The following is a 144,179-nucleotide window of genomic DNA, read 5'->3' on the forward strand; positions in this document are numbered from 1 at the left end:
TTTTCACACATATAAAGATGGGAAGTGCTCTAATAGACATGTACTCAAAGTGTGGAAGAATTGAAGATGCGCGTAAAGTTTTCGATCACATGCCTGAAAAAAATGTATTTTCATGGACTTCCATGATTGATGGTTATGGAAAGAATGGATATCCATATGATGCTCTAGAGCTCTTTGGTATAATGCAAGAACACCATCATATTGACCCTAATTTTGTGACCTTCCTTGGTGCTCTTTCAGCTTGTTCTCATGCTGGGCTGGTAGACAAAGGTCTGGAGATCTTTAGAATCATGGAAGCAGAATACTTCCTAAAGCCAAAGATGGAGCATTATGCTTGTGTTGTCGATCTTTTGGGACGAGCAGGACGTTTGAGTCAAGCTTGGGAGTTTGTAAAGGCAATGCCTGAGAAACCCAACTCAGATGTGTGGGCTGCTCTTCTGAGTTCATCTAGATTACATGGTTATGTAGAGATGGCCAGCATAGCTGCCAATGAACTTTTTAAACTCAATGCTAATGATCGGCCAGGGGCATATATTGCACTGTCTAATACTCTCGCAGATGCTGGTAAATGGGATAGTGTAAGTGAAATAAGGGATAAAATGAAGGTAAGAGGCGTATCTAAAGATACTGGATGCAGTTGGGTTGCTGCTGAATTTAGTTTGTAACATATATGCAAAGAAGCGATTTATACAATATTTTTCATTCAATAAATGTTCTTCATTTTTGAACTGCTTTGTCTCGGTTGGCTAATGACTTAATTTACGCGAGGCCCTTAATCTTCAATGTTAATACTACAATCATTCTAAATAGGCTGTAAAAGTTTTTTTTTTTTTGCAGATACTATTATGAGCCAAAAAATAAAATGATTGTGTACTAAAGCTTCATTTAAAAGGTTGCTACGAGTAGGTGTTGTATAGATTGAAAATGATTGTTTGATGCAATACACAGTTCTGATTTATCCAAAAGAAAAAAACTTAAACACCTTCAATAAAGCAAGATATTGAACGTCAAAATGATGTCGTGCCCTGTTTTTGGGTCTGTTGCAGTTATAGTTTCTTAACCACCTTTGTTTGGATTTTAACTGTTTTTTTGAATGTTTTCTTTCCCACCTCTCCTCCCAGATTCGTTTTCCTTTTCTTTTTTCTTACTTTCTGTGCTTAACTGCTATCATCCTCTGCACTTGTCTACCTTTTTTGCTCCTTCGTTGCTATGGATCCCTTGTTAAACCGTATAGATTCCACCTTAACTCTCACTGAGGAAGAGAGTTCTGTTGCTATTTTACCCACTGAAGTGGATCTTGTCACCAATGTCAACAACAACCACATTCTTATTGCTAGAATTCTAACTGAGAACTATGTTCATAAGCCTACATTCTACGATCAAATGGGGGGTCATTAGAAGGGGAGATTCCCTGTGATAATTTCTGAATATGGTGAAGGGTTATTCAAAGTTTCTTTTGGATGTGCAGGAGACAAATTCCGGGTGTTGAACAAAGAACCATGGCACTTCCAAAACCACTTAGTTGTTTTCTGCTCACCAAGTACTCTGCAAAATGTCACAATGAACAATCTAAGTGAGTGCCCCCTTTTGGGTTCAGGTATACCGATTACCTTTCCTAAGCAAATCAAAGTCTCTTGCCACTGCACTTTTAAACATCATAGGGGAATTCATTGATTTTCATGAGGATTCTCTTGATGAGGGTTGGGGCCCTTTCTTAAGGACTCTAGTTAAAATCTCTGTGGACAAACCACTTCTCCGTGGCAGAATGATCAGTTTACCAAGGATTCGGGATGATTTTTGGGTGGATTTTCGTTATGAGCGATTGCCTGAATTTTGTTTCGAATGTGGAAGGATTGGACATCCCTTTGAAAAATGTGTTGCTTTCATGGAAAGAATGGACAATGGTAATGATGATGATCTTGAATATGGTCATTGGATGAAAGGGGCAAAATTACCAACTACTGGCTATGATAAATATCGGACTGACTTTGCCAAGGGTAATGCTTGGCCACTTTTGACTCATTTCGCCCGTAAATCTTTGACCTCCACAATACCAACTCTGTATATTAGACCACAACCCCAGCCAAGAGTACTTTTTCATGGTAAATCTTCGACTCCCACTCATTCTCTGCCTCCTCATTCTCATACTTTACCTGCCTCGGTGTACCAATGAAAACTTCTTTCCCTACAATCACTACTGCTAATTTGATTTCTTCATCAAACACTCCTATTGTAGCACCTGCTACTATCCCTTCTTCCCACCATCTATCTGCCCTCACTTCTGCTGCTTCTCTTATGAGCATCTCTGGGTTTTCTACATCACCCGATATACCCTCCCATTCTACCAGAACCCTCTCAATGTCTTCCAATCTCTCCACTACTGCCAACTTAAGCCACATTTTCATCCCTGGCATTGGCTCCTCTCTCACCCCTCATATTCCCTATGCAACCTACCCTCCCACTACCCTGCCAAACACCCCTACTCCTCAATCTCAGATACATGCTATTGTAACCACTACACCATCTCTCATCTCCACTACACAGGCACCAACCTTGATCACAAACTCTCACCCTCAAAGCAGTAAAGAAAACCTTCATCCAAACCGTATGTTTAAAAGGCAAACTGATGCGCCTACCATGAGGCAAATGCTTAAGAGATATCGCAATCAACAATACACAGCCGCACCCTCCTTTTCGTCGAAAGGGGATTGCTCACACCAGAATGTTTCCTTGACTTCCAAGGATTCTGATGGTGACTCAGACGATTCAGCGGAGATTGCTTTGCATTCCCGCAAGGGATTATGAAAATTTAAGTTGGAACGTGCGGGGATTGGGAAACCCGAGAGCGTAAAGACATTTACGATTGCTTGTACGCCAGCAATCTCCCCATGTTCTTTTCCTCATGGAAACTAGACTCAACAATAACTCTCTCGATCGTTTTCGAAAGCTTTTAAAATTTTCTCATGGTTTGGAAGCACCTCGGGTAGGACTTAGTGGAGGTCTTATGCGGCTATGGATAGATGATATTGTTCTTCAGCTCAATACTTTTGGTCCCTGTTATTTTGACTCATGGTTAAGTGATGCTAGTGATAACAAGTTTCATTCCACTGCTTTCTACGGAGCTCCTGTTGTGGGAAATAGAATGGATTCCTGGATTTTACTCCGTCGGCTATATGACATTGCCCCCTTGCAACCGTGGCTAATCATTGGGGATTTCAATGAAATAATTTTGAATGCAAACAAATCTGGGGGATCTCTCCGTAGTGAATCCCAAATGACAGCCTTCCGAAATGTTCTTGATCACTGCCACCTTAATGATCCTCCTTTCCACGGAGACAGCTACACTTGGGCTAAGGATAGAATAGCAACAAGCACTTTAAAGGAATGTCTTGACTGGTGCTTTGTGAACGATGTATGGCCTTCTAATTTTCAACAACCAACTGTCTCTCACTTGGACTATTTTCAGTCTGATCATCGAGCCATTACATTAGAAGTCTTCACTCAAGCAACTGCTCAGCAACACAAAAGACACAATCGTTTTCGCTTTGAGAAACTTTGATTATTTAACCCTGACAATAAGTCCATTATCTCCAATTGTTGGTTATCTAATTGTTCTACGGATCCCATCAGCAATGTGCTACACAATTTAGAATCTTGTGCAACATCACTTCAGCAATGGCATATTAAAAAGTATGGGCGAATGAAAAAGAATATTGCAGATGCTCAATCGGAAGTGGATTCTCTAAACAACTCTCCTACTCCCACCCATGAAACTGCTGCTGCTATCAAGCATAATGAATCGGTTCTTGATGAATTGTTAGAACAGGAAGAGATGTATTGGCAACAGCGTTCACGTATTGATTGGATGCAATTGGGTCACAAAAATACCAATTTCTTTCATTCAAAAGCTCGGCTAGAAGGTCAAACAATAGAATTACCTCTCTCAAAACTGAAGATGGAAGCACTTATACATCCAAGGCTGATATGAGTAATGTTATTCAGGATTATTTTGCCAATCTTTTTTAGACTTCTCACATTGGTAGCACTGCCCTTGATGCCACTCTTTCTACAATACCTGAATTGGTTACAGTAGACATGAATGTCGTGCTTCTCAAACCATTTTCTAAGGAAGATGTTCAGTTGGCTCTACACTCTATGGGGCCTGATAAAAGCCCAGGAATCGATGGAATGTCGGCAATGTTTTACCAAAAAAACTGGGATATAGTTAGTAATATTGTTATTAAAGCTGTATTGAGTGTATTAAATGATGGAGCTGACCCTTCACCCTTGAATTCCACCATCATCACACTCATCCCGAAGATTAAAAAAGCAAAGTTTATGAAAGATTTCAGACCAATCAGCTTGTCCAATGTTGTTTCCAAGCTCATCACCAAAATCCTAGTTGTTCGCTTCAAGGAAATACTCCCCCATGTCATCTCTGAGACTCAAAGTGCTTTCCTTCCAAGTCGCCTCATCACAGACAACATCTTGGTTGCTTTTGAACTAATCCATGGTATTAAACATAAAACTTCGTGTAGGAAAGGAGTGGCTGCTATGAAGTTGGATATGAGTAAAGCGTTTCATCGGGTTGAATGGAGTTTCATCAAAGCTGTGATGGATCGAATGGGGTTTTCTAATAGATGGACGTCACTTATTATGACTTGCTTGACAACAAATAAATTTACTTTTCTTTTAAATGGAGAACTAACAGGCTTAGTCACACCATCCCGAGGGCTTAGGCAAGGCTGTCCTTTGTCTCCATATCTATTTCTAATTTGTTCAGAGGGTCTCTCATGTTTATTGAAGCATGAAGAAAGCTTAGGAAATCTCCATGGTTACTCACTCACCCGAAGGGCTCCTCCAATTTCACACCTCTTTTTTGCGGATGATAGCTTACTATTTTGTAATGCTACAGAGAGCTCTTGTCTTGCTATCAAACGTTGTCTGGATATATACCGTCAAGCTTCTGGCCAAGTATTGAATCCTGATAAATCTATCCTCTCTTTCTCTCCAAACACCACTTTGGCGGCTCAAGTTCAGTTTCATAGAGTGCTTTCCATGCCCATCAGTGAATGCCATGAAAAATACCTTGGGTTACCAGCATATACAGATCGAGACAAGCAGCAGTTGTTCAGCGAAGTCAAGGAAAAAATATGGCGGCTTATGAGAACCTGGAATGACAAACTCTTTTCCATTGGAGGTAAAGAAATCCTACTTAAAGCTGTGGTGCAATCTATCCCAACTTATTTAAGGAGTTGTTTCAAGTTACCAATAACTCTCTGCAATCAACTTGAAACAATGATGTCAAAATTTTGGTGGGGTTCTAATGAAAATGGAACAAAAATCCATTGGCGAAGTTGGAAACTTTTATGCAAAACCAAACTTGATGGTGGAATGGGCTTTCGGTCTTTCATACACTACAATCAAGCGCTACTTGCCAAGCAGACATGGAGATTTCTCGACAACCCATCATCTCTTTTGAGTAGACTATTGAAAAGCCGATACTTCCCACACAATTCTTTCCTAGAGGCTCCTCATGGTCACTCCCCTTCTCTCACATGGCAAGGTATCCTTCATGGCAGAGAACTCTTACAACCTGGGTTACGATGGAAAATTGGGGAAGGCAAAAACATCAATTGTGCATCCGATCCGTGGATCCCATGCCATATGAACTTTTAACCATCCCATTATGAGGGACCACCAAACACTGTTGTTGCCAATTTTATCACTGAAGACCGGCAATGGAACAAGCAGCTGTTAGATGAGTATTTTTCAAGTATTGATGTGGATCGTATACTCACCATTCCATTGAGTTACTTCTTGGCAAATGATCACCTCATCTGGCACCACCATACTTCAGGGATCTACAATGTTCATTCAGGATATCATCATGTTGCTTCTCTTGAAGATTCAGATCTCTCCTCCACCTCAAATTCTCCTACAAACTGGTGGAAATATTTTTGGAAACTACAGCTGCCACATAAAATTAAAATATTCGCTTGGAGAGTATTTCATGATGCTTTACCAGTTGCTACATCCCTAGTACGAAGACATATCATCACCGATTCTACCTGTTCTGTATGTCGACAAGCATGGGAATCAGTAGGCCACGCTCTCTTTGGATGCAAATATGCAAAGGCTGTCTGGCAGGCTACAGGGTTTCTTTTTGACTGGAATGTTGCTGCACAAATGAATAAGGGTGATTATTTAGTACACTTGTCTACCCTTCATTCCAAGCTTGAAATGGAAAACATTATCTGCATTTTATGGTCCATTTGGACAGAGAGAAACCGGATCCTTCATGGTAACAAGGCTAAGTCTGTTGTACTTTTGGCATCTTTTGCTACCAATTACTTGTCCAACTATCAGCATGCTCAAGCTAAGTTTCGGCCTCCTGAAGCTACAGCAAACCAGAATCCTCCACCAGCACCGGTTCCGGACTCTCCTTGGCGAGCACCTGAACCCAGAAGCCTCAAAATTAATGTGGATGCTGCCATAAATGCATCTAATAACCAAATGGGCATTGGAGCTGTTATCAGGAACTGTTAGGGGGCTGTAATTGCTGCTTTCTCGAAGCCTCTCCTCGGAAACTTTGCATCTCATCAAATAGAGGCAAAGGTAGTTTTTCACAGCTTGCTTTGGGCCAATCAATTGGATCTACAGCTAGGCCAAGTCGAAACGGATGCTATGATGGTTACCAATGCTTTATATGGCCGATCAAATTGTATCTCTGCTTTAAATGATCTTATGAATGATGTATCTTGCTTACTTTCCTTTTTCCCGGGTGTATCTGTTGTACATGCTAAACGAACAGCTAACAAAGCTGCTCATTCTTTACCTAAATATTCTTTAGGGTTGGATGAAGCTTGCTTTTGGATGGATTCTTTTCCTCCATCTCTAAACTCTGTTATTGTAAATGACTTATCTGTTTAATTTATAATAACAAGTTTTTATCCTAGAAAAAAAAGGTTGCTACGAGTAGACAAAAAATATGTGTGCCCACGCCCATTAGTGGAACTCAGCAAAAGATTAAAATTCAAATTCAAAAATATTTGCAACTGTGTCAATTCTCAAGTTTAGGCTGATGATTGCATGTTCTTTTACCTTATCGGTATGCGAAGTTGCTAACTTTGTTTAATTGATGTTCACAAAATATGAACCAAACCGTTCAACCCATCCAATCCAACTCATTTTTTGTTGTAAAGGGTTATGTTAAGAATAGATCATGGCTCATCGGGCTGAAAAGTGATACACCATATAATTATGCATTGGTTATGGGTTGGCACAGTCTAACACTATATAACCCAATGCAACCCATTTTTTGAGACAACTTTTATACATAAAATACATTTTACATTCACAAAATATATACAAATATATTTTATAAATAAATTACATTATTATTCTCACAAGAAAATTAATTAAAACACATCACTAACGTGTAGTCCATAGTTATCCTACTACTTCTACCAAAAAATATAACATGAGAATCAATCATTCTTATTAACTTTGCTACCCATAAAATGATACTATCACCATCACTTTAAATGTTTTTAAAGCACTATATATATATATATATATATTCACATGCATCATTTTTTTTTGTATGTTCTAGGTTAAATCATTTCATCATGTTTCTAATATAAATATTAAAGGCTATATATTCATCACAACTCAATGAACCTAACTCAACCCAATCCACCCCTATATGATTGTACCAAATAGGGTTAGATTGTACAATTATTTCACAAATACACAAAAACAATAAAAGAATTACAAAAATACAGTTGTATAGAATTTTAAATATTTTTACAATTTTTGTGATTTAGTTACATAAAATAAGGTCTTTTGATGTATTTTTATGTTGTACTCTTTTTAATTTTTTGTCATTTGTATGTTATTTTTTGTTGTTGTTTTGATGTTATTCAGATGTTATTTCTCTGTTACTTTTACGTAATTTTCTTGTATTTTTCGTATAGCTTTTATAGAACACAATAAAAATGTTAAAAAAAATCTTTAAATGCAAAAATGTAAAAATTTTATAAAAAATAGTGTATTATGGAATTATCCCGAAAAGAAAAATAGAATGGTTTATAGGGGTATATTGAAAAATTCCTTTTTTATTCATCAATTAATCAAATCTACCTCTAATATATATTTAATTGAAACATACTTCTTTTTATATGTATTGTATCCAAAATACTTTGAAATAAAGGAATTACATGGAAAGTATATTAAAGTCATAAGGGCAAAATTGGTAAAGTGTTTAAAAAAAAAGGTAAAAATAATACTTTAAAAAGGACGGTAAAAATGAAAAAAGACAATATAAAAAGGGTATAGAGTCTAATTTCCTCATTTATAGCTTCTCCAAACCGCTATTATTAGGTTAGCCTATTAAAACACTTTTAACTCAGACAATTGATCCCATATGGACCCCAATTACACAGAAAATATTTCATCTACATGTAATTGATTAACACTTGTTATTCCAACATTGATACATATCTTGTTAAAGCAGCATCACAAAGGTCACTAAAGGGTTTGTCAAAGAAAAAAAAATGGAAAACAGAGATCACGAAAGGGTCAATTCCTTGACTGTCAAATCAAGTTGTGCGTATCTTCTCTTCTTTATTCACAGAAAATTTCACCACTTACAGTATGCTCAGTGCGATGTAACCAGTTTTTTGTTTGTGCTACACATATTTTGGCTAATTACTTGGTAAGACAATCTCTAATAAACTACTTTCAGAAGACCAATCTGTAGATCTAGCATTTGATTAGATGTAATGAAATGGTATGGAAAGAAATATTTTTTATTTCATTTCTTTGTATGGTTTTAAAATATTGAAATGTGGAATGACTTTTCTATTATTTTAGTAGAATGACTATTTCATTTTGAAATAAAAGAAGTGACCATTCCAATGCAATATAAAACAATTTAATAAAATTTTTATCAAATCTTTTTATACTTTTTAAATTTGATTCCATTCAGTTGAATTCCTCTTCAAATTCCCATTCTCATACCTATTGCTATATTTTTATTCCTCCCAACTAAATGTTACTTCTTTTTTTATCTGGGAAGATGGGGATCTTGGCTTTGGTTAGGGTTAATGAAATGGAATGAAAACTATTCTTTTATTTAGTTGCATTTTAAAGTATTGGAGTGTTATTCCATGGAATAATTTTTTACCATTTTATTGGAATGACTATTCTATTTTGAAATTGAAAGAAAATCCATTGCAACACAAGATGAAAAAATATTAATAAATTTTTTCCTTTCATTTTAAATTTGATTCCATTTAATTTTTATTCTTATTCTTATTCTCATTTTAATTCCTATATTATTATTTCTCCCAACTAAACATAACTTTAACTGGCATTTGTGTTAGAGTTGAATATTTTCACATATATTTTTTTTATATAATTATTAATGTTATCCAAATTTTTATTAATCAGACACGTAGCGCGATCAAAGAGGTGAACACGGTCTCTACATAAGGCATCCGGGGGAATTAAAAGAAATGACTCCCAAACCTAGCAGCAAGAGGCAATGACTTCCAAGAGCAGCATCCTTCGTTACGGATCTCACAAGGCGGCATGAATTCTGGAGACATTGGACATGTTAGCTCCTTGCAAAATAGCACTCTATAGAGGGTTATACCTTTTTTTGACAGAGGATCAGATCTTGTCCCCTGTGCTAGATCATGGTAGTGCGCGTACGCACCCTCGAGCATGCTTTTTGCCCAACAGCCTGGGTAGAGACTGTTCGAAATTATTTTACCAGGATCTTAGATCTACTCACAATTATGTTGATTAACACCCTAAATATGAACTTCTAAAACGATTATAAAATTAAACACATATAAAGTATGAGAAACCTTACATCGGGTGCAGCGGAATAAAATGTTTCCTTCCGTTCAGATCTCTAACCCTTGTATCCTTTCTGTCGCAGAGTATTATCAAGATTTGAACTTGGATCTCTTTCTCTCCTTTCTTTAGTGTTGAATCTCCTTCTTGTTGAAAGTCTTTCTTCATGATCTTCCTCACTATGATTTAGGTATCACTTGCTGTGTGTGGGCACTACTCTATCACTAAGAGGTTCGAAATTTACAAGAGAGAAGAAGGAGGTGAAGGTGGCGGCTAGGTATAGAGAGAGAAGGCTCATGTTTTTTTCTGAAGGAAACAAGATGTAACGTCCCCGCTTCAAGCCTCCATTGGGCCCTTACACCCACGGACTAATGGCTCTTATACACGAGTTCATCACTCTGGCTGCTTTCTGGATTGATGACTGACCCTACAGATCAACACAAGTGTTTTCAGCGTGCTTTGTCCTCACTCACACGCATCCTGGGAAAACTTCCCAGGAGGTCACCCATCCTTGAAATTACTCCAGGCCAAGCACGCTTAACTGTGGAGTTCTTTCGAGATGGGCTACCGAAAAACAAGATGCACCTTGTTGATATAGGTAGTACCAATCAATCCATTTAAGCCCTCCTCAACTGTGTAGTCCCATACCTACACAGTCTCAGAATCATCCCACTTGACCTTCCTCATGCGGTGTGGGATTGCACAGCTTACCCGATGTTTCCCCTTACGGATCACGGGACTACTGACTGTCACAATCACCCCCCCTTATGGGGTCCGACGTCCTCGTCGACCACACTTCCGGCTGGGTCAAGGCTCTGATACCTTTTGTAACGTCCCCGCTTCAAGCCTCCATTGGGTCCTTACACCCACGGAATGAATGGCTCTTATACACGAGTACGCTACTCTGGCTGCTTCCTGGATTGATGACTGGCCCTACAGACCAACACAAGTGTTTCCAGCGTGCTTTGTCCTCACTCGCACGCTTCGGTATGGGACTACACAGTTGAGGAGGGCTTAAATGGATTGATTGGTACTACCTATGTCAACAAGGTGCATCTTGTTTTTCGGTAGCCCATCGCGAAAGAACTCCACAGTTAAGCGTGCTTGGCCTGGAGTAATTTAAGGATGGGTGACCTCCTGGGAAGTTTTCCCAGGAAGCGTGCGAGTGAGGACAAAGCACGCTGGAAACACTTGTGTTGGTCTGTAGGGCCAGTCATCAATCCAGGAAGCAGCCAGAGTAGCGTACTCGTGTATAAGAGCCATTCATTCCGTGGGTGTAAGGACCCAATGGAGGCTTGAAGCGGGGACGTTACACAAGATATGAAAGTTGTTATTTCCTGAAGCCTTCACTATCTATTTATAGCATTCCACATAGGGTTAGGTTTGAATTATTTTGGCATTAAAATAATGCAAATATCAGATGATAATCCCTATTAAAGTGGCCGGCCATGGCATTATGGATTTGGGCCTCACTTTTGTAATTTTGCAGTTTTATCATTTCTGCATCTCATTTTCTCAAAAACGCCAATTTTCAAATTCAACCATTTAAATGCCAATTCTAACTATTTAATAACTATCAATAATTATTAAATAATATTTTCATTTATCATATTTATTAATTGAACCATACAAAGTATCTTAATTACCAAATATGCCCTAAAAACTCTTTCTTTACAATTTCGCCCTTACTTAGTGAAAAATTCACAAATAGACATAGTCTAATTTGAGAATTATAATTGATTAATCAAAACCAATTAAATGAGTCTTACAAGTAATATTATCTCAACTAGTGGGGGGACCACGAGTCTATATAACCGAGCTTCCAATAAGCAGATCAAGAACTTATAACCTAAATTCACTGACTTATTAATTCTTCGTTGAATCCACACATAGAACATAGAATTGCACTCTCAGTATATAGAACGCTCTATATGTTCCACCATATAGACACGTCATTAGTTATTCATTGTTATTATCCAATTTGATCAATGATCCTCTATATGAATGATCTACACCGTAAAGGGATTAGATTACCGTAACACCCTACAATGTATTTTATCCTTAAAACACTTAACCCCGTATAAATGATATTTTAGCTATGTGAAATGAGTACTCGACCATTTATTTTCGTTTGGTCAAGCTTGAAGGAAATCATCCTTTACTTTCTATTCGCCAGATAGAAGCTATAGATTCCATATTTATGTTAGCGGTCCCACTCAATTGCACTACCGTGTTCCCAAAATGTACGTATCACCCTGACCCAAAAGTAGGCTTAACTAACAAATCAAAGAACACGAATAACACTCTTGAGATTGAGCCTAATCATATCAGGATTTAGATGATTTGATCTAGGATCAAGTAGACGATATTGACTTGAATAGATATTACGGTAAGTTTGATTAAATCTAGTTCAAAGTTCAATATCGGTCCTTTCCGATGCATACTCCATGCACCTAACCTAAGCTTTACTTTAACCAATGCTCTGGAAAGAACATAGCATTATTCCAAATGCAAGTAAACTCTGTTGTAGATTATCATTTCAATAAAACCCTGTGTCTGATAAATCTAGGAATCTTTATTCACATAGTCATGTTTACTTTCCAATGTGTTGACAACATAATAAATAGGATCAAGTATGTGAAAAGGGTTTGAAATGAATTTATAAATCAAATAGACAAGCAATTGATAAGATGAACCAAAACATACACAAATGAATAAAAAAGGCTTCTGTTTCTTTATTGATGTTAAATAAAATGGATTACATTGAAATGGAGTTTTATTTAGGGCATAAAACCCAACAAACTCCCACTTCCACTAATATAAAACTAATCAATACATATCAATTAATCCTAAATTCTTACGGTGCTTTTCAAATGCAGTTACTGCCAAGACTTTGGTGAATGGATCAGCTAAGTTGTCTTCTGTGTCCACTTTCTCAACCAGTACATCCCCTCTTGCCACATATTCTCTGATGACGTGATACTTCCTTTCTATGTGTTTGCTTCTCTTGTGGCTTCGAGGTTCCTTACTATTGGTTATTGCTCCATTATTATCACAAAGTAGGACCTGAGGCTTTTCCATTCTAGGCATGACACAGATACTGGTGAAGAACTTTCTTAGCCAGGCAAGCTCTTTAGCAGCTTCTGCTGCAGCTATGTATTCTGCTTCCATCGTCGAGTCCGATATCGCGGTTTGTTTAGTACTTCTCATAACCACTGCTCCACCCCCAAGAGTAAACACCATCCCAGATGTAGATTTCTTGTCTTCAAGACATGCCTGGAAATCTTAATCAGTATAGCCTATGGGATTTAAAGCACCACCCTTGTAGACTAACACAAGATTCCTTGTACTCTTTAAGTATTTCAGAATATACTTAACTGCATTCTAATGTTCCTGTCCTGGATTTGACTGATACCTGGTCACGATTCCAACTGCATAGCAGATGTCAGGTCTAGTGCATAACATTGCATACATTAGACTTCCAACTGTAGAGGCATAAGGAATTTTCGCCATGTCCTCTATCTCTTGAGGATTAGTAGGAGACTGTTCCTTAGATAGACGGATACCATATCTAGAAGGCACCTTCGCCCCATTGGTGTTGTTCATGGAGAATCTCTCTAAAACTTTGTCAATATAGGTTGTTTGAGAGAGAGCAAGAGATCTGTTCTTCCGGTTTCTGATAATCAGAATACCAAGAACATAGGCTGCCTCACCCAAATCTTTCATATCAAATTGAGTGTTAAGACATTCCTTGATGTTAGTCATTTTCTTGATATTGTTTCCAATAATCAAAATATCGTCAACATAAAGGACCAGGAATACTACTACTTGGTCTTCCTTGAGTTGGTAAACACAAGGTTCATCTTCATTCTGAAAAAAGCCGTAGGTCTGATGATTTCATCAAACCTTTTGTTCCATGAGCGAGAAGCTTGCTTTAGTCGATAGATAGACTTATTTAATTTGCAAACTTCCTTTTCTTGTCCTGGAAGAACATAGCCTTCTGGTTACTCCATATAGATGGTTTCTTCAAGTACCCCATTAAGGAAGGCAGTCTTGACATCCATTTGCCAGATTTCATACTCGAAAGCAGCAGCTATGGAGAGCAGAATTCAGATGGATTTGAGCATGGCAACAGGACTAAAAGTTTCCTCATAGTCCACACCTTCTCTTTGGGTATAATCCTTGGCTACAAGTCTAGCTTTAAAAGTTTCGACTTCGCCTCCAGTGCCTCTTTTCTTCTTGTAAACCCACTTACATCCGATTGGATGATAGTAATCAGGTGCGTCTACATATTCCCAGACTTTGTTCTTTTTCATGGAAACCCATTCTGAATCCATGCCGGCTGACCATCGTTTCTGTTGCCGACTAGCCATTGCCTGTTTATAGGTTAAAGGTGTTGGAATTATTTTACCAGGATCTTAGATCTACTCACAAGTATGTTGATTAACACCCTAAATATGAACTTTCTAAAACGATGAAATAAACACATATAAAGTTTAGGAAACCTTACATTGGGTGCAGCGGAATATAATGACTCCTTCCGTTCAGATATCTAGCCCTTGATTCCTTTCTGTAGCAGAGCATTATCAATATCTGAACGTGGATCTCTTTCTCTGAATCTTTGATGCTGAAACTCCTTCTTACTGAAAGTCTTTCTTCACGATCTTCCTCACTATGATTGAGGTATCACTTGCTGTGTGTGGGCACTACTCATACACTAAGTATTTCGAAATTTGAATGAGGAAGAGAGAGAGAGTGGGTTCGGCCAAAGATAGGGAGAGAGAAGGCTCAGGTTTTTCTAATTCAGAAAGTGTTAGGAAATACTGTAAATTTCCTGAAGCCTTCACTATCTATTTATAGCATTCCACTAGGGTTAGGTTTGAATTATTTGGCATTAAAATAATGAAAATATCAGTTTAAATTTCCTACAAAAGTGGCTGGCCCTATACTAGTGGATTTGGGCCTCACTTTTTGCAATTTTGCAGTTTTACCTTTTCTGCATCTGATTTTCTCAAAAACGCCAATTTTCAAATTCAACCATTTAAATGCCAATTCTAACTATTTAATAACTATAAATAATTATTAAATAATATTGTCATTTATCATATTTATTAATTGACCTATACAAAGTATCATAATTAACAAATATGCCCCTAAAACTCTTTCTTTACAATTTCGCCCTTACTTAGTGTAAAATTCACAAATAGACATAGTCTAATTTGAGAATTATAATTGATTAATCAAAACCAATTACATGAGTCTTACAAGCAATATTATCTCAACTAGTGTGGGGACCATGGGTCTATATAACCGAGCTTCCAATAAGTAGATCAAGAATTTAGCACTAAAATTCACTAACTTATTAATTCTTCGTTGAATCCACGCATAGAACTTAGAATTGTACTCTCAGTTATATAGAATGCTCTATATGTTCCACCATATAGACACATCATTAGTTATCCATTGTTATAATCCTAATGTGATCAATGATCCTCTATATGAATGATCTACACTGTAAAGGGATTAAATTACCGTTACATCCTACAATGTATTTATTCCTTAAAACACTTGACCCCGTATAAATGATATTTTAGCTTATGTGAAATGAGTACTCCACCATTTATGTTCGTTTGGTCAAGCTCGAAGGAGATCATCCTTTGCTTACTATTCGCCAGATAGAAGCTATAGATTATGTTTATGCTAGCGCTCCCACTCAATTGCACTACCGTGTTCCCAAAATGTACGAATCACCCTGACCTAAAAGTAGGCTTAACTGACAAATCAAAGAACATGAATAGCCTTTCAAGATTGAGCCTAATCATAACTGGATTAAGAACATTTGATCTAGGATCAACTAGGCGATATTGGCTTGAATAGATATTACGGTAAGTTTAATAAATCTAAGTCAAAGTTCAATATCGGTCCCTTCCGATGCATACTCCATGCAGCCAACCTGAGCTTTACTTTAACCAATGCTCTGGAAAGAACATAGCACTTCTCCAAATCCAAGTAAACTCTGTTGTAGATTATCATATCAGTAAAACCCTATGTCTGATAAATCTAGGAAAACTTTATTCACATAGTCATGTTTACTTTCCAATGTGTTGACGACACAATAAACAGGATCAAGTATGTGAAAAGGGTTTCAGATGAATTGATGCATTATGTACATATAATCATGAAATAAATCATGTGAACCATACAACATTAAATGTTATTTCTGATCTATATTAATAAGTAAATCTGATTATATTGAAATGAGTTTTATTTAGGGCATAAAACCCAACAAACTCCCACTTGCACTAATATAAAACAAAAAGTGCGTTTCAAATAATCTCAACACCTTGATATACAAATCAAGTGTAGTAGTAGTAAACTCCTCATAATAGGATCTGAAAGGTTGAATTAACCACAACCTTTTCTCCACCATTACTCTTCCTTAATCACAAAATTATTGATCATGTGAAATTCCTCTCTATATGTCTACTCTCTTGGGATATTGGATTCTATACCTTTGGCAACTACTTTTGGTTAATCAGGAAATTAACACTAGTAGTTTAGGCAATTTGGAATTGTAACACCCTAACTACCTTAGGCGTATTACGTGATTTTTAAACGTACTGTGCAGCTCGTTGCTAATCAACGAGGTTTATGGAAAAACGTGATTAATTAAAATTTTGCTTTTTAATTAAACTTATAAAACAATATTACAAAAGACTCGGGATCCCGATTATAAAAATATTTACAACAAGTTTAACTGTTTAACTGTTACATAAAAAATAAAGGTCGTCTAACGACCAGATACAAAATCAGCCTTGCTGTCCCGAGGATCGTACGCTCCAGGCCTAACCGCCCCGACATGTACAATCTCATAAGCTCGCTCACGGTCCATCAGCTATAGCCTTGCCTTTACCTACACATAAACGTAAATTGTGAGTCGACAGACTCAGTAAGAAAAGCATAATAATACTCATACATAATTCTAACTGCCGTGTCCAACACGATACTGAGTCCCGCTACTGCCGTGTCCAACACGGTACTGAGCCACTACTGCCATGTCCAACATGGTACTGAGTTTTGAACGTTCACAGGGACGGTACTATTGGCAAGTATCCTCCTGATCGGTCGAAGCGGTCATACTCCGGCTGCTGGTCATACTCCAGCCTGTACCGACGGGATAGGTCAATAGCACTGAACCACCAACCAAATGTCAGCCTGATCGGTCGAACCGGTCATACTCCGGCTGCTGGTCATACTCCAGCCTGTACCGACGTGAAAGGGTTGGATGGTTCAAAGCCTATATACATAACTAATGTAATCTAACAGGCTTCCTACATGCACGCTAAACATGTAATCTACATATGCATACTGTTATACTAATCTTACCTGGATTCCGAATTCAGGTGTGCCGGTCAACCTGACTGGAACTGAAGCTGAGCGGCGGATTACTGGCTCCTAAACCATAAAAATCACAACGCTATAAGTGACACGCTAAATCACTTCCCGGGGACTGAAACTAGGAACTAAAAGTTTCCCTATCGATAAAAAGCATGGCAATACCCCTAAAAACATAAAAACGAGGAAAACTAGGGTTTCTGAAAATTCCCCAACCGGTAGACCGGTTGCCCAACCGGAATTCCGGTTCTGGGAAATTCAGGACCCCCATCCGGAATTCCGGATGCACAACCGGAATTCCGGTTCCTCGCAGGCAGCAACATCAAATTTTCATAACTTGCACAATTCAACCCCAAATCACCTCAAACTTTCCAGACCTATTTTATACCTTCCCTAGAACATATCCAAGGCATCAAAACAACCCAGAAACCTCAAACATGAAAAATGCCATTGGAGCTCAAGCTTTGAGTTCTATACTCAAACTTGAGCAAAACCACCTAATCAAGCATTCCACTAGCTTAATTCTACTTAATCAAGCTTATCTAAGCCTCTAAAAACAATTAAAACAACAGCAACATCACAGAAACAGATTCACTATATTTTCTTCCAAAAATCACATTTTTGCATAGAAAACTCAAAGCTTTAAACAACCTAACTAACATGCTTCAAACAGTTTATTTAACTTCAATTAGACATGCTTTAAACCACAGAAATCAACAACAAAACCCAACAACAACAACAGCCACAAAAAGCATGCATTTACTCAATATTTTACCATTTTTTTCAAGAAAACAAAGGAGAACAATTAGGAAATACAAACCACAATAAAGAGTACCCAAAGCTATGAAGAATCTAGCTAGAAATTTGATGAAAAAAACCCAGTCTTTGAATCCCATGCACCAGCCGAAATAGAGAGAGAGAATGAGAGAGAGTTCTCTTTTTCAAAGTTTTCTAATTTTATGCTAAGTGTAGAAATGAGAAAAATAAGAGAATAATGCCACTTACACCATTTCATTTCAGCCACTAAAATAAACAAATAACATTTATTTTTCAAATAAACAAGTCACTAAAAGACAAAAAGTCATTGGGGCAAAAAGACCATTTTGCCCCTCCACACTAAAATCACATAAATCATACTAAAGGGGTATTTTTTTTTGGGAAATTCTAAATTCCCGGCCATTCCCGACATTCCCAATGTCTAAAACCCGTCCCTAAACTACTAACATACTAAGTTGTGATTTCTACTGAGCCAAACGCCGAGTTCCAAAATACCGGGCACCGAAAATGCAAAATATGAAAGCTACTAAATAACATAACATGCATTTCTGAATTCCATAAATAATAGCAATAAATTATTTAAATAGCTATAAATAATTTCATAATTAATCATAAACAACTGCTAATTTCCAAATTAACTAAGCGGGCTTTACAACTATCCCCCCCTTAAAAGGATTTCGTCCCCGAAATCTAACCTGAATAACTCTGGATATTGAGCTCTCATATCTGACTCTAGCTCCCAGGTGGCTTCTTCCACCTTACTGTTTCTCCAGAGAACCTTGACCAATGCTATAGTCTTATTCCGAAGGACTTTATCCTTTCTATCCAGGATCTGCACTGGCTGTTCTTCATAAGTCATATCTGGCTGTAGCTGAAGGCTCTCATAACTGAGTATATGAGAGGGGTCTGAAACGTATTTTCTCAACATCGAGACATGGAATACGTTGTGAACTGCTGATAAAGCTTGAGGCAATGCTAACCGATATGCCACTTGACCTATCTTCTCGAGAATCTCGAAAGGTCCTGTAAATCTAGGGCATAACTTGCCTCTTTTCCCGAAACGTTTAATCCCCTTCATCGGAGATACCCGTAAAAACACATGTTCCCCTACTTGGAACTCAACATCTCTGCGTTTCGGATCTGCGTAACTCTTCTGTCTGCTCTGTGAAGCAAGCATTCTAGCTTTTATCTTCTCTATCGCCTCATTGGTCCGCTGAACTGACTCTAGGCCTAGGTATTTCCTCTCCCCTGTCTCATCCCAGTGGATAGGAGATCTACATTTCCTACCGTACAACAGTTCATAGGGAGCCATCCCTATCGTACTCTGATAACTGTTGTTGTAAGAAAATTCTATCAACGGTAGATACTTACTCCATGAGCCTTCAAAGTCCATAACACAGGCTCTCAACATATCCTCCAATATCTGAATTGTCCTTTCGGACTGACCATCTGTCTGAGGATGGAATGCTGTACTGAATTTCAGCTTTGTACCCATTGCCCGTTGCAAACTTTGCCAAAATTTGGAGGTGAATTTCGGATCCCTGTCCGAAACTATAGACTTCGGTACCCCGTGAAGTCTCACTATCTCTCTGACATATAACTCTGCCAACTGATCCACTGTGAACGTTGTTCTAACCGGCTGAAAATGAGCAGATTTCGTAAATCGGTCCACCACTACCCAGATGGAATCAAATAAACCCGTGGTCCTACGTAACCCGACCACAAAATCCATCGTAATATCCTCCCATTTCCATTCTGGTAGGGTTAGAGGCTGCAACAACCCTGCTGGTCTCTGATGTTCAGCCTTAATCTGCTGACAAGTGAGGCATCTCGATACGAATTCTACCAAATTCTTCTTCATACCGCTCCACCAGAAGTACGGTTTCAAATCTTGGTACATCTTAGTGGTGCCGGGATGCAGAGAATACGGGGTAGAATGAGCCTCCTCAAAGATCTCATTTCTAAGTTCCACACTGTTCGAAACACAAACCCTGGCTTTATACAGAAGCATCCCACTATCTGACACTGAAAAGTCCTTGGCTTGACCAGCCAACACCTCATCTCGGATCTTCACTAACTCCGGATCTGTCATCTGAGCGACTTTAATTCTTTCCAACAGATCAGATTGCAGCGTCAAGTTGTGAAGCTGACCTACCACAAACTCAATGCTGCATCTAACCATATCCTCTGCTAGCTGAGGTGAGATCTGAACCATACTAGCTACTTGCCCGGGACCCTTTCTCCTCAGGGCATCGGCCACTACATTGGCTTTTCCGGGATGATAGAGGATCTCACAATCGTAATCCTTCACTAATTCCAACCAACGCCTTTGTCTCATGTTCAAATCTTTCTGAGTAAAGAAATACTTGAGACTTTTATGGTCGGTATAGATTTCACACTTCTCTCCATACAGGTAATGCCGCCAAATCTTCAGTGCAAAAACCACTGCGGCTAATTCTAAATCATGAGTCGGGTATCGCTGTTCATAATCCTTTAACTGACGGGAGGCATAAGCGATAACCCGGTCGACTTGCATCAATACACACCCCAAACCCTGTTTGGATGCGTCACAGTAGACTACGAACTTCTCCTTGTCCGAAGGCAAAGCTAGCACTGGAGCGGTAATCAACCTCTGTTTTAGCTCCTGAAAACTAGCTTCACATTTATCCGACCAGATAAACCGCTGATTCTTCTTTGTAAGCTCGGTTAGGGGCATTGAAATTTTGGAGAACCCTTCCACGAACCTACGGTAGTACCCCGCTAAACCCAAGAAGCTTCTGATCTCTGTCACTGTCTTCGGTCTTGGCCAATCCCTGACGGATTCAATCTTCCCGGGATCCACCTTGATTCCATCTTTACTCACAATGTGCCCTAGGAAGGACACCTGAGACAACCAGAACTCACATTTCTTGAACTTGGCATAAAGCTTATGTTCCCGAAGCCGTTGCAGTACCATCTGAAGATGTAACTCATGCTCCTCTTCTGATTGAGAGTACACGAGGATGTCGTCGATAAACACAATCACACAGATATCGAGGAAATCCTTGAATACTCTATTCATCAGGTCCATGAATGCTGCAGGAGCATTGGTTAGTCCGAATGACATAACCAGAAATTCGTAATGTCCATACCTAGTGGGGAAAGCCGTCTTTGGAATGTCCTCCTCTCGGATTCTCAACTGATGATAACCCGAACGGAGATCAATCTTAGAAAAGACCGTCTTCCCCTGAAGCTGATCGAACAAGTCATCGATCCTAGGTAATGGATATTTATTCTTCACTATTAGCTTGTTCAACTCCCTGTAGTCGATGCACATCCTCATAGATCCATCCTTCTTCTTGACGAACAAAACCGGGGCTCCCCAGGGTGACACACTGGGCCGAATGAACCCTATGTCAAGCAACCCTTGGAGCTGAATCTTTAATTCCTTAAGTTCAGCTGGAGCCATCCTATACGGGGCTTTGGAAACCGGTTCCACCCCAGGTGCCAAGTCAATCACGAAATCAATCTCCCGCTGAGGTGGTAACCCTGGAAGTTCTTCGGGAAAAACATCCAAAAATTCCCGAACCACCCTGATGTCCTCTGGCCGAATGGTATCTGGCCGAGTGGTGTCCACCACCACGGCCAGAAACCCTAAGCAACCGCCGTGCAACAATTCTCTCGCTGACATAGCCGAGATCACCGGGATCCGAGATCCCTGAACTGAACCAACAAACACAAACGGTTCTTCACTTTCCGGTTGGAAGATCACCATCTTCCTTTTACAGTCAATGCTCGCCGAATATTTAGATAGGAAATCCATTCCTAGAATAATACCGAATTCAGCTAAACTCATCTCTATCAGATCAGCGCTTAACTCTCTACCATCTATCCTGATCGGCATAGACCTAATCCACCTATTGGAGATAACCAATTCTCCGCCAGGTAACAGGGTTCCAAACCCTGATTCATATCTATCATAGGGTCTACCCAATTTACTAAAGACTCTGGCCGCCACATAAGAATGTGTAGCCCCAGAATCAAACAGCACTGAATATAGCGAGTTGTTAATAAAAAGCTGACCTGTGACAACTGATGGGCTGGCATCTGCATCAGCCTGCGTGATAGCAAATACCCTGGCTGGAGTGGGTATCGCTGGAGCTCGCGGTGCCTCTGGTCGGAGCTGGGGACAGTCCCTCTTAAAGTGTCCGGGCATGCCACAATGAAAGCATCCCTGACCTTTGCACTCACCCCGATGGTGCCTCTTGCAGCTAGGGCACTCGGGATAGGAGAATCGGGTCTCAGTACCACCAGGACGACTCCCTCTGCTCTGGTTCCCCCGGAACCTTTTGTTCTGACTCGAGCCACCGGAAGCAGTGGGTGCCCTCTTCCTCTGGTCAATGGCCGAACCACTACTCCCCCTGCTATAGCCTGATGCAGGAGGGGTAGGAGCCCCGCCACTAACCGGAGTACTCGCTGATTCTGACATACACCCCACTGCGCCCTCAGCTCGCAGTGCCTTCTCCACCATCTGAGCATAGGTGGTGCTGTCGTCGGTGGTGATCATCAAGTCATGCCTGATCCTAGCATTCAACCCGTCCAGATACTTCTCCTTCTTGCTGAAGTCGATCGGCACAATTCCCGAGGCTAACCTCGCCAACCGATCAAACTGAGTAGTATACTCAGTGACGCTCATGTTCTCCCGCTGGGTCAGGTGAGCGAACTCTTTCCTCTTGGCGCTTCTGACCGCCTCATTGTAATACTTTGCATTGAAGAGTTCCTGGAACCTTTCCCAGGTCATGGTGGTGACGTCATGGATCTGAGACACCATGTCCCACCATACCAGAGCGTCCTCCTGGAACTGGAATGTGGCGCATACCACTCTATCGTTACCGGTGACACCCATAACGTTCAGAATCTTGGTGATCACCGTCAGCCATTGCTCGGCTTTCATTACGTCCGGACCTCCCAGGAAAACCGGAGGTGCTTGCTTCCGGAACCGCTCATACAAAGGTTCCAATCTATGGGCCGCCACCACTATCTCGGCACAGGCGGCGAGGGCGGGTGCCACCGGAACTACGGCACAGAGGCTGCGGGAGCACCCTGCTGTCTCAACCTCTGAATCTCGAGGTCTTGTTCTTCGATCCGGGCTTGCATCTCCGCAAACCGCAACTCCCAATTCGGGGCTCCCTGATCGGCTGGGGGAGCCTGGGCAGCCTGTGGCGGGTTCTCATCACCCCGACCACGAGCCCTGCCTCGGGGAACTCTACCTCGACCCCTAGTAGGTGGGGGAAACTGAGCTCCCTGACCTTGATTCGACCCTACGGAAATGCCCTGACTCCTGGTAGTCCGCCAGGCGTCCATATGATTAGAACCGCCTGCGAAACCAAGAGTTGGCATATCAGGTCGTATTCAAGGAGAGCTTACTAATGCCGCTTAATTTGGAAATTAAAAACGAAACATGCGCCTATTCTACTATCAGGCTACTAACATGCTTCCTAACAGGCTTTTCTTTTTCATAACTGAATAAAATAAACTACTAAAGCAATAAAGGCTTACTGAACCGTGAACCGAGCTAACTGCTGATGATGATTGTACATGTCGTGACGATCTTCGGAAGACAACCCGGCGGCTCTGATACCAAATTGTAACACCCTAACTACCTTAGGCGTATTACGTGATTTTTAAACGTACTGTGCAGCTCGTTGCTAATCAACGAGGTTTATGGAAAAACGTGATTAATTAAAATTTTGCTTTTTAATTAAACTTATAAAACAATATTACAAAAGACTCGGGATCCCGATTATAAAAATATTTACAAAAAGTTTAACTGTTTAACTGTTACATAAAAAATAAAGGTCGTCTAACGACGAGATACAAAATCAGCCTTGCTGTCCCGAGGATCGTACGCTCCAGGCCTAACTGCCCCGACATGTACAATCTCATAAGCTCGCTCACGGTCCATCAGCTATAGCCTTGCCTTTACCTACACATAAACGTAAACTGTGAGTCGACAGACTCAGTAAGAAAAGCATAATAATACTCATACATAATTCTAACCGCCGTGTCCAACACGATGCGAGTCCCGCTCTTTGCCGTGTCCAACACGGTGCGAGCCACTACTGCCATGTCCAACATGGTACTGAGTTTTGAACGTTCACAGGGACGGTACTATTGGCAAGTATCCTCCTGATCGGTCGAAGCGGTCATACTCATTCTTGGTCATACTCCGGCCTGTACTGCACCGACGGATAGGTCAATAGCACCGAACCACCAACCAAATGTCGGCTGATCGGTCGAGCCTGGTCATACTCGGCCGTTGGTCATACTCCACTGTACCGACGTGACGGGGTTGGATGGTTCGAAGCCTATATACATAACTAATGTAATCTAACGAGCTTCCTACATACACGCTAAACATGTAATCTACATATGCATACCGTTATACTAATCTTACTCCGGATTCCGAATTCGTGTGTGCTTGGCCAACCCGACCGGAACCGAAGCCGAGCTTACGGACATCGGCTCCTAAACCATAAAAATCACAACGCTATAAGTGACACGCTAAATCACTTCCCGGGGACTAAAACTAGGAACTAAAAGTTTCCCTATCGATAAAAAGCATGGCAATACCCCTAAAAACATAAAAACGAGGAAAACTAGGGTTTCTAAAAATTCCCCAACCGGTAGACCGGTTGCCCAACCGGAATTCCGGTTCTGGGAAATTCAGGACCCCCATCCGGAATTCCGGATGCACAACCGGAATTCCGGTTCCTCCCAGGCAGCAACATCAAATTTTCATAACTTGCACAATTCAACCCCAAATCACCTCAAACTTTCCAGACCTGTTCTATACCTTCCCTAGAACATATCCAAGGCATCAAAACAACCCAGAAACCTCAAACATGAAAAATGCCATTGGAGGTCAAGCTTTGAGTTCTAAACTCAAACTTGAGCAAAACCACCTAATCATGCATTCCACTAGCTTAATTCTACTTAATCAAGCTTATCTAAGCCTCTGAAAACAATTAAAACAACAGCAACATCACAGAAACAGATTCACTATATTTTCTTCCAAAAATCACATTTTTGCATAGAAAACTCAAAGCTTTAAACAACCTAACTAACATGCTTCAAACAGTTTATTTAACTTCAATTAGACATGCTTTAAACCACAGAAATCAACAACAAAACCCAGCAACAACAACAGCCACAAAAAGCATGCATTTACTCAATATTTCACCATTTTTTTCGAGAAAACAAAGGAGAACAATTAGGAAATACGTACCACAATCAAGAGTACCCAAAAGCTATGAAGAATCTAGCTAGAAATTTGATGAAAAAAACCCAGTCTTTGAATCCCATGCACCAGCCGAAATAGAGAGAGAGAATGAGAGAGAGTTCTCTTTTTCAAAGTTTTCTAATTTTATGCTAAGTGTAGAAATGAGAAAAATAAGAGAATAATGCCACTTAAACCATTTCATTTCAGCCACTAAAATAAACAAATAACATTTATTTTTCAAATAAACAAGTCACTAAAAGACAAAAAGTCATTGGGGCAAAAAGACTATTTTGCCCCTCCACACTAAAATCACATAAATCATACTAAAGGGGTATTTTTTTTTTGGGAAATTCTAAATTCTCGGCCATTCCCGACATTCCCAATGTCTAAAACCCGTCCCCAAACTACTAACATACTAAGTTGTGATTTCTACTGAGCCAAACGCCGAGTTCCAAAATACCAGGAACCGAAAATGCAAAATATGAAAGCTACTAAATAACATAACATGCATTTCTGAATTCCATAAATAACAGCAATAAATTATTTAAATAGCTATAAATAATTTCATAATTAATCATAAACAACTGCTAATTTCCAAATTAACTAAGCGGGCTTTACAGGAATGGTGCCAAAGATGTATAGAACTTTCCTTAGACTGAATAAGTACCTTTCCTGCAACTTTAACATTCAGTCCCTTCCTGGTAGACCTAGAGACTTCAGATAGGTTATTACACTTCTCCAAAATCACTATTCCACCCCCAGAGTAACCACCATCTTATCAGAAAGATTTACTAGCACAAAGGCAAATTTCGAAATCTGATATGGTGTAGTCTAAGAGTTTTAAACACACCCTTATAGACTAACATATAGTTCCTCTTCTTTATCTTAAGATTTACTTGGTTGTCTTCCAATGTTCTTCTCCTGGATTAATCTGATACCTACTCATTACTCCCACTCAACAGCAGGTGTCTGGTCTAAGGCATGCAAAAGCATATCTAAGACCTCTCACTGTTGATATAAGAAATTCTTTCAAGGCTTTATCTTTTTTGGAATAGTTGAGACTTTTCCTTAGATAAATAAAATCTATGCCTAGAAGTCGAGAAGCTTCTATAGATTGCCATTAGAAAGAAAATGCTTCAGCATCATACTAAAGTAAGTTGCTTGCATTAGAGTAAGTAATTACTAGGTATACCATAAGCCATAGGTTTAGATAAACTCAAACCTATAATACTAGGAACAGGAAGTTTGTTAAGTCCATTGAATAGACTTATTAACTAAAATTTCCTTTTATGTCCTTGTAATAGAAAACTTTAGGTTATTCCATGTGAATGGATTAAACCATAGTTCTATTGGCTTTCTTCTTAGTTTCTTATCTTGACAATCCATTACTTGTATAAACTCACAATGGATTTTAATCACTAGTGTCTCCCAAGTCATAAGAAGGTGAGTTCCTAGAAACTCTCCCACTACGACAAGGTACCGTGAATTATGTCAAAGAAAACTAAATGGTATTGATCTCTTCGGTTGTGACAAGACAATAGAGGCAGTGGGATCATCATATGTTATATAAGATGATAGAACACTTTTGGAATCAAGAAAAATATCTCCTTTATTTGCTACTTGTTTTCAGACTTAGTTATCTTAGAAAAGTAGTATTTGTTTGAACAAACACTTCCTCATCTATTGACAATGGGATGGTCCACCCCTAATCACTTAGAATAGCTAGCAAACCATGGTTAATAGTTCTAGCTTTTCTTAAGATTTTGATTAGGTCATCCATGAATCTAGTAATGATTTACATTAAGTATACAACCATTACATCATTCTGAAATTGTATTACCATAGAAGGAATTAGGCAACGACTAATAACTAATCATCAACATGCAACTCGAAATTTCTGGGGAGGTAAGTTTGGATATAATTGAAAAATCACTTTAATGATCTTTGAACTGCATATCAACTAACTATTTCTCCACCCCTATCAGTTCGCAAGATCTTTAACCACTTACCTTAATGGTTTTAACCATTGCTAGAAATTAATGAAATTTTAAACATTTCAAATTTCTTTGCTTAAGGTATAATCTAGAGTAATTATTTTAAGAATACAACGAAAAACTCATATCCACCCCTGAATGTGCATCCATCTGCGAATGAGATGAACTTACTTTCACTGGATATAGGCATATTAACTCTTTACAGAGATTGATCTTGTCAAATCCACTATGAACAAGATACAAATGCCATAGATTAAAAAAATAGTAGTGTCTTTGATGACATAGGTTTAGTTACATCAAAGAGTTCTTAGAATACTGCAAGTGGATCCTGGTCACAGAATACCTAACTCATATTCCATACAGTTTGAATCCATTATATAAAGATGGATATAAAACACTTGAGAAAGTGTAACTGTATTGTATCTGGAATTCGAAATATAAGAAAATTTCTATTTGGAATCTAAAATTAAAGTCAAAGACTTAAAATATCCAAATATAATGAGTAATTCTATCTTGGACCACCACTACTATTTAATTCTAAGTCTGATTTGCCCATACAAGTAGGAGATTTCTAAGATTGAGGATTTATATCAATTGGGAATAGAATTTCGGGATTATAATCATAAGCGTCATTTAATTTCTTAAGACAAAATATAGAATGACATGAAATGATTAATAGACCATTCGTCCAATGATATGTTTTGAAGCTAATTCGAAATGAATAAGCTAAGAGGAATTAGGATAATTTCGTTTATAAATAAGAATCCAACGATGCTTCGATTAGCGAATGTCAAAGTAATCTTATTTATACAATCTTCTTGTTTCATATCGTAAAAATACTAGTCTAAGGTGTCATCAATTGATGAACAGCTAGATGTCGCATATACAATATTTATCTTTCGAGATCTAACACTATTATGTATGTCTAATGGTGAAAATCCACTAGGGATTTATCTCATTAGATAAACAAGCCAAGTTAGACCAACAATGAAGATTCGAAATTAAACTACAACTTAATAATAGAAAATAACATGGTTCAATATAAATTCATACACAATTCAGAAATTATAAACATATAGCAAGTAGGAATGACTAGTGAAAATACTAAAACATACAATCCTATATAATTTCCAAGGTTTTCAACAAACTGATACAAAGGTCCCTAAGAGGGCGAGAGTCAAAGTATCATTTATTGAATAGAGTTGTCAGCTCATCTAAAATAGAAACCATTCTAGCAACCTTTTATTCGATCAAAATAAGAATCCAACGTTGTCCCGGTAGGCGAGAGTCAAGGTTATTCTTATTTTATGAGCTTCCACCATTGTTTCATGTTTTATGAGTTTATCTCTAAGTAGTCACCGTAGGGGAGAGTCTAAATAGAGACGAAAGCTCACAAAACACTTATCAAATGAAATCTTACGGTGTTAAATGCGTTCAACGAATAACCATCCATAGGGGGACGAAGTCTAGCGTAACATTTAACTTTTGTAAGACCAACAATGGAGATCGAATATCTTAATAATAATCAAGCTCATTATTTAAAGTGAGTTGTATTTTCTTTGATTCTCTTTATTTAATTTATTTATTTTAAATATATATTTATTTAAAATTTCCAATTTAGACTGAAAAATTCTAAATATAAATTTTAATTTAATATTTATAAATTTTACTTAGATGGATATGAAAATAACATGAATTATTTCCATCTTAGTAATAATTTCCAATAAATATTTAGAAAAATATTCAATTTAAGTTGTTACAAAATTAATTTAAATTAATTTACAACTCAAATTTAATTTTCTATAAATATATATTGCATTTCGAAAAATTAAAGTATTCAAGGACACAATTTTCGAAAATGCATATTAAAATAAAAAATAAATCCTGGAAAAATTATTCTAATTTAATGTTGGCCCAAAATTAATTAATAACAAAAAAAATAATTTTCCTATTTAATTAAATATATAAGAAAAATTTCAAATATTTAAGTATGATGATGAAAATCAATTTAAATATTAATTTTCTATTTAATTAAATACACTAGAAAAATACTTCAAGCAAAAATATCATCTATCTAGATTTTTCGTTGACTAATTAATTCAATTTCTAATAATATACTTTAATTCAATTTATTTTAAATTAATCAATAAATGAAAGAATCATTGATTTAAGTTGATCCAAGAATTAATTAAAATAAATAATTAATTCACAACTTAGTCTATTTTTCAAGATGAAATTCAAAATTCCAACATTCAAGAAATGCAATTTCGAAAATTGATTAATAAAATAAAGAAAAATATATTTTACTTCATTTATTTTAATTAATCATTAAATGAAAAAATCATTGATTTAAGTTGGTCTAAAATTAAAATAAATAATTTACAACTTTAATCTATTTTTCAAATAAAATTCGAAATTCCAGCACTTAAGAAATGCAATTTCAAAATTTGATTAATAAAATAAAAAAAAATATATTTTGAAAATTATTTAAATTTAGTTGAAAAAATAAATTTCAACTAAAAATAATTTTCTATTTAATTAAGTGTCATGAAAAAGAATATTTAAGTATGATGGTGAAAATCAACTTAGATATTTAATTTTCAAATTATTTAAATGTATTAAATTCAAGAAATAAATAATTAAGTGTAAAGAAGGCTTAATTATTAATCTCTAGTTTAATACTAGGAAAAATATACTTAAAATAAATTGTACCAAAATTAATTATTTAAACAATTAATTTCACAATTTATAATATTTTCCTATTTAATATTAGAAATAATAAGTATCTTTTCCACAAAATTTGAAAAAAAATATCTAATTTAAGTTGTATTAGAAAAAATCTAAAACTTAAATGTTTTCAAATTTAAATTTAATTAAATATCAAAAATTAAGTTGTAACCACTTAATTTGAAAATATTCCATTTAAAGTTAATATTCGAAAAGATATTAACTTAAAAAATATCTAAAGAATCTTAATAACCAATGCCTAAAATTCCTCAACTTAATTTTGAAATTTTAAATCCAAAAGATATTCAGATTTAAGTTGGTTAGTTGTGGATAACTAAATATCAACTTAAATAGGAATATTTAATGAAAAATTTAAATTAAGCTTCAGAAAGAATCTAAATGGTTATAATTCTATATTTAATTAAATACAAGAAAATACATATAGTTTAGCTTAGAATAAAAAATTCTTTAAACTATAATTTTCTTAAATTAATTTCAAAATAAATGAAATTAATTATGTTGCTAATCAATTTTATTAGGTTAAACTAGTTTAATTAACAGTACAGTTATTCAAATCAAGCAAATGGGGCTTCACAATTGGGGTGGTGCTGGGTTCAGTATGTCCTACCCACTTCTATGGCTCCCAACTCTCACACAAGGCCCAAAAGAGAGGAATTTAACCTTAATAAGAACAACTGTTATTAATTTAATAGGCCCAAAAACTAAATGGGCTTAAATAAATTCTATCAAGAACTATGATAATTTATTTTAGCAACAGCAACCTATATGCATCTATACTAAAATTAAACACATAGGCTCACAGAGGCACACTTTAGATGGGTCCTATCATGTTGCTAGGTCATACACAGATGAAAGAAGATTGTAAATATACCTGTTACAAATTATTAACTTGGCCAAGGGAGCCATCAGATCAATAGATCTGGCAAAAAGTAACCATGGCTATTTGCAATCAAGTAATAATAGGTTTTGAAAACTTACAAACAAGCTAAAACACATACTCCTGGAACAAGGTTAGCTGGATAGTTGGATGTAGAATTTATTTAATTTTAAATAAATAATTTCGAAAAATAATTAATTAAATAAATAATTTATTTTCGTAAAAAAAATTTAAAAAATTTTCGAAATTTAAAAAAAAATTCAAATTAAACCTACAATTTTAAAAAATTAGGTTTCAACCAACCTAAATATCATTTCAAAATTTGCTAACTACTTTTAAAATTTAAATGTTATTTTATAAATAAAAATTAAATAAAAAATTAAAAAAGATAAATGAATATCTTTTTCAGATTTTAAATGTAATTTAAATAAATAAAATAACAAAATTTAAAATTTAGCGAAATATCTTATAGCTATTTAAAATTACATGATTATAGTTATCTTATTTTAAATTTAAACAAGGTCAAATTATTTAAAAAAAAAGATTTAATTTAAAAATTTAAAATCTAACCTTAAATTTAAAAATAAGATAAGATATAATCAAATTTAAAAATAAGATAGATAATTAAGCAAAAAAAGATAGATACTAACTATTTTAAAATTCAAATTACACTAATATCTTGAATTAAATTTAAAAAATATTAAATTAATTCATAATGATAATTAGAATTGAATTAGGAATAGTAATAGTATAAATACAGAACTACACAAAAAATCGGAAGTTAATTCCATGAAAAAGCATGAAAAAACGAAGAAAAATGAAAAAAATTGTGAGCTGTACGGACAGTTTTCGCGATCGCAGGAAAATTTCACCACAACTCCGATTTTTTCGAATCTTCAAAAAATCATAACTAATTCAAATTAAATTGAAATTGAGTTCTGTAAAAAAAAATAACTTGCTTAATTTTTTCCATACTATCCAATAAAAATAATTCTAGAAACAAAATTGCAATTATTTGTCACGAAAATTCACAAACATCAATCAATCATCAAATAACACTCAATACAACATGATACCATCCAAAAACAAACAAACAATCGTTTTAAAGTCCAAATTTCTTGCAAGTAAATCAATTACCATGGCTCTGAGGCCAGTTGTAGGAATTATTTTACCAGGATCTTAGATATACTCACAAGTATGTTGATTAACACCCTAAATATGAACTTTCTAAAACGATGAAATAAACACATATAAAGTTTAGGAAACCTTACATTGGGTGGAGCGGAATATAATGACTCCTTCCGTTCAGATATCTAGCCCTTGATTCCTTTCTGTAGCAGAGCATTATCAATATCTGAACTTGGATCTCTTTCTCTAAATCTTTGATGCTGAAACTCCTTCTTGCTGAAAGTCTTTCTTCACGATCTTCCTCACTATGATTGAGGTATCACTTGCTGTGTGTGGGCACTACTCATACACTAAGTATTTCGAAATTTGAATGAGGAATAGAGAGAGAGTGGGTTTGGCCAAAGATAGGGAGAGAGAAGGCTCAGGTTTTTCTGGTTCAGAAAGTGTTAGGAAAAAGTGTAAATTTCCTGAAACCTTCACTATCTATTTATAGCATTCCACTAGGGTTAGGTTTGAATTATTTGGCATTAAAATAATGAAAATATCAGTTTAAATTTCCTACAAAAGTGGCTGGCCCTATACTAGTGGATTTGGGCCTCACTTTTTGCAATTTTGCAGTTTTACCTTTTCTGCATCTGATTTTCTCAAAAACGCCAATTTTCAAATTCAACCATTTAAATGCCAATTCTAACTATTTAATAACTATAAATAATTATTAAATAATATTGTCATTTATCATATTTATTAATTGAACTATACAAAGTACCATAATTAACAAATATGCCCCTAAAACTCTTTCTTTACAATTTCGCCCTTACTTAGTGTAAAATTCACAAATAGACATAGTCTAATTTGGGAATCATAATTGATTAATCAAAACCAATTACATGAGTCTTACAAGCAATATTATCTCAACTAGTGCGGGGACCATGGGTCTATATAACCGAGCTTCCAATAAGTAGATCAAGAATTTAGCACTAAAATTCACTAACTTATTAATTCTTCGTTGAATCCACGCATAGAACTTAGAATTGCACTCTCAGTTATATAGAATGCTCTATATGTTCCACCATATAGACACATCATTAGTTATCCATTGTTATAATCCTAATGTGATCAATGATCCTCTATATGAATGATCTACACTGTAAAGGGATTAAATTACCGTTACACCCTACAATGTATTTATTCCTTAAAACACTTAACCCCGTATAAATGATATTTCAGCTTATGTGAAATGAGTACTCCACCATTTATGTTCGTTTGGTCAATCTCGAAGGAGATCATCCTTTGCTTACTATTCGTCAGATAGAAGCTATAGATTCCATGTTTATGCTAGCGCTCCCACTCAATTGCACTACCGTGTTCCCAAAATGTACGTATCACCCTGACCTAAAAGTAGGCTTAACTGACAAATCAAAGAACACGAATAGCCTTTCAAGATTGAGCCTAATCATAACTGGATTAAGAACATTTGATCTAGGATCAACTAGGCGATATTGGCTTGAACATAGCACTTCTCCAAATGCAAGTAAACTCTGTTGTAGATTATCATATCAGTAAAACCCTATGTCTGATAAATCTAGGAAAACTTTATTCACATAGTCATGTTTACTTTCCAATGTGTTGACGGCACAATAAACAGGATCAAGTATGTGAAAAGGGTTTCAGATGAATTTATACATTATGTACATATAATCATGAAATAAATCATGTGAACCATACAACATTAAATGTTATTTCTGATCTATATTAATAAGTAAATCTGATTATATTGAAATGAGTTTTATTTAGGGCATAAAACCCAACAAATGGGTCGTCATCAATACCGTCACCAACGACCATATTGATTTCATCATCCAAGCCGTAACGAGTTGGTTTTGTTGAAACCCTCCCACTACGACAAGGAGCGGTGATCTACTGAACAGGAACTTTGGTAGTAGTTTTCTCAGTTGGCTTGACTGAGGTAGTGGGATTATCCTCTTCTTGAGTGGAAGAGGACGGAACATTGGAAGGAGTTATATCTGAAAGCATTTCCTATAAAACAACTTTACTTTTCGGTTTGTTGTCTTTAATATAGTTTTCTTCAAGAAAAGTAGCATTTGTAGAAACAAACACTTTGTTATCCTTGTGACTATAAAACAGTCCACCCCTAATCTCTTTAGAATTCCCAACAAACATGCAAACTTCAGTTCGCTTTTCAAGTTTGCCTTCTTTTTTTCTCAAGACACGAGCAGTGCACCCCCAAATCCTATAATGGCGTAAACTAGGTGTACGACCATTCCATAGTTCTACGGGTGTCTTAGGAACTGCTTTAGATGGAACAACATTTAGAATGTCGTTAGCCATCTGTATAGCATATCCCCTGAAGGACGTAGACAGAGTTGAATAACTCAGCATAAACCTAACCTTTTCCAAAAGAGTGCGATTTCTTCTTTCTGCAACTCCATTTTGCTGTGGAGTGCTAGGGGCGGTTAATTTGGATTCAATGCCTAGTTCGATCAAATGATCTTTGAACTGCGTATCCATATATTCTCCACCCTATCAGTTCGCAAGATCTTTAATGTTTTACCTAATTGGTTTTGAGCCAAAGCATGAAACTCCTGAAACTTTTCAAACGTTTCAGATTTCTTTTGCATTAAGTAAAGAAAACTATATCTAGAGTAATCGCCAATGAAAGTGACAAAATACTCATAACCACCTCGGGCTTTGACATTCACGGGTCTGCAAACATCTGAATGCACTAACCCTAGGGGTTGTTTGGCACGCTCTCCCTTTGCAGAGAAAGAACGTTTGGTCATTTTTCCTTCTAGGCATTACTCGCATACTGGCAGTTCACCTAAGACTACATTTGTAAAGCCCGCTTAGTTAATTTGGAAATTAGCAGTTATTTATGTTTAATCATGAAATTATTTATAGCCATTTAAATAATTTATTATGGATATTTATGGAATTCAGATATGCATGAGTATGTTATCAGTAGCTTTTATATTTCGCATTTCCGGTGTCCGGTATTTTGGAACGCGGCGTTTGGCTCAGTAGAAATCACAACTTAGTATGTTAGTATTTTGGGGACGGGTTTTAGACATTGGGAATGTCGGGAATGGCCGGGAATTTAGAATGTCCCAAAAATACCCCTTTAGTATGATTTTCATGATTTTATGGTGGAGGGGCAAAATGGTCTTTTTGCCCCATTAGTGTTTTGTTATATGAGTTTATTAAATGAAATAAATGTTTAATTTATGCATGTTATTTGGCTGAAAGAAATTAATGTTTAAAGATTCCTTTTTACTCATTTTCTCATTCAACTTAGAAAAATAGAAAAATTTCAAAAAAGGCTCTCTCTTTTCCTCTCTTCCTCTCTCGGCTGGTAGGGTGATTCTAGGGCTGGAATTTCTGAATTTTCAAGCTATTTCTATTGCATTCTAAGTGTTCTTCATCCTAGGTAAAGTCTCTAAACTTTTCCTTTTGTAATTCATGAAAATGTGTGAAAATGTGATGATGCATGTTGGATTTTTATGTGATTCTTGCTGCTGTGATTTGAGGTTAGTTGCAGAGGTTTAAGCTTGTTAGATTAGGGTGCTTTAATGTTGTTTTGATGCATGATTATTAGGTTGAGCAAGCCATAACTTTTTATATGCAAATATGTGATTTTGAAGATGAATTGTGTAATCTGTTGCTGGGTTATTGTTAATGTTTTTGATTGTTTTCAGAGGCTTAGTTAAGCTTGTTTAAGTAAGTTTAGATGAATTTGATTGCATGCTAGCTAGGTTTGCTCAAGTTTGAGTTTAGAACTCAAAGCTTGAGCTCTAATGGTGATTTTTGAATTCGTGCAATCTGGGTGGTTTTGTTGCCTTAGAAATGTTCTGTGGGAGGTATAGAGCAGTGTCCGGAAGGTTTCATGTGATTTGGGGTTGAATTGTGCAAGTTATGAATTTTTGAGGTTGCCGCGTTCGCGAGGAACCGGGATTCGGTTGAGCATCCGGATTCGGATGGGGGTCCTGAATTTCGTAACCGAGCCCGGACAACCGGTCTTCCGGATGGGGGATTTTTCAGAACCCTAGTTTTCCTCGTTTTTGGGTTTTTAGGGGTATTGCCATGTTTTTTATCGATAGGGAAACTTTTAGTTTCAAGTTTTAGTCCCCGGGAAGTGATTTAGCGTGTCACTTATAGCGTTGTGATTTTTATGGTTTAGGAGCCAGTAATCCGCTGCTTCGCTCCAACTAAGTGGACGCACACCCGAAATCGGAATCCGGGTAAGATTAGTATAACAAAGATGCATATGTAGATTACATGTTTAGCGAGCATGTAGGAAGCCCGTTAGATTACATTAGTTGTATGTTGGCTTCGAACCATCCAACCCCGTCACGTCGGTACGAGAAGTCGTGAGTATGACCATGCAGTATGACCGGCTTGACCGATCAGCCGACATCAGTTGGTGGTTCCGTGCTATTGACGTATCCCGTCAGACAGTGGAGTATGACCAGCAAGCGGAGTATGACCCGGTTCGACCGATCGGGAGGATATAGTAACACGTCGAGACAGCCGGAGTATGACCACATGTCGGAGTATGACCGGCTCGACCGATCGTTGTTACGTGTCAATAGTACCGTCCCTATGAACGTTCGTAACTCGGCACCATGTTGGACATGGCAAGAAGTGGCTCGCACCATGTTGGACATGGCGTGGCGGGACTCGCATCGTGTTGGACACGTTAGCTTAGTATCATGTATGAGTATTATTATGCTTTTCTTACTGAGTCTGTCGACTCACAGTTTATGTTCATGTGTAGGTAAAGGCAAGGCGGTAGCTGATGGACCGTGAGCGAGCTTATGAAGGTTGTACATGTCGGGGCGGTTAGGCCTGGAGCGTACGATCCTCGGGACAGCAAGGCTGAATTTTTGTAACTGTCGTTAGACGACTTTCATTTTGATGTAACAGTTAGTCAGTTAAAACTTTTGTAAAAATTTTTATAAATCGGGATCCCGAGACTTTTGTAAAATTGGTTTATAAGTTTAATGAAAAAGCAAAATTTTAATTAATCACGTTTTTCCATAAACCTCGTTGATTAGCAACGAGCTGCACAGTACGTTTAAAAATCACGTAATACGCCTAAGATAGTTAGGGTGTTACAATTTGGTATCAGAGCCGCCAGGTTGTCTTCCGAAGATCGTCACGACATGTACAATCATCATCAAAGAAGCGGTTAGCTCTGCCACGGTTCGCAAGCCTTTATTGCTTTAGTAGTTTATTTTATTCAGTTATGAAAAAGAAAAGCCTATTAGGAAGCATGTTAGTAGCCTGATAGTAGAATAGGCGCATGTTTCGTTTTTAATTTCCAAATTAAGCGGCATTAGTAAGCTCTCGATGATCGTGACCTGAGTGCCAACTCGGGATTTCGAGGCGGTTCAGACTAGATGGACGCCAGACGAAATGTTAGGAGTCGGGCATCTCGGTCGGGTCGGATCAAGGTCGAGGAGCCTCGGCCTCAAGTGTTATGGGCCGAGGGTGGGGTCCCTGTGGGGCGTGGTTCGCGGTTGGAGTGATGTTAACTCGCCGCAGTCGCCCAAGTCAATCGAAGCCCAGACTGAAGTTACGGTTTGCATAAATGCAAGCCCGGATAGAAGAGCAAGATCTCGAGATTCGAGAGGTTGAGACGAGCGGTGCTCTTGCGTCCTGGGCACCCGTAGTTCCAAAGTGGCACGCCCCTCGCCGCCCGTGCCGAGATAGTGGTGGCGGCCATTAGATTGGAACCTTAGTACGAGCGGTTCCGGAAGCAGGCACCTCCGGTTTTCCTGGGAGGTCCAGACGTGATGAAAGCCGAGCAGTGGCTGATGGTGATCACCAAGATCTTGAACTTTATGGATGTCACCGGGAACGACAGAGTGGTGAGTGCCACTTTTCAGTTTTAAGAAGACGCTCTGGTCTGGTGGGACATGGTGTCTTAGATCCACGACGTTATCACTATGACCTGGGAAAGGTTTTAGGAACTCTTCAGCGTTAAATGTTTTAACGAGGCGGTCAGAAGCGCCAAGAGGAAAGAGTTCGCCCACCTGACCCAGCGAGAGAGTATGAGCATGACGGAATATATTACTCAGTTCAGCCGGTTGGCGAGGTTAGCCTCGGGTTTTGCGCCAACCGATTTCAGTAAGAAAGAAAATATCGGGATGGACTTAATGTGAAGGTCAAGTACGACCTTTTGTTCACTACCGACGATAAGATCATCTAAGTTGAGATGGCGAAGAAAGCATGGTGAGCTGAGGGCACATCTAGATGTATGTGGAATCAGTTAGGACTTCGGAATGTGGCGGGGCTCCTACCCCTTCTGCGTCAGGTTTCAGCAGGGGAGGTAGTGGTTCGGCCATGGACTGGAGGAGGAAATCATCCACTGCATCCGGTGGCTCGAGGCAGAACATGAGGTTCCGAGGGAACCAGAATCAAGACAGTCGTCAGGCTAGTGTTGAGACCCGTTATTCCTAATGGAGTGTCTCATTAGTAAAAGGCATCCTCCGGGTGGGTGCTTGGGTCAAGGTTGTTTTTGTGTGGCTGCTAGAATCTCTAGTAAATTGGGTAGACCCTTTGTTAGATGTGAATCAGGGTTTGGAACCCTGTTACCTGGCGGAGAATTGGTTATCTCCAATAGGTGGATTAGGTCTATGCCGATCAGGATAGATGGTAGAGAGTTAAGCGCTGATCTGATAGAGATGAGCTTAGTCGAATTCGATATTATTTTAGGAATGGATTTCCTATCTAAATATTCGGCGAGCATTGACTGTAAAAGGAAGATGGTGGTCTTCCAACCGGAAAGTGAGGAACCATTTGTTTTTGTGGGTTCGGTTCAGGGATCTCGGATCCCGGTGATCTCGGCTATGTCAGCGAGAGAATTATTGCACGGTGGGTGCTTAGGGTTTCTGGCCGTGGTGGTGGACACCACTCGGCCAGACACCATTCGGCCAGAGGACATCAGAGTGGTTCGGGAATTTTTGGACGTTTTTCCCGAAGAACTTCCAGGGTTACCACCTCAGCGGGAGATCGATTTCGTGATTGACTTGGCACCAGGGGTGGATCCGGTTTCCAAAGCCCCGTATAGGATGGCTCCAGCTGAACTTAAGGAATTAAAGATTCAGCTCCAAGGATTGCTTGACATAGGGTTCATTCGGCCCAGTGTGTCACCCTGGGGAGCCCCGTTTTGTTCGTGAAGAAGAAGGATGGATCTATGAGGATGTGCATCGACTACGTAGAGTTGAACAAGCCGACGGTGAAGAATAAATATCCATTACCTAGGATCGATGACTTGTTCGATCAGCTTCAGGGAAGACGGTCTTTTCTAAGATTGATCTCCGTTCGGGTTATCACATCGGCTTGAGGATCCGAGAGGAGGACATTCCGAAGACGGCTTTCCGCACTAGGTATGGACACTACGAGTTTCTGGTTATGTCATTCGGACTAACCAATGCTCCTGCAGCATTCATGGACCTGATGAATGGAGTATTCAAGGATTTCCTCGATATCTGTGTGACTGTGTTTATCGACGACATCCTCGTGTACTCTCAATCAGAAGAGGAGCATGAGTTACACCTTCAGATGGTACTGCAACGGCTTCGAGAACATAGATTTTACGCCAAGTTCAAGAAATGTGAGTTCTGGTTGTCTCAGGTGTCCTTCTTAGGGCACATTGTGAGTAATGATGGGATCAAGGTGGATCCCGGGAAGATCGAATCCGTCAGGGATTGGCCGAGACCGAAGACAAGAATGCAGATCGAAGCTTCTTCGGGGATTAGCCGGGTACTACCGTAGGTTCGTGGAGGGGTTCTCCAAAATTTCAATGCCCCCTAACCGAGCTTACAAAGAAGAATCAGCGATTTATCTCGCCGGTCGTATAAATGTGAAGCTGGGCCTGTGAGCCTGAAGAGATTGATTACCGCTCCGGTACTAGTTCTCTGGGACAAGGAGAAGTTCGTAGTTCATCAGGACGCATCCAAACAGGGTTTGGGGTGCGTATTGATGCAAGCCGATCGGGTTATCGCTTATGCCTCCCGTCAGTTAAAGGATTATGAACAGCGATACCCGACTCATGATTTAGAATTGGCCGCAGTGGTTTTTTGCACTGAAGATTTGGCGGCATTACTTTTATGGGGAGAAGTGCGAAATCTATACCGACCATAAAAGTCTCAAGTATTTCTTTACTCAGAAAGATTTGAACATGAGACAAAGGCGTTGGTTGGAATTAGTGAAGGATTATGATTGTGAGATCCTCTATCATCCCGGAAAAGCCAATGTAGTGGCCGATGCCCCGAGCGTAAAGGGTCCCGGCAAGTAGCTAGCATGGTTCGATCTCACCTCGCCCAGCGCAGGATATGGTTAGATCCAGATTGAGTTTGTGGTAGGTCGGCTTCACAACTTAACGCCGCAATCCGACCGTTAGAAAGAATAAAGGCTGCTCGGACGACGATCCGGAGTTAGTGAAGATCCGAGATGAGGTATTGGCCGGTCAAGCCAAAGACTTTTCGTTGTCGTATAGTGGGATGCTTTAGTATAAAGCCGGGGTTTGTTCGAACAGATGGAATTGAGAAACGAGATCTTTGAGGAGGCTCATTCTACTCCATATTCTCTCGCATCCCGCACCACCAAGATGTACCAAGATTTGAAACCGTACGGTGGGGCGGTATGAAGAAGAATTTGGTAGAATTCGTATCGAGATGCCTCACGTGTCGCGGATCAAGGCCGAACATCGAGACCAACAGGTTGTTGTCCCGCCTCTAACCCTACCAGAATGGAAATGGGAGGATATTACGATGGATTTTGTGGTCGGGTTACCTAGGACCACGGGTTTGCATGATTCCATCTGGGTAGTGGTGGACCGATTTACGAAATCGCTCATTTTCTCTCGCCGAACAACATTTTCGATGGATCACGGCGTAATCGTACGTCGTGAAATAGTGAAACTTCACGGGGTACCGAAGTCTATAGTTTCGGACAGGATCCGAAATTCACCTCAAAATTTTGGCAAAGTTTGCAACGGCAATGGGTACGAAGCTAAAATTCAAGATAAAGATTTCATCCTCGTATTGCATGGTCACTGAAAGGACAATTCAGATATTGGAGGATATGTTGAGAGCTCCGTGTTATGGACTTTGAAGGCTCATGGAGTCAGTATCTACCGTGGATAGAATTCTCTTACAACAATGCTTATCGAGTACGATAGGGATGGCTCCCTATGAACCGTTGTACCGGTAGGAAATGCATCCCCTATCCACCGGGATGAGACAGGGAGAGGAAATACCTAGGTCCGTAGTCGGTCACGGACCAATGAGGCAATAGAAAAGATAAAAGCTAGAATGCTTGCCTCACAGAAGCGACGTAAGAGTTACGCAGATCCGAAACGTAGAGATGTTGAGTTCCGAGTAGGGGACCATGTGTTTTTGCGAGTATCCCCGATGAAGGGGATTAAACGTTTCGGGAAAAGAGGCAAATTATGCCCTAGGTTTACAGGACCTTTCGAGATTCTCGAGAAGATAGGTCAAGTGGCATATCGGTTAGCATTGCCTCCAGCCTTATCAAATAAAGGCACAACGTATTCCATGTCTCAATGTTGAGAAAATACGTTTCGTACCCCTCTCATATACTCGCTATGAGAGCCTTCGGCCTTCAATCGATATGTCTTATGAGGAACGACCGCGTATCCCGGATGTAAAGGATAAAGTCCTTCGGAATAAGACCATAGCGTTGGTCAAGGTTCTCCTGGAGAAACAAGTAAGGTGGGAGAAGCCACTCGGGAGCTTGAGTCGATATGCGAGCTCATTATCCAGAAAGTTATTCAGCAGATTTCGGGGACGAAATCCTTTTGCGGGGGGGAATAGTTGTAAAGCCCGCTTAGTTAATTTGGAAATTAGCAAAATATTTATGTTTAATCATGAAATTATTTATAGCCATTTAAATAATTTATTATGGATATTTATGGAATTCGTATATGCATGAGTATGTTATCGGTAGCTTTTATATTTCGCATTTCCGTGTCCCGTATTTTGAACGCGCGTTTGGCTCGCAGAAATCACAACTTAGTATGTTAGTATTTTGGGACGGGTTTTAGACATTGGGAATGTCGGGAATGGCACGGAATTTAGAATGTCCCAAAAATACCCCTTTAGTATGATTTTCATGATTTTATGGTGGAGGGGCAAAATGGTCTTTTTGCCCCATTAGTGTTTTGTTATATGAGTTTATTAAATGAAATAAATGTTTAATTTATGCATGTTATTTGGCTGAAAGAAATTAATGTTTAAAGATTCCTTTTTACTCATTTTCTCATTCAACTTAGAAAAATAGAAAAATTTCAAAAAAGGCTCTCTCTTTTCCTCTCTTCCTCTCTCGGCTGGTAGGGTGATTCTAGAGCTGGAATTTCGAATTTTCAAGCTATTTCTATTGCATTCTAAGTGTTCTTCATCCTAGGTAAAGTCTCTAAACTTTTCCTTTTGTAATTCATGAAAATGTGTGAAAATGTGATGATGCATGTTGGATTTTTATGTGATTCTTGCCGCCGTGATTTGAGGTTAGTTGCAGAGGGTTTAAGCTTGTTAGATTAGGGTGCTTTAATGTTGTTTTGATGCATGATTATTAGGTTGAGCAAGCCATAACTTTTTATATGCAAATATGTGATTTTGAAGATGAATTGTGTAACTGTTCTGGGTTATCGTTAATGTTTTCGATTGTTTTCGCAGGCTTAGTTAAGCTTGTTTAAGTAAGTTTAGATGAATTTGATTGCATGCTAGCTAGGTTTGCTCAAGTTTGAGTTTAGAACTCAAAGCTTGAGCTCTAATGGTGATTTTTGAATTCGTGCAATCTGGGTGGTTTTGTTGCCTTAGAAATGTTCTAGGGGAGGTATAGAAATGTGTCCGGAAGGTTTCATGTGATTTGGGGGTTGAATTGTGCAAGTTATGAATTTTTGAGGTTGCTGCTCGTGAGGAACCGACTCCCGTTGAGCATCCGACTGGATGGGGTCCCGACTTTTCAGACCGGAATTCCGGTTGGGCAAACCTGCCTTCCTGGATGGGGATTTTTCGAACCCTAGTTTTCCTCGTTTTGGGTTTTTAGTGGGTATTGCCATGTTTTTTATCGATAGGGAAACTTTTAGTTTCAAGTTTTAGTCCCCGGGAAGTGATTTAGCGTGTCACTTATAGCGTTGTGATTTTTATGGTTTAGGAGCCGCAATCCGCCGCTCACCTTCGGCCTACTGTGTTGACCGCACACCCGAAATCGGAATCCGTAAGATTAGTATACCATGCATATGTAGATTACATGTTTAGCGAGCATGTAGGAAGCCCGTTAGATTACATTAGTTGCATGTTGGCTTCGAACCATCCAACCCCGTCACGCCGAGTGCCGGAGTATGACCAACTGAGTATGACCGGTTTGACCGATCGGGGCCGACACCGGCTGGTGGTTCCGTGCTATTGACGTATCCCGTCGGTACGAGCTTGAGTATGACCGCAGGAGCCATGACCTGGTTCGACCGATCGTGGAGGATATAGTAACACGTCGGCCGCACAGCCGGAGTATGACCAAGAGCGGAGTATGACCCGGCTCGACCGATCAGTTACGTGTCAATAGTACCGTCCCTATGAACGTTCGAACTCGCACCATGTTGGACATGGCAAGAGTGGCTCGCACCATGTTGGACATGGCAGTAGCGGGACTCAGTATCGTGTTGGACACGGCAGTTAGTATCATGTATGAGTATTATTATGCTTTTCTTACTGAGTCTGTCGACTCACAGTTTATGTTCATGTGTAGGTAAAGGCAAGGCGGTAGCTGATGGACCGTGAGCGAGCTTATGAAGGTTGTACATGTCGGGGCGGTTAGGCCTGGAGCGTACGATCCTCGGGACAGCAAGGCTGAATTTTTGTAACTGTCGTTAGACGACTTTCATTTTGATGTAACAGTTAGTCAGTTAAAACTTTTGTAAACATTTTTATAAATCGGGATCCCGAGACTTTTGTAAAATTGGTTTATAAGTTTAATGAAAAAGCAAAATTTTAATTAATCACGTTTTTCCATAAACCTCGTTGATTAGCAACGAGCTGCACAGTACGTTTAAAAATCACGTAATACGCCTAAGATAGTTAGGGTGTTACAACATTTTTCAATGGACCGTTTTTGGTTAGCCTTTAAAGTCTATTAAAGCCTATATGACCGAAACGTAAATGCCATAGATAAGTTTGATCATCATTATCAATCTCTTTTCTTTTAAGGTTTCTAGGTTTAGCTACATTGAAAAGTTCACTACTTAGTGAGATTTGTGTATTTGGTCTTAGAACATAAAGCCCTTGTTCCATGGAAGCAACACATATTTGAAATCCATTACGAGAAATTGAACAATAAGAACTCGAAAAATTAAATGTATAAGATTGTATTTACATACATGAGACACTAATCAAGTTTCTACTAAAGTTTGGAATAAATAAAACATTTTCTAAAATTAAAAATCGTTGTTGAAACTTGATGCGGGCTTTTCCTCTAGCTTTGACAGACACTAACTCGCCATTCCCAACTTTAAGCTTTAACTCTCTGGAAGCAGATTTTCCCAAGTTTCAAGCTGCAATGAAGAACATACATGGTTAGTAGACCAAAAATCAACAATCCAAGTGGATTTGTCGTTCTCTAAAATACATGATTTAAAGACAAAAGCATTACCTTCGTTTGAATTGTTTAGAAGCCGGGGACATCGTTCTTCTTGATGTCCCTTTTCATTACAATTCGAACATAGAAGATTATGTCTGATAATTGTACTTGAAGAAGCAGCTTTGTTAGAGCCTTCATGGTTAATCCTTTTCCTCTGATTAAGATTTGCAAACCCAGGAGGTCCCATTGCAATCAGATTCCATTCATGAGCTCGTAATTCTGTTTCGAGCTTGTTCATGTCGGAGGAGTTAAAATTGTTGATCATGTAAGAAAGAACAAATCCATTATACTCCGGAGGAAGACTATTAAGAATGAATTGTACCCATTGTTCTCTTGATAAATCAATTCCTAGTAGATTTGCCTTTTGGAACTTCAGATTCATCATCAACAGGTGCAAGTTTATGCAACTACCAAGATGCATTTTCACACTATAGAGTTCTTTTGCTAAGATATTAACTAGGAGTGGATCGGGGTGAGGGTTATTCATATTGGCACTACAATACATCAATAAAACAGAAGTAAGGCTTTGGTTCAAATAAATTCATACACAATTCAGAAAATAACAAATAATCACATCTGTTATAAAAACACTAAATTTAACATAGTTTATTTTCCAAGGTTTTCAACAAACTGATACAGTGTCCCGTTTAAGCGAGAGTCAAAGCATCATCCATTGAATAGAGTTGTCAATTCATCTAAAATGATAATCATTCTAGCAACCTTTTATTCGATTAAGATTGGAAGTCAACGTTGTCCCGTTTAGGCGAGAGTCAAGGCAATTCTATCTTATGAGCTTCCACCATTGTTTCATATTTTGTAAGTCAAATACAGTCGCCACCATTAGGGTGATCCATACCATATAAAACACTTGCAAAGCTACTTATCTTTCGAGATTAAACGGTGCTAACTTGCTAATGAAAGTTCCTCCATTAGGGAGGATTACTCACTAAAACAAAAGCTATGTAAAACCAACAATGGAGATCGAATGTCTCTTGATTAAAGCTCATTATTTTAAAATGAGTTTTATTTAGGGCATAAAAGCCAACAAACTCCCACTTGCACTAATATAAAGCAAAAAGTGCGTTTCAAATAATCTCAACACCTCGATATACAAATCAAGTGTAGTAGTAGTAAACTCCTCGTAATAAGATGTGAAAGGTTGAATTAAACACAACCTTTTCTCCACCATTACTCTTCCTTAATCACAAAATCATTAATAATGTGAAATTCCTCTCTATATGTCTACTCTCTTGGGATACTGGATTCTATATCTTTGGCAAATACTTTTGGTTAATCAGGAAATTAACACTAGTAGTTTAGGCAATTTGGAATGGTGCCAAAAATGTATAGAACTTTCCTTAGACTGAATAAGTACCTTTCCTGCAACTTTAACATTCAGTCCCTTCCTGGTAGACCTAGAGACTTCAGATAGGTTTTTACACTTCTCCAAAATCACTATTCCACCCCCAGAGTAATCACCATCTTATCAGAAAGATTTTCTAGCACAAAGGCAAATTTCAAAATCTGATGTGGTGTAGTCTAAGAGTTTTAAACACACCCTTATAGACTAACATATAGTTCCTCTTCTTAATCTTAAGATTTACTTGATTGTCTTCAAGTGTTCTTCTCCTGGATTAATCTGATACCTACTCATTACTCCCACTCAACAGCAAGTGTCTGGTCTAAGGCATACTAAAGCATATCTGAGACCTCTCACTGTTGATATAAGAAATTCTTTCATGGCTTTATCTTTTCTGGAATAGTTGAGACTTTTCCTTAGATAAATAAAATCTATGCCTAGAAGTCGAGAAGCTTCTATAGATTGCCATTAGAAAGAAAATGCTTCAGCATCTTACTAAAGTAAGTTGCTTGCATTAGAGTAAGTAATTACGAGGTATACCACAAGCCATAGGTTTAGATAAACTCAAACCTATAATACTAGGAACAGGAAGTTTTGTTAAGTCCATTGAATAGACTTATTAACAAAATTTCCTTTTATGTCCTTGTAATAGGAAAATTTAGGTTACTCCATGTGAATGGATTAAAACATAGTTCTATTGGCTTTTCTTCTTAGTTTCTTATCTTGACTATCCATTACTTGTTTAAACTCACAATGGATTTTAATCACTAGTGTCTTCCAAGTCATAAGAAGGTGAATTCCTAGAAACTCTCCCACTACGACAAGGTAGCGTGAATTATGTCTAAGAAAACTATATGGTATTGATCTCTTCGGTTGTGACAAGACAACAGAGGCAGTGGGATCATCATATGTCAAATAAGATGATAGAAAACTTTTGGAGTCAAGAATTAAATATCTCCTTTATATGCTACTTTTTTTTTCAGACTTAGTCATTTTCTTAGAAAAGTAGTACTGTTTAAACAAACACTTTCTTATTTATGTACTATGGGATGGTCCACCCCTAATCACTTAGAATAGCTAACAAACCATGGTTAACAGTTCTAGCTTTCTTAAGATTTTGATTAGGTCATTCATGAATCTAGTAATGATTTACATTAAGTATGCAACCATTACATCATTCTGAAATTGTATTACCATAAAAGGAATTAGGCAAGGACTAGTAACTACTCATCAATATGCAACTCGAAATTTCTGGGGATGTAAGTTTGGATATAATTCAAAAATCAATTTAATGATCTTTGAACTGCATATCTACTAACTATTTCTCCACCCCTATCAGTTCGCAAGATCTTTAAGCACTTACCTTAATGGTTTTTCACCATTGTTAGAAATTTATGAAATTTTTCAAACATTTCAAATTTCTTTGCATAAGGTATAATCTAGAGTTATCGTTTTAAGAATACAACGAAGAAACTCAGATCCACCCCAGAATGTACATCCATCTACGAATGAGATGAACTACTTTCAGTGGATATAGGCATATTAACTCTTTGCAGAGATTAATCTTGTCAAAACCACTATGAACAAGACACAAATGCCATAGATTAAAAAAAATGTGGTATTGTCTTTTGATGACTTAGGTTTAGTTACATCAAAGAGTTCTTAGAATACTGCAAGTGGATCCTGGTCACAGAATACCTAACTCACAACTTGTATTTTTAAGTTTACGGTCCAGCTGTAATTATAATTTGTGTCATTTTTAAGGTATCTTGCAGGTATTTTGTTGACACGAGCATCACTGATGTAGTAAGAGTGTAACACATGCAAAGTGTCTTCTAAAGCTTCAATATATTCACCAAAAATCATTGTATCGACTCTCATTCCTTGTGTAATGTTTATTAATAAGACATGCAATAAGATTTTGTATGAGATAAATATTAAATTTAAAAGTAGTACAAGGCTGTGCAAATAATACTATGGTGTAAAAAATTAATTTGGTTACCTTTGGATTAGTTAAAAATAGCTTTTGATATCGGACTGGCGAATTCATACTTGTTCGTGGTGGAAATTTATGTTAAACTGTCATTTTGATTTTCCATCTAACGGTGGTGGGAGTGATTTCATCGACTGAATGGTGTAGTGTCGACATCTGATATGCACACTTATAATTGATATTTTGAAAATTAAATTTTTTAAAAAAAAAACTTGTAGTGACAAGAAACAAGACCTCAAATAAAATGTAATAAAATAACAATGCAAAATAATATTAATATGGAAGAAATATAAACATAGATATTGAAAATATTTAGAGCTGTACCAGAAACGGTTAGAATTTTATGAATGCTAATTACATAGTCACCTAGCATGTTTTTCGAAGAGTTTAATTTAAACATGATAATGATAATAATTCCATATACACAATATTTTTAGTAGAATTCTTATCTTATTGAAAAGTTGAGACAAGTCGGATCAAGACTCTAACTGTCGAAGATGTCTTTGCTCTTGATATTGCTACATATAACTGACTGTGTGAAAAAACAGGTTGCAGTAAATAGATCCCAACGTAATCCAATGTTTGTCCTTGTGACTTATTTATAGTCATTGCAAAACTCAATCTGATTGGAAATTGTGTTCTTTTGAAAGGAAACCCACTATTTTCATCAACATTTGGCAAGAATGGTATCCTTGGAGTGAACACTCTTTTTCAAATATGGTGTCTCACAACAATTTCAACATCTATGATATTTTTGTCAAATGTCCTGCATATTAAACGGGTTCCATTGCACAAACCTTCGGAGGGATTAATGTTTCAAAGGAGTATGATGGGACAATTCTTTTTGAGTTGTAATTCATGAGGTGGAATTCCATTGGGAGTTAGGGTATTTAAAAAGTCTTCCATTATCGATTACTCAGTATTATCTATTGTCTCATCCTTGTTGTAATAGATGTGTACTTCTCCTAGGAACCTTCCTATTAACAACGAATTTATCTCATCGACAAAGCTGTTCTTTGGTGTGAGGATAGCACGGTTCATCATGGTAGACACATTATCTGGATATTGTTGAATGTTGTGGAAAACGTTTTCTATCAACAGATTCAAAGAAATATCGTCATCATGATAAGGAACAAGCATATTTGTTGGTATATGTATGGTGTCATTAACTGTGTGGGGTGGCATGCCATTGCCTACTGCCAACACATAGTCTAAAAAACATTGGATCCAGTCTTGCTCTTGTTGGAAATTTATTTTACCAGGATCTTAGATCTACTCACAAGTATGTTGTTTAAACACCCTAAATATGAACTTTCTAAAACGATAAATTAAACACATATAAAGTTAAGAAAACCTTACATTGATGCAGCGAAATTAATGTCTCCTTCCACTCAGATCTCTAACCCTTGATTCCTTTCTGTAGCAGAGTATAATCAAGATCTGAGCCCGAATGTCCTTCTTCTTCAAGTTTGATCCTTCACAGTCTTCCAATCTATGATTGAGTTACTGCTTGCTGTGTGTGGGCACTTACTCTTTCACTAGGGTCACGAAAAAGATGAAGGGAAAAGAGAGAGGGTTTCGGCCAAGGTGTAGAAAGTGGGGAAGGCTCAGTTTTTCTGAAGAGAAAAATTTCTGTCAGAAAGGCTTGTTGAAAACTTATGTTTTGACTGAGCCATCACTTTCTATTTATAGGCAACTACTAGGTTTAGGTTAGGATTTATTTGGCATTAAAATAATGAAAATATTAATTTGAAAATCAACTTAAGTGGCCGGCCATGGTGTAGTATTGGGCCTCACTTAATTTTGCAGTTTTACCAAATTTTATCTCTATTTTCTCAAAAATGCCAATTTTCTAATTCTAACCTTTTAAATGCCAAAACTAATTATTTAATAACTAAAATAGATTATTAAATAATATTGTCATTTAATTTAATTATTAATTAGACATATAAAGTCCATTAATAAATAAATAAACCTAGAAACTTTTTTCTTTACAATTTCACCCCTGCTTAGTGAAAATTCATAAAATTAGACATAGTCTAACTTTAGAATTATAATTGATCAATCACGAATCAATTAATGAGTCTTACAAGCAGAATGCTCTCAACTAGAATGGGGACCATGGATCTATATGCTAAGCTTCCAATAAGTGAACCAAATTTACCAAGTAAATTCCTACTTATTAATTCTTCGTTGAATCCACTCTTAGAACTTAGAATTGCACTCTCAGACTTATATAGAGCATATTGTATGTTCCACGATATCAATATACTATCTCATTTAACCATTGTTATAATCTTATTGTGATTTAAAGATCCTCTATAGAGATGATCTACATCGAGATGGGATTTCTTTACCGTTCTCACCCCTTAATGTATTTTGCCCCTTAAAACACTTAGCTACCTCTAAATGGTGTTTAGTGATCTAATAATTAGTCAGTTAAACAAGAGCTCATCCATTTACTTCTATTTGCTAAGCTCGAAGGGAATCATCACTTGACTTCTATACACCAGTAGAAGCTATAGATTCCATATTTATGTTCAGCACTCCCACTCAATCATACTATCATGTTCCCAAAATATACGTATCACCCTGACCCAAAAGTAGGCTTAACTAATAAATCAAAGAACATGAATAACACTCCTGAGTTGAGCCTAAGCATATCAGGGTTTAGATTCTGTTAATCTTAAGATCAACTACTGATATTGACTTGGAAAGATATGTATAACGGTAAGTTTGTAATATCTTAACTTAGTTGCAATATCGGTCCAGTCCAATGTATACTACATACATTCGAAACCAGTATACTTTACTAATGTCCTGGAAAGAACATAACACTTACTCCAAGTGTAAGTACACATTATCGCTGATTATCACATTAGTGTAAATCCAATAACACTAATGAAACAGGGACCAAAACTTTTGATTCATATGATCACAATCACATTCCACTGTGTTGACGATACTGTAATTGTGAATAAACATATGATCTGGATTTAACTGATTTTGTGTGTATGAATGTAATAAACACATTTAAACATATTAAACCATTAGCATGTAAAATTCATGTAAACATCAATCACTTCAAATTTCTTATATTGATAACTAATCAGATTGTAAAGAGTTTTATTTAGGGCATAAAACCCAACAGCTCTCATATTTTGAATGAGTCGAAACTTAGTCAGTGTCGGCCATAGGTAGGAATACACCAAGAAGGAATTTATTTGCTCTTGTCTCGTTCCTTTAAGGACCACGGGTAACACTTGGCGAAAATCTCCCCCAAAAATAATCACCTTTCCGCCAAAGGGTGTGTTTGTATTGTTTATATCTCGTAGCATCTTATCCAATGCTTCTATGTGTTATTTTCTTGTCATCGGAGCCTCGTCCTATATTATCGACTTTATCGCACGAAGTAGACCTGCAAGGGCAGTTTGTTTGCTAACACAACATGTGCTTTTTTCGTCTGCATCCAGTGGAAGCTTAAAACGTGAGTGTGTTGTACGACCACGAGGAAGAATAGAAGCTGCAACCCCCGACAAAGTAGTTGCAAGTGCCACAATGTTTAGCAATCTAACTTTTGCAAGGATGGCCCTGTATAAATACGTTTTTCCTGTTCCACCCGGACCATCTACGTAGAAGGCATGGCTTTTGTTTGACAATGTATTTTCCATAACTACATTAAAGACAATCTGCTGCTCGACGTTAGTGATTCTGAAGCTGCAACATCTTCTTCTGGAATATGAACCGCCAATTCATCATTGATCTCTCTAGAGTGAAATTCAATATCGTCAAAAGATATGTCATCATCAAGCAGTTGATATGAGTTAATGTCTTTCCCCATGGATTCGATTGTGGAAGATATTGACCTTAGTACTTCATATCTTACATGTTGTGATGAATCTCCTGGAGTTTTGAAATCAGCTGACCTTTCTTCCTCAAAGCGCTCCAGAGATCTCTTGGATTGGTAGGATTGCAATAAACTAATATGGTTACAAACAATCGTCTCATACTCGAAGGCATTTGATACTGTGATGCTTCATGTAAACAATCTTCTAATCATGTAAATATATATTTACATATATATATATATAATGGGGTGTGATTAAAATGGTATATATATAATATATAATTAGAAAGAGAGATAGAGACAGAATGAATAAAAAAAGGAAAAAAATAAAAAAGAGAGATAGAGAGAGAATGAGATGTGTACGAAGTGGATGTCTTTGGGGTCATTTTTTATGGTGATCTCGTTTTAAAAACTAATGGTCATTTATCATGATAATGTCATTTTTCAGTTTAATGTCCTTGTGTTATGTTAATATATATACAGGTGCGGAGCCAGGATAAGAAATTCGGGGGGCCAAATATATAATAAAGAAATTTACAAAATATACTTAAAAGTAGATTTTATTTTAATATAATTTTATTGACATTTTTTACAAATTTTTATTTTAGGATTTTTTTTCTAGAAAAAATGTTATTTTTACGTTATTTTCCCATGACAGTAACGTCAAAATAACATTGTTCTGAAACAATAAAAAAACAATACTCTGTATAGTTATAAAAAAAAAATTATTATTTTCTTGCAATGTCAAACAACATTTTTTTTAAAGCAGCAAAAAAATAGTACTCTACAATTTTGTAAGAAAAATCCATAAAAAATTCATAAAAATGTTAAAAGAAAGAAGTAAATTCATAAAAATATAAAATTTATCATTTTTTGTATATTTATGAAATAATTCCAATATAAAATGTGCATATGATATATTTTTATATTCATTATATCATTAACTATCATCCGAAATAATAAAAAAAATTATTAGTAGAATTATTTTTTTTTACTGTAGGGAAGATACTCAATCTATATATGCAACCATACAAATAATAACCTCTAAAGTTAAAAATTTCATCAATTATTTGTATATATATAATATTTATTATTTAGGAGAAAGAACACAATTGAAATTCAGGTTGAATAATTAAAATGTATTTCATTTTCTATAAAATACCTTTATTTGTTATTTGAAATCAGTCACTGTTCTTTTATTTAAACTGCTCTTCAATTTATTCTTGTAAAACTGCTGCCACTAATTGATAATACATGTTATCTTTTTATCTTAATGATAATCATTTATTTATACAAATAGTCGAAAAAATATAATTTGATCATTTTATTTGTAAAAATAGTAATTGATGTAACAAATATAAAATACAAAATGAAGAAGAGAATACTAAATTATCTATTTTGAAAGCCTTTTAACCTTTTAGTTTTCATTTTTTTTTTATTTTATTTAAAAAAAATCTGAAGAAGTGATGTGGGGTGGTATTATGAGACAATAAATGTTTTGAAAAAGGATAGAAAATAAGTAGATTTTTTATTAAATAATAATAATAATAATAATAATAATAATAATAATAATAATAATAATAATAATAATAATAAATAAGAGGAAATTGTATACAATAATTACTCTCGTAAAAGTTTATTGACTTTGTCAAAGGACCATTATACACTAAAAAAAATTGCATAAATTTAAGCGAAATGCATACCCTTTACCCCCCCCCCCCCCCAAAAAAAAAAGTAAAATACATAATATTTAGGCATTTATATAAATCCTACGGGGCCATGGCCTCTATGGACTATAATAAAATATGCAATATAAACGTTAGACAAATTAAGTTAATTTTTTTTAGTATTTATAAATATATTTTTCTTGAGAATATATTATCATGTGTGAATTAGTTATTGAAGTTTGCATGGAAGTTCATCTTTGTATCAAACATTTTTAATTCACTAATATTATTGTCATATATGTTAAACCTATAAATAAAATTGAATTAACTAATAATCGCATAAATATACAAATACATAATCTCAATAAACAAATTAATCCAAAGAAAACATACCTTTAACTTCCGATAGTTGGTGATTAGTCGTAATAATTCAAACTTTTGGAAACAAATCAGTTCAATCCTTTTGTGCCAATGCAAATGGAAAATATTTTGACTCAGTTCTACCTGAAAGTTGCTTATCAAATTAATTGACAAATATAATTCCTTAATTTACTTTGCTTTGTATAATTAATTATTTTATTATTTGTTGTAATTTTATTATTTATTATTTGTTGTAATTTTTAATTTTTTGCCACGCTAAAGAATTTTAGGGCAAAATCCCATAGTTAGCCTTACAATTTACCTTTTAAAATAAATTTTCAAAATAGGAAGAAAAAAAATATATATGTATATTAGTAAAAAAAATAAAACAAAAAAATAAATATATATCAACAAAGTCTTAATGTTGCGTAAAAATAGAGTTTGTAACAAAAATATAATTAAGCTAAGTAATATTCAAGTGTCTTTAATTTCTGTATATGTGTACATAATATGGAGAATTATATATGTATAATTTACACTATAGAAATATAATGTATAATATATATAATATATGGTCCCAATTTATTATGGCCAAATAATTTGTAAAATCATTAAGTATATAAGTATGATATTTAAAAAATCAATTTGATTGATGAAAATCTTTCTTGATAAATGAAAAAAAGAAAAATTTACACAATAAAAAGGGTAAGGTATAAAAATTATTTTTCAAATCAAAATAAGAAAACTGTATAAGCTCCAAAAAATTAAACTTAAATAAAAAAAAATACCCAAATCATCTTATAAGCACTCAAAGTATGGTGGAAATTTTTAAAAAAGACACAATTGTTGTTGGAAATTTATTTTACGAGGATCTTAGATCTACTCACAAGTATGTTTATTAACATCCTAAATAAGAACTTTCTAAAACGATAAATTAAACACATATAAAGTTTAAGAAACTTTACATTGGGTGCAGCGGAATATAATGACTCCTTCCGTTCAGATATCTAGCCCTTGATTCCTTTCTGTAGCAGAGCATTATCAATATCTGAACCTGGATCTCTTTCTCTGAATCCTTGATGCTGAATCTCCTTTCCTTTGCTGATGATCTTTCTTCACGATCTTCCTCACTATGATTGAGGTATTGCTTGATGTGTGTGGGCACTACTCTAATTACTAAGGTAAGTCAAAATTATCAAGGAAGAAGAGAGAGAGAGGGTGGCGGCCAAGGTAGAGAGAGAGGCTCAGGTTTTCTGATTCAGAAGTGTCAGAAGAAAGTGTCATTTCCCTGAAGCCTTCACTATCTATTTATAGCATTCCACTAGGGTTAGATTTGAATTATATGGCATTAAAATAATGAAAAAATCAACTTAAAAAGCCTACAAAGGTGGCCGGCCATGGCTTAGTGGACTGGGCCTTGCTTTTTGCAATTTTGCAATTTTAACACCTTTTGTATCTGATTTTCTCAAAAATGCCAATTTCCTAATTCAATCATTTAAATGCCAATTCTAACTATTTAATAACTATAAATAATTATTAAATAATATTGTCATTTATCATATTTATTAATTGAACCATACAAAGTATCATAATTAACAAATATGCCCCTATAAACTATCTCTTTACCATTTCGCCCTTACTTAGTGAAAAATTCACAAATACACATAGTCTAATTTGAGAATTATAATTGATTAATCAAAACCAATTACATGAGTCTTACAAGCAATATTATCTCAACTAGTGGGGGGACCATGGGTCTATATAACCGAGCTTCCAATAAGTAGATCAAGAATTTAGCACTAAAATTCACTAACTTATTAATTCTTCGTTGAATCCACGCATAGAGCTTAGAATTGCACTCTCAGTATATAGAATGCTCTATATGTTCCACCATATAGACACATCATTAGTTATCCATTGTTATAATCCTAATGTGATCAATGATCCTCTATATGAATGATCTACACAGTAAAGGGATTAAATTACCGTAACACCCTACTATGTATTTTATCCTTAAAACACTTGACCCCGTATAAATGATATTTCAGCTTATGTGAAATGTGATCTCCACCATTTATTTTCGTTTGGTCAAGCTCGAAGCAGATCATCCTTTGCTTACTATTTGCTAGATAGAAGCTATAGATTCCATGTTTATGCTAGCGCTCCCACTCAATTGCACTACCGTGTTCCCAAAAAGTACGTATCACCCTGACCTAAAAGTAGGCTTAACTAACAATTCAAGGAACACGAATAGCCTTTCAAGATTGAGCCTAATCATAACAGGATTAAGATCATTTGATCTAGGATCAACTAGGCGATATTGACTTGAATAGATTTTACGGTAAGTTTAATTAAATCTAAGTCAAAGTTCAATATCGGTCCCTTCCGATGCATACTCCATGCATCCAACCTGAGCTTTACTTTAACCAATGCTCTGGAAAGAACATAGTATTTCTCCAAATACAAGTAAACTCTTGTTGTAGATTATCATATCAGTAAAACCCTGTGTCTGATAAATCTAGGAAACTTTATTCACATAGTCATGTTTACTTTCCAATGTGTTGACGGCAGAATAAACAGGATCAAGTATGTCAAAAGGGTTTCAGATGAATTTATACATTATATACATATAATCATGAAATAAATCATGTGAACCATGCAACATTAAATGTTATTTCTGATCTTTATTAATAAGTAAATCTGATTATATTGAAATGAGTTTTATTTAGGGCATAAAACCCAACAAACTCCCACTTGCACTAATATAAAACAAAAAGTGCGTTTCAAATAATCTCAACATCTTGATATACAAATCAAGTGTAGTAGTAGTAAACTCCTCGTAATAGGATCTGAAAGGTTGAATTAACCATAACCTTTTCTCCACCATTACTCTTTTAATAACAAAATCATTGATAATGTGATATTCCTCTCTATATGTCTACTCTCTTGGGATACTGGATTCTATATCTTTGGCAACTACTTTTGGTTAATCAGGAAATTAACACTAGTAGTTTAAGGCAATTTGGAATGATGCCAAAAATGTATAGAACTTTCCTTAGACTGAATAAGTACCTTTCCTGCAACTTTAACATTCAGTCCCTCTCTGGTAGACCTAGAGACTTCAGATAGGTTTTTACACTTCTCCAAAATCACTATTCCACCCCCAGAGTAACCACCATCTTATCAGAAAGATTTTCTAGCACAAAGGCAAATTTCGAAATCTGATATGGTGTAGTCTAAGAGTTTTAAACATACCCTTATAGACTAACATATAGTTCCTCTTCTTAATCTTAAGATTTACTTTATTGTCTTCCAATGTTCTTCTCCTGGATTAATCTGATACCTACTCATTACTCCCACTCAACAGCAGGTGTCTGGTCTAAGGCATACAAAAGCATATCTAAGACCTCTCACTGTTGATTTAAGAAATTTTTTCATGGCTTTATCTTTTCTGGAATAGTTAAGACTTTTCCTTAGACAAATAAAATCTATACCTAAGAAGTTGTGAAGCTTTTATAGATTGCCATTAGAAAGAAAATGCTTCAGCATCTTACTAAAGTAAGTTGCTTGCATTAGAGTAAGTAATTACCAGGTATACCACGAGCCATAGGTTTAGATAAACTCAAACCTATAATACTAGGAACAGGAAGTTTTGTTAAGTCCATTGAATGGACTTATAAACGAAAATTTCCTTTTATGTCCTTGTAATAGAAAACTTTAGGTTATTCCATGTGAATGGATTAAACCATAGTTCTATTGGCTTTCTTTTTAGTTTCTTATCTTGACAATCCATTACTTGTTTAAACTCACAATGGATTTTAATCACTAGTGTCTCCCAAGTCATAAGAAGGTGAGTTCCTAGAAACTCTTCCACTACGACAAGGCACCGTGAATTATGTCTAAGAAAACTAAATGGTATTGATCTCTTCGGTTGTGACAAGACAACAGAGGCAGTGGGATCATCATATGTTATATAAGATGATAGAACACTTTTGGAATCAAGAATTAAATATCTCTTTTATTTGCTACTTGTTTTTCAGACTTAGTCATTTTCTTAGAAAAGTAGTATTTGTTTGAACAAACACTTTCTTATCTATTGACAATGGGATGGTCCACCCCTAATCACTTAGAATAGCTAACAAACCATGGTTAACAGTTCTAGCTTTTCTTAAGATTTTGATTAGGTCATCCATGAATCTAGTAATGATTTACATTAAGTAACCAACCATTACATCATTCTGAAATTGTATTACCATAGAAGGAATTAGGCAACGACTAGTAACTAATCATCAACATGCAACTCGAAATTTCTGGGGAGGTAAGTTTAGATATAATTCAAAAATCAATTTAATGATCTTTGAACTGCATATCTACTAACTATTTCTCCACCCCTATCAGTTCGCAAGATCTTTAACCACTTACCTTAATGGTTTTAACCATTGCTAGAAATTAATGAAATTTTTCAAACATTTGAAATTTCTTGCTAAAAGGTATAATCTAGAGTTATCGTTTTAAGAATACAACGAAAAACTCATATCCACCCCTGAATGTACATCCATCTGCGAATGAGATGAACTACTTTCAGTGGATATAGGCATATTAACTCTTTGCAGAGATTGATCTTGTCAAATCCACTATGAACAAGATACAAATGCCATAGATTAAAAAAAATGTGGTAGTGTCTTTTGATGACCTAGGTTTAGTTACATTATAGAGTTCTCAGAATACTACAAGTGGATCCTGGTCCCAGAATACCTAACTCATATTCCATACAGTTTTAATCCATTAATAGAAGATGGATATTAAACACTTGGAAAGTGTAACTGTATTGCTTCTTGGAAATAGAAATATAAGAAAATTTCTGTTTGGATTCTAAAATTAAAGTCAAAGACTTAAATTCAACCAAATATAATGAGTAATACTTTCTTGGACCACCACTACTAATTTAATTCTAAGTCTGATTTGCCCATACAAGCAGGAGATTTCTAAGATTGAGGATTTATATCAATTGAGAATAGAATTTTGGGATTATAATCATATGCGTCATTTAATTTCTTAAGAGAAAATATAGAATGACATGAAATGATTTATAGACCATTCATCCAATGATATGTTTTGAAGCTAATTCGAAATGAATAAGCTAAGAGGAATTAGGACAATTTCGTTTATAAATAAGAATCCAACGATGCTTCGATTAGCGAAAAACAAAGTTATCTTATTTATGTAATCTTCTTGTTTCATATTGTAAAAATACTAGTCTAAGGTGTCATCAATTGATGAACAGCTAGATGTGGCATATACAATATTTATCTTTCGAGATCTTACACTATTATGTATGTCTAATGGTGAAAGTCCATTAGGGATTTATCTCATTAGAAAAATAAACATGTTAGACCAACAATGAAGATTCGAAATTAAACTACAACTTAATAACAGAAAATAACATGGTTCAATATAAATTCATACACAATTCAGAAATTATAAATATATAGCAAGTAGGAATGACTAGAGAAAATACTAAAACATACAATCCTAAATAATTTCCAAGGTTTTCAACAAACTGATACAGTGTCCCGGTAGGCGAGAGTCAAAGTATCATTTATTGAATAGAGTTGTCAGCTCATCTAAAATAGAAACCATTCTAGCAACCTTTTATTCGATCAAAATAAGAATCCAACGTTGTCCCGGTAGGCGAGAGTCAAGGTTATTCTTATTTTATGAGCTTCCACCATTGTTTCATGTTTTATGAGTTTATCTCTAAGTAGTCACCGTAGGGGAGAGTCTAAATAGAGACGGAAACTCACAAAACACTTATCAAATGAAATCTTACGGTGTTAAATGCGTTCAACGAATAACCATCCATAGGGGGACGAAGTCTAGCGTCTCGAGGTTATATTGAAAACATTTAACTTTTGTAACACCAACAATGGAGATCGAATATCTTAATAATAATCAAGCTCATTATTTAAAGTGAGTTGTATTTTCTTTGATTCTCTTTATTTAATTTATTTATTTTAAATATATATTTATTTAAAATTTCCAATTTAGAATGAAAAATTCTAAATATAAATTTTAACTTAATATTTATAAATTTTACTTAGATGGATATAAAAATAACATGAATTATTTCCATCTTAGTAATAATTTCCAATAAATATTTAGAAACATATTCAATTTAAGTTACAAAATTAATATAAATTAATTTACAACTCAAATTTAATTTTCTATAAATATATATTGCATTTCGAAAAATTAAAGTATTTAAGAATACAATTTTCGAAAGTGCATGTTAAAATAAAAAATTAATCCTGGAAAAATTATTCTAATTTAATGTTGGCCCAAAATTAATTAATAAAATTAATTTACAACAAAAAATATAATTTTCCTATTTAATTAAATATATAAGAAAAATTTCAAATATTTAAGTATGATGATGAAAATCAACTTAAATATTAATTTTCTATTTAATCAAATACACTAGAAAAATACTTCAAGCAAAAATATCATCTATCTAGATTTTCCTTTGACTAATTAATTCAATTTCTAATAATATACTTTAATTCAATTTATTTTAAATTAATCAATAAATGAAAAAATCATTGATTTAAGTTGATCCAAGAATTAATTAAAATAAATAATTAATTTACAACTTAATCTATTTTTCAAGATAAAATTCGAAATTCTAGCATTTAAGAAATGCAATTTCGAAAATTGATTAATAAAATAAAGAAAAAATATATTTTGAAAATTATTTAAATTTAGTTGAAAAAATAAATTTCAACTAAAAATAATTTTCTATTTAATTAAATGTCATGAAAAAGAAATATTTAAGTATGATGATAAAAATCAACTTAGATATTCAATTTTCAAATTAATTAAATGTATTAAATTCAAGAAATAAATAATTAAGTGTAGAGAAGGCTTAATTATTAGTCTCTAGTTTAATACTAGGAAAAATATACGTACCAAAATTAATTATTTAAATAATTAATTTCACAATTTATAATATTTTCCTATTGTAATATTAGAAATAATAAGTAGTCTAGAAATAACTATCTAGAAAATATCTTATTTGACTAAGTATCTTTTCAACAAAATTTGAAAAAAAAAAATATCTAATTTAAGTTGTATTAGAAAAAATCTAGAACTTAAATATTTTTCAAATTTAAATTTAATTAAATATCAAAAATTAAGTTGTAACCACTTAATTTGAAAATATTCCATTTTAAGTTAATATTCGAAAAGATATTAACTTAAAAAATATCTAAAGAATCTAAATAACCAATGCCTAAAATTCCTCAACTTAATTTTGAAATTTGAAATTCAAAAGATATTCAGATTTAAGTTGGTTAGTTGTAGATAACTAAATATCAACTTAAATAAGAATATTTAATGAAAAATTTAAATTAAGTTCCAGAAAGAATCTAAATGGTTATAATTCTATATTTAATTAAATACAAGAAAATACATATAGTTTAGCTTAGAATAAAGAATTCTTTAAACTATAATTTTCTTAAATTAATTTCAAAATAAATGAAATTAATTATGTTGCTAATCAATTTTAATAGGTTAAACTAGTGTAATTAACCTAGTACAGTTGTTCAAATTAGGCAAATGGGCCTTCACAATTGGGGTGGTTCATGTGAGGGGGTGCTGGGTTCAGTATGTCGTACCCACTTCTATGGCTCCCAACTCTCCCACAAGGCCCAAAAGAGAGGAATTTAACCTTAATAAGAACAACTGTTATTAATTGAATAAGCCCAATAACTAAATGGGCCTAAATAAATTCTATCAAGAACTATGATAATTTATTTTAGCAACAACAACCTATATGTATCTATAATCAAATTAAACACATAGGCTCACACAGGCACACTTTGGATGGGTCCTATCATGTTGCTAGGTCATACACAGATGAAAGAAGATTGTAAATATAACTGTTACAAATTATTATCTTGACCAAGGGAGCCATCAGATCATTAGATCTGGCAAAAGGTAACCATGGCTATTTGCAATCAAGTAATAATAGGTTTTGAAAACTTACACATAAGCTAAAATACATACTCATGTAACAAGGTTAGTTGGATAGTTGGATGTAGGATTTATTTAATTTTAAATTAAATATTTAATTTCAAAAATAATTAATTAAATAAATAAATAATTTTTTGAAAATTTTAAAAAAAATTTGAAAAATTCGAATTTTTTATTTTTTTTTAAAAAAAATTTAAATTTAAAATTAAACCTACAATTTTTGAAAAATTAGGTTTCAACCAACCTAAATATCATTTCAAAAATTTGCTAACTACTTTTAAATTTTAAATGTTATTTTATAAATAAAAATTAAATAAAAAAATGAGAAAAGATAAATAAATATCTTTTTCAAATTTTAAATGTAATTTAAATAAATAAAATAACAAAATTTAAAAAATTAGTAAAATATCTTATATCATTTAAAAATTACATGATTATAAATATCTTATTTTTTTAAATTTAAAATAAGATAAGATATAATCAAATTTTAAAATAAGATAGATTTTTAAGCAAGAAGATAGATACTAATTCTATTCAAATTCAAATTACACTAATATCTTGAATTAAATTTAAAAAATATTAAATTAATTCAAAAAGATAATTAGAATTGAATTAGGAATAGTAATAGTATAAATACAAAACTATACCAAAAATCGGAAGTTAATTCCATGAAAAAGCATGAAAAGCCGAAGAAAAACCAAAAAATTGTGAACTGTACGGACAGTTTCGCGATCGCAGGAAAATTTCAGCACAGCCCCGATTTTTTCAAATCTTCAAAAACTCATAACTAATTCAAATAAAATCGAAATTGAGTTCTGTAAAAGGCTAACTTGCTTAATTTTTCCCATACTATCCAATAAAAATAATTCCAGAAACAAAATCGCAATTAGTTTTCACGAAAATTTACAAACATCAATCAATCATCAAATAACACTCAATACAACATGATACCATCCAAAGAACATACAAACAATCGTTTTAAAGTCCAAATTTCTTGCAAGTAAATCAATTACCATGGCTCTGAGGCCAGTTGTTGGAAATTTATTTTATTAGGATCTTAGATCTACTCACAAGTATGTTTATTAACATCCTAAATAAGAACTTTCTAAAACGATAAATTAAACACATATAATGTTTAAGAAACCTTACATTGGGTGCAGCGGAATCTGACTCCTTCCGTTCAGATATCTAGCCCTTGATTCCTTTCTGTAGCAGAGCATTATCAATATCTGAACCTGGATCTCTTTCTCTGAATCCTTGATGCTGAATCTCCTTTCCTTTGCTGATGATCTTTCTTCACGATCTTCCTCACTATGATTGAGGTATTGCTTGATGTGTGTGGGCACTACTCTAATCACTAAGGTAAGTCAAAATTATCAAGGAAGAAGAGAGAGAGAGGGTGGAGGCCAAGGTAGAGAGAGAGGCTCAGGTTTTCTGATTCAGAAGTGTTAGAAGAAAGTGTCATTTTCCTGAAGCCTTCACTATCTATTGATAGCATTCCACTAGGGTTAGATTTGAATTATATGGCATTAAAATAATGAAAAAATCAACTTAAAAAGCCTACAAAGGTGGCCGGCCATGGCTTAGTGGACTGGGCCTTGCTTTTTGCAATTTTGCAATTTTAACACCTTTTGTATCTGATTTTCTCAAAAATGCCAATTTCCTAATTCAATCATTTAAATGCCAATTCTAACTATTTAATAACTATAAATAATTATTAAATAATATTTTCATTTATCATATTTATTAATTGAACCATACAAAGTATCATAATTAACAAATATGCCCCTATAAACTCTCTCTTTACCATTTCGCCCTTACTTAGTGAAAAATTCACAAATAGACATAGTCTAATTTGAGAATTATAATTGATTAATCAAAACAAATTACATGAGTCTTACAAGCAATAATATCTCAACTAGTGGGGGGACCATGGGTCTATATAACCGAGCTTCCAATAAGTAGATCAAGAATTTAGCACTACAATTCACTAACTTATTAATTCTTCATTGAATCCACGCATAGAGCTTAGAATTGCCGTGTCCAACACGATACTGAGTCCCGCTACTGCCGTGTCCAACACGGTACTGAGCCACTACTGCCATGTCCAACATGGTACTGAGTTCTGAACGTTCATAGGGACGGTACTATTGACACGTAACAGCCTGATCGGTCGAACCGGTCATACTCCGGCTGCTGGTCATACTCCAGCCTGTACCGACGTGTTACTATATCCACCTGATTGGTCGAACCGGTCATACTCCGGCTGCTGGTCATACTCCAGCCTGTAGCGACGAGATACGTCAATAGTACGGAACCACCAACCAAGTGTCAGCCTGATCGGTCGAACCGGTCAAACTCCGGCTGCTGGTCATACTCCAGCGTGTACCGACGTGACAGGGTTGGATGGTTCGAAGCCAACATACATAACTAATGTAATCTAACAGGCTTCCTACATGCTCGCTAAACATGTAATCTACATGTGCATACTGTTATACTAATCTTACCTGGATTTCGAATTCAGGTGTGCCGGTCAACCTGACTGGAACTTTAGCTGAGCGGTGGATTACATGCTCCTAAACCATAAAAATCACAACACTATAAGTGACACGCTAAATCACTTCCCGGGGACTTAAACTAGGAACTACAAATTTCCCTATCGATAAAAAGCATGGCAATACCCCCTAAAACATAAAAACGAGGAAAACTAGGGTCCCTGAATTTTCCCCAACCGGTAGACCGGTTCCCCAACCGGAATTCCGGTTCTGGAAAATTCAGAACCCTCATCCGGAATTCCGGATGCACAACCGGAATTTCGGTTCCTCGCAGCCAGCAAACCCAAATTTTCATAACTTGCACAAATCAACCCCAAATCACATGAAACCTTCCAGACCTGTTCTATACCTCCCCTAGAACATTTCTAAGGCACCAAAACCACCCAGAAATCACAGATATGAAAAACACCATTAAAGCTCAAGCTTTGAGTTCTAAACTCAAACTTGAGCAAACCCCTCAAACATGCATTCAAACCTGATTAAATCTACCTAAACAAGCATATTACAACCTCTGAAAACAACTAAAAACATCAAGCAACAACCCAGCAACAGATTATATAATTTCTTTCAAAAATCATAGTTTTGAGCCAAAAATTCCAAACTTTGAACAAGGTAATTTACATGCATTTCTAACAGCTTAATTAACCTCAAATTAACATGCTTACATCACAGAAATTAACAATAAAACACAGCAGTAACAACAGCCACAATTTCATGCATGCATCAAACCATACTTTCTTAAAACACAAGAAAACACAAAGAGAAGTTATAAGTGATCAAACCTTGACTTGAATTACACAAAGGGGAGATGAAAATCACAAGATTTGAGCAGAAAAATCCCAGCCCTAGCAGCCCAAGTCTTGGCCGAAAAGAGAGAGAGAGAGAGAGCTTTGAGTGTGTGTGATTTTGAAATGTTTTTTCTAATTTTGACTAAGTGTAGAAAATGAGAGAAAATGACTTTTAAGGCATATAACACTTAATTTCAGCCAAATAATACATAATTAGACATTTTATTTTCATTTAGCAAAATCACAAAAAGACAAAATACTAGTGGGGCAAAAAGACCATTTTGCCCCTCCACACTAAAACCACATAATAATCACTAAAGGGGTATTTTTGGGAAATTCTAAATTCCCGGCCATTCCCGACATTCCCAATGTCTAATAAACCGCCCCAAACTACTAACATACTAAGTTGTGATTTCTACTGAGCCAAACACCGAGTTCCAAAATACCGGGCACCGGAATGCAAAATATGAAAACTACTGAATGACATAAAATGCATCACTGAATTCAATAAATAACAGTATAATAAATTATTTAAATAGCTATAAATAATTTTCATAATTAATCATAATTAACTGCTAATTTCCAAATTAAACTAAGCGGGCTTTACAACTATCCCCCCTTAAAAGGAGTTCGTCCCCGAAATCTAACCTGAATAACTCTGGATATTGAGCTCTCATATCTGACTCTAGCTCCCAGGTGGCTTCCTCCACCTTGTTGTTTCTCCAGAGAACCTTGACCAATGCTATGGTCTTATTCTGAAGGACTTTATCCTTTCTATCCAGGATCTGCACTGGCTGTTCCTCATAAGTCATGTCTGGCTGTAGCTCAAGGCTCTCATAACTGAGTATATGAGAGGGATCTGAAACGTATTTTCTCAACATCGAGACATGGAATACGTTGTGAACTGCTGATAAGGCTGGAGGCAATGCTAACCGATATGCCACTTGACCTATCTTCTCGAGAATCTCGAAAGGTCCTGTAAATCTAGGGCATAACTTGCCTCTTTTCCCGAAACGTTTAATCCCCTTCATCGGAGATACCCGTAAAAACACATGGTCCCCTACTTGGAACTCAACATCTTTGCGTTTGGGATCTGCGTAACTCTTCTGTCTGCTCTGTGAGGCAAGCATTCTAGCTTTTATCTTCTCTATCGCCTCATTGGTCCGCTGCACTGACTCTGGACCTAAGTATTTCCTCTCCCCTGTCTCATCCCAGTGGATGGGAGATCTACACTTCCTACCGTATAATAGCTCATAGGGAGCCATCCCTATCGTACTCTGATAACTGTTGTTGTAAGAAAATTCTATCAACGGTAGATACTTATTCCATGAGCCTTCAAAGTCCATAACACAGGCTCGCAACATGTCCTCCAATATCTGAATCGTCCTTTTGGACTAACCATCCGTCTGAGGATGGAATGTTGTACTGAATTTCAGCTTTGTACCCATTGCTCGTTGCAAACTTTGCCAAAATTTGGAGGTGAACTTCGGATCCCTGTCCGAAACTATAGACTTCGGTACCACGTGAAGTCTCACTATCTCTCTGACATACAACTCTGCCAACTGATCCACTGTAAATGTTGTTCTAACCGGCAGAAAATGAGCAGATTTCGTAAATCGATCCACCACTACCTAGATGGAATCGTACAAACCCGTGGTCCTAGGTAACCCGACCACAAAATCCATCGTGATGTCTTCCCATTTCCATTCTGGTAGGGTTAGAGGCTGCAACAACCCTGCTGGTCTCTGATGTTCAGCCTTAATCTGCTGACAAGTGAGGCATCTCGATACGAATTCTACCAAATTCTTCTTCATACCGCTCCACCAGAAGTACGGTTTCAAATCTTGGTACATCTTAGTGGTGCCGGGATGCAGAGAATACGGGGTAGAATGAGCCTCCTCAAAGATCTCATTCCTAAGTTCCACACTATTCGGAACACATACCCTGGCTTTATATAAAAGCATCCCACTGTCTGACACTGAAAAGTCCTTGGCTTGACCAGCCAACACCTCATCTCGGATCTTCACTAACTCTGGATCCGTCATTTGAGCGACTTTTATTCTATCCAACAGATCAGATTGCAGCGTTAAGTTGTGAAGCTGACCTACCACAAACTCAATGCTGGATCTAACCATATCCTCTGCTAGCTGAGGTGAGATCTGAACCATACTAGCTACTTGCCCGGGACCCTTTCTGCTCAGGGCATCGGCCACTACATTGGCCTTTCCGGGATGATAGAGGATCTCACAATCGTAATCTTTCACTAATTCCAACCAACGCCTTTGTCTCATATTCAAATCCTTCTGAGTAAAGAAATATTTGAGACTTTTATGGTCGGTATAGATCTCACACTTCTCCCCGTAAAGATAATGCCGCCAAATCTTTAGTGCGAAAACCACCGCAGCCAACTCTAGGTCATGAGTCGGGTATCGCTGTTCATAATCCTTTAACTGACGGGAGGCATAAGCGATGACCCGATCGGCTTGCATCAATACACACCCCAAACCCTGTTTGGATGCGTCACAATAAACTACGAACTTCTCCTTGTCCGAAGGCAAAGCTAGCACTGGAGCGGTAATCAACCTCTGCTTTAGCTCCTGAAAACTAGCTTCGCACTTGTCTGACCAAATAAATCGCTGATTCTTATTTGTAAGCTCGGTTAGGGGCATTGAAATTTTAGAGAACCCTTCGACGAACCTACGGTAGTACCCAGCTAAACCTAAGAAGCTTCTGATTTCTGTCACTGTCTTCGGTCTCGGCCAATCCCTGACGGATTCAATCTTCCCGGGATCCACCTTGATCCCATCTTTGCTCACAATGTGCCCTAGGAAGGACACCTGAGATAACCAGAACTCACATTTCATGAACTTGGCATAAAGCTTATGTTCTCGAAGCCGTTGCAGTACCATCTGAAGATGTAACTCATGCTCCTCTTCTGATTGAGAGTACACGAGGATGTCGTCGATAAACACAATCACACAGATATCGAGGAAATCCTTGAATACTCTATTCATCAAGTCCATGAATGCTGCAGGAGCATTGGTTAGTCCGAATGACATAACCAGAAATTCGTAATGTCCATACCTAGTGCGGAAAGCCGTCTTCGGAATGTCCTCCTCTCGGATTCTCAACTGATGATAACCCGAACGGAGATCAATCTTAGAAAAGACCGTCTTCCCCTGAAGCTGATCGAACAAATCATCGATCCTAGGTAATGGATATTTAATCTTCACCGTTAGCTTGTTCAACTCCCTGTAGTCGATGCACATCCTCATATATCCATCCTTCTTCTTGACGAATAAAACCGGGGCTCCCCAGGGTGACACACTGGGCCGGATAAACCCTATGTCAAGCAACCCTTGGAGCTGAATCTTTAATTCCTTAAGTTCAGCTGGAGCCATTCTATACGGGGCTTTGGAAACCAGTTCCACCCCTGGTGCCAAGTCTATCACAAAGTCAATCTCCCGCTGAGGTGGTAACCCTGGAAGTTCTTCGGGAAAAACATCCAAAAATTCCCGAACCACCTTGATGTCCTCTGGCCGAATGGTATCTGGCCGAGTGGTGTCCACCACCACGGCCAGAAACCCTAAACAACCGCCATGCAATAAATCTCTAGCTGACATGGTCGAAATTACCGGGATCCGGGATCCCTGAACTGAACCAACAAACACAAATGGTTCTTCACTTTCCGGTTGGAAGATCACCATCTTCCTTTTACAATCAATGCTCGCCGAATATTTAGATAGGAAATCCATTCCTAAAATAATGTCGAATTCGACTAAACTCATCTCTATCAGATCAGCACTTAACTGTCTACCATCTATCCTGATCGGCATAGGCCTAATCCACCTATTGGAGATAACCAATTCTCCGCCAGGTAATAGGGTTCCAAATCCTGATTCATATCTATCATACGGTCTACCCAATTTACTAAAGACTTTGGCCGCCACATAAGAATGTGTAGCCCCAGAATCAAACAGCACTGAATATAGCGAGTTATTAATAGAAAGCTGACCTGTGACAACTGATGGGCTGGCATCTGCATCAGCCTGAGTGATAGCGAACACCCTGGCTGGAGTGGGTATCGCTGGAGCTCTCGGTGCCTCTGATCGAAGCTGGGGGCAGTCCCTCTTGAAGTGTCCGGGCATGCCACAGTGAAAGCATCCATGACCTTTGCACTCACCCCGATGGTGCCTCTTGCAGCTAGGGCACTCGGGATAGGAGAATCAGGTCTCAGTACCACCAGGACGACTCCCTCTGTTCTGGTTCCCCCGGAACCTCTTGTTCTGACTCGAGCCACCAGAAGCAGTGGGTGCTCTCTTCCTCTGATCAATGGCCGAACCGCTACTCCCCCTGCTAAAGCCTGATGCAGGAGGGGTAGGAGCCCCGCCACTCGCCGGAGTACTAGCTGACTCCGACATACACCCAACTGCGCCCTCAGCTCGCAGTGCCTTCTCCACCATCTGAGCATAGGTGGTGCTGTCGTCCGTAGTAATCATCAAATCGTGTTTAATCTTGGCATTCAACCCGTCCAGATACTTCTCCTTCTTGCTGAAGTCGGTTGGCACAATTCCCGAGGCTAACCTCGCCAACCGATCAAATTGAGTAGTATACTCAGTGACGCTCATATTCTCACGCTGGGTCAGGTGAGCGAACTCTTTCCTCTTGGCGCTTCTGACCGCCTCGTTGTAGTACTTTGCGTTAAAGAGTTCCTGGAACCTTTCCCAGGTCATGGTGGTGACGTCATGGATCTTAGACACCATGTCCCACAACACCAGAGCGTCCTCCTGGAACTGGAAAGTGGCACACAACACTCTGTCATTACCGGTGACACCCATAAAGTTCAGGATCTTGGTAATCACCGTCAGCCATTGCTCGGCTTTCATCACGTCCGGACCTCCCAGGAAAACCGGAGGTGCTTGCTTCCGCAACCGCTCATACAGAGGTTCCAATCTATGGGCCGCCACCACTATCTCGGCCTGGGCAGCCAGGGCAGGTGCCACTGGAACTACGGGCACTGGAACTGCAGGAGCACCCTCCTGTCTCAACCTCTGAATCTCGAGGTCTTGCTCTTCAATCCGGGCTTGCATTTCTGCAAACCGCAACTCCCAATTCTGGGCTCCCTGATTGGCTCGGGGAGTCCGGGCAGCCTGTGGCGGGTTCCCATCACCCCGACCACGGGCCCTACCTCGGGGACCTCTACCTCGGCCCCTAACAGGCGGGGGAAACTGAGCTCCCTGTCCTTGGTTCGACCCCACTGAGTTGCCCTGACTCCTGGTAGTCTGCCTGGCGTCCATCTAATTAGAACCGCCTGCGAAACCAAGAGTTGGCATATCAGGTCGTATTCAAGGAGAGCTTACTAATGCCGCTTAATTTGGAAATTAAAAACGAAACATGCGCCTATTCTACTATCAGGCTACTAACATGCTTCCTAACAGGCTTTTCTTTTTCATAACTGAATAAAATAAACTACTAAAGCAATAAAGGCATATTGAACCGTGAAACGAGCTAACTGCTGATGATGATTGTACATGTCGTGACGATCTTCGGAAGACAACCTGGCGGCTCTGATACCAAATTGTAACACCCTAACTAACATAGGCGTATTACGTGATTTTTAAACATACTGTGCAGCTCGTTGCTAATCTACGAGGTTTATGGAAAAACGTGATTAATTAAAATTTTTGCTTTTCAATTAAACTTATAAAATATTATTACAAAAGACTCGGGATCCCGATTATAAAATCATTTACAAAAAGATTTAATTGTTTAACTGATACACAAAATAAATGTCGCCTAACGACCAGTTACAAAATCAGCTTCGCTGTCCCGATGATCGTACGCTCCAGGCCTAACCGCCCCGACATGTACAATCTTCACAAGCTCGCTCACGATCCATCAGCTTTAGCCTTGCCTTTACCTACACATAAATGTAGAACTGTGAGTCAACAGACTCAGTAAGAAAAGCATAATAATACTCATACATAACTCCCGGTCATGATCAGACGCCCATACCCCTGATCATAACCCTAACTGCCGTGTCCAACACGGTACTGAGTCCCGCTACTGCCGTGTCCAACACGGTACTGAGCCACTACTGCCATGTCCAACATGGTACTGAGTTCTGAACGTTCATAGGGACGGTACTATTGACACGTAACAGCCTGATCGGTCGAACCGGTCATACTCCGGCTGCTGGTCATACTCCAGCCTGTACCGACGTGTTACTATATCCACCTGATCGGTCAAACCGGTCATACTCCGGCTGCTGGTCATACTCCAAATTTGTACCGACGGGATACGTCAATAGTACGGAACCACCAACCAAGTGTCGGCTGATCGGTCGAACTCAAACTCCGCCGGTCATACTCCAAATTTCGTACCGACGTGACAGGGTTAGATGGTTCGAAGCCAACATACATAACTAATGTAATCTAACAGGCTTCCTACATGCTCGCTAAACATGTAATCTACATATGCATACTGTTATACTAATCTTACCTGGATTCCGAATTCAAAGTGTCAACTCGACCGGAACTTTAGCCGAGCTACGGACATGTGCTCCTAAACCATAAAAATCACAACACTATAAGTGACATGTTAATTCACTTCCCGGGGACTTAAACTAGGAACTAAAAGTTTCCCTATCGATAAAAAGCATGGCAATACCCCCTAAAACATAAAAATGAGGAAAACTAGGGTCCCTGAATTTTCCCCAACCGGTAGATCGGTTGCCCAACCGGAATTCAAGTTCTGGAAAATTCAGAACCCTCATCCGGAATTCCGGATGCACAACCGGAATTCCGGTTCCTCGCAGGCAGCAAACCCAAATTTTCATAACTTGCACAAATCAACCCCAAATCACATGAAACCTTCCAGACCTGTTCTATACCTCCTCTAGAACATTTCTAAGGCACCAAAACAACCCAGAAATCACAGATATGAAAAACACCATTAAAGCTCAAGCTTTGAGTTCTAAACTCAAACTTGAGCAAACCCCTCAAACATGCATTCAAACCTGATTAAATCTACCTAAACAAGCATATTACAACCTCTAAAAACAACTAAAAACATCAAGCAACAACCCAGCAACGGATTATATAATTTCTTTCAAAAATCATAGTTTTGAGCCAAAAATTCCAAACTTTGAACAAGGTAATTTACCTGCATTTCTAACAGCTTAATTAACCTCAAATTAACATGCTTACATCACAGAAATTAACAATAAAACACAAAGAAGAATAACAGCCACAATTTCATGCATGCATCAAACCATACTTTCTTAAAACACAAGAAAACACAAAGAGAAGTTATAAGTGATCAAACCTTGACTTGGATTACACAAATGGGAGATGAAAATCACAAGATTTGAGCAGAAAAATCCCAGCCCTAGCAGCCCAAGTCTTGGCCGAAAAGAGAGAGAGAGAGAGCTTTGAGTGTGTGTGATTTTGAAATGTTTTTTCGGATTTTGACTAAGTGTAGAAAATGAGAGAAAATGACTTTTAAGGCATATAACACTTAATTTCAGCCAAATAATACATAATTAAACATTTTATTTTCATTTAGCAAAATCACAAAAAGACAAAATACTAATGGGGCAAAAAGACCATTTTGCCCCTCCACACTAAAACCACATAATAATCACTAAAGGGGTATTTTTGGGAAATTCTAAATTCCCGGCCATTCCCGACATTCCCAATGTCTAATAAACCGCCCCAAACTACTAACATACTAAGTTGTGATTTCTATTGAGCCAAACACCGAGTTCCAAAATACCGGGCACCGGAATGCAAAATATGAAAACTAGTGAATGACATAAAATGCATCACTGAATTCAATAAATAACAGTATAATAAATTATTTAAATAGCTATAAATAATTTTCATATTTAATCATAATTAACTGCTAATTTCCAAATTAAACTAAGCGGGCTTTACAACGATATTTTTCAGGTCAAGAAATTAAAAATGGCACAAATATTTAAGCAAAATGTTAGTAATAAGCCAATAAGAACTATACAAAATTACCTTGAATAGATCTAGAGTCGTGAGTGTGTGCACCAAACCTAAACCTTCTTACCGCAAACCATAGCACATAAATGCTTTCGAAAAATATACCAAGTGAAAGTCTCCACTCCATTAGCCTCACTGGGTTTTGAAGATATTTATTCTTGGGTAAGGTATTTCACTCATAGAGTTGGAAATTGAAAAGTGAGCACTCGAAATGGATAGATCAATTTAGGACAAATATTTGAGTAAACATTGAAACGAAGATATGTTATAAATTATTTGGACAAACTACCGTAAAGGGTACCGCAAACCACCTTTTTTTTGGGGATTTCTGAACGAAACTGACAATCTTTTACATTTATTCTAGGAGCCAAAACAAATGAAAAATGAAATACTACAAAACTTTTTTTTTCTTTTCTTTTCATTTTTTTTTGCACATAAAGAAAATAATTACACAAAGGCTCCTTAATAAGATTTGTCTAAAAAAAATTATCCCTTAAAGCACATCCAATCAAAGCCTAGTACCATGTCCAAAATAATTATAATCATTTCTAAGAATCAATAAAAATTCAAAAGATTTTTTCTCAAATCTCACCACTCAAAAAAATGTGAACACTTAAACTTGGAAAATTTTCTAAGCAAATATGTGCTAACAACCATCTTACCACAAAGTTTTGCATGTGAATTTTATAATTCTAGAAAAAATTTAAGTAACAAAGGTAGCAAAAATTGGCTTAAAAATAACATTTTACAAGAATAAATGAGTAATTTTTGAAAAATTTGACCAAGAAAATATTAATATGACAAAAATTAAAAAACATGCTTGAATATGCTCACCACCCCCAACTAAAATCAGACAGTGTCCTCAATGTCAAAAGATATAAAAATTAAAAGAATAGGGAAAGAGAACACCTGGAGAGCAAGCAACCATGGATAGCAGCGATATTGATCCTCTAAAAACATAAAAACTGAAAAAAACAAAAAATGATAACAAATATCAAAATAAAATGACAAAAATAAAAGGAAAAAAGAGAACAAACCTATGTACAAGATAAAGGAAACACTACTCAAGGCTGGTAAACCGGAGCCACGAGGATATCCTCGATAGGCTGGGGTACCTTCTCTACGTAGTGTTTCAGTCTCTGGCCATTCACTTTGAATTTTCTCCCATCGGTTGGGTCTTCGACCTCAACAACACCGTGGGGGAAGACAGTTTTGACAATATACGACCCAGTCCACCGGGATCTCAACTTCCCAGGGTGGAGATGCAGGCGAGTGTCATAAAGATGAACTCACTGATTTCGCTCTAATTTTTTACTCAGGATCTGCTTGTCATGAGCCGCTTTTAATTTAGCCTTGTAGATCCTAGAGTTGTCATAAGCATCATTCCTTAACTCCTCAATTTCTGACAACTGAAGCTTACGATTAATGCCTGCCGCGTTGAGATTAGAATTTAGGCTTTTTACAGCCCAATATGCTTTATGTTCTAGCTCAACAGGGAGATGGCAGGCCTTGCCATAGACTAGTCTGTAAGGAGACATGCCTAGCTGAGTTTTCTAAGTAGTGCGGTAGGCCCAAAGAGCATCAAGAAGTCGGGAGGACCAATATTTGCGATCAAGGTTAACCGTCTTTTTCTAAAATTTGCTTAATTTCACGATTAGCTAACTTAGCTTGGCTATTTCTCTGTTGGTGATAAGGTAGTGCAACCTTGTGAAGTACACCATACTTTTGCATCAAATGCTCAAAAGAGTTGTTGCAGAAATGGGTGCCTTGATCACTGATAATAGCTCGTGGTGTGCCAAAATGAGACAACACATTTTCTTTTAAGAATTTCACAATAGTTGTGTTATCTGCATTTCGACAGGGCACGGCTTCAACCCACTTGGAGACATAGTCTATGGCGAGGAGAATGTAAAGGTAGCCAGAAGAAGGCGGGAACGGTCCCATAAAATCAATTCCCCAACAGTCGAATATTTCTATTACAAGCATTGGGTTCAATGGCATCATGTGTCGTCAGGAAAGTGCACCTAATTTTTGGCACCTTTCACAAGATCGACAGAAATTGTTAGTGTCTTTGAACAAAGTGTGCCAGTATAGACCACACTGTAAGATTTTTGCAGCAGTCTTTTTCATAGAAAAATGACCACCACATGCTTCAGTGTGGCAAAAGTTCAAGACACTAAAACTTTCATCATCTAGAATGCAACATCTCATAATTTGGTCGGGGCAGTACTTGAAAAGATATGGATCATCCCAGTATAAGTTACGGACCTCGACCAAAAATTTACGTTTGTCCTGTGCATTCCAGGAAGCAGGAAGCTCACCAGTCACTAAGTAATTAACAATATAAGCGTACCATGGTAACTTAGTGACGGCGTAGAGATGTTCATCAGGGAAGTCATCTCGAATGGCATGGCCATCAGCGGAATTAGAAAATTCAAGACGAGATAGGTTGTCCGCTACCACATTTTCAACTCCTTTCTTGTCCTTAATGGTCAAGTCAAATTCCTGTAATAGAAGGATCCACCTAATTAAGCATGCCTTAGCATCCTTTTTGGAAAGGAGGTACTTAAGGGCAGAATGGTCGGTGAAGACCTTGATAGGGGAACCGATCAGATAGGAACGAAAATTGTCAAGTGCGAATACTACGGTAAGCAACTCTTTCTCAGTAGTAGAATAGTTCATTTGAGCACTATTAAGAGTTCTACTTGCATAGTATACGACGAAGGGCTTCCCTTCCCTTCCTTGACCAAGGACTGCACCTATAGCATAATTGCTAGCATCACACATGATCTCAAATGGCAAGTTCCAATCCGATGGCTGAATGATAGGGGCAGAAGTGAGTTTGGTCACAAGTGTTTGGAAGGATTCCTCACACTCAGGTGTCTAGTTGAACACCATGTCCTTTCCCAGGAGGTTTGACAAAGGTCGAGCTATCGTCGAAAAATTCTGGATGAACCTCCTATATAATCCAGCATGCCCAAGAAAGGATCAAACATCCTTAACAGTCTTGGGGGCGGCTAACTTTGATATGAGTTCAATCTTGGATTGATCAACCTCAACTCCTTATTGTGAAACAATATGCCCCTAGACTATGCTAGATGGCACCATGAAATGACACTTCTCCCAGTTGAGTACTAAGCCTTTCTCTTTGCATCGTTTAAGCACAGATTCCAAATTGAGAAGGATTGATTCAAATGAATCACCGAAGACTGTCAAATCATCCATATAAACTTCCATACAATTCTCGATCATATCACTAAAGATACTCATCATGCAGCGCTGGAAGGTGGCTGGGGCATTACACAAGCCAAATGGCATACGCCGAAAGGCATAGGTACCAAAAGGACAAGTGAATGTGGTCTTTTCCTGATCTTCTAAAGCAATCTCGATTTGGTAGTACACTGAATAACCATCGAGAAAGCTGTAGAAAGGATGACCTGCCACACGTTCTAAGATTTAATCGATGAATGGAAGTGGGAAATGGTCTTTACGGGTGGCTGCATTTAATTTTCTATAATCAATGCACATGCGCCAACTTGTTGTGACCTTGGTAGGGATGAGTTCTCCCTTATCATTTGGTACCACTGTTACTCCCGATTTCTTGGGAATAACTTGAGTTGGGCTAACCCACTTACTGTCGGCAACATGATAAAGTATCCCGTAATCCAGAAGCTTCAAGATTTCTGTCTTTACCACTTCCTTCATTCGTGGGTTTAATCTCCTTTGAGGATCACGTCGTGGTATAGCCCTGTCTTCCAATTTAATGTGGTGGGAGCAAATCAAAGGACTAATCCCTTTAATGTCAACTAACGTCCAAGAAATTTCTCCTCTTTGCTCTATGAGCATGTTGATAAGTTGTTGCTCTTGAGTTGCATTAAGGGTGGAGGATATGATGTCAGGGAAAGTATTTTTTGCTCCCATGAAGACGTGCTTAAGTTCCTTAGGAAGTTGAGCCAAGTTTGGTTGAGGAGCTTGTACAGTGGATGGTTTTGGTGTTTCCCTATCTTGAGGAAGTCCTCCGTAGCTTGGTTTCCAAAACATGGTTGTTTTGGTCGGTAATTGATTGATGACTTTAGGGTTGATTTCAGTATTACTCGACTTAGAACTCTCAAATTTTTTGAAGAGGTCATCGAGATGAGTGGAAGTGTATTGTGCTTCTACCTCTTCTGAAATAAGTGTATCGATCAGAAATGTTTGGAAACACTCATCGTTATCAGGTGGTTGTTTACCAATGTGGAAAACATTCACCTCTAGAGTCATGTTCCCAAAAGATATTTTCATGAGACCATTCCTATAATTGATGAGTAAATTTGCTGTTGCAAGGAATGGTCGTCCGAGAATGATGGGAATTTCGGACTCTAAGTTGACTTCAAATTGAGTGTCCAAGATGAGAAAATCCACGAGGTAGTAGAATTTATCAATTTGAATCAAAACATCTTCAACTATTCCCTGAGGTTTCTTAACTGATCGATCGACCAATTGTAGCACCACAAATGTGGGCTTAAGTTCTCCTAGGCCTAGTTGCAAGTATATGGAATAAGGCATGAGATTTACACTTGCACCTAAGTCATGGAGGGCTTGGCCAAATTCCTGTTCCCCTATTTGACATGAAATGGTGGGACAACCAGGATCTTTGTATTTAAGCGGTGTCTTGCAGTCGATCACTGCACTAGCTTGTTCTACCAAGAATGCAGTTTTCTTGACATGGTGCTGTTGGAATTTATTTTACTAGGATCTTAGATCTACTCACAAGTAGGAATGTCAGTCGGGCCGGGCCCGGCCCGGCCCGCCACAAACCCGGCCCGGCCCGACATCACTTTGGCCCGGCCCGGCCCGGCCCGACTCCTTTTTTTGGCTTAGCGGGTCAAGCCCGGCCCGAGATAATTGGGCCGGGTTAGGCCCGACCCGGCTTTTTTTTTTTTTTTTTTTTTTCCTTGTATGTGTTGCTACTGTTCTTCTTCTTCATCGCCTGAATTTCATGAAAAATTTCAACTTTATCAGTAATAAAGTACAAATCATTATTATAACACTACTTGTTTCGAATGTGGGAAAAACTAATAGTAGTTTATAACAAATGAACACTTTAGCTAGGATGATTAAATCAAAATGCATGCATGGGTACTGTAGAATTAATTGAATGCTGTAATTAACAACATATATATATATATATAACCGTGTACAAATACCGTTGAATATATAGAGGCATCACCAACAGTGTTGAATATATAGAGGCACCACCAACAAAACTATGTTGGATTAAAACTAACTTTTAACTACATATATATTTTCATTGGAACAAATTAAAACTATGGAACAAGTTTGACAGGCCATAACATAAAAATTTCTCATAATTGATATTTAATTGCATCACAACCTCAGATAGATAATAACCTTAAAATAATATAGCTTGGGAAATGGGGAAACTCTTAGGTGAAGTCATATGATCAGGGCCGTGTAATAGCTAGTGAGATATATAAGAACCTCAATATATATTAAAGTCGTGGCTGACATCATGCATAAAGATACACCGAGAATGTTAAATTATAAAACTTTTAACACAGAAAAAGAAAAAATGTATGTGTGAATTTACAAATATACTTAAAAAATTGGGGGGAAAAAATTCCATTGATATAAAAAAACAAATTATCGATTAAAGAAAACAATGGTACCTGGATATAGCTGATGTTGAAAGATTCTGCAGCCTGAGGCTGTGTTTGTATGCTGCTAGATTTGGCTTCTGAGAGGCAAAGGAAGAAAGTCAATTGAAGCAGGAAATAGAACTCACCGATTCTGTTCTACAGAACAGAGGTATTTAGGGATTGGGTTGGGTTGGGTTGGGCTCTGTCGTCGGAGAGAGAGAAGTCGAAGGTGAGAGTCTGAGATTTAGGGATTTTTTTAGAATTTGGGATTTTTTTTTAGGGATTTAGGTTTTTTTTTTTTAATATTTAAAACCGGGCCGGGCCGGGCCCGACCCGAAATAATATATACCGGGCCGGGCCGGGCCGGGCCAGAAGCCCGATAAGAGCCCGAATAATTCGGGCCACGGTCGGCCCGTCGGGCCGGGGGCCCGGCCCGGCCCGCGAAAAGAGCCCAGATTGACATTCCTACTCACAAGTATGTTGTTTAACACCATAAATATGAACTTTCTAAAACGATAATTAAACACATATAAAGTTAAGAAAAACTTACATTGATGCAGCAGAATAATATCTCCTTCCATTCAGATCTCTAACCCTTGTATCCTTTCTGTCGCAGAGTATTATCAAGATCTGAGCCCGAATGTTCTTCTCTTTGTGTGTGATCCTTCACAGTCTTCCAATCTATGATTGTGGTACCATTTGCTGTGTGTGGGCACTACTCTATAACTAAGGTTTCGAAATTGAGAAGAGGAAAAGAGAGAGGTATAGGGTCGGCTATAGAGAGAGAAGTGGAAGGCTCAACTTTTCTGAAAAGGTAATCTTTGATTTTCTGAGAAAAAGGTTATGCTGAAAAACTTTTTATTTGACTGAGCCATCACTTTCTATTTATAGGGAACTACTAGGTTTAGGTTAGTAATTATATGGCATTAAAAAGAATGAAAATATTAATTGGAAAAAGCTGCTTAAGTGGCTGGCCACAGGTGTTATTGGGCCTCACTTGAATTTTGCAGTTTTCACAATTTTTATTTCTATTTTCTCAAAAATGCCAATTTTCCAATTCTAACCATTTAAATGCCAAAACTAATTATTTAATAACTAAAATAGATTATTAAATAGTATTGTCATTTAATTTAATTATTAACTAGACATATAGAGTCTCTTAATTATTAATAAACCTAGAATCTCTTTTCTTTACAATTTCACCCCTGCTTAGTGAAAATTAACAAATTAGACATAGTGTAACTTTAGAATTATAATTGATTAATCACAAATCAATTATTGAGTCTTACAAGCAGTATAGTCTCAACTAGAATGGGGACCATGGATCTATATGCTGAGCTTCCAATAAGTGAACCGAATTTACTAAGTAAATCCCTACTTATTAATTCCTCGTTGAATCCACTCTTAGAACTTAGAATTGTTGGAAATATTTTACCAGGATCTAGATTTACTACCAAGTATGTTTGATTAACATCCTAATATGAATTCTAAAACAATGAAATAAACACATAAAGTTTAAGAAAACCTTACATTGGGTGCAGCAGAATATTATGACTCTTTCCATTCAGATCTCTAGCACTTGATTCCTTTCTGTAGCAGAGCATAATCAAGATCTGAATCTGGATCTCCTTCTATCCTTCTTTGATGATGACTTTGCACAGTCTTACATACTATGATTGAGGTACCACTTGATGTGTGTAAGCACTACTCTATCACTCAAGGGAATTCGAAATTAGAAGAGAAGAAAAGAGAGAGAAGGGGCGGCTTGGCTTTACTCTGAAGGAAACAATGTGTAAAGTTATGAGTTTCCTGAAGCCAACACTTTCTATTTATAGAATGCCCTCTAGGTTTAGGTTAGAATTGTGTGGCATTAAAATAATGGAAAAAATAAAATGGTAAAGGGCTTTGCATAGTGGGCGGCCAGAATAGGAAATTGGGCCTCACTTTGCAACTTTCCCATTTTGTTATTTTTCATTCCCAATTTCTCAAAAATTCCAATTTTCCAATTTAACCATTCAAATGCCAATTCTAATTATTTAATAACTGAAGAATAATTATTAAATAATATTGCCATTTAATATATTTATTAATTTAGACATATAAAATATCTTAATTAATAAATAAACCTAGAATCTCTTTTCTTTACAGTTTCGCCCTTTGCTTAGTGAAAATTCATAAAGTAGACATAGTCTAACTTTAGAATTATAATTGATTAATTAAAATCAATTAACTGAGTCTTACAAGCAGTATGGTCTTAACTAGTATGGGGACCATGGGTCTATATAACCGAGCTTCCAATAAGTCAAACTGAATTTACCAAGTAAATTCCTTAACTTATAAATTCCTTATTGAGTCCACTCTTAGAACTTGGAATTGCACTCTCAGTCATATAGAACGCTCTATATGTTCCACGATGTAGACACGTCATTAGTTATCCATTGTTACAATCCTATTTGATCAATGATCCTCTATATAGATGATTTGCACTGTAAATGGATTAAATTACCGTAACATCCTACAATGTATTTTATCCTTAAAACACTTAACCCTGTATAAATGATATTTCAGCTAAGTGAAATGAGTACTCCACCATTTATTTTGGTTTGGTTAAGCTCGAAGGAAATCATCCTTTACTTTCTATTCGCCAGATAGAAGCTATAGATTCCATATTTATGTTAGCGCTCCCACTCAATTGCACTACCGTGTTCCCAAAATGTACGTATCACCCTGACCCAAAAGTAGGCTTAACTAACAAATCAAAGAACACGAATAACACTCTTGAGATTGAACCTAATCATATCAGGATTAAGATCATTTGATCTAGGATCAACATGTGATATTGAATTGAATAAATATGACAGTAAATTCTAATATATCTAATCAAAGTTCAATATCGGTCCCTTCTGATGTATACTCCATACATCCGATACTGGTAAACTTTGCCAATGTCCTGGAAAGGACATAACACTTTTCCAAGGTGTAAGAATACCTATCGCTGATTATACCATGTCAGTCTAAATCCAATGTTCTGACAAATTAGGGAATAAACTTTCGAACATATAATTAAGATTATATTCCACTGTGTTGACAACACTATAATCATTAACAAATTCATATGTTCTGGACTTAAATAGAATTCATACATTACATATATAATCATGAAATAAATCATGTGAACCATGCAACATAAAATGTTATTTCTGATCTTTATTAATAAGTAAATCTGATTATATTAAAATGGGTTTTATTTAGGGCACAAAACTCAACAAACTCCCACTTGCACTAATATAAAACAAAATGTGCGTTTCAAATAATCTCAACACCTTGATATACAAATCAAGTGTAATAGTAGTAAACTCCTCTTAATAGGATCTCACAGGTTGAATTAAACACAACCTCTTCTCCACCATTACTCTTCCTTAATCGCAAAATCCTTGATAATGTGAAATTCGTCTCTATATGTCTACTCTCTTGGGATACTTGATTCTATACTTTTGGCAACTACTTCTTGGTTATTCAGGAAGTAACACTAGTAGTTAAGGCAAGTTGGAACGGTGCCACAAATTTATAGAACTTTCCTTAGACTGAATAAGTACCTTTCCTGCAACTTTAACATTCAGTCTCTTTCTGGTAGACTAAGAGACTTCAGATAGGTTTTTACACTTCTCCAAAATCACTACTCCACCCCCAGAGTAATCACCATTTTATTAGCAGACTTTCTAAAACAAAGGCAAGTCTTGAAATCTGATGTTGTGTAGCCTAAGAGTTTTCAACACACCCTTATTGACTAACATATAGTTCCTCTTCTTAATCTTAAGATCTACTTGATTGTCTTCCAATGTTCCTCTCCTGGATTAATCTGATACCTACTCATTACTCCTACTCAACAGCAGGTGTCTGGTCTAAGGCATACAAAAGCATATCTGAGACCTCTCATTGTTGATTTAAGAAATTCTTTCATGGCTTTATCTTTTCTGGAATAGTTGAGACTTTTCCTTAGATAAATAAAATCTACGTCTAGAAGTTGTGAAGCTTCTAAAATTGCCATTAGAAAAAAAATGCTTTAGCATCTTACTAAAGTAAGTTGCTTGCATTAGAGTAAGTAATTACCAGGTATACCACAAGCCATAGGTTTAGATAAACTCAAACCTATAATACTAGGAATAGGAAGTTTTGTTAAGTCCATTGAATAGACCTATTAACGAAAATTTCCTTTTATGTCCTTGTAATAGAAAACTTTAGGTTACTCCATTTGAATGGATCAAACTATAGTTCTCTTGGATTTTCTTCTTAGTTTCTTATCTTGACAATCCATTACTTGTTTAAACTCACAATGAATTTTAATCACTAGTGTCTTCCGAGTCACAATAAGGTGGATTCCTAGAAACCCTCCCACTACGACAAGGTACCATGAATTATGTCTAAGAAAACTAAATGGTATTGACCTCTTCGGTTGTGTCAACATAACAGAGGCAGTGGGATCATCATATGTCAAGTAAGATGATAGAACACTTTTGGAATCAAGAAAAAAATATATCTCCTTTATTTGCTACTTTATTTTCAGACTTAGTCATTTTCTTAGGAAAGTAGTATTTGTTTAAACAAATACTTTCTTATCTAATGACTATGGGACGGTCCACCCCTAATCACTTAGAATAGCTAACAAACATGCAAACCAAGGTTAACAGTTCTAGCTTTTCTTAAGATTTCGATTAGGTCATCCATGAATCTAGTAATGATTTACATTAAGTATACAACCATTGCATCATTCTGAAATTGTATTACCATAGAAGGATTTAGGCAACGACTAGTAACTAACTATCAATATGCAAATTGAATTTCTAGGGAGGTAAGTTTGGATATAATTCAAAAATCAAATTAATGATCTTTGAACTGCATATCTACTAACTTTTTCTTCACCCCTATCAGTTCGCAAGATCTTTAACCACTTACCTTAATGGTTTTCCACCATTGCTAGAAATTCATGAAACATTTCAAATTTCTTTTGCATAAGGTAAAATCTAGAGTGATTGTTTTAAGAATACAACGAAAACTCATATCCACCCCTGAATGTACATCCATCTGTGAATGAGATGAACTTACTTTCAGTGGATATAGGCATATTAACTCTTTGCAGAGATTGATCTTGTCAAAACCACTATGAACAAGATACAAAAGCCATAGATTTATTTGGTTGTGTCTCTTGATGACTTGATTTAGTTACATCAAAGAGTTCTTACAATAGTGCAAGTGGATTCTAGTCACAGAGTACTCAACTCATACAGTTTGAATCTATTGATAGAAAAATGGTTAGTAAACACTTGTGAAAGTTAACTATATGATAAGTAATTCTTTCTTGGACCACCACTACTAATTTAACTCTAAGTTGATTTGCACATACAAGTAGGAGATTTCTAAGATTGAGGATTTATATCATTTCGGGAATATAATCATATTCGTCATTTAATTTCTTAATAGAAAATATAGAATGACTTTATATGATTTATAGACCATTCATCCAATGATATGTCATTGAGCTAATTCGAAATGAATAAGCTAAGAGGAATTAGGATAATTTCGTTTTAAATAAGAATCCAACGATGCTCTGATTAGCGAGAGTCAAAGTAATCTTATTTATACAATCTTCTTGTTTCATATTGTAAAATACTAGTCTAAGGTGTCATCAATTGATGAACAGCTAGATGTTGCATATACAATATTTATCTTTCGAGATCTAACACTATTATGTTAGTCTAATGGTGAAAATCCATTAGGGATTTATCTCATTAGAAAAACAAACCAAGTTAGACCAACAATGAAGCTTCGAAATTAAACTACAATTTAATAACAGAAAATAACATGGTTCAATATAAATTCATACACAATTCAGAAATTATTAATCACATAGTGCAAGTAGGAATGACAAGTGAAAATACTAAAACATACAATCCTAAATAATTTCCAAGGTCTTCAACAAACTGATATCAGTGTACCGTTTAGGCGAGAGTCAAAGCTACCATCCAATGAATAGAGTTCAGCTCATCTAAAATGATAAACATTCTAGCAACCTTTTATTCGATCAAGATTGGAATCCGCGTTGTCCCGTTTAGGCGAGAGTCGAGGCTATTCTATCTTATGAGCTTCCACCATTGTTTCATATTCTTGCAAGTCTTATACAGTCGCCACAATTAGGGTGATCAATACTATATAAAAAACTTACAAGATTACTTATCTTTCGAGATTAAACGGTGCTAACTTGCTAATGAACGTTCCTCCATTAGGGAGGATTACTCACTAAAACAATAGCTATGTAAAACCAACAATGGAGATCGAATATCCTAATAATAAAGCTCACTATTTAATGAAAGTTGTATTTTCTTCTGAAACTTATTTTAATTTATTTATTTTAAATACATATATTTATTTAATTAAAATTTCCAATTTAGAATGAAAAATTCTAAATATAAATTTTAATGTCATATTTATAAATTATACTTAGATGGATATGAAAATAACGTGAAGTATTTCCATCTTAGTAATAATTTCCATAAATATTTAGAAAAATATGCAATTTAAGTTGTTTCAAAATTAATTTAAATTAATTTACAACTCAAATTTAATTTTCTATAAATATATATTGCATTTCGAAAAATGAAGTGTATAAGAATACTACTTTCGAAAATACTTTAAAATAAAATAAAAATAAATCCTTGAAAAATTATTCTAATTTTATGTTGGCCCAAAATTAATAAAAATTAATTTACAACAAAAATATAATTTTCCTATTTAATTAAATATTTAAGAAAAATTTCAAATATTTAAGTATCATGATTAAGAATCAAGTTAAATATTAGTTTTTTATTTAATTAAATATCACTAGAAAAATACTTCAAGCAAAACAGATAATATCTATCTAGACTTTCATGGACTAATTAATTCAATTTCTAATTATAATATATTTTAGTTCATTTATTTTAATTAATCATTAAATGAAAAAATTATTAATTTAAGTTGGTCCAAAATAAATAATTTTCAACTTTAATCTATTTTTCAAATAAAATTCGAAATTTCTGCATTAAAGAAATGCAATTTCGAAATTGTGGAAAAAAGCTTAATAAAATAAAATAAAATATATTTTGAAAATGACTCAAATTTAATTTATTCTGAAATAAGATTCCAAACTTAAAACAATTTTCAACGTTAATTAAATAACATGAAAATAACAATATTTAAGTATCATGATGAAAATCAACTTAGATATTGAAATTTTTAATTTAATTAAATGTATTAAATTCAAGAAATAAATAATTAAGTATAGAGGAAACTTAATTATTAATTCTAGTTTAATACTAGGAAAATATACTAAACTTAGATTGTACCAAAATTAATTATTAAACAATTAATTTCACAATCAATGATATTTTCCTATTTAATATTAGAAATAACAACTAGTATAGAAATAACTATCTAGAATATATATCATTAACTAAGTGTTTTTCTAAAATTAACTTTAAAATATTAAAATGAAAAATAAATTTCATATATTTTAAAAGTTAATTATGTTGCTAATTCAATTTTTATTAGGTTAGACTAATATAATTAACCTAATACAATTATTTAAATAAGGCAAATGGGCCTTCACAATTGGGGTAGTTCATGTGAGGGGGAGTTGGGTTCAGTATGTCGTACCCACTTCTATTGGCCTCCAACTCTCACACAAGACCCAAAAGAGAGGAATTTAACCTTTAAATAAACAATTACTATTCATTGAATAAGCCCAAATCTAATTGGGCCTAAATAAAATTACTTATGTCAAATTTTATTTTAGCAACCTAGTCCATTTACTTAGTAAGAAAAAACTTAAATGGGCTTCCTATATGCATCTAAGCCCAATAGCAAACATATAGGCTCACACAGGTCAAATGATTTTGATAGGCCCTATCATGTTACTAGGTTTACACAGATGAAAAAAGTACAAAATTTACCTGTTACAAATTATTTATAAGATCTATTGACAATTGGACTATGATTAAAATTAGATCATTGGATCTGTCAGCAAGTTAATCATAGCAATTAAGATCAAATAAATAATAGGTTTGTCAAAAAAAATTTGAATAAACAATATAAATAAATAAACAAACATTGTCCATGTAACAGATGTGAAATAAGATATTAATATAATTAAATTATTATTCTTAAACTAACCAAATAAATTTTTGATAATTTAGGATTGTTAAAAACAAACCTCAAAAATCTTAATATTAGAAACTAATTTTAAAATATCTAGGTTTATTTGAACCAAATTAAATTAAATATCAAATAAGATCAATGATTTGAAAGAAAGAATCTTCAATATCACTTTCAGATCTTATAATTTAATAAAATTAAAGTAACAAAATAAACCAATTTTAAAATAGATTTGGTTAGATAATTATTATTTTAGGAATAAAATAATAAATAAATAATAATTACCATAATTTTATGTCAAAATATCTCAAATTAAGCAATATTCAAATTTCTACAAAATATCCAAGTTATTTGAATATTTAAGATATGATTTATAAATTTCCAATAAGGAAAAAAAATGATATATATAGAAAAATATCATTTTTAAACTTATAATTTGTAAATAATTAAATATTTAACAGAATAACAAATTTTGAATTTGAAAATATTATGGTAAGTGTATCTATAAAAATATCTATGTTAATTTCAAATTTATTAATTATTTAATTTGTCATATGAGATAATTTTAATATAATATTTTAAATAAAAAGACAAAGTTATCTTTTAATTTAAAATATGTTAAATATCAAAATATCTAATCTTATAATTAAATAATACATAAATATTACAGAAGTTAACAAATTTTTAAATCTTACCATAATAGGAAATATTTAAAATTGGAAATATTCCAAAATAGAAATATTTAAAAAAGGAAATATTTCAAATTGGAAATATTTAAAATTAGAAATATTTTAAATTGGAAATATCAGATTTTGGGAAACAATCCCATAAAAAATTAGATTTTTGGTGAAAAACCCACAAAATTCGCAATTTGTAGGGGTTGCCAGGATAGGCTGCATGGAGCAGCCATGATTCCCAATTTTCCAAAATTCATATCTTTTCGTTTTTCATTGGAATTAAATTTCGTAAAAACAAAAATTGCTTAATTTTTCACAAGGAATCCAAATAAAATATTTTAAAAAATAGAAAAAATATTTTTCATGGAAAAAATTCGTACAACACAAACATTCATCACATAAGCACATAAACCAACATGAAACCATCCAAATCAACACAGAACATATAAAACATCGTTTTAATTCATATTACATGAAAGTAAATCATTACCATGGCTCTGGTTCTAGTTGTTGGAAATATTTTACCAGGATCTAGATTTACTACCAAGTATGTTTGATTAACATCCTAATATGAATTCTAAAACAATGAAATAAACACATAAAAGTTTAAGAAAACCTTACATTGGGTGCAGCAGAATATTATGACTCTTTCCATTCAGATCTCTAGCCCTTGATTCCTTTCTGTAGCAGAGCATAATCAAGATCTGAATCTGGATCTCCTTTTCTCCTTCTTTGATGATGATTTTCCACAGTCTTACATACTATGATTGAGGTACCACTTGATGTGTGTGGGCACTGTTGGGTTTTATGCCCTAAATAAAACTCATTTCAATATAATCAGATTTACTTATTAATATAGATCAAAAATAACATTTAATGTTGCATGGTTCACATTATTTATTTCATGATTATATGTACATAATGTATGAATTCATCTGAAACCCTGTTCACATACTTGATCCTGTTTATTGTGTCATCAACACTTCGGAAAGTAAACATGACTATGTGAATAAAGTTTCCTAGATTTATCAGACACAGGGTTTTACTGATATGATAATCTACAACAGAGTTTCCTAGAAAATTTTTCTGATAAGATGGTGATTATTCTGGGGGTGGAATAGTGATTTTGGAGAAGTGTAAAAACCTATCTGAAGTCTCTAGGTCTACCAGAAAGGGACTGAATGTTAAAGTTGCAGGAAAGGTACTTATTCAGTCTAAGGAAAGTCCTATACATTTTTGGCACCATTCCAAATTGCCTTAACTACTAGTGTTATTTCCTAATTAACCAAAAGTAGTTGCCAAAGGTATAGAATCCAGTATTTCAAAAAGAGTAGACATATAGAGAGGAATTTCACATTATCAATGATTTTGTGATTAAGGAAGAGTAATGGTGGAGAAAAGGTTGTGTTTAATTCAACCTTTCAAATCCTATTACGAGGAGTTTACTACTACTACACTTGATTTGTATATCAAGGTGTTGAGATTATTTGAAATGCACTTTTTGTTTTATATTAGTGCAACTGGGAGTTGGTTAGGTTTTATGCCCTAAATAAAACTCATTTCAATGTAATCAGATTTACTTATTAATATAGATCAGAAATAACATTTAATGTTGCATGGTTCACATGATTTATTTCATGATTATATGTACATAATGTATGAATTCATCTGAAACCCTTTTCACATACTTGATCCTGTTTATTGTGTCGTCAACACTTTGGAAAGTAAACATGACTATGTGAATAAAGTTTCCTAGATTTATCAAACACAAGGTTTTACTGATATGATAATCTACAACAGAGTTTACTTGCATTTGGAGAAATGCCACGTTATTTCCAGAGCATTGGTTAAAGTAAAGCTCAGGTTGGATGCATGGAGTATGCATCGGAAGGGACCGATATTGAACTTTGACATAGATTGATTAAACTTACCGTAATATCTATTCAAGTCAATATCGCCTAGTTGATCCTAGATCAAATGATCTTAATCCTGTTATGATTATGCTCAATCTCAAGAGGCTATTCGTGTTCTTTGATTTGTTAGTTAAGCCTACTTTTGGGTCAGGGTGATGCGTACATTTTGGGAACACGGTAGTGTAATTGAGTGGGAGCGCTAACATAAACATGGAATCTATAGCTTCTATCTGGCGAATAGTAAGTAAACGATGATCTCCTTCGAGCTTGAACAAACGAAAATAAATGGTAGGGTACTCATTTCACATAAGCTGAAATATCATTTATACGGGGTTAAGTGTTTTAAGGATTAAATACATTGTAGGGTGTAACGGTAATCTAATCTCTTTACAGTGTAGATCATTCATATAGAGGATCATTGATCAAATTAGGATTATAACAATGGATAACTAATGATGTGTCTATATGGTGGAACATATAGAGCATTCTATATACTGAGAGTGCAATTTTAAGTTCTATGCGTGGATTCAACGAAGAATTTATAAGTCAGTGAATTTAGGTTATAAATTCTTGATCTGCTTATGGGAAGCTCGGTTATATAGACCCATGGTCCCCCCACTAGTTGAGATAATATTGCTTGTAAGACTCATATAATTGGTTTTGATTAATCAATTATAATTCTCAATTAGACTATGTCTATTTGTGAATTTTTCACTATGTAAGGGCGAAATTGTAGAGAAAGAGTTTTAGGGGCATATTTGTTAATTATGATACTTTATATGGTTCAATTAATAAATATGACAAATGACAATATTATTTCATAATTATTTATAGTTATTAAATAGTTAGAATTGGCATTTAAATGGTTGAATTAGAATATTTGCGTTTTTGAGAAAATCAGATACAAAAGTGATAAAACTGCAAAATTGCAAAAAGTGAGGTCCAAACCCAATAAGCCATGGCCGGCCACTTTTTTAGGTATTATCCTCTGATATTTTCATTATTTTAATGCCAAACAATTCAAACCTAACCCTAGAGGAAATGCTATAAATAGATAGTGAAGGCTTCAGGAAATTTACACTTAACTTTCACACCTTTCAATCAGAAAAAACCTGAGCCTCTATCTCTATTCTTGGCCGACCTCTCTCTCTCTCTCTCTCTTCTTCCTTAAGATTTCGAAATACTTAGTGATTAGAGTAGTGCCCACACACAGCAAGTGATACCTCAATCATAGTGAGGAAGATCGTGAAGAAAGACATTCAACAAGAAGGAGTTTCAGCCTAAAGAAGGAGAGAAAGAGATCCTGGTTCAGATATTGATAATGCTCTGCTACAGAAAGGAATCAAGGGCTAGATATCTGAACGGAAGGAGTCATATTATTCCGCTGCACCCAATGTAAGGTTTACTAAACTTTATATGTGTTTATTTCATCGTTTTAGAAAGTTCATATTTAGGGTGTTAATCAACATACTTGTGAGTAGATCTAAGATCTTGGTAAAATAATTTCCAACAGGCACTACTCTATCACTCAAGGGAATTCGAAATTAGAAGAGAAGAAAAGAGAGAGAAGGGGCGGCTTGGCTTTTCTCTGAAGGAAACAATGTGTAAAGTTATGAGTTTCCTGAAGCCAACACTTTCTATTTATAGAATGCCCTCTAGGTTTAGGTTAGAATTGTGTGGCATTAAAATAATGGAAAAAATAAAATGGTAAAGGGCTTTGCATAGTGGGCGGCCAGAATAGGAAATTGGGCCTCACTTTGCAACTTTCCCATTTTGTTATTTTTCATTCCCATTTTCTCAAAAATGCCAATTTTCCAATTTAACCATTCAAATGCCAAATCTAATTATTTAATAACTTAAAAATAATTATTAAATAATATTTCCATTTAATATATTTATTAATTTAGATATATAAAATATCTTAATTAATAAATAAACCTAGAATCTCTTTTCTTTACAATTTCTCCCTTTGCTTAGTGAAAATTCATAAAGTAGACATAGTCTAACTTTAGAATTATAATTAATTAATTAAAATCAATTAACTGAGTCTTACAAACAGTATGGTCTCAACTAGTATGGGGACCATGGGTCTATATAACCGAGCTTCCAATAAGTCGAACTGAATTTACCAAGTAAATTCCTTAACTTATTAATTCCTTATTGAATCCACTCTTAGAACTTGGAATTGCACTCTCAGTCATATCAAACGCTCTATATGTTCCACGATATAGACACGTCATTAGTTATCCATTGTTATAATCCTATTTGATCAATGATCCTCTATATAGATGATTTACACTGTAAAGGGATTAAATTATCGTAACACCCTACAATGTATTTTATCCTTAAAACACTTAACCCTGTATAAATGATATTTCAGCTAAGTGAAATGAGTACTCCACCATTTATTTTTGTTTGGTTAAGCTCGAAGGAAATCATCCTTTACTTTCTATTCGCCAGATAGAAGCTATAGATTCCATATTTATGTTAGCGCTCCCACTCAATTGCACTACCGTGTTCCCAAAATGTAAATATCACCCTGACCCAAAGGTAGGCTTAACTAACAAATCAAAGAACACAAATAACACTCTTGAGATTGAACCTAATCATATCAGGATTAAGATCATTTGATCTAGGATCAACATGTGATATTGAATTGAATAGATATTACGGTAAATTCTAATATATCTAATCAAACTTCAATATCGGTCCCTTCCGATGTATACTCCATACATCCGATACTGGTAAACTTTCCCAATGTCCTGGAAAGGACATAACACTTTTCCAAGGTGTAAGAATACCTATCACTGATTATACCATGTCAGTCTAAATCCAGTGTTCTGACAAATCAGGGAATAAACTTTCGAACATATAATTAAGATTATATTCCACTGTGCTGACAACACTACAATCATTAACAAATTCATATGTTATGGACTTAAATGGAATTCATACATTCTATATATAATCATGAAATAAATCATGTGAACCATGCAACATAAAATGTTATTTCAGATCTTTATTAATAAGTAAATTTGATTATATTTAAAAGGGTTTTATTTAGGGCACAAAACCCAACAAGAATTGCACTCTCAAACTTATATAGAGCATATTATATGTTCCACGATATAGATATGCTATCTCATTTAACCATTGTTATAATCTTATTGTGATCAAAGATCCTCTATATAGATGATTTACATCGAGATGGGATAATTTTACCGTTTACACCCCTCAACGTATTTTGCCCCTTAAAACACTTAGCTATATGTAAATGATGTTTAATGATCTAAGAATTAGTCACTTAAACAAGAGCTCATCCATTACTTCTATTTAGCCAAGCTCGAAGGGAATCATCACTTGACTTGTATACACAAGTAGAAGCTATATATTCCATATTTATGTTAAGCACTACCACTCAATCATACTATCATGTTCCCAAAATATACGTATTGTTGGGTTTTATGCCCTAAATAAAACTCATTTCAATATAATCAGATTTACTTATTAATATAGATCAGAAATAACATTTAATGTTGCATGGTTCACATGATTTATTTCATGATTATATGTACATGATGTATGAATTCGTCTGAAACCCTTTTCACATACTTGATCCTGTTTATTGTGCTGTCAACACATTGGAAAGTAAACATGACTATGTGAATCAAGTTTCCTAGATTTATCAGACACAGGGTTTTACTGATATGATAATCTACAATAAGAGTTTACTTGCATTTGGATAAATGCGATGTTCTTTCCAGAGCATTGGTTAAAGTAAAGCTCAGGTGGGATGCATGGAGTATGCATCGGAAGGGACCGATATTGAACTTTGACTTAGATTTATTAAACTCACCGTAATATCTATTCAAGTCAATATCGCCTAGTTGATCCTAGATCAAATGTTCTTAATCCTGTTATGATTAGGCTCAATCTTGAAAGGCTATTCGTGTTCTTTGATTTGTTAGTTAAGCCTACTTTTAGGTCAGGGTGATACGTACATTTTAGGAACACGGTAGTGCAATTGAGTGGGAGCGCTAGCATAAACATGGAATCTATAGCTTCTATCTGGCGAATAGTAAGCAAAGGATGATCTCCTTCGAGCTTGACCAAACGAACATAAATGGTGGAGTACTCATTTCACTTAGCTGAAATATCATTTATACGGGATAAATAAAAATGCGTCTATATGGTGGAACATATAGAGCATTCTATATACTGAGAGTGCAATTCTGAGTTCTATGCGTGGATTCAAATGGTTGAATTAGAAAATTGGCGTTTTTGAGAAAATCAGATGCAGAAAAGGTAAAACTGCAAAATTGCAAAAAGTGAGGCCCAAATCCACTTGTATAGGGCCGGCCACTTTTGTAGGAAATTTAAACTGATATTATCATTATTTTAATGCCAAATAATTCAAACCTAACCCTAGTGGAATGCTATAAATAGATAGTGAAGGCTTCAGGAAATTTACACTAAATTTTCTACACTTCTGATTCAGAAAAACCTGAGCCTTCTCTCTCCCTATCTTTGGCCGACCCTTCTCTTTCTCCTTCCCTCTTCAATTTTTAAATTCTTAGTGTATGAGTAGTGCCCACACACAGCAAGTGATACCTCAACCATAGTGAGGAAGATCGTGAAGAAAGACTTTCAGCAAGGAGTTTCAGCATCAAAGATTCAGAGAAAGAGATCCAGGTTCAGATATTGATAATGCTCTACTACAGAAAGGAATCAAGGGCTAGATATCTGAACGGAAGGAGTCATTTAATTCCGCTGCACCCAATGTAAGGTTTCCTAAACTTTATATGTGTTTATTTCATCGTTTTAGAAAGTTCATATTTAGGGTGTTAATCAACATACTTGTGAGTAGATCTAAGATCCTGGTAAAATAATTTCCAACAACTGGCCTCAGAGCCATGGTAATTGATTTACCTGCAAGAAATTTGGACTTTAAAACGGTTGTTTGTTTTTGGATGGTATCATGTTGTATTGAGGGTTATTTGATGATTGATTGGTGTTTGTGAATTTTCGTGAAAAATAATTGAATATCTGTTTCTGGAATTATTTTTATTGGATAGTATGGAAAAAAATTAAACAAGTTACTTTTTTACAGAACTCAATTTCGATTTAATTTGAATTAGTTATGAATTTTTGAAGTTTCGAAAAATCAGGTTGTGTCGCTGCACCACGTGCGCCCGCGGAGAGGCTGCAAGCAGCCCCCTGCGCCTACGTTTCACGCCCACGCAGCCCCAAGTGCGCCCATGGACAGTATGCTTGGCATACTGTCCGTACAGCTCACAATTTTTTCGTTTTTATTCGTTTTTTCATGCTTTTTCATGGAATTAACTTCCGATTTTTTGTGTAGTTCTGTATTTATACTATTACTATTCCTAATTCAATTCTAATTATCATTTTGAATTAATTTAATATTTTTTTTAAATTTAATTCAAGATATTAGTGTAATTTGAATTTAAAAATAGTTAGTATCTATCTTATTTGCTTAATAATCTATCTTATTTTTAAATTTGATTATATCTTATCTTATTTTTAAATTTATGGTCATATTTTAAATCTTTTTTAAATAATTTGAGCTTATTTAAATTTAAAAATAAGATAACTATAATCATGTAATTTTAAAAAGATGTAAGATATTTTGCTAACTTTTAAATTTTGTTATTTTATTTATTTAAATTACATTTAAAATCTGAAAAAAATATTCATTTATCATTTTTAATTTTTTATTTAATTTTTATTTATAAAATAACATTTAAATTTTAAAAGTAGTTAGCAAATGTTGAAATGATATTTAGGTTGGTTGAAACCTAATTTTTCAAAATTGTAGGTTTAATCTTAATTTTTTTTTTAATTTCGAATTGTTTTTCAAAATTTTTATTTAAATTTTCGAATTTTTTTTTATTTAATTATTTATTTCGAAATTAATTATTTAATTTAAAATTAAGTAAATCCTACATCCAACTATCCAGCTAACCTTGTTGCAGGAGTATGTGTTTTAGCTTGTTTGTAAGTTTTCAAAACCTATTATTACTTGATTGCAAATAGCCATGGTTGCTTTTTGCCTGATCTAATGATCTGATGGCTCCCTTGGTCAAGTAATTAATTTCTAACGGGTATATTTACAATCTTCTTTCATCTGTGTATGACCTAGCAACATGATAGGACCCATCCAAAGTGTGCCTGTGTGAGCCTATGTGTTTAATTTCATTATAGATGCATATAGGTTATTGTTGCTAAATAAATTATCATAGTTCTTGATAGATTTTATTTAGGCCCATTTAGTTTTTGGGCCTATTCAATTAATAACCGTTGTTCATTTTAAGGTTAAATTCCTCTCTTTTGGGCCTTGTGTGAGAGTTGGGAGCCATAGTAGTGGGTACGACATACTGAACCCAGAACCCCCTCACATGAACCACCCCATTTGTGAAGGCCCATTTGCCTGATTTGAATAACTGTACTAGGTTAATTAAATTTAAAATTTTCATTAAATATTCCTATTTAAGTTGATATTTAGTTATCTACAACTAACCAACTTAAATCTGAATATCTTTTGGATTTAAAATTTCAAAATTAAGTTGAGGAATTTTAGGCATTGGTTATTAAGATTCTTTAGATATTTTTTAAGTTAATATCTTTTCGAATATTAACTTAAAATGGAATATTTTAAATATTTTTAAAGTTAATATCTTTTCGAATATTAACTTAAAATGGAATATTTTTAAATTAAGTGGTTACAACTAAATTTTTGATATTTAATTAAATCTAATTTGAAAGATATTTAAGTTGATCTTTTAGATTCTTCTAAAACAACTTAAATTAGATATTATTTCAAATTTTTGTGGAAAAGATACTTAGTCAAATAAGATAATTTCTAGATAGTTATTTCTAGACTACTTATTATTTCTAATATTAAAAAGGAAAATATTATACATTGTGAAATTAATTATTTAAATAATTAATTTTAGTACAATTTATTTTAAGTATATTTTTCCTAGTATTAAACTAGAGATTAATAATTAAGCTTTCTCTACACTTAATTATTTATTTCTTGAATTTAATACATTTAATTAATTTGAAAATTAAATATCTAAGTTCATTTCATCATGATACTTAAATAATTCTTTTTCATGACACTTAATTAAATAGAAAATTATTTTTAGTTGAAATTTAATTTTTCAACTAAATTTAAATAATTTTCAAAATATATTTTTTCTTTATTTTATTAATCAAATTTCAAAATTGCATTTCTTAAATGCTGAAATTTTGAATTTTATTTGAAAAATAGATTAAAGTTGTAAATTATTTATTTTAATTTTGGACCAACTTAAATCAATGATTTTTCCATTAATTGATTAATTTAAAATAAATTGAATTAAAGTATATTATTAGAAATTGAATTAATTAGTCAAAGGAAAATCTAGATAGATGATATTTTTGCTTGAAGTATTTTTCTAGTGTATTTAATTAAATAGAAAATTAATATTTAAGTTGATTTTCATCATCATACTTAAATATTTGAAATTTTTCTTATATATATTTAATTAAATAGGAAAATTATATTTTTTGTTGTAAATTAATTTTATTAATTAATTTTGGGCCAACATTTAGTTAGAATAATTTTTCCAGGATTTATTTTTTATTTTAACATGCATTTTTCGAAAATTGTATTCTTAAATACTTTAATTTTTTGAAATGCAATATATATTTATAGAAAATAAAATTTGAGTTGTAAATTAATTTAGATTAATTTTGTAACAACTTAAATTGAATATTTTTCTAAATATTTATTGGAAATTATTACTAAGATGGAAATAATTCATGTTATTTTCATATCCATCTAAGTAAAATTTATAAATATTAAATTAAAATTTATATTTAGAATTTTTCATTCTAAATTAGAAATTTTAATTAAATAAATATATATTTAAAATAAATAGATTAATAAAGAAAATCAAAGAAAATACAACTCTCTTTAAATACTGAGCTTTATTATTAAGATATTCGATCTCCATTGTGGGTTTTACACCGCGTTTGTTTTAGTGAGTAATCCTCCTTAATGGAGGAACGTTCATTAGCAATTTCGCGCCGTTTAATCTCGAATGATAAGTAGTTTGTAAGTGTTTTGTATTGTATGGATCACCCTAATGGTGGCGACCATACTTGACTTGCAAATTATGAAACAATGGTGGAAGCTCATAAGATAGAATTGCCTTGACTCTCGCCTAAACGGGACAACGCTGAATTCCAATCTTGATCGAATAAAAGGTTGCTAGAATGTTTAACATTTTAGATGAGATGACAACTCTATTCAATGGATGGTAGCTTTGACTCTCGCCTAAACGGGACACTGATATCAGTTTGTTGAAAACCTTGGAAATTATTTAGGATTGTAAGTTTTAGTATTTTCACTTGTCATTCCTACTTGCTATATGTTTAATAATTTATAAATTGTGTATGAATTTATATTGAACCATGTTATTTTCTGTTATTAAGTTGTAGTTTAATTTCGAATCTTCATTGTTGGTCTAACTTGGCTTGTTTATCTAATGAGATAAATCCCTAGTGGATTTTCACCATTAGACATACATAATAGTGTTAGATCTCGAAAGATAAATATTGTATATGCGACATCTAGTTGTTCATCAATTGATGACACCTTAGACTAGTATTTTTACGATATGAAACAAGAAGATTGTATAAATAAGATTACTTTGACTTTCGCTAATCGAAGCATCGTTGGATTCTTATTTAATAAACGAAATTATCCTAATTCCTCTTAGCTTATTCATTTCGAATTAGCTCAACAACATATCATTGGATGAATGGTCTATAAATCATTTCATGTCATTCTATATTTTCTCTTAAGAAATTAAATGACGCATATGATTATAATCCCAAAATTCTATTCCCAATTGATATAAATCCTCAATCTTAGAAATCTCCTACTTGTATGGGCAAATCTGACTTAGAGTTTGTATTAGTAGTGCTGGTCCAAGATAGAATTACTCATAATATTTGGTATAAATTTAAGTCTTTGACTTTAATTTTAGATTCCAAACAGAAGTTTTCTTATATTTCTAATTCCAGGATGCATTACAGTTACACCTTCACAAGGGTTTAAATATCCATCTTCTATTAATGGATTTAAACTGTATGGAATATGAGTTAGGTATTCTGTGACCAGGATCCACTTCCAGTATTCTAAGAACTCTTTGATGTAACTAAACTGTAATATCCCAGAAAATAAATAATATTTAAATGGACATATTTTATTAAATATGTAATTACTTGGGAAATGAAGTAGGATTATGATCTTACTTAGGTAAATTGTTGAGAAATTATTTAAATACGTTATTTTTGGGCCCGACAATTGTGGAAATTTAGCTATGTGGTTAGCAATGTCACGACATTAAATGAAAGAATTATTTTGAGAATATCCCGGATTAAGTTAGAATTTTATTAGAATGTTGGATTGGAGAATTAGTAAAATTACCAAAATGCCCCTAGGGTTTTTTTTTAAGAATTAATTATTAAAGAGGGGTAGATTAGTAATTTAGGTGCTGGATTTTTCTTTTTGTAGCTGCCTATATATTTTTTTTAAAAAAAACAAACAAAACAAAACCCTATTTAAAAGCTTTCTTCCAAGGCAAGAAAGAATCAAATTTTCAAACTTTCCTTCCTCCTCTTCCTTCGAGCAGCTGCAACCAGCCATTAGGGGGATTATTTTCTTCAGCCATCTCCTATTTTCAGAGCTAAACTCTAACTTCAAGCCAACCTTGAACCTTAAGGTAAGTTCTTCCTTATGTTTTGGTGCATTTTTAGGTTTCTAAGCTAGGTTTTGCTATTCTTTTTGGAAGTTTTCAGGGCTGTAGGTTTAGATGAGGTTTAGGTATGTTATCTTAGTTGAATTAGGTCTGTTGGTGTATGTTTAAATTGAATTCATGGCTGTTGGAATTGGTTTGTGAGTGAGGAAGCTAAAAGAATTTAGTTTTCTTCACTTGAGTGTATGATTTTAAGCTAGAGATTGAACTACTGTGTTTTGCAGCTTGGGTTATGCCATATTTATGTTATTATACTGTTCTGGAAAGTTTGGTTAGGTTTGGAGGAGTTTTGGTTCGAATTTGGTGAAGAGGAACTTTTGTTCCTGGTCTGCCAGAACTGGTCGACCGGATTGGTTCTGGTGTACCAGAACCGGTCGACCGGTTGTTTGCAGGGGAAATTTTTCGGGTTTGCTTTATGTTTAGTTTTGACCCGGGGAGTTGTGTACTATCTGTTTTAAATTAAATATGGGATGCTTGACCTAATTTGGGGTTGTTGGGAGTTAGGTTATGTTTGATTTCTAAACTAGGGTTTTAATCCGGAATTTTGAGTTAAGGTATTTATTTTGTTTTAATTGTTGTGACATAGGACCGGGATTGCCTAGCTTGTTCTTCCACTCAGGTCGGCCATACTCTTGACTTCTGAATTAAGGTAAGAAAAGTGGTAAGTACTGTATGTTGTTAAAGATTAATGGATGAATGGAAGTGGCCTTAATTATTATCATGATGTTGATTAAATGTTTATTAAGCCTAGGTTATGACCTAGGGTTGGAAACGGTTATTACCCTTATGAGTAATTACTCTTGAAACCGCGGTTAGGTTTCTTACTAATCCTATGCTTTATCGGGCAACGATAGTGACATATTCAGCTCGTTTGTGACGCGTGGTAAAAAGTGGTACTTTATTAAGTACCAGGAATGTGTGATGTTTAAAGGAATGCTTATTATATCGAATAGTGCGTAAACATAATGGCGTGAGATTAAGTTGATAATCATTTTCTTTCAATTATTGTTTTGATCACTTTCTTGCTGAGTCTCTGTGACTCACGAGTGCTTTATGGTGCAGATAAAGGGAAGGCTAAAGTCGAGCAACCATGAGTTTGTGGTCGCATCAGCAATGTACATACCAGCCGCGGTGGCACAGCCCAGTAAACAGGATGCTCTATTTTGATTGTATTTTGGGAAATATAAAGTTTATGCTGTAAAATACTTTGAAACCAGTTTGTAAATATTTTAAAAACAGGGGGACCCCGTAGTCCATATTACTTATCTTTTGTTAAACAGTTTAAAAGTGTAATTTTAATTATGAAAATTTAATTACCCACACTTTTAGTATAATTACATATTATATAATTATCAGTATTTTAATAAATTACACACACGTGGCGTCCCTGTTAGACAGGGCGTTACAACATGGTATCAGAGAACCAAGTTTTTTAGATCCTGAAGACTGGTTTGATATGTACATTGGCTGCAAGGACCTGATCGACTCATGTTTTAGTAAGCTTTAAGTTAAAAGATAGCTTGTTAATTTTCTGATTACCTGATTATTTGAATTATGTTGATATCGGAATGGTGTGGGAAGAATTATAATATATGGAAATACTTATCAGTATTGTTATTACTTGGAATGTGATCGCAGGTGTATAGTTATGCACCCGAGGTGGACTGGTAGGGGTACCCGCGAGCTAGCTGGGCTCGGGGCTGCCGGTGAGGGTGAGAACCCTTTACCACCCCCTAACTGGGAAGAGTTATATGCTGCAATGCAAGAAACTATTCGGCAGCAGGGTGAGCAAATCAGAGAATTAAGAGAGCAGCAAGCTCAGCCTGCTCTAAACCTTAATCCTGATCCTCCGGCACCTCTGGTAGTGCCACCGGATGCAGGGAATCGTTTGGAACCATTGTATGAGCGGTTCAGGAAGCAAGACCCGCCAGTGTTTGAGGGTGGTGCTGATCCACTCAAGGCGGAGCAATGGATGAGTATGATAACATCCATTTTTTATTTTATGCGAGTTGAAGATAATGACTGGGTCAGGTGTGCTACTTATATGCTACGAGATGATGCCCGTATTTGGTGGGAGATTGTATCTCAGGGCCATGATCTGAATAACATGACCTGGGAAACCTTTCGGGCCTTATTTTATGAGAAGTATTATAATGAGTCTATTAAGGCAGCAAAGGCAGAAGAGTTTATACGGTTAACTCATGGTAGTATGACTGTGACAGAGTATGCTACTAAGTTTGATGGACTGGCAAAGTTTGTCTCAGACGAGGTGGCTACTGAAGCTGCTAGGAAAGCAAAGTTCATTCGGGGGCTGGATGAACACATCGCCCGGGATGTGATTGTTGCCTCTAAACAACCGGGGGTTGCCTGAACTTATGCTCAAATAGTTGAGTTGGCCTTAGTTTCTGAGGGTGTAGAAGCTCAGATACAAAAGAAAAATATTGTCAGAAGAGATTATGGAAGCAAACAGCAAGTGCTGGTTCGGGTAGGGAAACTGATCCCGGTGACCGCAAGAAAAGACCTAGTGAATCATCAGCGGCAGGCCAAAACAAAAGATTCCAGGGTAACCAAGGTTTCCGTCGTAGTGGAAACGAAAACTAGCGGACTTTTCCTGAATGTCCGAGGTGTAAAAAGTATCACCTGGGCGAGTGTCAGGCCAGGGCCTGTTTCCACTGTGGAATGGTGGGTCATATGAAGAGAAATTGTCCACAATTGCTACGGCTAGAGCAAAAGAAGGATGATAAACCAGCTCCTGCCCGAGTGTTTGCCCTGACTCAAGCTGAGGCTGATGCCGGTCCTTCTACTGTGACAGGTCAGCTTTCTGTTGCTGGTACTTTATTGACTGTGCTAATTGATTCTGGTGCGACGCATTCTTATATTTCAAGTAGAATAATTGAGAAGCTGAATAGACCTAGTGATGTGCTTTCTAGAGGTTTTGGAACCTTGTTGCTGTTGGAAATTATTTTACCAGGATCTTACATCTACTCACAAGTATGTTGATTAACACCCTAAATATGAACTTTCTAAAACGATGAAATAAACACATATAAAGTTTAGTAAACCTTACATTGGGTGCAGCGGAATAATATGACTCCTTCCGTTCAGATATCTATCCCTTGATTTCTTTCTGTAGCAGAGCATTATCAATATCTGACCCTGGATCTCTTTCTCTGAATCTTTGATGCTGAAACCTCCTTCTTGCTGAAAGTCTTTCTTCACGATCTTCCTCACTATGATTGAAGTATCACTTGCTGTGTGTGGGCACTACTCTAATCACTAAGATTTCAAAATTTGAGAGGAAGAGAGAGAGAGTGGGTTCGGCCAAAGATAGGGAGAGAGAAGGCTCAGGTTTTTCTGATTCAGAAGTGTCAGAATAAAAGTCTGATTTTTCCTGAAGCCTTCACTATCTATTTATAGCATTCCACTAGGGTTAGGTTTGAATTATTTGGCATTAAAATAATGAAAATATCAGAGGGAAATCCCTACAAAAGTGGCCGGCCCTACACAGTGGATTTGGGCCTCACTTTTTGCAATTTTGCAGTTTTATCTTTTCTGCATATGATTTTCTCAATAACGCCAATTTTTTAATTCAACCATTTAAATGCCAATTCTAACTATTTAATAACTATAAATAATTATTAAATAATATTGTCATTTATCATATTTATTAATTGAACCATACAAAGTATCATAATTAACAAATATGCCCCTATTAACTCTTTCTTTACAATTTCGCCCTTACTTAGTGAAAAATTCACAAATAGACATAGTCTAATTTGAGAATTATAATTGATTAATCAAAACCAATTACATGAGTCCTACAAGCAATATTATCTCAACTAGTGCGGGGACCATGGGTCTATATAACCGAGCTTCCAATAAGTAGATCAAGAATTTATTACTAAAATTCACTAACTTATTAATTCTTCGTTGAATCCACGCATAGAACTTAGAATTGCACTCTCAGTATATAGAATGCTCTATATGTTCCACCATATAGACACATCATTAGTTATCCATTGTTATAATCCTAATGTGATCAATGATCCTCTATATGAATGATCTACACTGTAAAGGGATTAGATTACCGTAACACCGTACTATGTATTTATTCCTTAAAACACTTGACCCCGTATAAATGATATTTCAGCTTATGTGAAATGAGTACTCCACCATTTATGTTCGTTTGATCAAGCTCGAAGGAGATCATCCTTTGCTTACTATTCGCCAGATAGAAGCTATAGATTCCATGTTTATAATAGCGCTCCCACTCAATTGCACTACCATGTTCCCAAAATGTACGTATCACCCTGACCTAAAAGTAGGCTTAACTAACAAATCAAAGAACATGAATAGCCTCTCGAGATTGAGCCTAATCATATCAGGATTAAGATCATTTGATCTAGGATCAACTAGGCGATATTGACTTGAATAGATATTACGGTAAGTTTAATAAATCTAAGTCAAAGTTCAATATCGGTCCCTTCCGATGCATACTCCATGCATCCAACGTGAGCTTTACTTTAACCAATGCTCTGGAAAGAACATAGCACTTCTCCAAATGCAAGTAAACTCTGTTGTAGATTATCATATCAGTAAAACCCTATGTTTGATAAATCTAGGAAACTTTATTCACATAGTCATGTTTACTTTCCAATGTGTTGACGGCACAATAAACAGGATCAAGTATGTGAAAAGGGTTTCAGATGAATTTATACATTATGTACATATAATCATGAAATAAATCATGTGAACCATGCAACATTAAATGTTATTTCTGATCTATATTAATAAGTAAATCTGATTATATTGAAATGAGTTTTATTTAGGGCATAAAACGCAACAGTTGCCTACTGGGGAGTTGGTTATCTCCAGCAGGTGGGTTCGATCCCTTCTAGTATTTGTGGAAGGAAGAGAGTTATCAGTTGATCTGATAGAATTAAATCTGGATGATATTGATGTTATTTTGGGGATGGATTGGCTTGCTAAATACAAAGCCACCATTGATTGTAAAAGAAAGATTGTAACATTTCAGCCTGAGGGCGAGGACCCCTGTATTTGTGGGTAAGATGCAGGGATCTCGGATTCCCTTAATTTCAGCCCTTAAGGAAAGGGATTTGTTGTGTGAGGGGTGCATTGATTTCTTGGCAAGTGTTGTGGATATTACAAGGGAACCACTAGCGGGACCGGAGCATGTCCCGGTGGTTCGAGAATTTCTGGATGTGTTCCCAGAAGAGTTACCAGGGTTGCCACCAAAACGTGAAATTGATTTTGAGATTGATCTAATACCAAGAGCTGAGCCTGTATCGAAAGCTCCCTACAGGATGGCACCTGCAGAGCTGAAAGAGTTAAAAGTTCAATTACAGGGGATGATGGATTTAAAATTTACTAGACCTAGTACTTCACCTTGGGGTGCACCAGTTTTGTTCGTGAAAAAGAAACATGGAATGCTACGAATGTGTATAGATTATCGGGAGTTAAAAAAATTGACAGTGAAGAACAAGTACCCTTTACCAAGAATAGATGATTTATTTGATCAGCTGCAAGGTAAGGCTGTCTTTTCTAAGATTGATCTTCGGTCTGGTTATGACCAACTGAGGATTCGAGAGGAGGACATTCCCAAGGCAGCTTTCGGACCCGGTATGGTCATTATGAATTCCTGGTAATGTCCTTCGGATTAACAAATGCCCCGGCAGCATTTATGGACTTGATGAACCGAGTGTTCAAAGACTTTCTGGATGATTTTGTTATTGTCTTTATTGATGATATTCTAATTTATTCAGACTCAGAAGAGACTCACGAAAGACATCTTCGAATGGTATTACAACGTCTCAGGGAGCAGAAGTTGTATGCCAAGTTTAAGAAATGTGAATTTTGGTTACCTCAGGTGAGTTTCTTGGGGCATGTGGTAAGTAAAGATGGTATTTTAGTGGACCCAGTAAAGATCGAAGCAGTTCGTGACTGGCCTCGACCTAAGTCAGCAACCGAAGTTAGAAGTTTCCTGGGGTTAGCAGGGTATTATCGAAGATTTGTTGAGGGCTTTGCAAAGATTTCTACGCCTTTAACTGAATTGACCCGAAAGAATTGTAAGTTTGTTTGGACTGATAAGTGTGAAGGTAGTTTCCAGGAATTGAAGCAAAGGTTGATTACCGCTCCTGTGCTGACTTTACCAAAAAGTGATGAAAAGTTTGTGATTTATTGTGATGCCTCCAAACAAGGGTTAGGTTGTGTTCTTATGCAGTCAGGGAAAGTGATTGCTTATGCATCCAGGCAATTGAAGGAGTATGAACAACGATATCCTACCCATGATATTGAATTAGCAGCGGTTGTCTTTGCACTAAAAGTTTGGCGTCACTATCTGTACGGTGAGAAGTGTAAAATTTATACAGATCACAAAAGCCTCAAGTACTTTTTCACTTAGAAGGATTTAAATATGAGGCAATGACGATGGTTAGAACTGGTCAAAGATTATGACTGCGAGATTCTCTACCACCCTGGTAAAGCAAATGTGGTAGCGGATGCTCTAAGTCGGAAAGGACCAGGGCAAGTTTGTGAACTAAAGGAAATCTCAGCAAAGTTGGGTGAGGATATGACGAGAGCGGGAATTGAATTTGTAATTGGAAAACTTGCTAATATCACCATACAGTCTGATCTATTGGGAAGAATTAATGTAGCTCAATAAGGTGATCTTGAGCTACAGGGACATAAGGAGAAGTTAGAGGCTGGATTGGCAAGAGACTTTTCGTGTTTATCTGATGGGTTGTTGCGATACAAAAATAGAATCTGTGTACCGGTTGATAAAGATATCAGACAGGAGATTCTTGATGAATCTCATACTACACCGTACTCCTTACACCCGGGAACAACCAAGATGTATCATGATGTGAAAGCTTTATACTGGTGGCCGGGTATGAAGAGGGATATTGTTGAATATGTGTCAAAATGCTTAACCTGTCAACAAATTAAAGCAGAACATCAAAGGCCGGCAGGTTTGCTTCAACCTCTAAAGATTCTTGAATGGAAATGGGAAGACATCACCATGGATTTTGTAGTGGGATTACCCAGAACAGTAGGGTATTATGATTCTATTTGGGTGATAGTGGATCGATATACGAAGTCTGCTCACTTTCTCCCGGTGAGGACAACGTATACAGTGGATCAATATTCTGATTTGTATATCAAGGAGATAGTTCGACTTCATGGTGCCCCAAAGTCGATAGTTTCAGATCGAGATCCAAAATTTACATCCAAATTCTGGGAAAGTTTACAGCAAGCAATGGGTACTAAGTTGAAATTCAAGATGCCTTTTCATCCTCAAACCGATGGTCAATCTGAAAGGACTATCCAGATACTTGAGGATATGTTGAGGGCATGTGTAATGGACTTTGAAGGTTCTTGGAACAAGTACCTACCTCTGATTGAGTTTTCTTATAACAATAGTTATCAGAGTACCATTGGCATGGCTCCGTATGAGATGCTTTATGGAAGGAAATGTCGATCACCTATTCACTGGGATGAGGCTGGTGAACGCAGGTACCTTGGACCTGAAGCTGTCCAAAGAACGAGCGAGGCTATTGAAAAGATTCGAGCTCGTATGCTTGCTTCCCAAAGTAGACAGAAAAGCTACGCAGATCCAAAGCGTAGAGATGTTGAATTCCAAGTTGGGGATTTTGTTTTTCTTCAGGTATCCCCAATGAAAGGAATTCGAAGGTTCGGGAAGAAAGGAAAGTTGAGTCCCAGATTTATTGGTCCATTTGAGATTCTTGAGAAAGTAGGTCAGGTAGCTTATCGGTTGGCTCTACCTCCTGCTTTATCTGGGGTTCATAACGTGTTTCATGTCTCGATGCTTCGGAAATATGTATCTGATACAACTCATATCTTAAGTTATGAAGACATTGAGCTTCAAACCGACCTGTCGTATGAAGAACAACCAGTACAGGTCTTAGACAGGAAAGAAAAGATGTTGCGGAACAAGACTATTCCACTAGTTAAAGTGCTGTGGCAGAACAGCAAAGTTGAAGAAGCGACTTGGGAGTTAGAGTCGCAGATGCGGGAGTTGTATCCCGAGCTTTTCAGGTAAATTTCGAGGACGAAATTCCTATAAGTGGGGGATAGTTGTAATATCCCAGAAAATAAATAATATTTAAATGGACATATTTTATTAAATATGTAATTACTTGGGAAATGAAGTAGGATTATGATCTTAGGTAAATTGTTGAGAAATTATTTAATGAAATACGTTATTTTTGGGCCCGGCAATTGTGGAAATTTAGCTATGTGGTTAGCAATGTCACGACATTAAATGAAGGAATTATTTTGAGAATATCCCGGATTAAGTTAGAATTTTATTAAAATGTCGGATTGGGGAATTAATAAAATTACCAAAATGCCCCTAGGGTTTTTTTTTAAGAATTAATTATTAAAGAGGGGTAGATTAGTAAATTAGGTGCTGGATTTTTCTTTTTGTAGCTGCCTATATTTTAAAAAAAAAACAAACAAAACAAAACCCTATTTAAAAGCTTTCTTCAAAGGCAAGAAAGAATCAAATTTTCAAACTTTCCTTCCTCCTCTTCCTTCGAGCAGCTGCAACCAGCCATTAGGGGGATTATTTTCTTCAGCCATCTCCTATTTTCAGAGCTAAACTCTAACTTCAAGCCAACCTTGAACCTTAAGGTAAGTTCTTCCTTATGTTTTGGTGCATTTTTAGGTTTCTAAGCTAGGTTTTGTTATTCTTTTTGTATGTTTTCAGGGTTGTAGGTTTAGATGAGGTTTAGGTATGTTATCTTAGTTGAATTAGGTCTGTTGTTGTATGTTTAAATTGAATTCATGGCTGTTGGAATTGGTTTGTGAGTGAGGAAGCTAAAAGAATTTAGTTTTCTTCACTTGAGTGTATGATTTTAAGCCAGAGATTGAACTACTGTGTTTTGCAGCTTGGGTTATGCCATATTTATGTTATTATACTGTTCTGGAAAGTTTGGTTAGGTTTGGAGGAGTTTTGGTTCAAATTTGGTGAAGAGGAACTTTTGTTCCTGGTCTGCCAGAACCGGTCGACCGGTTGCTTGCAGGGGAAATTTTTCGGGTTTGCTTTATGTTCAGTTTTGACCCGGGGAGTTGTGTACAATCTGTTTTAAATTAAATATGGGATGCTTGACCTAATTTGGGGTTGTTGGGAGTTAGGTTATGTTTGATTTCTAAACTAGGGTTTTAATCCGGAATTTTGAGTTAAGGTATTTATTGTGTTTCAATTGTCGTGACATAGGACCGGGATTGCCTAGCTTGTTCTTCCACTCAGGTCGGCCATACTCTTGACTTCTGAATTAAGGTAAGAAAAGTGGTAAGCACCGTATGTGGTTAAAGATTAATGGATGAATGGAAGTGGCCTTAATTATTATCATGATGTTGATTAAATGTTTATTAAGCCTAGGTTATGACCTAGGGTTGGAAACGGTTATTACCGTTATGAGTAATTACTCTTGAAACTGCGGTTAGGTTTCTTACTTATCGTTTGCTTTATGGGGCAACGATAGTGACATATTCTGCTCGTATGTGACAAGTGGTAAAAAGTGGTACTTTATTAAGTACCAGGAATGTGTGATGTTTAAAGGAATGCTTATTATATCGAATAGTGAGTAAACATGATGGCATGAGATTAAGTTGATAATCATTTTCTTTCAATTATTGTTTTGATCACTTTCTTGCTGAGTCTCTGTGACTCACGGGTGCTTTATGGTGCAGGTAAAGGGAAGGCTAAAGTCGAGTTTATGGTCGCAGCAGCAATGTACATACCAGCCGCGGTGGCACAGCCCAGTAAACAGGATGCTCTATTTTGATTGTATTTTGGGAAATATAAAGTTTATGCTGTAAAATACTTTGAAACCAGTTTGTAAATATTTTAAAAACAGGGGGACCCCGTAATCCATATTACTTATCTTTTGTTAAACAGTTTAAAAGTTGAATTTTAATTATGAAAATTTAATTACCCACACTTTTAGTATAATTACATATTATATAATTATCAGTATTTTAATAAATTACACACACGTGGCGTCCCTGTTGGAGAGGGCGTTACATAAACCTAAGTCATCAAAAGACACTACCACATTTTTTTTAATCTATGGCATTTGTATCTCGTTCATAGTGGATTTGACAAGATCAATCTCTGCAAAGAGTTAATATGCCTCTATCCACTGAAAGTAGTTCATCTCATTCGCAGATGGATGTACATTCAGGGGTGGATATGAGTTTTTCGTTGTATTCTTAAAACGATAACTCTAGATTATACCTTAAGCAAAGAAATTTGAAATGTTTAAAAATTTCATTAATTTCTAGCAATGGTTAAAACCATTAAGGTAAGTGGTTAAAGATCTTGCGAACTGATAGGGGTGGAGAAATAGTTAGTAGATATGCAGTTCAAAGATAATTAAATTGATTTTTGAATTATATCCAAACTTACCTCCCCAGAAATTTCGAGTTGCATGTTGATGATTAGTTACTAGTCGTTGCCTAATTCCTTCTATGGTAATACAATTTCAGAATGATGTAATGGTTGTATACTTAATGTAAATCATTACTAGATTCATGGATGACTAATCAAAATCTTAAGAAAATCTAGAACTATTAACCCTGGTTTGTTAGCTATTCTAAGTGATTAGGGGTGGACCATCCCATAGTCAATAGATAAGAAAGTATTTGTTTAAACAAATACTACTTTTCTAAGAAAATAACTAAGTCTGAAAATAAAGTAGCAAATAAAGGAGATATTTAATTCTTGATTCCAAAAGTGTACTGTCATCTTATTTGACATATGATGATCCCACTGTCTCTGTTGTCTTGTCACAACCAAAGAGGTTAATACCATTTAGTTTTCTTAGACATAATTCACGGTACCTTGTCGTAGTGGGAGAGTTTCTAGGAACTCACCTTCTTATGAGTTGGGAGACACTAGTGATTAAAATCCATTGTGAGTTTAAACAAGTAATGGATTGTCAAGATAAGAAACTAAGAAGAAAGCCAATAGAACTATGGTTTAATCCATTCACATGGAATAACCTAAAGTTTTCTATTACAAGGACATAAAAGGAAATTTTCGTTTATAAGTCCATTCAATGGACTTAACAAAACTTCCTGTTCCTAGTATTATAGGTTTGAGTTTATCTAAACCTATGGCTTGTGGTATACCTAGTAATTACTTACTCTAATGCAAGCAGCTTACTTTAGTAAGATGCTGAAGCATTTTCTTTCTAATGGCAATCTATAGAAGCTTCTCAACTTCTTAGGCATAAATTTTATTTATCTAAGGAAAAGTCTCATTTATTCCAGAAGAGATAAAGCCATGAAAGAATTTCTTAAATCAACAGTGAGAGGTCTTAGATATGCTTTTGTATGACTTAGACCAGACACGTGCTGTTGAGTGGGAGTAATGAGTAGGTATCAGATTAATCCAGGAGAAGAACATTGGAAGACAATCAAGTAAATCTTAAGATTAAGAAGAGGAACTATATGTTAGTCTGTAAGGGTTTGTTTAAAACTCTTAGACTACACCATATCAGATTTCGAAATTTGCCTTTGTGCTAGAAAATCTTTCTGATAAGATGGTGGTTATTCTTGGGGTGGAATAGTGATTTTGGAGAAGCGTAAAAACCTATCTGAAGTCTCTAGGTCTACCAGGAAGGGACTGAATGTTAAAGTTGCAGGAAAGGTACTTATTCAGTCTAAGGAAAGTTCTATACATATTTTTGGCACCATTCCAAATTGCCTAAACTACTAGTGTTAATTTCCTGATTAACCAAAAGTAGTTGCCAAAGGTATGTATAGAATCCAGTATCCCAAGAGAGTAGACATATAGAGAGGAATTTCACATTATCAATAATTTTGTGATTAAGGAAGAGTAATGGTGGGGAAAAGGTTGTGTTTATTTCAACATTTCAGATCCTATTACAAGGAGTTTACTACTACTACACTTGATTTGTATATCAAGGTGTTGAGATTATTTTAAACGCACCTTTTGTTTTATATTAGTGCAAGTGGGAGTTTGTTGGGTTTTATGCCCTAAATAAAACTCATTTCAATATAATCAGATTTACTTATTAATATAGATTAGAAATAACATTTAATGTTGCATGGTTCACATGATTTATTTCATGATTATATGTACATAATGTATAAATTCTTCTGAAACCCTTTTCACATACTTGATCCTGTTTATTGTGCTGTCAACACATTGGAAAGTAAACATGACTATGTGAATAAAGTTTCCTAGATTTATCCGACACGGGGTTTTACTGATATGATAATCTACAACAAGAGTTTACTTGCATTTGGAGAATTGCTATGTTCTTTCCAAAACATTGGTTAAAGTAAAGCTCAGGTTTGATGCATGGAGTATGCATCGGAAGGGACCGATATTGAACTTTAACTTAGATTATTAAACTTACCGTAATATCTATTCAAGTCAATATCGCCTAGTTGATCCTAGATCAAATGTTCTTAATCCTGTTATGATTAGGCTCAATCTTGAAAGGCTATTCGTGTTCTTTGATTTGTTACTTAAGCCTACTTTTAGGTCAGGGTGATACGTACATTTTGGGAACACGGTAGTGCAATTGAGTGGGAGCGCTAGCATAAACATGGAATCTATAGCTTCTATCTGGCGAATAGTAAGCAAAGAATGATCTCCTTCGAGCTTGACCAAACGAACATAAATGGTGGAGTACTCATTTCACATAAGCTGAAATATCATATATACGGGGTTAAGTGTTTTAAGGAATAAATACATTGTAGGGTCTAATGGTAATCTAATCCCTTTACCTTGTAGATCATTCATATAGAGGATCATTGATCACATTAGGATTATAACAATGGATAACTAATGATGCGTCTATATGGTGGAACATATAAAGCATTCTATATACTGAGAGTGCAATTCTGAGTTCTATGCGTGGATTCAACGAAGAATTAATAAGTTAGTGAATTTTAGTGCTAAATTCTTGATCTACTTATTGGAAGCTCGGTTATATAGACCCATGGTCCCCGCACTAGTTGAGATAATATAGCTTGTAAGACTCATATATTTGGTTTTGATTAATCAATTATAATTCTCAAATTAGACTATGTCTATTTGTGAATTTTTCACTAAGTAAGGGCGAAATTGTAAAGAAAGAGTTTTTAGGGGCATATTTGTTAATTATGATACTTTGTATGGTTCAATTAATAAATATGCTAAATGACAATATTACTTAATAATTATTTATAGTTATTAAAAAGTTAGAATTGGCATTTAAATGGTTGAATTAGAAAATTGGCATTTTTAAGAAAATCAGATGCAGAAAAGGTAAAACTTTAAAATTGCAAAAAGTGAAGCCCAAATCCACTTGTATAGGGCTGGCCACTTTTGTAGGAAATTTAAACTCATATTTTCATTATTTTAATGCCAAATAACTCAAACTAACCCTAGTGGAATGCTATAAATAGATAGTGAAGGCTTCAGGAAATTTACACTAAATTTTCCACACTTCTGATTCAGAAAAACCTGAGCGTTCTCTCTCCCTATCTTTGGCCGACCCTGCTCTTTCTCCTTCCCTCTTCAATTTTGAAATTCTTAGTGTATGGGTAGTGCCCACACACAACTAGTGATACCTCAACCATAGTGAGGAAGATCGTGAAGAAAGACTTTCAGCAAGAAGGAGTTTCAGCATCAAAGATTCAGAGAAAGAGATCCAGGTTCAGATATTGATAATGCTCTGCTACAGAAAGGAATCAAGGGCTAGATATCTGAACGGAAGGAGTCATTTAATTCCGCTGTACAAAATGTAAGGTTTCCTAAACTTTATATGTGTTTATTTCATCGTTTTAGAAAGTTCATATTTAGGGTGTTAATCAACATACTTGTGAGTAGATCTAAGATCCTGGTAAAATAATTTCCAACAACTGGCCTTAGAGCCGTAGTAATTGATTTACTTGCAAGAAATTTGGACTTTAAAACGATTGTTTGTTTGTTTTTGGATGGTATCATGTTTTATTGAGTGTTATTTGATGATTGATTGGTATTTGTGAATTTTCGTGAAAAATAATTGAATATCTGTTTCTGGAATTATTTTTATTGGATAGTATGGAAAAAATTAAACAAGTTACTTTTTTACAGAATTAGTTATGAATTTTTGAAGTTTCGAAAAATCGGGTTGTGTCGCTGCACCACGTGCGCGCACGGAGAGGCTGCAAGCAGCCCCCTGCGCCTACGTTTCACGCCCCCGCAGCCCCAAGTGCGCCCATGGACAGTATGCTTAACATATTGTCCGTACAGCTCACAATTTTTTCGTTTTTCTTCGTTTTTTCATGCTTTTTCATGGAATTAACTTCCGATTTTTTGTGTAGTTCTGTATTTGTACTATTACTATTCCTAATTCAATTCTAATTATCATTTTGAATTAATTTAATATTTTTTTAAATTTAATTCAAGATATTAGTGTAATTTGAATTTAAAAATAGTTAGTATCTATCTTATTTGCTTAATAATCTATCTTATTTTTAAAATTGATTATATCTTATCTTATTTTTAAATTTAAGGTCAGATTTTAAATATTTTATTTTAAATCTTTTTTAAATAATTTGAGCTTATTTAAATTTAAAATAAGATAACTATAATCATGTAATTTTAAAAAGATGTAAGATATTTTGCTAACTTTTAAATTTTGTTATTTTATTTATTTAAATTACATTTAAAATCTGAAAAAAATATTCATTTATCTTTTTTAATTTTTTATTTAATTTTTTATTTATAAAATAACATTTAAATTTTAAAAGTAGTTAGCAAATTTTGAAATGATATTTAGGTTGGTTGAAACCTAATTTTTCAAAATTGTAGGTTTAATCTTAATTTTTTTTTTAATTTCGAATTTTTTTTCAAAATTTTTATTTAAATTTTCGAATTTTTTTTATTTAATTATTTATTTCGAAATTAATTATTTAATTTAAAATTAAGTAAATCCTACATCCAACTATCAAGCTAACCTTGTTGCAGGAGTATGTGTTTTAGCTTGTTTTTAAGTTTTCAAAACCTATTATTACTTGATTGCAAATAGCCATGGTTGTTTTTTGCCTGATCTAATGATCTGATGGCTCCCTTGGTCAAGTAATTAATTTGTAACGGGTATATTTACAATCTTCTTTCATCTGTGTATGACCTAGCAACATGATAGGACCCATCCAAAGTGTGCCTGTGTGAGCCTATGTGTTTAATTTCATTATAGATGCATATAGGTTATTGTTGCTAAAATAAATTATCATAGTTCCTGATAGAATTTATTTAGGCCCATTTAGTTTTTGGGCCTATTCAATTAATAACAGTTGTTCTTATTAAGGTTAAATTCCTCTCTTTTGGACCTTGTGTGAGAGTTGGTAGCCATAGAAGTGGGTACGACATAGTGAACCCAGCACCCCCTCACATGAACCACCCCAATTGTGAAGGCCCATTTGCCTGATTTGAATAACTGTACTAGGTTAATTATACTAGTTTAACCTAATAAAATTGATTAGCAACATAATTAATTTCATTTATTTTGAAATTAATTTAAGAAAATTATAGTTTAAAGAATTCTTTATTCTAAGCTAAACTATATGTATTTTCTTGTATTTAATTAAATATAGAATTATAACCATCTAGATTCTTTCTCAAGCTTAATTTAAATTTTCCATTAAATATTCCTATTTAAGTTGATATTTAGTTATCTACAACTAACCAACTTAAATCTGAATATCTTTTGGATTTAAAATTTCAAAATTAAGTTGAGGAATTTTAGGCATTAGTTATTAAGATTCTTTAGATATTTTTTAAGTTAATATCTTTTCGAATATTAACTTAAAAAATATTTTTAAATTAAGTGGTTACAACTTAATTTTTGACACATTTAATTAAATCTAATTTGAAAGATATTTAAGTTGATCTTTTAGATTCTTCTAAAACAACTTAAATTAGATATTTTTTCAAATTTTTTTGGAAAAGATACTTAGTCAAATAAGATAATTTCTAGATAGTTATTTCTAGACTACTTATTATTTCTAATATTAAATAGGAAAATATTATACATTGTGAAATTAATTATTTAAATAATTAATTTTGGTACAATTTATTTTAAGTATATTTTTTGTAGTATTAAACTAGAGGTTAATAATTAAGCTTTCTCTACACTTAATTATTTATTTCTTGAATTTAATACATTTAATTAATTTGAAAATTAAATATCTAAGTTGATTTTCATCATGATGCTTAACTGTTTCTTTTTCATGACACTTAATTAAATAGAAATTATTTTTAGTTGAAATTTAATTTTTCAACTAAATTTAAATAATTTTCAAAATATATTTTTTCTTTATTTTATTAATCAAATTTCAAAATTGCATTTCTTAAATGCTGAAATTTCGAATTTTATTTGAAAAATATATTAAAGTTGTAAGTTATTTATTTTAATTTTGGACCAACTTAAATCAATTATTTTTCCATTAATTGATTAATTTAAAATAAATTGAATTAAAGTATATTATTAGAAATTGAATTAATTAGTTAAAGAAAAATCTAGATAGATGATATTTTTGCTTGAAGTATTTTTCTAGTGTATTTAATTAAATAGAAAATTAATATTTAAGTTGATTTTCATCATCATACTTAAATATTTGAAATTTTTCTTATATATTTAATTAAATAGGAAAATTATTTTTTTTGTTATTAATTAATTTTGGGCCAACATTAAATTAGAATAATTTTTCCAGGATTTATTTTTTATTTTAATATGCATTTTCGAAAATTGTGTCCTTGAATACTTTAATTTTTCGAAATGCAATATATATTTATAGAAAATTAAATTTGAGTTGTAAATTAATTTAAATTAATTTTGTAGCAACTTAAATTGAATATTTTTCTAAATATTTATTGGAAATTATTACTGAGATGGAAATAATTCATGTTATTTTCATATCCATCTAAGTAAAATTTATAAATATTAAATTAAAATTTATATTTAGAATTTTTCATTCTAAATTGGAAATTTTAATTAAATAAATATATATTTAAAATAAATAGATTAATAAAGAAAATCAAAGAAAATACAACTCTCTTTAAATACTGAGCTTTATTATTAAGATATTCAATCTCCATTGTGGGTTTTACACTGCGTTTGTTTTAGTGAGTAATCCTCCCTAATGGAGGAACGTTCATATCAGGGAGTAATCCTCAAAAATTAAGAAGAGGAACTATATGTTAGTCTATAAGGGTGTGTTTAAAACTCTTAGACTACACCATATCAGATTTCGAAATTTGTCTTTGTGCTAGAAAATCTTTCTGATAAGATGGTGGTTACTCTAGGGGTGGAATAGTGATTTTGGAGAAGTGTTAAAAACCTATCTGAAGTCTCTAGGTCTACCAGGAAGGGGTTGAATGTTAAAGTTGGAGGAAAGGTACTTATTCAGTCTAAGGAAAGTTCTATACATTTTTGGGACCATCCCAAATTGCCTAAACTACTAGTGTTAATTTCCTGATTAACCAAAAGTAGTTGCCAAAGGTATGTATAGAATCCAGTATCCCAAGAGAGTAGACATATAGAGAGGAATTTCACATTATCAATAATTTTGTGATTAAGGAAGAGTAATGGTGGGGAAATGGTTGTGTTTATTTCAACATTTCAGATCCTATTACAAGGAGTTTACTACTACTACACTTGATTTGTATATCAAGGTGTTGAGATTATTTTAAACGCACCTTTTGTTTTATATTAGTGCAAGTGGGAGTTTGTTGGGTTTTATGCCCTAAATAAAACTCATTTCAATATAATCAGATTTACTTATTAATATAGATGAGAAATAACATTTAATGTTGCATGGTTCACATGATTTATTTCATGATTATATGTACATAATGTATGAATTCGTCTGAAACCCTTTTCACATACTTGATCCTGTTTATTGTGCTGTCAACACATTCGAAAGTAAACATGACTATGTGAATAAAGTTTCCTAGATTTATCAGACACAGGGTTTTACTGATATGATAATCTACAACAAGAGTTTACTTGCATTTGGAGAAATGCTATGTTCTTTCCAAAACATTGGTTAAAGTAAAGCTCAGGTTGGATGCATGGAGTATGCATCGGAAGGGACCGATATTGAACTTTGACTTAGATTTATTAAACTTACCGTAATATCTATTCAAGTCAATATCGCCTAGTTGATCCTAGATCAAATGCTCTTAATCCTGTTATGATTAGGCTCAATCTTCAAAGGCTATTCGTGTTCTTTGATTTGTTAGTTAAGCCTACTTTTAGGTCAGGGTGATACGTACATTTTGGGAACACGGTAGTGCAATTGAGTGGGAGCGCTAGCATAAACATGAAATCTATAGCTTTTATCTGGCGAATAGTAAGCAAAGGATGATCTCCTTCGAGCTTGACCAAACGAACATAAATGGTGGAGTACTCATTTCACATAAGCTGAAATATCATTTATACGGGGTCAAGTGTTTTAAAGAATAAATACATAGTAGGGTCTAATGGTAATCTAATCCCTTTACAGTGTAGATCATTCATATAGATGATCATTGATCACATTAGGATTATAACAATGGATAACTAATGATGCATCTATATGGTGGAACATATAGAGCATTCTATATACTGAGAGTGCGATTCTGAGTTCTATGCGTGGATTCAACGAAGAATTAATAAGTTAGTGAATTTTACTGCTAAATTCTTGATCTACTTATTGGAAGCTCGGTTATATAGACCCATGGTCCCCGCACTAGTTGAGATAATATTTCTTGTAAGACTCATATAATTGGTTCTGATTAATCAATTATAATTCTCAAATTACACTATGTCTATTTGTGAATTTTTCACTAAGTAAGGGCGAAATTGTAAAGAAAGAGTTTTTAGGGGCATATTTGTTAATTATAACACTTTGTATGGTTCATTTAATATGATAAATGAAAATATTATTTAATAATTATTTATAGTTATTAAATAGTTAGAATTGACATTTAAATGGTTGAATTAGAAAATTGGCGTTTTTGAGAAAATCAGATGCAGAAAAGGTAAAACTGCAAAATTGCAAAAAGTGAGGCCCAAATTCACTTGTATAGGGCCGGCCACTTTTGTAGGAAATTTAAACTGATATTTTCATTATTTTAATGCCAAATAATACAAACCTAACCCTAGTGAAATGCTATAAATAGATAGTGAAGGCTTCAGGAAATTTACACTAAATGTTCTACACTTCTGATTCAGAAAAACCTGAGCCTTCTCTCTCCCTATCTTTGGCCGACCCTTCTCTTTCTCCTTCCCTCTTCAATTTTGAAATTCTTAGTGTATGAGTAGTGCCCACACACAGCAAGTGATACCTCAACCATAGTGAGGAAGATCGTGAAGAAAGACTTTTAGCATCAAAGATTCAGAGAAAGAGATCCAGGTTCAGATATTGATAATGATCTGCTACAGAAAGGAATCAAGGGCTAGATATCTGAACGGAAGGAGTCATTTAATTCCGCTGCACCCGATGTAAGGTTTCCTAAACTTTATATGTGTTTATTTCATCATTTTAGAAAGTTCATATTCAGGGTGTTAATCAACATACTTGTGAGTAGATCTAAGATCCTGGTAAAATAATTTCCAACACGTATCACCCTGACCCAAAAGTAGGCTTAACTAATAAATCAAAGAACATGAATAGCACTCCTGAGTTGAGCCTAAGCATATCAGGATTTAGATTCTTTTAATCTTAAGATCAACTACTGATATTGACTTGGAAAGATACAACGGTAAGTTTATAATATCTTAACTAAGTTCAATATCGGTCCAGTCCTATGTATACTCCATACATTCGAAACTAGTATACTTTACCAATGTCCTGGAAAGAACATAACACTTACTCCAAGTGTACGTACACATCATCGCTGATTATCACATCAGTGTAAATCCAAAACACTGATGAAACAGGGACTTAGTCTTTTGATTCATATAATCACAATAACATTCCACTGTGTTGACAATACTGTAATTGTGAATAAACATATGATCTGGACTTAACAGATTTTGTGTATAAACACATTAAACCATAAGCATGTAAAATTCATGCAAACATAAATCACTTCAAATTTCTTATATTGATAACTAATCAGATTGTAAAGGGTTTTATTTAGGGCACAAAACCCAACAAACTCCCACTTGCACTAACATAAAACAAACTGTGCAAATTAATCAATCTGTTGTCTTGATCTTCAGATCAAGTGTAGTATATTTGAATCCACCCAAACTTCTGAAAACTAGTTCATAAATATAATATGAAACATCCTTTACTATATGCATTACTCAACAAGGGATACTGAAATCCTTACTGTTTAAAGTGCATCTGAATGAACAGAAGACATATCTCTCATATTTTAATATATGGAATTGAGATAATACAGCGTAGACTTCTCTTCAGTAAAATAACTTTCTGGTAATTTCAAATATACAAAGTTATAAATCTTCTCTGGTAGAGCTTGAATTATTATAGAATAAGTCGTCCACCCCCAGAGTAACCACCACCTCAAAATTTGAATGAGTTGGGGTAGATATAAGGATAACGGATATACAGTTCCTTAAAATCTAACATATAGATCACTTTCATAAATCTTTTTGAATATCTTCTAACGTTCCTTATTTGATTACATCTCAGATAGTTCCCACTCAATAACAGATGTCTGGTTAAACAAAAATTTTAACCTCTTATTGTTTGGAGAGTTATCTAGTTGTGACTTATTGTATTAGTCTGAAACTATGAGTTTCTTTTAAGACTAAATCATCAACATAGCAGACTAGTATTTGAAGTGAAAAATACTTGCCAGAGATTAAGTAATCAAAATTAAGATACCATAAAATGTTATGAGGATTAAGAAATCTTGGCTCAAGTCATTCGAATAGACTGAACTAGAATTCTTTTATCTTATTCTCATAATTCTGATAAGTTATATCTATCCACATGAATGCTTAGATTTGCTTTTCTGTAGTTTTCTTAAGTTCCTATCACAAGTGTCAACCTAATGAAGATGGGTAAAGAATTTTAAAATTCTCCCACTCAATTAAGGTAGTGTGATACATTATCAAAGAACTTTTATAGGTATCATTATTTACTACAACAGTAAAACTAAATTGGAACATACAATCAAGATCAAAGATTTATACTAATAATAGCTAATTCATTACATTACTTCCATGTTTAAAGAAAATATGTGTTACATAGGGTATTGTGGATAAATTCCACCCCTAAGTATATAGAGATTATGATCCACCCCTAAAGGTTATAAAGATTATGATTCTCTAAGTGTTATAGATATTATGTGGAGTTGAATACATTCCAGAGTTCATTAGATATAAAAAATCGTTGAACTGCATAGTTTTCTTAACTTTTCTCCACCCCTATCAGATCAAAAGATCATTTTATTAAACAAATTCTCAATAATTGTATTAGAATTAACAATTATTAATAAATATAGAAATAATTTCCAGTGTTTATTTAATATAACTCTATGAAGAGTTGTAAATATTATAGAATTTGTATCAATAATAAAAACACTTACACATACAAACATATAAATATAACGTGGTAATTGTGGTTTAAGATAAAGTAAATGAAGCTCAATCTCATAAATTGCAATTTATCTGTAATAGAAAAAAAATATTATTAATAAGATAAAAAAATTGTATTGCAACATTATGAGAAAAACAGGGATAAAAATCCCAAACTAAAATTAGAAATCCTAATTGTTTTTAAACTAAAACATTTAATTCAAAAATAGATAAATAAATGAGATTCATCTTCATCTTGGATGATCTTCACCCTTTTGTCCAGCTTTCCAATCCAACTCACTAAGATAGCATCTGAGTTCAAGTAGCTTGGCCTATAAGAAGAAGAAACAAATAAACAAAGTTAGTCCAGAATCAATAATCCAATTGGATAATAATTCACTAAAACTTTTAAAGTTTATAGAAAGAAATACCTTGTTTCTTTGCAAGAAGTTTAGGACATTGGGGTTTCCAATGACCTTTCTCATTTCAGTAGAAACACTTTCCTTTTAGTGCATCACCAGAAGCAGCAGCCTTTTTGTTTTTCATAGCTTTGGCTCGCTTCTTGGTGTTTTTCCACTTCTTCTTAGATTTGGGTTTGAAGTAGAGGCAACATGTGCCTCAGGTTTAACCGTCCCATTACCATTGCCAGAATTTTGAGGTTTACCCCCTTTCTTCTTGGGGCCTCCAATCAAATTTTCATATGTCTTAAGGTCATTGACTAACTCATGAAAGTCTATGTCCTTTTTGTTCATGACATAATTTGATGTATAGGGCAGAAAAGCTGGAGTCAGACTATTCAAGATAAGGCTTACTTGAGTAGTGTGATCCATTTCAGCACCATGATCCTGGGCTTCTTGGAAATAACTTGCCATTAGGAGAACATGATCACGCACATTCTGATGCAGTTCCATTCCTGCATTGATGTATTTCTTAGTCGTGTCAAAGCGAGACTGAAGAGATGCCCTACCGAATAGCTCAGTTAACTTCCTCATAACTTCAGCAACCTTTTCGGTTTTTGGAAACCGAGTTTTAAGGGTGTCAACCATGCTGGAAAGCATGAAGTATAGAGCTTTATTGTTAGCATTCTGCCAACGCTTGTACTTCTCTTTAATAGCTTTTGGTTGCATTGTCACCCGACTCTTCAGGAGAGGACTCAGTTAACACAAACAAGGCACTTTCTCCTATGAGAGCAATATTAATGTTCTCATTCCATTTTGGAAAGTTAGATCCATTTAGCTTATTTTCGGTCAAGAGTTATAACATGGGATTCATCATGGTTACACAGGATACTACAAAATAATAAATAGAAATCAATAATGGTTTAAACACAAAATTCAATTCAGAAATTATAAGCACATAGCATGTAGGAATGATAAGAGAAACTACTAAAAAATACAATCCTAAATAATTTCCAAGGTTTTCAACAAACTGATATCAGTGTCCCGTTTAGGCGAGAGTCAAAGCTACCATCCATTGAATAGAGTTGTCAGCTCATCTAAAATGTTAAACATTCTAGCAACCTTTTATTCGATCAAGATTGGAATCCAGCGTTGTCCCGTTTAGGCGAGAGTCAAGGCTATTCTATCTTATGAGCTTCTACCATTGTTTCATATTTTGTAAGTCAAATACAATCGCCACCATTAGGGTGATCCATACCATATAAAATACTTACAAAGCTACTTATCTTTCGAGATTAAACGATGCTAACTTGCTAATGAACGTTCCTCCATTAGGGAAGATTACTCACTAAAACAAAAGCTATGTAAAACCAACAATGGAGATCGAATATCTTAATAATAATAATAAAGCTCATTATTTAAAATGTATTTTCTTTATTATTTATAATAAAATATATTCATTAAACATCGAATTTAGAATTAAAATTCTAAATTAGAATTTAATTTAATAGTTATAAAATTATACTTAGATGGTGATTGAAATAAATTGAATTATTTCTGTTGCCCCTGATTTTTCCCAATATACGTGGACCAACCGAACAGGGACACGTGGATCAAAACGTATTAAGGCTTGAATTATTTGCTAAGTCTTTGTAATATAAGGTAGCATCCAGGACGTGCCTCTTGGAGAAGGCATGCTAAGCCTCATACGCGTCCGGATGCCCAAGTAATACTAAGGCACCTCCGCGAGGTGTCAGGCTCCCACCGAGCAATCAATTCGCATTTAATGTCGCATGGGAGGAAGCGTGTTGGGACTGCTACACGCAATAAAGTCTGACGGCACAACCCCCAATTTGCAGCTACGAAGTAATGATCATTTAAGTCTATTGACGGCTACACTGTGAAGAGTCACATCAGTCAAAAGACAATAAGGACATTCCACATAAAAGCCCTACAGCACCTAGGGATTTGACCATGTATTACTCATGGTATATTCATTGGGAATGCCCAACTTTATGGATACTTACAGATACACATGTACAATGATTCTGGGGATCACCCCACCAAAAACACTATAAATACCCCCTCAAAGCTCATTAAATGGGGTCGAGAATCTTGGGTTGCATAAGAGCAAGAAGAGTAAATACTCACCAAGAACATTCTCTGTATTTATAAGAGTAAACACTCACCATAAACATTCTCTGTATTAAATACATCCATAAATAATACAGACTCGTGGACTAAGGCTCATTAACGCCCCAACCATATAAAAATCCTTCTCTAATTTTCTTATAGCTCTCTAATCTTATAATATTTTATTGGTTGTCGAAAACCTCGGTCAACATTTTGGTGCTTTCATTGAGAGCTGAAGAAAGCTTCTGCAAAAATACACTTCACATTACAAAAATGGTGGAGACTAGAAGTACTCGTCAACCTCGCCCTCTAGAGGATGCTCAAGATCCAAATGAGGAAGACGTAGCCTCAAGAGCAGCTGAGGGATTTGAGGAAGAAGAAGGAATTCCTGACGATGACTACGAGGGAAACATCGACGAGTATGCCTACGATGAAGGCAGCTACTCAGAGTTGGTGCTCCTAAGGCAAAAAGCTATCGATGACGAAGCTGAGATCGAAGCCCAAAAAGCACAAACCAAAAAATGCAAGAGGCAACGCTGGCCATGCAAAAAGCCATTGAGGCGGCTGGCATCCACGTGCATCCAAAGACAATGACTGCTGGACTCGGCAAGGAACCAGAGGAATCCTCGCCTAGCACCCAACAGCAAAAGTCTAGGTAGCCTAGCCCCATAAGGTATCCCGCTGACGGGAACCAAAAGAAAAACCCTACCTCTACCCCTAGGCGAAAGAAAAGGGAGCAGGATTCGCGAAAGGTCTGCTCAGATTTCCCTAAAGGGAAAGGTTCGCAGTGGGGCAAGCTCCAAAAAGGGAGTCTTGGCCCTCACGATCGAGAGGATCGAAAAAGCGTTTCCATGCACCAAGAACCCGGAGGTAGAGGGAGAAGAGGACAGAGATGTCCTCCCGTTGATCTGAGAAATCAAATCAATGGGAATCAAGGTGACCTCCGCGATCACCTTGACCAAAAAAGATACGAGCCCGCGGTCTCCACGGGAACATTAAATGAAGGGATCATGGCGGAGCTCGCCATACTCTGAAAAGATATCGCCCGAGTCTCCCGGAGACAAAAAGGGGACGACTCCGACTCAGACTGCGAGGACGGGGAGCCGTGTGCTAAGCACATCCTGGAAGCAGAGCTCCCCAAGAATTTTAAGATGCCCAAAATGCCAGCTTATATTGGGAACTTCGATCCAAGCGACCACTTGTCGCGGTTTAACCGTGTCATGCCGGTCATGAGAGTCAGCATGGACGCAAAATGTCTGTGTTTCCCGCTTACTCTAAGCGGGTCCGCGGAGAAATGGTTCAAGAAGCTAGAACCAGGATCCGTGGGCTGTTGGAACAAGTTACAGACCAACGTCCGGAGACAATTTGTCGCCGCACGAAAGGTCAACTTGGAGGTCAGTGCCTTGACTAACATCAAGCAACTGCCCACCGAGACCTTAAAAAATTCCATAAAGAGGTTCCGAGAGGAAGCCTCAAAGACCAAGAAGGTTGATGACGGACAACAGCTTGCCCTTCTCCAGGCAGGCATCTGTACAGGAACTCCCTTCTGGAATGAACTACAACAAGAGGGGGCTGCTAGCCTCCAGGACTTCCAAAAGAGAGTCCAAAAATATATCAACCTCGAAGAGGCCCAAATAGTGGCCTATGGAGGATACTATCCCACCGGGATAGCAGGGTACCTGCCCGGAGCACCGCCCTCGGGTACTGTCCCGACCGCGGCTCCACCGATGAGTGGCATACAGTTCTCTGCTACTCCCGAATATAGTTAGGGCCAGGCCTTGGCACCCGCATCATCCCATTTTGGAAATCCCTCAGGGATAAATGGACTAGCTCCCTTGCACTCCGCTCCAACCGCTAGCCTAGTGGATCCCTCCCAGGGCTCGAAAAGTAAACGATCGTCTAAAGGCAGCACCCGGACGGAGGAGAAACGCCAAAAGAGGGGATACACTCCCCAGTACACCTAGTACAAGGAGCTGACGGACTCCCAAGAGCGTGTGTACTTTGCTACTAGGGAAAATACACACTACCGGAGACCACCTCCCTTGGACAAGGATAGCTCCCGGAGGGATCCAAACAAAAGGTGCGAGTACCACAACGACATTGGGCATAGCACCAACGAATGCAAGAATCTCAAAGACGAGATTAAAAACCTGATCTGATTGGGCCACCTCTATGAGTGGATCAAGAATCGGCTGCCCCACCTCAATCCAGGGCAGGCGACAGGGGGTGTTTCACAGGGAACACTAGGGGGTGCAGCAGGAGTATTGGCTCCAGTTGCTTCCGCGGGCGATGCCCAACACATCCCCGGTTTGCCGCCCAGACCCAACGCGAGGGAAGCCATGATCTCCGGAGGACCCCATATTGGAGGAACCACCCGCAAAGAACTAAAGCGGTACGCGGGGGCCGCAAAGCACAATGAGGTTTGGGAGGTTACTCAACTCCCAGCTCAAAGGCCCTGAATGATGGATCAACCCATTATGTTCACAGAAGAAGACGCCAAGGCGGTGCGCTTCCCTCATCATGATCCGTTAGTCATTGAGACCCCCATTGCCAATAAAGTGGTGGCCAGAGTCTTGATTGACAATGGAAGTTCTGTGAACTTACTTTTCAAGGAGGCCTTCACTGCAATAGGCCTGACGGACCGAGACCTCTCACCCAGCAGTTCCCAACTCACAGGGTTTAACGGAACTACGCTTATCCTGATGGGAAAGGTGAGGCTTCCAGTCACTTTGTGCCCGGACACCCCCCAAAGCACGTTCAAATACTGCACGTTTGTGGTGGTGGACTGCCCGACCGCTTATAACGCGATCCTCGGCCGACCGGCCCTGGTAGATTTTGGTGCAGTCACATCCATTCGGCACTTGTGCTTAAAGTTCCCTACCCGGGAAGCTGGAATTGGGAGGGTGAGAGGAAATCAGGGGGAGGCATGGCAATGTTACAATGTTCCAACCCACCTGCCCGTACTGATGGTCTGGGAAACCATTGAGCCAGAAATGGCTGAAGAAGATGAGTTGGATCCCTGAGTGGGGTCCGAAAAAATTGTGGAACCAATGGAGGATGTCGAGGAAATATAAGTGTGCGACCTCGACTCCACCAAGGTACTCCGGCTAGGAAAAAGCCTAGACCCGGAGGAAAAAGAAAAAATAGTAAAAACACTGAAGGGCGCCATCGACATTTTTGCATGGCGCCAAGAGGACATGACTGACATAAGTCCCCACGTCCTCAACGTCAACCCGGACATGCCACCAGTCCAACAAAAGCGACGCCCTCTCGACTCGGTAAAAGCCGACGCCCTAGAGAAAGAGGTGTATAAGCTTCTGACGAACAGCATGATCCGCGACGTATACTATCCGGAATGGCTAGCCAATCTGGTCCTGGTGCCCAAGCCGAACGGAACTTGGCGAGTTTGTATAGATTTCACTAATCTAAATAAAGCTTGTCCGAAGGACTGCTTCCCGCTACCCAGGATCGACCAGATGGTAGACGCCACTTCTGGATTCAAATTACTATCCTTCATGGACGCCTATGGCGGGTATAACCAAATAAAGATGCACACGGCGGACCAAGAGTGCACTAGCTTCAGGACCGATAAGGGGGTATACTGCTACCTGGTCATGCCTTTCGGACTGAAGAACACCGGAGCAACCTACCAAAGAATGGTCAACCGGATGTTCAAAGGCCTCTTGGGGCGAAACATGGAGGTATACCTGGACGACATGCTCGTCAAGTCTAAAGCATGCAATAGCCATGTAGACGACTTAGAGGAATGTTTTGAGGTAGTTCGGAGATACGTCATGAAGCTTAACCCCAAGAAATGCACCTTTGGGGTCAAATAAGGGAAGTTCCTAGGCTTCATCGTCAGCCAGAGGGGGATTGAGGCAAACCCAGAGAAAGTCCAAGCTCTCTTGAGCATGCCATCTCCCAAGAAGCATAAAGATGTGCAGAGCCTAACCGGAAAATGTTGTTGCCCTGAGCCGTTTCATCTCTCGGTCTACAGACAAGTGCATCCCCTTCTTCAACATACTGAAGAAGTGTCAAAAGTTTGAGTGGTCCGACGAGTGCGAGGAGGCATTCAAAAAACTGAAAGAGCATATGGCCAAGCCTCCTATCCTGTCAAAACTCGTCCTCGGAGAGGACCTATTCCTATATTTGGCCGTCTCCGAGCACGCGGTTAGCGCTGCCCTAGTCCGGGAAGAAGAGAAAACTCAACATCTTGTGTACTATGTTAGCAAGCGCATGGTAGGAGCAGAGACAAGGTACCCCATCATCGAGAAACTGGTTTTCTACCTCCTGATGGCCTCAAGAAAATTAACGCCCTATTTCCAAGCACATCCGATCAAGGTACTGACCAACCACCCACTCCGGCAAGTCCTCCAAAAACCAGAAGCATCCGGAAGGCTCCTCAAGTGGGCAATGGAGTTAAGTCAGTTCGACTTACACTACATTCCCCGAATCTCCATAAAAGGGCAAGCCTTGGCGGACTTCATTACCGAAGGTAATGAAGCAGAGGCAACCGCGAATTCACCAACACCATCGATCCCCACATGGAGAGTATTTGTGGACGGAGCCTCCAATGAAAATGGATCCGGAGCAGGAGTGGCGATGAAATCTCCGACCGGACTGCGACTCCAGGCAGCCCTACGGTTCGACTTCTCAGCTTCAAACAACGAGGCCGAATACGAGGCCTTGATAGCAGAGCTGAGGCTAGCGAAAGCCGTAGGGGCCAAAAGAGTGGAAGTCTACAGTGACTCCCAGCTGGTCGTAAATCAGATATCAGGAAAGTACCAAACACGCGGCGAGCAAATGGCCGCGTATGTAACAATAGTTTGGGAACTGCTGCACGAGTTCACGGACTACAAAGTAGAAAGAATCCCTCGGGAAAAGAACGCCCACGCGGACTGTCTGGCTAAGTTAGCTTAAGATAGTGAAATCGAAGGGCTGGGGGTAGTACCAGTGGAACGCTTGGCAGAGCCAAGCATCAAAGTAAAAGAGGCCATAATAATGGTTGGGCAAGAACCCAGCTGGATGGTCCCCATCATAGAATACATAACAAAAGGTGAGTTGCCCCAAGAAAGGGCACTGTCTCGAAAGATTCAGTATCAGGCTCATCGTTATGTAATGATGGATCAAATTCTCTACCGAAGAGGACTCAACATGCCTTATTTAAGTTGTGTATCGGAGCCTGAAGCTAGACAAATCATGCTAGAGGTCCACGAAGGATTCTGTGGAGATCATACAGGAGGACCCAGTCTCTTAAAGAAAATATTGAGACAGGGATACTTCTGGCCAACAATGAAAAATGATTGTATAGACTACGTCCAAAAGTGTGATTCGTGCCAAAGGTTTGCGAAAATACCGAGAGCTCCTCCCAATGAAATTACCCTGATGACTAGTCCCTAGTAGATTTGCCTTTTGGAACTTCAAATTCATCATCAACTGGTGCGAATTGATGCAACTTCCAGGATGTATTTTCACACTATAGAGTTCTTTTGCTAAGATATTAACTAGGAGAGGATCGGGGTGAGGGTTATTCATAATGACACTACAACACATCAATAAAACAGAAGTAAGGTTTTGGCTCATAAATTCATACACAGTTCAGAAAATAACAAGTAATGACATATGTTATAGAAATACTAAATCTAACATAGTTTATTTTCCAAGGTATTTCAACAAACTGATACAGTGTCCCGTTTAGGCGAGAGTCAAAGCATCATCCATTGAATAGAGTTGTCAACTCATCTAAAATGATAACCATTCTAGCAACCTTTTATTCGATCAAGATTGGAATTCAGCGTTGTCCCTTTTAGGCGAGAGTCAAGGCAATTCTATCTTATGAGCTTCCACCATTGTTTCATAATTTGCAAGTCAAGTATGGTCGCCACCATTAGGGTGATCTATACCATACAAAACACTTACAAACTACTTATCTTTCGAGATTAAACGGTGTGAAATTGCTAATGAACGTTCCTCCATTAGGGAGGATTACTCACTAAAACAAAGGCGGTGTAAAACCAACAATGGAGATCGAATGTCTCTTGATTAAAAGCTCATTTTTTAAAACAATATATGTATTTTGTATAATCATTTTATTCGATATTATAATATTGAAAAATTACAAACTAAAGTTGGTTTAAATAAATACAACTTCAATTAATTTTTAATTATTAATTCAAAAAAATAAATTCGAATAAATATCGAAAAAGTTCCATAATATAATAATGAAAAATTACAAATCAAAATTGATTTAAATAAAAAATCAACTTTAATTAAATTTCAATTATTATTTAAATTCGAAAAATAAATTCGAATAATAAATGGAACAAATTTGAAAATATCTTGTTTAAGTTGTTTTAGAATAATAAAAAAAACAAATCAACTTAAATATCTTTCAAATAAGATTTAATTAAATTAAAATTAAGTTATAACCACTATTTTAAAAATATTACATTTTAAGTTAGTATTCGAAAAGATATTAACTTAAAAAAATATCTGAAGAATCTTAATAACCAATGCCTAAAATTTCTCAACTTAATTTTGATATTTTAAATCTAAAAGATATTCAGATTTAAGTTGGTTAGTTGTAGATAACTGAATTTAAACTTAAATAGGAATATTTAATGAAAAATTCAAATTAAGCTTCAGAAAGAATCTAGATGGTTATAATTCTATATTTAATTAAATACAAGAAAATACATATAGTTTAGCTTAGAATATAAAATTCTTTAAACTATTGTTTTCTTAAATTAATTTCAAAATAAATGAAATTAATTATGTTGCTAATAAATTTTATTAGGTTAAACTAGTGTAATTAACCTAGTATAGTTGTTCAAATCAGGCAAATGGGCGTTCACAATTGGGGTGGTTCATGTGAGGGGGTGCTCGGTTCAGTATGTCGTACCCACTTCTATGGCTCCCAACTCTAACACAAGGCCCAAAAGAGAGGAAGTTAACCTTAAAATGAACAACTGTTATTAATTGAATAGGCCCAAAAACTAAATGGGCCTAAATAAAATCTATCAAGAACTATGATAATTTATTTAGCAACAACAACCTATATGCATCTATAATAAAATTAAACACATAGGCTCACACAGGCACACTTTGGATGGGTCATATCATGTTGCTTGGTTATACACAGATGAAAGAAGATTGTAAATATACCTGTTACAAATTATTTACTTGACCAAGGGAGCCATCAGATCATTAGATCTGGCAAAAAGTAACCATGGCTATTTGCAATCAAGTGATAATAGGTTTTGAAAACTTACACACAAGCTAAAACACATACTCCTGCAACAAGGTTAATTGGATAGTTGGATGTAGGATTTATTTAATTTTAAATTAAATAATTTCGAAATAATTAATTAAATAAATAAAAAAAATATTTTAGAAAATTTTAAAAAAAATTTGAAAAAAAATTTCGAAATAAAAAAATTTAAATTTAAAATTAAACCTACAATTTTGAAAAATTACGTTTCAACCAACCTAAATATCATTTCAAAATTTGCTAACTACTTTTAAATTTAAATGTTATTTTATAAATAAAAATTAAATAAAAAATTAAAAAGATAAATGAATATCCTTTTCAGATTTTAAATGTAATTTAAATAAATAAAATAACAAAATTTAAAAGTTAGCAAAATATCTTACTTCATTTAAAAATTTCATGATTATAGTTATCTTATTTTAAATTTATATAAGGTCAAATTATTTTTAAAAAAATTAATTTAAAAAATTTAAAATCTGACCTTAAATTTAAAAATAAGATAAGATATAATCAAATTTTTAAAAATATGATAGATTATTAAGCAAAAAAGATAACTATTTTTAAATTCAAATTACACTAATATCATGAATTAAATTTAAAAAATATTCAATTAATTCATTATGATAATTAGAATTGAATTAGGAAAAGAAATAGTATAAATACAGAACTACACAAAAAATTGGAAGTTAATTTCATGAAAAAGCATGAAAAAACGATGAAAAATGAAAAATTTGAGAGTTGTACGGACAGTATGAATTGCATACTGTCCGCGCGCGTAGCTAGGGGTGCATGGGCGAGAGAACTCGGCGCAGGAGGCTGCCAGCAGCCTCTCCGCGTGCGGAGCCCAGAAAATTCAGATAAAAACCTTGTCTGCGCGCGCGTGTCCCTGATGCACGACTCCGATATTTTTCGAAACTTCAAAAAATCATAACTAATTCAAATTTCTTGCAAGCAAATCAATTACCATGGCTCTAAGGCCAGTTGTTGGAAATTATTTTATCAGGATCTTAGATCTACTCACAAGTATGTTTATTAACACCCTAAATATGAACTTTCTAAAACGATGAAATAAACACGTATAAAGTTTAAGAAACTTTACACTGGGTGCAGCAGAATTAAATGACTCCTTCCGTTCAGATCTCTAACCCTTGTATCCTTTCTGTAGCAGAGTATTATCAAGATCTGAACCTGGATCTCTTTCTCTGAATCTTTGATGCTGAAACTCCTTTGCTGATGATCTTTCTTCACGATCTTCCTCACTATGATTGAGGTATGACTTGCTGTGTGTGGGCACTACTCTAATCACTAAGGTGTTTCAAAATTATCAAGGAAGAAGAGCGAGAGAGGGTGGCGGCCAAGGTTGAGAGAGAGGCTCAGGTTTTTCTAATTCAGAAGTGTAATTTTCCTGAAGCATTCACTACCTATTTATAGAATTCCACTAGGGTTAGGTTTGAATTATTTGGCATTAAAATAATGAAAATATCAGTTTAAAATGCCTACAAAATTGGTCGGCCATGGCTTATTGGGTTTGGGCCTTGCTTTTTGCAATTTTGTAATTTTAACACTTTTGTATCTGATTTTCTCAAAAACGCCAATTTTCTAATTCAACCATTTAAATGCCAATTCTAACTATTTAATAACTATAAATAATTATTAAATAATATTGTCATTTATCATATATATTAATTGAACCATACAAAGTATCATAATTAACAAATATGCCCCTAATAACTCTTTCTTTACAATTTCGCCCTTACTTAGTGAAAATTTCACAAATAGACATAGTCTAATTTTAGAAGTATAATTGATTAATCAAAACCAATTACATGAGTCTTACAAACAATATTATCTCAACTAGTGCGGGGACCATGGGTCTATATAACCGAGCTTCCAATAAGTAGATCAAGAATTTAGCACTAAAATTCACTAACTTATTAATTCTTCGTTGAGTCCACGCATAGAACTTAGAATTGCACTGTCAGTATATAGAATGCTCAATATGTTCCACCATATAGACGCATCATAAGTTATCCATTGTTATAATCCTAATTTGATCAATGATCCTCTATATGAATGATCTACACTGTAAAGGGATTAGATTACCGTAACACCCTACTATGTATTTTATCCTTAAAACACTTGACCCCGTATAAATGATATTTCAGCTTATGTGAAATGAGTACTCCACCATTTATGTTCGTTTGGTCAAGCTCGAAGGAGATCATCCTTTGCTTACTATTCGCCAAATAGAAGCTATAGATTCCATGTTTATGCTAGCGCTCCCACTCAATTGCACTACCGTGTTCCCAAAATGTACGTACCACCCTGACCTAAAAGTAGGCTTAACTAACAAATCAAAGAACACGAATAGCCTTTGAAGATTGAGCCTAATCATAACAGGATTAAGAACATTTGATCAAGGATCAACTAGGCGATATTGACTTGAATAGATTTTAAGGTAAGTTTAATTAAATCTAAGTCAAAGTTTAATATCGGTCCCTTCCGATGCATACTCCATGCATCCAACCTGAGCTTTACTTTAACCAATGTTTTGGAAAGAACATACCATTTCTCCAAATGCAAGTAAACTCTTGTTGTAGATTATTGTAATATCCCAGAAAATAAATAATATTTAAATGGACATATTTTATTAAATATGTAATTACTTGGAAAATGAAGTAGGATTATGATCTTACTTAGATAAATTGTTGAGAAATTATTTAACGAAATACGTTATTTTGGGCCCGGCAATTGTGGAATTTTAGCTATGTGGTTAGCAATGTCACGACATTAAATGAAAGAATTATTTTAAGAATATCCTGGATTAAGTTAGAATTTTATTAGAATGTCGGATTGGGGAATTAGTAAATTACCAAAATGCCCCTAGGTTATAATTTAAGTTTAGGTTATTTTGAGGGATAGTTTAGTCATTTTATTTTTGGCAATCTCTTTTCTTTACTTATTTATTTTGTGGCTGCAAAGGAAAAAAAAAAAAAAAGAAACCCTTATTTAAAGAAGTTGCCTTCCAAGGCAAGAAACCACTTTTCTTTTCAAAAAAAAAAACAAAACACAACTCCAAGCTTTTCTCTTCTTCTCCTTCTGTAGATCTTGTAGCAGTGGAACTGTGGGAAAAACTCACTTCTTTTTCTTCAAATTCTTGAGCTAATCCTAACCCTAGGAGCTAGCTAAGTTGAGGTAAGGTTTCTACTCTTTTCTTGGTTGGTTTCCATGAGTTTAGATTAGGTTTTGGTGAGGGTTTTCATTTAATTCAGAGCTGGGGTATAAGCTGAAGTTAGGTATGATTTGGTTTTGGTTCGAGCTGGAGGAGAAAAACCGGTGTTCGTTCGGCAAAGAACCGCCGTCGGCTGGTTCTGGCATCGTGTCCTGGCCGACCGGCTGGCGACAGGGAACAATTCTCGGGTTTCTCTCGATCCGTGTTTAGCTCGGGGTTGAACCTAGTACCCGCCTTTGAATAATTTCGAGTTATTTGAATTATTATATTGATGGTGAAGGCTAAGTCTAATCGGTTTAGAATTAGGGTTTTAATCCGAATATTATGTTAAGGTATTTATTTGTGTTTCTCAATTGTCGTGACATAGGACCGGGATTGCCTAGCTTGTTTTTCCACCTGAAGTCGGCCATATTCTTGACTTCTGAATTAAGGTAAGAAAAGTGGTAAGCACCATATGTGGTTAAAAATCAATGAATGAATGGAGGTGATCTTGATTATTATCATGATATTGATTAAAGCTTATTAAGCCTAGGTTATTACCTAGGGTCAGAAACGGTTATTACCGTTATGAGTAATTACTCTTGAAACCGCGGTTAGGTTTCTTACTTATCGTTTGCGCTATCGGGCAACGATAGTGACATATTCAGCTCGTATGTAACGAGTGGTAAAAGTGGTACCTTATTAAGTACCGAGAATGTATGATGTTTAAGGAAATGCTTATTATTATCGAATAGTGAGTAAACATAATGGCATGAGATTAAGTGGCTAATCATTTTCTTTCAATTATTGTTTTGATCACTTTCTTGCGAGTCTCGTGACTCACTCGGTGCTTTATGGTGCGAGGTAAAGGAAAAGCTAAAGTCGAACAACCATGAGTTATGGTCACGGCGGCAATGTACATACCGGCCACGGGCAGCCCGAGCTTTACGTGATGCTCTATTTTGATTGTATTTTGGAAAATATAAAGCTTATGTTGTAAAATACTTTGAACCAGTTTGTAAATATTTTGAAAACAGGGGGACCCCATAAATCATGTTACTTATCTTTTGTTAAACAACTTAAAGGTTGAGTTTTAACTATCAAATTTTAATTACCCACACTTTTAGTATAATTACATCTTATATAATTATTGGTATTTTAAATAAAGTGCACACACGTGGCGTCCCTGTTGGACAGGGCGTTACAACATGGTATCAGAGCGCCAAGGTTTTTAGATCCTGAAGACCGGTTTGATATGTACATTGGCCGCAAGGACTGGATCGACTCATGGTTTAGTAAGTTTTAAGTTAAAAGATAGTTTGTTAATTTTCTCGATTACCTCGATTATCCGAATTATGTCGATATCGAATGTTGTGGGAAGGATTATAATATATGGAAATACTTATCGCATTGTTATTACTTGGAATGTGATCGCGGGTGTATAGTTATGCACCCAAGGCGGACCGGTAGGGGTGCCCCGCGAGCTAGGCCTGGGCTCGTGGCTGCCGGTGAGGGAGAGAACCCTTTACCACCACTTAATTGGGAACGTTATATCTTGCTATGCAAGAAACTATTCGGCAGGTGAGCAAATCGTAGAATTGAGAGAGCAAATGACGAGCTCGGCTGCTCGCAAATTGAATCCCGATCCTCGGCAAGACCTCTAGTAGTGCCACCTGACAGTGTGAAATCGTTTGGAACCATTATATGAACGGTTCGAAGCGTAACCCGCCGTTGTTTGAGGGTGGTGCTGATCCACTCAAGCGCAGCAATGGATGAGTATGATAACATCCATTTTTGATTTTATGCGAGTTGAAGATAATGACCGGCCGTGTGCTACATATATGCTACGAGATGATGCCCGTATTTGGTGGGAGATTGTATCTCGGGGCCATGATGCGAATAATATGACCCGGGAAACTTTTCGGGCCTTATTTTTGAAAAGTATTATAATGAGTCTATTAAGGCGGCAAAAGGCGTAAGAGTTTATACGGTTAACTCGGGGTAGTATGACCGTGATGAGTATGCTACTAAGTTTGATCGACCGGCAAAGTTTGCCTCGGATGAGGTGGCTACCGAAGGCCTGCTAGAAAAGCCAAGTTTATTCGGGGGCTGGATGAACACATCGCCCGGGATGTGATTGTTGCTTCTAAACAACGGGGGGTTGCCCGAACTTATGCTCAGATAGTTGAGTTGGCTTTAGTTTCTGAGGGTGCAGAGGCTCAGATACGAAAGAAAAATATTGCCAGAAGAGATTCGTGGAAACAAACAAAGAAGTCTTTGGTTCGGGTAGGGTACCGATCTTGGTGACCGCAAGAAAAGACCTAATGAAACATCAAGCGACGGAGCCCAAACAAGAGATTCCGGGGTAACCAAGGTTTCGTCGTAGTGGGAATGAAAACCGGCGGACTTTTCCCGAATGTCCGAGGTGTAAAAGGCATCACATTGGCGAGTGTCGTCAGTGGCCTCGTTTCCACCGTGGAATGGTGGGTCATATGAAGAGAAATTGTCCACAATTGCTACGGTTAGAGCAAAAGAAGGATGATACACCCGCTCCCGCTCGAGTGTTTGCCCCGACTCAAGGCGAGGCCGTGCGGTCCTTCTGCCGTGACGGGTCGGCTTTGCATTGCCGGTACTTTATTGATCGTATTAATTGATTCTCGGTGCGACGCATTCTTATATTTCAAGTAGAATAATTGAGCAATTTGAATAAACCTAGTGATGTGCTTTCTAGAGGTTTTGGAACCTTGTTGCCTACCTGGGAGTTGGTTATCTCCAAAGGCGGGTGGGTTCGATCCTTCCGTGTTTGTGGAAGGAAGAGAGTTATGAGTTGATCTCGATAGAATTAAATCCGGAGGATTTTGATGTTATTTTGGGGATGGATTGGCTTGCTAAATACAACGCCACCATTGATTGTAAAGAAAGATGGTAACTTTTCACTCGAGGGCGAGGACCCTTTTGTATTTGTGGGTAAGATGCAAGGATCTCGGATTCCCTTAATTTCAGCCCTTAAGGCAAGGGATTTGTTGTGTGAGGGGTGCATTGGTTTCTTAGCAAGTGTTGTGGATATTTCCGGGGAACCACTAGCGGGACCGAAGCATGTCCTGCTGGTTCGAGAATTTCGGATGTGTTCCTTAAGAGTTACTGTGGTTGCCACCAAAACGTGAAATTGATTTTGAGATTGATTTAATACCAAGAGCGAGCACGTATCGAAAGCTCCCTACGGGATGGCACCAGAGCCGAAAGAGTTAAAAGTTCAATTACGGGATGATGGATTTGAAATTTACTAGACCTAGTACTTCACCTTGGGGTGCACCGGTTTTGTTTGTGAAAAAGAAAGATGGAACATTACGAATGTGTATAGATTATCGGGAGTTAAACAAATTAACAAGTGAAGAACAAGTACCCTCTCGCCAAGAATAGATGATTTATTTGATCGCTATGCGAGGTAAAAACCTGTCTTTTCTAAGATTGATCTTCGATCCGGTTATCACCAACCGAGGATTCGAGAGGAGGATATTCCCAAGACAGCCTTTTCGGACCGTATGGTCATTATGAATTCACGGTAATGTCCTTCGGATTAACGAATGCCCCGGCAGATTTATGGACTTGATGAACCGAGTGTTCGGAGATTTTTTGGATGATTTTGTTATTGTCTTTATCGATGATATTCTAATTTATTCGGACTCGGAAGAGACTCACGAAAGACATCTTCGAATGGTATTACAACGTCTCGTGGAGCATAAGTTGTATGCCAAATTTAAGAAATGTGAATTTTGGTTACCTCGGGTGAGTTTCTTGGGGCATGTGGTGAGTAAAGATGGTATTTTAGTGGATCCGCAAAGATTGAAGCGGTGCGTGACTGGCCTCGACCTAAGTCAGCAACTGAAGTTAGAAGTTTCCTGGGGTTAGCAGGGTATTACCGAAGATTTGTTGAGGGCTTTGCAAAGATTTCTACGCCTTTAACTGAGTTGACCCGAAAGAATTGTAAGTTTGTTTGGACTCGACAAGTGTGAAGGTAGTTTCCGGAATTGAAACAAAGGTTGATTACCGCTCCCGTGCTAACCTTACCAAAAGGTGACGAAAAGTTCGTGATTTATTGTGATGCATCCAAACAAGGGTTAGGTTGTGTTCTTATGCAATCGGAAAAGTGATTGCTTATGCATCCGAGCAATTGAAGGAGTATGAACAACGATATCCTACCCATGATATTGAATTAGCGGCCGGTTGTCTTTGCACTAAAAGTTTGGCGTCACTATACGTACGGTGAGAAGTGTGAAATTTATACAGATCACAAAAGCCTCAAGTACTTTTTCACTCAGAAGGATTTAAATATGAGGCAACGACGATGGTTAGAACCGGTCAAAGATTATGACTGCCGAGATTCTCTACCACCCCGGTAAAGCAAATGTGGTAGCGATGCTCTAAGTCGGAAAGGACCAGGCAAGTTTGTGAACTAAAGGAAATCTCAGCCCATGTTGGCCGAGGATATGACGAGAGCGGAATTGAATTTATAATTGGAAAACTTGCTAATATCACCATACAATCTAATCTATTGGAAAGAATTAGAGTAGCCCAACAAGGTGACCTTGAGCTGACGGGGACATAAGGAGAAGTTAGAGGCTGGATTGGCAAGAGACTTTTCATGCTTATCCGATGGGTTGTTGCGATACAAAAACAGATACGTGTACCTTAGGTTGACAAAGAAATCGGACAAGAGATTCTTGATGAATCTCATACTACACCGTACTCCTTACACCCGGAACAACCAAGATGTATCATGATGTGAAAGCTTTATACTGGCGTGGTATGAAGAGGGATATTGTTGAATATGTGTCAAAATGTTTAACTCGTCAACAAATTAAAGCGAACACCAAAGGCCGGCGGGTTTGCTTCAACCTCTAAAGATTCCCGAATGGAAATGGGAAGACATCACCATGGATTTTGTGGTGGGATTACCCAGTACGTAGGGTATTATGATTCTATTTGGGTGATAGTGGATCGATATACGAAGTACGCTCACTTTCTCCTGAGGACAACGTATACAAGTGGATCAATATGCCGATTTGTATATTAAAGAGATAGTTCGACTTCATGGTGCCCCAAAGTCGATAGTTTCGTATCGAGATCCAAAATTTACATCCAAATTTCGGGGAAAGTTTACAAAGCAAGCAATGGGTACTAAGTTGAAATTCAAGATGACTTTTCATCCTCAAACCGATGGACAATCTGAAAGAACTATCCAGATACTTGAGGATATGTTGAGGGCATGTATAATGGACTTTGAAGGTTCTTGGAACAAGTACCTACCTCTGATTGAGTTTTCTTATAACAATAGTTATCAGAGTACCATTGGCATGGCTCCGTATGAGATGCTTTATGGAAGGAAATGTCGATCACCTATTCACTGGATGAGGGAGTGGTGAACGTAGGTATCTTGGACTGAAGCCGTCCAAAGAACGAGCGAGGCTATTGAGAAGATTCGAGCTCGTATGCTTGCTTCCCAAAGTAGACAGAAAAGCTACGCAGATCCAAAGCGTAGAGATGTTGAATTCCAAGTTGGGGATTTTGTTTTTCTTCGGGTATCGCCAATGAAGGGAATTCGAAGGTTCGGGAAGAAGGGAAAGTTGAGTCCCAGATTTATTGGTCCATTTGAGATTCTTGAGAAAGTAGGTCAGGTAGCTTATCGGTTGGCTCTACCTCCCGCCTTATCCGGGGTTCATAATGTGTTTCATGTCTCGATGCTTCGGAAATATGTATACGATACAACTCATATCTTAAGTTATGAAGATATTGAGCTTCAAACCGACCCGTCGTATGAAGAACAACCGCATACGGATCTTAGACAGAAAGAAAAGGTGTTGCGAAACAAGACGATTTCACTAGTCAAAGTGTTGTGGCGGAACAAAGAAAGTTGAAGAAGCGACTTGGGAATTAGAGTCGCGTATGCGGAGTTGTATCCCGAGCTTTTCAGGTAAATTTCGAGGACGAAATTCCTATAAGTGGGGGATAGTTGTAATATCCCAGAAAATAAATAATATTTAAATGGACATATTTTATTAAATATGTAATTACTTGGAAAATGAAGTAGGATTATGATCTTACTTAGATAAATTGTTGAGAAATTATTTAACGAAATACGTTATTTTCGGGCCTATAATTGTGGAATTTTAGCTATGTGGTTAGCAATGTCACGACATTAAATGAAAGAATTATTTTAAGAATATCCTGGATTAAGTTAGAATTTTATTAGAATGTCGGATTGGGGAATTAGTAAATTACCAAAATGCCCCTAGGTTATAATTTAAGTTTAGGTTATTTTGAGGGATAGTTTAGTCATTTTATTTTTGGCAATCTCTTTTCTTTACTTATTTATTTTGTGGCTGCAAAGGAAAAAAAAAAAAAGAAACCCTTATTTAAAGAAGTTGCCTTCCAAGGCAAGAAACCACTTTTCTTTTCAAAAAAAAAAACAAAACACAACTCCAAGCTTTTCTCTTCTTCTCCTTCTGCCGATCACTGTAGCAGCTGGAACCAGGGAAAAACTCACTTCTTTTTCTTCAAATTCTTGAGCTAATCCTAACCCTAGGAGCTAGCTAAGTTGAGGTAAGGTTTCTACTCTTTTCTTGGTTGGTTTCCATGAGTTTAGATTAGGTTTTGGTGAGGGTTTTCATTTAATTCAGAGTCGGGGTATAAGTGAAGTTAGGGTAGGTTCTTAGGGTGATTTGGAACTTGTGTGAATGAAGATTGAGGGAGATTAAGGGCTGTGCAACAAATAGGTGTGGAAAGTGATGTTTTTAATGAAAATTGACAAGTGAGATGTTGATTTTGAGTAACATGATGAATTGTGATTAAATGATATGTTGAATGCATTGTATTTAGTATGTTGAACTGTTCTGGAAGTGCAAATTAGGTATGATTTGGTTTTGGTTCGAGCTGGAGGAGAAAAAACCAGAATTGTTCTGATGCAGCGACAACTGTCACCTGTTGGTTCTGTATCAATCGATCGGCTATTTACGGCGGGGGAACAATTCTCGGGTTTTTCTCTGATCCGTGTTTAGCTCGGGGTTGAACCTAGTACCTGCCTTTGAATAATTTTGAGTTATTTGAATTATTATATTGATGGTGAAGGCTAAGTCTAATCGGTTTAGAATTAGGGTTTTAATCCGGAATATTATGTTAAGGTATTTATTTGTGTTTCTCAATTGTCGTGACATAGGACCGGGATTGCCTAGCTTGTTTTTCCACCCAGGTCGGCCATATTCTTGACTTCTGAATTAAGGTAAGAAAAGTGGTAAGCACCATATGTGGTTAAAAATCAATGAATGAATGGAGGTGATCTTGATTATTATCATGATATTGATTAAAGCTTATTAAGCCTAGGTTATTACCTAGGGTCGGAAACGGTTATTACCGTTATGAGTAATTACTCTTGAAACCGCGGTTAGGTTTCTTACTTATCGTTTGCGCTATCGGGCAACGATAGTGACATATTCAGCTCGTATGTAACGAGTGGTAAAAGTGGTACCTTATTAAGTACCAGGAATGTATGATGTTTAAGGAAATGCTTATTATTATCGAATAGTGAGTAAACATAATGGCATGAGATTAAGTGGATAATCATTTTCTTTCAATTATTGTTTTGATCACTTTCTTGCTGAGTCTCTGTGACTCACTGGTGCTTTATGGTGCAGGTAAAGGAAAAGCTAAAGTCGAACAACCATGAGTTATGGTCACAAAGAAGAATGTACATACCGGCCACGGGCGGCCACGGTTTACGGATGCTCTATTTTGATTGTATTTTGGAAAATATAAAGCTTATGTTGTAAAATACTTTGAACCAGTTTGTAAATATTTTGAAAATAGGGGGACCCCATAAATCATGTTACTTATCTTTTGTTAAACAATTTAAAGGTTGAGTTTTAACTATCAAATTTTAATTACCCACACTTTTAGTATAATTACATCTTATATAATTATTGGTATTTTAAATAAAGTGCACACACGTGGCGTCCCTGTTGGACAGGGCGTTACAATTATCATATCGGTAAAACCCTGTGTCTGATAAATCTAGGAAACTTTATTCACGTAGTCATGTTTGCTTTCCAATGTGATGACAACACAATAAACAGGATCAAGTATGTGAAAAGGGTTTAAGATGAATTTATAAATCAAATAGACAAGCAATTGATAAAGTGAACCAAAACATACACAAATGAATGAAAAATACTTCTGTTTCTTTATTGATGTTGAATAAAATAGATTACATTGAAATGGAGTTTTATTTACGGCATAAAACCCAATAATATGTTCCACGATATAGATATGCTATCTCATTTAACCATTGTTATAATCTTATTGTGATCAAAGATCCTCTATATAGATGATTTACATCGAGATGGGATAATTTTACCGTTTACACCCCTCAACGTATTTTGCCCCTTAAAACCGTTAGCTACCTGTAAATGATGTTTAGTGATCTAAGAATTAGTCACTTAAACAAGAGCTCATCCATTTACTTCTATTTAGCTAAGCTCGAAGGGAATCATCACTTGACTTTTATATACCAGTAGAAGCTATAGATTCCATATTTATGTTCAGCACTCCCACTCAATCATACTATCATGTTCCTAAAATATACGTATCACCCTGACCCAAAAGTAGGCTTAACTAATAAATCAAATAACATGAATAGTACTCCTGAGTTGAGCCTAAGCATATCAGGATTTAGATTCTTTTAATCTTAAGATCAACTACTGATATTGACTTGGAAAGATATAACGGTAAGTTTATAATATCTTAACTAAGTTGCAATATCAGTCCAGTCCAATGTATACTCCATACATTCGAAACTAGTGTACTTTACTAATGTCCTGGAAAGAACATAACACTTACTCCAAGTGTAAGTACACATCATCGCTGATTATCACATCAGTGAAATCCAAAACACTGATGAAACAGGGACTTAGTCTTTTGATTCATATAATCACAATCACATTCCACTGTGTTGACAATACTGTAATTGTGAATAAACATATGATTTGGACTTAACAGATTTTGTGTATAAACATATTAAACCGTAAGCATGTAAAATTCATGCAAACATAAATGTCTTCAAATTTCTTATATTGATAACTAATTTGATTGTAAAGGGTTTTATTTACGGCACAAAACCCAACAGGTGCTTCCTTTTGATAGTGCATAGATCCTTGATAATTTTGGCATAAGCCGGTACTTGCTTGATTACATGAAGTAATTGCAAGTTAACCTTAACTTGTGTCAAAAAGTCAAGGATCTCACTATGACTTTCCAGTACCTTCCCAGTGGATTTCAAAGCCTGAGGAAAGGGCACCTTTACTGGAAGGTTTTGTGGCACATCAGCATCTGGGCGGGCATTGGTACAGTAGTGATTTTTGGTAATGGTGATACCGTACTTTGACCACTTCGAGTAGTAATGACATTAGAGGTTGAGCGGGAAGCTTACCACGCCCTTGAATGACTGAAGAATCATTTAACTTTGTTAATTGAATCTTTATGTCTTTCAATTCCTCCATCACATGAGTGAAATAAGTCTTGAACTCTAGTTGAGAGTCTACGAGACTTTTCATGGAATTCTCAAGAGACTTATTTTGCTGATCAGGCCTCCATTGGCTCCCAGATGCTTGATTTTAACTTGTATCCTCCCAACTGAAATTGGGATGGTTACACCAACCAGGATTGTATGTGTTGGAGTAGGCATTATAAGGCTTCTTGTTATCCCCTAAGGCATTACATTGTTCCTCATCTGCTCCCCTCAACATACTAAGAGTAGGGCACTCTTGTGGTTGATGGTCAATCCCTCCACAAATGAAGCATGGTTCTAGCTTTTCTACTGTTGCAGCCATCTGGAGTGCTGTACCTTCTTGAGTTTTGAATGCCTCAAATTGTTTTTTCAAAGCTTCAAGTTGAGCTTTCACACTGTCCTCCACCTTCAATTGGTAGACTCCGGCTCTTCATGGCTTG

The 144,179-nt window shown here is 35.8% G+C and overlaps 1 protein-coding gene across 1 annotated transcript in view; it reads left to right on the plus strand.

Annotated features, from left to right (window-relative positions):
• The window catches only part of LOC115714558 (pentatricopeptide repeat-containing protein At1g28690, mitochondrial), a 1,794-nt gene extending 1,083 nt beyond the window's left edge, over positions 1-711 (plus strand). The window contains exon 1 of the mRNA XM_030643293.2: positions 1-711. This exon is cut by the window's left edge and continues 1,083 nt beyond it. Within this exon, the coding sequence (XP_030499153.1) occupies positions 1-665 (665 nt within the window). The 3' untranslated portion in view covers positions 666-711.
• Positions 712-144,179: the final 143,468 nt, after the last annotated feature.

Source organism: Cannabis sativa, chromosome 4 (genome assembly GCF_029168945.1).
Source record: "Cannabis sativa cultivar Pink pepper isolate KNU-18-1 chromosome 4, ASM2916894v1, whole genome shotgun sequence".
Lineage (NCBI taxonomy): Eukaryota > Viridiplantae > Streptophyta > Magnoliopsida > Rosales > Cannabaceae > Cannabis > Cannabis sativa.